The 133,164-nt window shown below is 42.9% G+C and overlaps 3 protein-coding genes across 3 annotated transcripts; 2 read left to right on the top strand and 1 right to left on the bottom strand.

Moving 5' to 3' along the window:
• Window positions 1–36,313: 36,313 nt before the first annotated feature.
• LOC121613106 (EMILIN-3) lies at window positions 36,314–53,880 on the top strand. The gene is made up of 6 exons (XM_041946384.1): window positions 36,314–36,717; window positions 48,760–48,882; window positions 49,726–50,045; window positions 50,237–50,583; window positions 50,669–51,019; window positions 51,620–53,880. The coding sequence occupies exons 1-6, from the start codon at window positions 36,533–36,535 to the stop codon at window positions 52,763–52,765; spliced, it is 2,472 nt and encodes an 823-aa protein (XP_041802318.1). The 5' UTR covers window positions 36,314–36,532; the 3' UTR covers window positions 52,766–53,880.
• Window positions 53,881–57,739: 3,859 nt separating this feature from the next.
• Window positions 57,740–108,157, bottom strand: b4galt5 (UDP-Gal:betaGlcNAc beta 1,4- galactosyltransferase, polypeptide 5). Its single transcript, XM_041945221.1, has 9 exons — window positions 107,477–108,157; window positions 67,111–67,230; window positions 66,724–66,837; window positions 66,029–66,156; window positions 64,266–64,382; window positions 63,613–63,800; window positions 63,402–63,524; window positions 62,819–62,920; window positions 57,740–62,130 (listed from the first exon to the last, which is right to left on the bottom strand). The coding sequence occupies exons 1-9, from the start codon at window positions 107,580–107,582 to the stop codon at window positions 61,983–61,985; spliced, it is 1,146 nt and encodes a 381-aa protein (XP_041801155.1). The 5' UTR covers window positions 107,583–108,157; the 3' UTR covers window positions 57,740–61,982.
• On the top strand, window positions 107,584–129,534 carry slc9a8 (solute carrier family 9 member 8). The gene is made up of 17 exons (XM_041945220.1): window positions 107,584–107,713; window positions 109,500–109,682; window positions 109,877–110,058; window positions 111,398–111,478; window positions 113,258–113,316; window positions 119,107–119,190; window positions 119,927–120,028; window positions 120,271–120,305; window positions 121,929–122,072; window positions 124,007–124,148; window positions 124,252–124,357; window positions 124,441–124,557; window positions 124,642–124,724; window positions 124,836–124,947; window positions 125,530–125,750; window positions 126,496–126,642; window positions 128,210–129,534. Exons 1-17 carry the CDS (start codon window positions 107,658–107,660, stop codon window positions 128,321–128,323), a joined length of 1,968 nt encoding a protein of 655 aa, XP_041801154.1. The 5' UTR covers window positions 107,584–107,657; the 3' UTR covers window positions 128,324–129,534.
• The last annotated feature ends 3,630 nt before the right edge of the window (window positions 129,535–133,164 follow it).

The following is a 133,164-nucleotide window of genomic DNA, read 5'->3' as shown; positions in this document are numbered from 1 at the left end:
AGAAGAGCAGTAGACCATTTCCAACATTTATTCTCTCCTCTGGTGGAGTAGGTTGATCAATCTGGCATTTTCTATTTAGTAGGTGCAAACTTGACGGATATTCACTGTTCAGATGCTGATCTTGACCTGGGTTGTGGCGTCAAGGTTAGGATTATACTCTGCAGACAAGCAGCAAATAGGTAGGTGACAATTTCAATATATCTTTTAACGTTTCCGCTTTGATAAATATCTCTACTGTGAATTTCAAATCTATTTTCCTATTATGCTCCTCGTTATGGCTCCCACTGATGGCTTGGTGAGGGTATGTCTCTGTTGGTGCACATGACCCCACCCACTTCTTTTCACCTACTACTTCACCTGCAAGGATCTCAAGCATCTTGCTAGCGCAGTAAAGAGTTGTATGTGATTGGACCCAAAACAAAAACAGTTCTTCCATCAACTGAACTCTGCTGTGATGGCCATGTTTTTGCTCCCCAAGGCCCACCAGGCACCCTCAATATTTCTGCTGTTTAACAGAGAAAAGCCTCAGTATTGCAGCAAGTGAATGGAATATTATTTAACTGTTCCTCCAGCTTTTTCAAGAGGCCGCCTCAAACTCTACCAGAGACTTATGCATCCTCTATGGGAAACATTTTTACAATAAACTGCGCCATATTTCATTTTGCCTCTGTCAAACAATGCTGTATAATTTAATGTTCTCTGCTACACACCGCCGTGCCATTGCATGGCACAGGTTTTTATTGTGACCAAGACACAAATGATGAGGTGATCACGTTGACTGTACACTCACAGTAAATTCCACAAAGCCTCCGGTGGCAATTCAGTCTGTTTACTGCCTGAAGTGCTGATTGATTGCAGCTCTTTTGCTGTTTACTGTTGTGGAGCCGATTCCCGCATTATTAACAGAACCAAGTGGACTCCAGACCTCAGCAAACCAGCCTCTGGTGAGCACTCAGTTTGTTACTGTCTTCAGTTCCTGACCAGCATCCAACAAACTGAAGCTTCCCTCCCTCCTTTCTCTCCAGTCTCCCTCCGCAGGCAAAAAGACTGCCTGAACGGAATGCGCTTGATTCATTTCAAATGTTTTGAATCTCTATCTCTGAATATCCAACTTCTCTTCACTGAATCCTATTAGCATGTTAAGAGGTAAATACTGTACTGCCTCTTAACGGGACTTACATAAGATATCCTGAGTAGTTTTCATCTAATCAGCATTTGCAGCCAAAGAAAACTCAGCGAAGGAAATAAGACATTTAAATGAAAAGAAAGCATCCCTGTTAAATGTGCAGATTTAATTCCTCGCATTGGGGGAATATCAAGGAGCAAAGCATGCCAACTTGGTCCACGCAGGCTGTTTCCTGGGGAAATGACTCCGACCAGCCCCTCTGGCTTTCTGTCTGCATGCATCAGGAGCATATCACCACTAACACATGCTACCCTCATTCTCTCGTGCTACCTCGGGTTTGTGTTCCCGTATATTAACACCCAGGTTAAAAAGCGAATGGAAGCGAAATTGAGAGCCATCATTTGTAAGTTTTACAGACATGCAATTTATAAAGCGAGACAGAGATCTTGCTGATATGCAGAAAGCAGCTACTTATCTTGATTGCTTAGCCCTGGTGGAAAAAGCATGCAGTAATTTAATGTACAATTACACCCTGCTCTTTACGATTAGTGTCAGTTCATGTGGTACAATGCAGTGGCAAGTCAAAGTCAAAAAGTCTCAACTCACAGCAGAATTAACCAACCAAGGATTTATACCCAGCCAGTACTATTTAATTAGAACAGGGGTGTCAGGGGAGGACTAGCTTCTACTACCTCTGATTGGTGAGGCTGAAATTATTTCCATTCCTCCATCAATTAAGTTCAGTGGTAGAGGACCCATCTGTTTGTGGTTACAGTGCCTGGCTCTGAGATATACTCTACCCTCCACTATTCTTTTATTTTAATGCTAAATGGGCGTCGTTATGATCAGAGAACCTCGCAAAGAAATGCTTTGGGTTGTAAAATACCATGCAGTATTGTAAGCATCTCTCTCTCCCTGCATGTGTGTGTGTTTGTGCTCATAACTGAAAGTAGACTTGCATCCATTTGGCAGTTTGAAGGGAAACTTATCCAACAGCACTGCATGAGATTTCATCAGTGATTATGTTGTTTAGCATGCTTGATTTTCACACAGTGCATTCAATAGCTTGGTTCTGGTCAGAGGAAACTATCTTGTAAATCACGTTTGTGAAAGTAGGATTATATTAATGAGGCCCTTGGCTGTGAAGTGAGGTCATGGTTTCACTATGGGAATGAAGTCTGTGGTGTTGCTGTATTAGGCTGAGCATGTTTGGGTGATGAAAGAGACACAAAGCAACTTGTTTAGCAAATCATAAAGTTGAACAGAAACAGATTTCAGTGGGGTTTCACAACAAATCGCCCGCCATCGTCACTTCTCGCACATCGCTGTGGGCGTGTCGTTTAGGGTCGCTGCCTTCAGTGTGGAGAAATAACTTAGGGGTCCTCCCACATGAGATTTTGAGTGTCCGACACTTCATTTCCTGCATTCTGTTGAATCTTTATGCACTGTTATGTTGTTTTTATGCACCAGTTCTACAGTCAAAATTAATCTCTCGACGATGGTTAGCCCAGCTTGCTAATATTTGCACAGATTCCTACTAGGTGTTCCTTTTTGTGCATGTTATTTTAACACCTGCTGAGTCATTTGCTGCGATCCTCCACACACATAATGTGTGGAGGATCACATAATACAAAATGTGTTCGTCTTGCATAACAGAAAGGGGGTGGTTTAGCTAATGCTAGCTTCTTTTTTTAATGGGTCCATATGTGGTGGCCACAGTGTCGAAACAGCGAGTAGTCCTGTGACCGCATCGCTCGCCACATTGCTGAGCGAGTAGCGTATGGAGTCACAGGGTAACAAAAGCAGTGCTGAAATCCCAGATCAGGCTTTGCTGTTGTAACTTAAGCGATATAACAAACAATTTTCAGTGCCTGCCTGTACAGATGTTGCACCAGGTGTTGCTCATCACCTTCATTTGTGTCCCAGTAATCCATATAAAGTATATTCCAAAGTCCTTATTGTTTTCACAGTTAGAAGAGGAAAGAGAGTTGAATGAGTGCATGACGCCGGGCTCCCTGACTCACTGGATCGAACATGTTTGGAATTCTTGTCTGTTCTCCAGGAGAGATGGCTTTCATTTTTATGATCAGAATCATATAACTTATTGTTATGTGTCATCGGCTTGGCCCACAGGGGTTCAGACTTTGGGAGTCGTTTGTTGTTCTCGTCAGAGAGCGTTCGATAATTGAGGGAGAATTTCAACAATGCAACTGTTAGTCTCAGTATTGTTTGTGTCGTGGTATGTTAATGGTTGAGTAAGAATTAGAAAACAGTCATTTTTTAACACCATGTTGAGAAGCTCTACATCAGCTTTTACATGTGGCATATATATAGATATCACACACATCAATATGTTAACAATTTGCACAAGCACACGTCCCCTCAGCTGTTGATTCGCAGGTCCTCCATATGGCAGTCATATTGAGTGAGAGGGGATAGAGAGAGGGATCATAACAGTGCAGAGCTGTTATGATGTGCTTGGAAAGTAGCCTGTGTTAGGAGGAGTTGTGTGGTTCTGTTGAAGTGACCGGAGAGATTTTTTGCTGATTTTCATTTGCAATTTGGCTTTTTCATGTGGCTCCAGAGCTTATGTAACAGCCTGGCCAGCAGCTGCTGTTACATCAGCAGCAACAGGACAACGATGTCCTTGGAGTTGCAAGCAAAGCTGAAGTCACTCTGAACAACACATGTTGGGGCACCGCAGAGGCTAAATGGTGCTTGACTGTTTTCTAGGACCATTTGGACCCATCCTTGATAGGTGTGATTTATTTCAATGGGCTCCCAACTCCATCAGATAGGCCCGGAGGTTCAACACCCTAAAATGATGTGTTGGCTAGGATGGCGTTTGGCTCATGAAAATCCGCATGCAACACACTGGCGGAAAGTGAAATTTCTGGAAATCCTTGGCGTGAACCACGAGTGAGGTTAATAAATGATACGAGAAATAATCCGGGAAGCCAGAGTAGCATCTGGCTTTTGTTTGACCAGCAGGCCACAGAACCAGCCTGTATCTCAAACCCCTAGTATCTCTGTTTATCTGTTCAGTTTACCTCGCTGTTGCCCTCATAAACAGCCAGCTGTGTCAATAGATGTGGACACTTATGTTTGGTATCACTGACAATGTGTCACTCAGACTTGTGGTGCCAGACTGCTTGATTTCATTGTGAGCTGCACTGAAAGAAAAACCTAAAGTGAAACTAACTGAACTGGTGGTACAATGGTGAAATTGTTTATTACAGTGAATCAGTTTGAGTGTGGCAAAACACTGGATTTGTTTATGCAGTTCGACATAAAATTTGACTATTTTTTAAGCCATGCTCAGAGTCTATCTTTGTGCAAACAGCCTCTGATGTCATCCTAGACAGAACCCCATTGTGAAATGTAAGCTGCCATAATAAGGGTCCAGAAAGAGTTACTGCATGTCCACATCGCCCTCACACCCCTTTAAGCACACAGGTCTACAACTGATCCTCCCATCACACAGAGGTCAGCCATTTCTGTCACATTAACTGATGATGAACTCAACCAAGGAGAAATGCCTCGGTAAGTGTTATTTGTTGCCCATTTATCTGAATCCACGTCACTGTTGCCCTGAAACACAGCACAACAATGAAACACACCCACACCTTAATACACAGGCTAACCAGATGTTTGGCCAATATTTTTCATATAACCTTGCCAATGCGCTCTCACTCTCCTCTGTGACACAAGATTTACTGTGTGTGTGCACTCTGTAAGACCTCTATTATGCTACTCTAGTGACTACGACTCTGCAGCCTCTCCATCTACTCACATTTACAGCCTACCTCCCTCTCACACACGTGCTGAAGCTCTTCCTAATCGAGTTGAGATCTTGGGAAAAATAGGGAAAATGCTTGGATAATTGGGGATCCCACTTGGCTAGAGGCCACGTGCAGGCAGGAATACTTATCATTATTTCGTCAGTATTCAGTGATCCCGCCTTGATGGATCAGCTTAACCTCGGACCTCAAAAAGAGATGGCAGAGACCAGTGCTGACCCAGGTGGTCACCGGCAACTGCAGGAGCTGTGCAGAACACAACAGAGGTGGCACTCAACTGTTCGTCAACAGGGTTATTACAGTAGATTGCCTGTTTGAAAAAAGAAAATGGGGAAAAGAGATGAATGGTTGAGGAAAAAAGAGAGAAAGGGTGAAAGCTGTAAAATGAAGGTCAAAGGAAGAATACAAAGGAAAAGTGCAAGACAGGTGATGTAACACTGCAGGTGAAGAAGGAAACAAAGGATGAAAGCTTCTCAGAGCGAGTGAGTTACAGTGCAAAGGACATAAATCAGACAGATGCATAAACCATGAGGACAGAGGGGGGAAGAGAGGAAGAGAGAGAGCTGTGGCTAAACAGTCAACAATTAGGTCAAAGTTCAAATTGGCTACAGGTCCTTTGATGGATGAAAATGCAGATTTGGAGGCTCTGGTGTCGCAGGAGGTCAGCTGTGTTTGTGGGGGGAATCAACTTCTCAATTTGCATTTGTGAATAATTAGAAAAATTTGCTTCACGTGTGTTTGGTTGCATTGATGAAGAAAGGAGCGCCTGGCAGGTGGAAAAAACTAGCTTCATGGGTCACGAGTTGTTTGTGAGTCAGTGAGCTGTGTGACAGTGAGTCTAACGGCCCCTCTGCAGGACAGGTCTCCACCTGTGACTTTGATTTCAGACTACGGTTTCGAAAAGACTCCTGACCTATAAGGCGCAGAGGCACGGATGAGAAAAAAAAAATGTAGAGTAGAGTGGAGTATTTCCTGGAAGGAAAGGGAACCAATTTAAAGTTCTGGAATTACAGGATTCCCAGGCTTTCCACAGCTGCTCCAGAGCTGCAGGAATGACAGTGCCTCGAAGTGACGGGATGGTGCAAAGTCGGCTTCCTGACAGGATGTGCATCTATGTAAAGGAAGGGGAACATGGTTTGCGTCTGTTAAGTCCAATGTCAGAGCAGTTTTCTTCCCTGCACAGTTAAATCCCTCCTTTTATCACTTTAAGGTCAAACTGAAAATTAGCCTCCTCACTTTGCATAGTTTTGCAAATATGCAATGCATATTTTCACATTTTTAAGAGGACAAAGCCTTCCTTGCACGTATTTGTAGAAACACCCCCTTTGCTCCAAGTCAAGACATTTGAGATAGTGAGGCTGTGATGGTAGAAGACGCACTATCGACTTGTTGTGCTATCGAATTCTGCTAGCCTTGTTCCTAGTGTGAATGCATCAAACACTGACAATTGAACGATTCATTTCATGTGGTTTTTGACACTCAAAACATTTTCACCATTTTGCAGCCACTCTTCTGGCAGTTATTGTCGGGAAAAATCCTTCTTGGGCCAGTGTTCGTCTCATGCAATACCTTACTCGGCCACCAGGGTAAGATCGCCCCAAAGCCCATCTCTGTTCCTGCAGGGCTATGCAATAGCTAACGACATCTGCCTTTGTGCTCCTGTGTTTCTGCTCTCCTTTTGTCTCCTGTCTGTCTCTCTGTAGAGTCTGAGCAGGGCGTGGCCGACAGGTTTGGCCCAACCTCCTCTCCTCCTGAGCACACCTGCGCTCAATCAAGCAAGATCTCACCTGCCTACACAGCATATAAGCACCAGGGCTTCAGCCAGTATTCGTTGAATTGTCAGCCTGTCTGTGTGGTAACAACCAGACCAAGAAAATTGCAGAGTACCTTTTTTGTCAGTTTCACCTTGTCTGCTACCCACTTTCCTGACCTTCCCTCTTTGTGCGTCTGTGCTCAGGTGCCAAAACCTCACCTGTCGTCATCTGCGCCCTGCTGGTCTGCTCTCACTAAGAAAAGCTTGACCTGTTTATTCCTGGACTCAATTACTCTGAAGTCTCTGCCTTGTCTCGCCTCGTGCACATTCTTTGAATATCCATTAAATTGTTAGCCTTTCATCGGTCTCCTGTCTTTTCTGTCTGAGTGTGGTATTTTGGGTCTTAAATACTCTGAGACTTAACACAAAGTGTTTGACAACATTATGAGAAAGGAATCCTTTCCTACCGAGAGACATTTTTGATACAGAAGATCCCCCTTTTTTTTTTTTAACCTGAAAAAACTGTTGTGTACTCTGTTGGAAGCCACCAGACTCCTTTGACAAAAACAGTAATTTTACCTCACGGAACACAGGAGTTGCTTTCCTTCTGCTGCCTCGATTGGTTAGTTTGTTTGTGTTATTGTGTGACTCGTGTTTTAAAAGGTTAGTTTGGATCCAAACAAACGTATTTACCCCCAAGGATGACATTGCAGCTATTGCAGTCTGTTTCACACAATCCACTGAACCAATTCCAACAAATTTTTAACCCCAAACTATGCAAAGCCAGGGCCCACGTTTAAAGATACAAGAATTACCCTTCAAAGCGTTTGTTTCTGTCCCCTCTTACTTCCAAACTGACTATTTGATCTCTGTTAAGTCACTCAAGTTTTCTCAGTGGCTCTGACATTGTGTTGGGTGGTCTTGTTATGACACTTATGCATACAAAGCTCCCCCTTTAGCAAGATTATAAACATAAGAGATTGCATTGCCTCGGCATTGTCACTGTCGCAAGTGATTAATACGCACTTCCAATGTGCTGTTTACACTCGAAAACAATGAGTCACTGTATTGGACAGCACCTTGCCTGAATTACGTTTGATTATTTGGAAAGCATGCTCAAACAAAAACTGCAATTTGAGGATGACATAAGACATTAATGTACTGTGACCGGGGGAAAACTAGAAAACTGAAAGATGGGTCGGAGCAGAAAGCAGTCTGGGAACCACAGGGAATTACAGAGCAACACGGGGTCACCCAAATAGAAACAAACACGACTGTTTCCTCTGCCTCCTGGGAAAAAAAAGTGCTGGTGCATTACAGATTGTGAGGCTGTGCTCTCACTCACTGCATGCTGCTAATCAGGAAACAGTTACATCAGCAGCCATGGACAAATTGCATGTTACAGATTTGCTCTTGTGAAGACATGATGTACAGTAGGCCCTGTAGGTAGTAGCCTTTTGTGCAAACAGTATGTAGTCTGCAGCTTTTTACTTTAGCCCATGTTACCAATGGCTCAGGGCATTCGTTGAGCATATGGAAGCAGTATGTGAATAAAAGGCCTTTGGTTTGTTGGCCAGACATGAGAGAAAGTACAATGGGAGGGATGAAATCTGAAACACTAATCTAGCTGTAAAATCCAGAGTGTGGATGGCTGGTTGCGAAAGGTCACGGAGTTGAGCTTGGACACCTTCGCCTGGAGTTGCTGTGTCATATTTCACACATGACTCCAGTGCTGGGTACCAGCAAGGATTTTTGCAGTTGAGATTTGTGAGAACATATTATATGTCATACACCAGTAAAAAAAAAAAAAGATGTATCAGATGCCGCGCTGGCTGGGTTCAGCTCTGTGTGTATATATGTGTTGTAGAAGGGGAGGGGCTGTCTGTGTAAATTTGTCTGTGGAGGAGTCTCTGCACATGAGAATCATTGTGTTTTGCTCCATTATCCATGGGTGGATCCTGATTTCTGGCAAGGATGATCAATATTGCTCTCCCAAAAACACTGAAAGCCAACACCACAATCTCTGACTGCCCACAACTCAAACTCTTTAATTTTAGTACTGTTCATGTGAACTCTAGCTCGGCCTCTCACAGTAGGACACACTGGCTCAGAATTTCTCGTATGTGCCAGAGCAAAATGATATAAACACTAATCAAATTATGGCCACAGTTAACATCATACTTAAATGTTCAGTGACGTGTGTCAGCCGATGCAGGTGCCAGGTGCCTTGTGCCAGGTGTGTTTGGAGTTTCATAGCAAAAAGCTGCCAGAGGCCTGAGATTTAAGAATGCTTGTCAGGTGATTTTCTGACACATTTTGTACTCATTTCACTTCCTATCTGAAAAGGCCAAGCGCACCGGCATTGCGGGGTACAGGCATGTCCAAATATCCACATCATCACCGTAGGCTCCATGTGTCAGGCCATGTTAGCATCAGCGCCCCCCGACCCAGTAAACACATCTGTCCTTCTGCATTAAGCTCCAAATCTAACCCCGGGCTTCCTCAGGCCCAGAACAAGCCACACCTGCCCACAGATGTTGACTCTGTTTGGGTGAAGGAGGAGGGAAAGCTGCTGAGAAGAGGGCCTGGACTCATTCACTGGCTGTGACCCAATGTTTGATTTCATAATCTTGCATCCTTAAGCTACTGTCTGAAGGAATTTAACCTTAGGTCATACAAACAAATTACAATTAACTTGCTTAAGCCTTTAAACACAATCTACTAACTTGTCTGGTTAACAACTGATCAAATGTTTCTTATGTATTAAAGAGTCAGTTTCTCTGCCCTAACCCTAACCCATAAATACAAGACTTTCCATCTCACATTCAGTGATATCTTTTACTTTCCTCAAGTTGTTTCTCGTGGACAGCTCTGCCACTGGGATGAAATGATTTCTAAAAATGAGTTTCCTAAATTGGACAGAATGAAACAGATTGCTGCACTTGATGCTCAATTGTTTTGGTAAATGGGTTTGATTATAAATTTGGAATTCACTGGTCATGCATTTTTTTTAATCTTATTTTTGTGATAGTTCGTGACAAAAATTCAAAAAATCCACATGTGTTCGCTGCTCTTTCCTATTTTGAAGACCCAATAAAAGACACTATAACGAAGCTCAAATCCCAAGCAAACAGTCTCGAACTCACCGACAAATCGATCAGTATATTGGTTTCTAAACACAGTATCATCACCACCCCTCCTCTTTACCTTGCCATCATTCCTGTGCGGGACAGCGGAGGAGTTCAGGGCTCAGGACAGGTCAGATCCCATACACACAGAACAGATCTGCTAATCTCCCGGGCTCTGATGGGTTCCAGCTGCCCTCCTCTCTCCTCTCTCACGGGTCCAATGCGTCCCAGATGTCTCATGCTGACTGGCTGGACGGACTCGCAGCTGGCCAGGAGCACAGGCCGAGAGAGAGAGAGAGAGAGAGAGACAGGAAAGAAAGAGGATTGAGGGTACCTGCCAAACCTGGATAGCTCTGTCGGTCTGTCACACTGTAGATTTTATAGTTTATCTGTTTCAGTTCAGTACGAATGAAACACAAAACACAATACTGCAGATGGGCAGCAGTCATTAGTGTATACATTTCCATGCCAAACATCTTTTACGAACAAAGAACATAGTGATCACATTGTGTTTATTTAACTACAGTATATTTTGAGGTAACTATCCGTCATAGATATTACCACACAGATAGGGACACGTGCATACACGCTCAGGCAAAAAAAAAACAAACCAACCTTCGTTCTTCTCCTGCCCGTCTCAGATGCTTTTCTATGTCTGCGACTGACTCTGTATTGCTTTTGTGTTTTTGCATTGGCTCTGCTATACAGACAGTGGAGGTAATAGTGTTTAAGAGCTTGCTCTCACTGTCATTGGGAAAACATTTCATTAGCTGTTGCTGCCAGAGTCTCCAGCAAGCAGAATAGAGATGGGCCCAAAAGAGAGGAGACTGCCTGCTTCTAGAGTCCCATCACACCGACACTCCCTCCGCAACCGAGATCTGCCTCTCCTCTGTGTCGCGTAAAACTCCTGCATATGCTGCACAACCTGCACACACACACACACACACACACACACACACACACACACACACACACAGGCAGGAAAGCTCTCGGTCAGCCTCTGTCCCCGGTGCGTTTGTCTGGAACCATCTATTAAATTGTGGAACACACCTTTAAATTGGTCTTTTGGGGATGACACCTAATGCACATTTCATTAAATGTTTTGACATGCTGCTGTTGTTTTATTTATTGCAGCAGTCAGCAGGCTGCGTTCGTCTGACAGCCATTTCCATTAGAGAACGTGAAGTGTTAGTGTGCATTTGTGCATGCGTGTGCACGACAAGGGGTGGCAAAGCTAGCGAATAAGGTCCAAGAAAGCATCAGTGTTTGCCCATTTTCTTAAGATCCAGTAAACAGTTGCTCACAGATGCTCACTTTCACTTTTTTACAGTCACACAGGGGAGGGAGAATAACTCGTGTTGGACTCCAGCGTTCAGAAAATTTGCCTATCGTCTCCAGATGGAAGCCATGAAAACAAAATACAAGATGTTCACTCTTTCCTGACGTTTTTTCCTGTTTGTCATCTAAAAGCTGAAGTATTTGATGGAGCTGAGAAAGGATGAGTCGTGAACTTACGGGACTTGTTAAAACTTTGATCCAGCATTGCTTGAGAAAACTAAAAAAAAAAAAAACAACGCTCGCTCACAGCTATTCACAGGTTTTAGGGTTCCTCTGGGGTTTCTGATCACCACCGTTTTACAACAATGCATACTTCGCTCATTGAATCATGTGTTTAGGCTTCGACTAGGAGGTGGTATTCACGTGAGTGTGACCATGTTGGTCCTCCCTGGGATCTCCCGTGGTCTTTTAACAGAAGACATTTGATGTCAGAGGCTCCGCCGAACCAGATGGTCCTTCCATTACTCTTCCCAAATCAGCTTCAGGACCAGAGATGGCAACACATGGGAGCTGATAATGACATGTTGACGTAAAAGTAACGAGGAGGAATGCACTTCTGCTGCTTCTAGTTCATATCTGAAACAGATTTGTTTATTGCCATATTCCCCAGCATTTTGGGAACTCTTTGGTGGCTCTGAGATATCCAGGAATCCAGGCAATCAATCGCTTTTCACCTTTCCCATATGGTCACAATATGTTTTTTTAAAATTTCAGCAGGAATAAAGGATAAGACCAAAATTAACATATTTGTTGCATTAAGCCAAATTACTAACTTTTCATAGCAAACAGCTGAGGATTTTTGTCTTTCAAACGTCGGTGCATCGACAGGAGGGAACTTTTAATGGACTGCTTGCTAAACTCCTCGCCTGAACAGTGATCATCCAATCAAACCTTGGCAACCTTAACCATGCGTGGCTTGACAGGCCTGTGCATGGGGCTGTGTTAAGAGCAATGCTCTGTGCGAAGGGTCAGGAGGGTGGTGTCTGCTTTAACATAAGCTACAAACATTAACATGTCCGGCTGACTGGTTAACTGCTTACTGTAATCGAGGCAGCGATTACAGTAAGCTAACGCCCCCATAGTAAATAATGGTCAATAACACTAACGTAGCATCACTTCCAAGGAAACAGGTACACACACACATACCTGCTACGTCAGCGCAACAGGCAGCATCATGTATTTATCAACACACAGCACACTAAGGCTACTGATATTTCAGAGCCATTGTCGGTGCCATAGATTCTAATTTGCACAAACCTCAGTGGGATAAAGAATCAGTGGGTCAGGTGGACTAGACTACAAATAACATATAGATGCTATGATGGCGTGGAGAAAGGGGCTGGTAGGTGAATAGGGATGCATTTTGTTCATTTTGCTTACACGGGGGATGGCATTGCCCCTCATCCTGCCTCAAATTGCCTGCTGTACCTCTTCAACTTCATAGATTTTTATAAATATATGCTTATTCTGAATTTGATGCCAGCGGCACGTTTTAAAGAAGTTGGGACAAGAGCAACAAAAGACTGGGAAAGTTGTGGAATGCTCCAAACAGGTGTTTTTGGACAGGTAACATTGGTAACAGGTGATAGTATGATTTGGTATGAAACGGTCATTCACAAGCAAGGATGGAGCGAGGTTCACCACTTTGTGAACACATGATTGTTGTGTTTTTTCTGTTTTTGTTTATGTTTTTGTACGTTTTGCGCAGCATCCCAACTTTTTTGGAATCGGGGTGGCACATTGTAAGTTGTTTCTGTTATTTTGACCACCCCTTTCACCTGACCTGACTGAGTAACTTTTTTTCAAGCAACTCCTGTCGAGTCATGTTTCTGTAGAGGACTTAGTAATGATTTAGCTGGAATTTAGGAAAGAAAAACATGATGATCGACACTGGTAGATCATATCAAGCCAGAATCAGTGGTCTTATCAGTCGAGGCAAGCGAGGGAAACACAAACAGCCAGACGGAGGGAGGTGGAATGCAGAAGGCTGTTTTGTGATGTACAGATTCCTGAGATCACATGTAGCTGTACGCAGCGGCTGCATGTGTGAAAGAGCTCTTTGTCTGCAGCGCAGGTTCTTGGGTTCAGCTAATCAAATGGATTAGAAACGGCTTTGAAAGTCCGCCCATCGGAATTGGCCATCCGCACAAAAACAAACACGCTGTAGTGGCTGCAGCCGTCCACTTTCACTAAGGTGCCTGCTTGTGTTTGTGCATGTGTGGCTCCATGTGTGCGCCTGCATACCAGTGCGCCGGACTGTATGACTCTTTGTGTTCTGGTCTGTGTGTGAGAACTATACGTGAGGGTCCGTTTGTATACGAAGCAAAAGAGTCCTTCAAATGCTGATTGGAAGCTCTAAGGTTCATTTTCATAGAGAAGGCAGCGTGGACTGATATTTACATTGTGCTGCTCCATTTCTGACTGGCCACATCAGCGCTACAGTCCTACGCGTTGTCTGTATCAGTTTCTGGCATTTTAATAAGACCCAGATCTCATCATTCTCAGTCCATTCTGATGCTTTCAAGTGCAGCATCTGTTTGCGTTGTGATGTCAAACCTAATCAGTGGGTATTATGCACAGCTACATGACGTGGATTGAAATGTTTCAGGATGTTTTTCGGAAAAGCTTCTGCTTCACCCTGATTAATTTATATTTGAGACAAAACACTGGGGGCTTTTGAACCATCTCCAAGCAAGCCAGGAATGAAACAGACTCATACCCGGTGCAGGTTCAGTCTCACTTCAGCTGTTGCTTTGGGGAAGATTTCTGTTGTTTTAGGAAAACCAAGAGGTCAGAGCATGATAGGAGAAGGGCTCTGGCTTATCTGTGAGGATGCAGACTTGTCACACTGCTCCTGATCATGAGGCTTGATTACTCAACTCTCCCAAACTGGGAAACACTAGGACTTTCCACTCGATCGTCCATGTGCACATGTGTGTGCGTGTGTGTGTGTGTGTGTTTGTATTTTCTTTCCACTGTGTTGAGGAGTTTCCACTGAGTGTTTGCTTAAGGGAAGAAAAGGTCAAATTGTGCACTCACCCTCGTGTTTCAGTCATGGATTCACATGTCTTTGTTTCTTTGCTGCTCTCATTAAACCCTGTTGTGTTTTTACATGCTGGACACCCACAAATGTGCATGTACACAAGCATGCAAACACACACACCCTCACACACACACACACACTGCACTCAACGCCCTGAGCTCCCAGGTGGCCAGCTAACTGCCTGGAAGTGATAAAGTTGGGTGGCCCCTTGAGACACTAAGAAGAGGAAAAATAAGCTTTTTCATCCAAGAGATGGACTGATACAGCACCACACCACCAAGGCCTCAGTGGAGATCTCACACACACAAACAAATCGCCCCAGTGGGAGATTACAAGTAGGGCTCCGTTTACTAACACAGCTCTCACATGGCGACAAGTTGAATAAAGTAAAGACGAATGCATGAAAATGAGCATGTGTTTGTATGTGGGATTTAAAGGTAGTAGGCTGGGAGTGAAATATTCCCTCCTTTTGTCATCAGCACTGCTGAAAGTTGCAAAATCCTGTCTTTACATTGTGTTATTTCTTTTGAAAAGTAACTGACTACTGTGTCTGTGTTTAATCAACCGCGGTGTTGATGCTCTGAGCTTTGCGCAACGGGATGATTTATGGCTGAGTGCAATTTGCTGTTTTTGTTTGTTTTTTGTTTTTTTTTTTGCCATGTTTATTTCCCGTATATGATGCAAGATTGCCATAATGAAACCCTGCAGGCACCCTGAGATGCACGTTTCACATGTTCTCACTTTCACTTTCTGTCTGTCCCCCTGTTATTGCATTAGGAAATGTAAACGTGTCAACCTGCATTTTCTCCATGATATTTTCTTCGTGTTTACTCGTACATATCTCTGGTCTGCAGATGTCAGTGTTGGTGCCTGTTGGTGGGGATTTAACCGCACAGCTTTCTGATGTCTGTCAATCTGATAGAATGCAGAGAGCGAAGGCAGGGCTAGGAAGATAACTGAATCCAAACTGATTGTCTTGACTTTGTGTCCTTGTTTGACCATAGCGGCCTTTCTGGGGATAATTAAAACCCTGTGGATGAATTTTGAAATGAATTATTATTATGTAAAGTTTTGTTTCAAGGAGAGGAGAGGACTTTAAATATGATATATGAAGGAGACAATGAGTGAACATATCATCTAAGGTGATCTAATTAGGAAAATGTGTCTCACTCCTCCCAGATGTCTGTAATAACGAACTAGCTAAATGAAAAATAAAGACATGGCATCTGGCGTCTCCTAGCTCCGTCCTCTGCGAGGAAATACGAAATTGATGACTTAAGCTCCCGTTCTTGGCTTAAATGAACAAGTCAGCAGCAGAGATAATACTCCGATCACTAGAATACACACACATTTAGCAATTGTAGAGGTGTACGTAAGCATATTACAGTCACACATGCTGAGGGCAGAGCGAGAGAGAGAGAGAGAGAGATGTAAAACAGCTAGACAGTACTCATTAGATAAATAAAACCTGACAGACAACGGTATGCATGAACACGACTCATAAGCACTCATGCAAAAACACACATACTCGCTGCACACACAAGCATGCCTCAATGACAGACAGTCAGCGGTGGGCTTTGGGGGCCTTTGGAGGCGCCAGATGGGACAATCTGCTGTAATTGAGGTAATCTGTAGAGGCATCCAGCGATACTGATGCAGCATTTAGAATTCCTATTGAGAGCATTGAAGTATTACATAGGCTGTCACTCTGAAGCCAATTCTGCCAGTATTCTCCTTGGATTCAATCGAGCTTCATATCCTTTTCTCATTAATCTAGCACTACATTAGCTCCCTTTGTTTTTGTTCCACATATGAAAATAGTGCCAGAGTCTTAAGTTACCGCTGGCTTTGTCTTCAGTCGCCGCCATCAAAGATGTCACTAATCCTGTGGATGTTCTGAACTTTGCCTCTTCTGCTACCAAGTCCCCATCTCTCTCTGGCTTGTGTCCCTGTGGCCCCGGTGGCCCCCCTAGGGCATCGCTGTGTCCAGCTGGCATTGCTTAGAGAACAAGGACAGCTGGGATCCTTGACCACCCGGATTACAGCAACCCACTCACCATCATCAACAGCCCATCAAGACAAGGAGTTTTCCACCTCTAAACCCTGCGGAAATCTCTCCAAGTTCCCAGTCATCACTCCAATTGTTGTTTCATACTTGGACATAAAACAGAACTGCTCTCAAATCCTTGACTTTCTATAACTACTTCCTCCAGTAAGTGAGCGGCTTGGATACATATCACCGATTTGACTGTTAAACCTCATACCTGGCCGTTAAGAGTCGGGAGAAGCGTCCTCCTTGATCCAGCATGAGGATGTTTAGACTGAGAGCACGGTTTGGCATCCCGACTATGTATCCTCTGTGGATCTGGTTCCCTTGGTGTGCGGTGTGATCACAGCATGGCCGCATATCTGAGCGTCAACAACAGGCAAAGACTTTCAGCACTAACAACTGAGAAAAAAAAGTCATCTATGGACACTGATGGCTTCCATAGCTTTGAACTCGGTTGTAGCACTTCCTTAGTAACCATCTGTGTTTGAGTTGTGTCGGTATAAAGAAAGTGTTGAAGTGGAGCTTGGAATTGGAAATGCGTGTGTTGCCCTTTTCAAGCATTGTGACCTTCGTCAGTCTGTTCAAGTGATTGTTTTTGGGCTTTCAAACATTGGTTATGTAAATGACAGAAAAAAGCAATCTAAGTAAGCTAATCAAGGCAATATACAGTAAATACACACCATTTGTGTCAAGATAAATCTTCTTACCAGGCAGGTTTTATGTTGGAGCATTTCACTTGTCTCAAACTTTTTGTCCTTCATTAAAGATATATATTATAACTGATTTTATTACTGGTTCTGAGTAACTCAATACTTGAAATTAGAATTTCCAAAAATTGGTAAGTGACATTTTCCTGTTCTGATGGCAGATCATTTAAAGTAATATTTTCCCCATTTTATTACTTTTTTCCTTATTTTTAAGAGCTGAGTTTTTGCAGTTACATGTAGAGCTGTAATGCTTACACAATATCTGTCATGTGGTAAACAACTAGTTGGAAAATAGTGATAGCAAGGAGGAGGCGACTTCTTTCACAGGCTGCAGCGGTGATGGATTTGGCTTCGCAGTTGAAGCCTAAATCAGTGACCATCACGGACACAAGGGACACTCGTGCCTGCTTATCTCTGATGAGTCCTCTGATACATTTTCTCAACAGTGTCATCGTTCCTCAAGCATTGTAAAGGCTCTCAGTTGTGACTCTTGCTGAATTCCCATTGGCTCACATCTTGAATGTCAATGTTTTCCTGGATATTTATACTGTAAACAGCTGAAGAACTGAGACAGTCTGATGATCTGAGTCTTCTTTACTCTTTGCCAAAGACTTTAAGGGTGAAAAAAAATCCCCCTTGATCAACGAAAATACATTTTTAGAAACTGAATCTTACCACAAAGCCAATCTGGTAACAACTATTTAACGCTACTAAGGAAGCTTGTAATGTCAATTCAGGCAGGAAGACAATTACCGTTCTATTTCATCATCAAACTGAGGCGCTGCCTCGCAGTTATTACCCAGTGGCTATCATGTCCCGCCGTGTCTGATGTGTCTGTTCACAGTGTCAAGTCTTGTCCTGCACTTCCTGTTTTATTGTGAAACCCCAACTCTCCTCTCGTTTCAGGCCCTTGACTTCCTGATGTGTTTCCCGCCTGTCTGATTGTCAATATACAGTTTTGCATTTTGATTCCTTAGCGTCCTTAGTTTACATTTTTTGAAATCCTAGCGTTTTTTGTTCTTCTTTTGAAACAACCTCTGCGCCCTTTGTTTGCCTGTAAATACCTTTTTCTTTTTGTAAATAAACCAGAGCTCGCCCTTTGTTGGAATTGTTTGTGTCCTGCTTTTGAGTCCTGACTCCCCCAAGCCCCACGGGCCTTTCAGTGGCCACCCAATGGCCTTCAAACCACCTTCCCTGATTTTTTTCTATGTTTTCTTGTCAAGGCCCTGTGTATAGCTCTCGGAGCAATCTCCGATTGGCTGTTATTTGTATTATATATAATTAATGGCATCAATACAAAAGTCTTTATCTTTTAGCCTTCCTTCTGATGAGGAAGATTGTGTGATATGATAGAAATCTCCAGAAAAGGGGATCCTGTGGTTAGATTGTTGTGTCGATTGTGTATTTTCTTTGTGCATAAAAAAATAACTGAGTGACAAGTTTCTACTCTTAAAAAGTCCGAATGAGACACATGTTTCTCTCTTTGAATGACACTTGTGCGTGCTGTAGCCTTTCTAGTATATGAGCCTCCAATTCAGACTCGAGCTGTGTTCAAAGTCTTATGAAAATGCACACGTCCAACTTGCATTCCATTGGGATGCCATTAACTGAAAAGTGGCTCAAACATGAGAGCCAGCAGGTTTGCGAAATGAAGTGCATGTCTGAAAGGGGCTTGTGTTAAGCGTGGCTTCTCTACGCTTACAAAAGAGACAGTGCATTTAAAGTAGCCGGTAAATCCTCCGTGTTTATCCATCAAACTACAGCTGAATGAACACATCAGAACGGGAGCTGCAGACGGAGAATGTTCCCATCATGTTTGTTGTTGTTGCTGCTGAATGCCCTTAATTCCACCAACACACATACACACACACACACACACACACACACACACACACACACTCATCTTTTGCACACTGTCCAATCATGAGTCAATCATAGAGTCATGACGTTTTCTTACGTGTCCTGGCTTGTCCTCGGTGGTCACACATGGGCAGAGAACATAGACGAGGTGACCCCGGGCCCCTGTTTGGCATGGCTAGGGGCCTCCCTGTGCAGACTAGCAGACTCCTGCCTTTGTTGAGTGCTGCCCTGTGAGAAAGCATAACAGCCAGGGTCTGAATGTTGACCCTACATGCTAATGGTACACACCAGCCAAATGCCAAACAAACAAAAGCAAAACAAGCACAGAGTTCCTATACGATCTCTGTAATGAGCTCCTTTCTCCCCGTCTTTCTCCTTCACTCCATCTCCTTGTGTCCTCTGGAAAGCCTCAGTGGTTAGTGTGCTAATGTAACATTGGAACATGAAGTGAGAGGCCAGCATCAGCAACAGCCCGGAGTTCACTCAGATGTCTGATGGAAATCCAACTCAGCTTTGTTTACATATTCACTCACGATCATTTGGCTCCAAGCTATTAGATTTTCTTGTCCGTGTTGGGTTAGGTCCACGCTTTCCCCTCCATTTACTCTATTTCTGAGAGCTTTGGGAGCGATTTGGACTTGAACCTGCACACTCTACTTTTTGCCCATTTATACCCTCTCAGGACTCCCACGTACACACAAACGTACAGAAACACAATCAAATACAATCACACGGTGACGAATGCGTGCTTCCAAAAGCACCAGCACAGCTGCTATGGTGGTTAATAGTCCGTGGCTTTGCCTTGTATCCGAGCTCTCTCTTTCACTCTCTCTTAAACACACACACACACAACTAATCCAGTGCCAGTGTAACCAAGCCAAAGCCTGGTTATGAGGTAGTCTGTGGCAGGACTCCCTTAGTTTTGGTCCAAACAGGGCTGCTGTGTTCCAGCCTTGACCAAGCAGCACTGGCTTCCTAACCTCTAAATCTATAAGCAGACTAATGCCTTGCGGATTTGCACTGATCGACGAGAGCAACCACACTCTCTCTGCATTCCAGTGTTCGCCTCTAATCCTGTAAGCCCTAATAGATATTATCACTTTAGTCTGAAAACCACACGGCATTTAATTAAACTAGGCTGCACTGTTTCTGCAGCCAAGTGGTGGTGCGTTTAAGTGCGGCAGCAGTCACTTTGCATGTATTACTTTTCATGGTGTGGTTGATTATTAGCGAGGACAAATCTACAGGCGTTAACGGAGCAATACTTTGTTGTTAATGGCAACCGAGTGACATCTTGCGATGTTCCACCCCTCTGGTTCTCCGTCCCTCTGCTTGTTGTTGTCCATTCAGAACTTTTAACTGGCTCTTGTCTTTCTTCCTCCCAGTGTTTTGCTTCAGATGACTACGCCTGCTGTTTCAGAGCTCTGCTTTTCATTGGCTTTATGAGACCAACTGTAAATTCCTGAGTGTGTTGTGTCTCACAGTGGACTCCATCCAGGTTTTCCTTCACCCCGCCGAATTCCGCCTCTCTCCACTTCACTGCATGGCAAGCGCTCGCCCTGGCACACCTTTTGCACTTTCTGTTTGGCTCGTGAAAACCTGGACCACTAATTATGAGGTGATAATTACTGAGTGCAGCTGATGAAGGGCGTGCTGGTTGTGGTTAAGGAAGCTGTCAATTTCCCTCGAAAGGTGTGTGGCTTAATGAGCTCTGAATGACTCAATGTGTTTCACAGACACAATGGAAAGACAACAAACATACTTTCTAGTAGTACCAGTTTTAAATATCTTTCTGTATTTAGTTAGAATTGATACTGCCTTGAAAGTAAAGTTTTTCCCAGAGTAAAAAGATAAAGTGAAGCGACACACAGTCATTCTGTGAGGCGATGGCAACTGTGGGATTTAAGTCGCCACACGAAAGCACAGGCCGCTTCAGCAAAGGCACAAAACATGAGGGGGGTATGTGTTTCTGGTGATTATGGTTTTGCTGGAATGGGATAAGCCTGAGCACAGAGAGTGACAGTGTGTGAGTTAGTGAACTCCAGTGTTTTTCTCTGTGAGCGTTTGCATGTGTTTGTGGCCTGAGTGCATCAGCACGTGAGCGGTGGAGATGGAATTGAGGAAATGCAAAGGAACGGAGCCAGACATGGCGACTGAGAAAATGGAATAATGTAGTGAGGTAGAGAGAGTGTGTTTGCGATACGCTGGCCGAAGGAGGCTCTTTAGACATCTGTTAATGATTTTGCAGATGTGTGTTGGGGACAGAGAGGGGCGAGTTTCACTGTAACAACAGAAGCTGCATTGTGCTTTGTCTAATTTAGGTGCATTATGTTCTTTTTTTTGTGACCTGGGAGCTCCAAGCATTGGCTCGCAGTGCTTTCTGAATGGTTACCATCATACGGAGTGACATGCCAGCGCGCTAATGTCAGCATGCAAGGTTGTGTGCATAAATGTGCTTTTGTGCACACAAGTGCACAGGCACACACACAAATAAAAAGCAATATAGTGGTAATGCCAGTAATGCCTCAGGTATGTCCTGTAACCCTTTGAACTTGCTGCCACAGCTACTCTCTAATAGAAAGGGGTCAAAGGTCAGTGCTGAAGTCTCTTAACAAGAGGATATGACTTGAACTTAAAGGTTTGACCATGATAGTTGCTGCAGACATGGGACATATTTTACTTACTAAAAAGGGTGACCTCTGCTGAAGGATCTGCACACAATTATGACCAAGCTACATATTTGAAGCTGGTTTTGAGTATGAGAAAGATACCACAGTTGACCCTTAAACTAGAGGAAGAGGCTGTGAATGGCATTCCACTACCAACGAACTGAAAATCGGCCCCTCTCTTTACAGCATGATCCAGCGAGGAGGGGAAAGGGAAAGCATGAATAAAAGAGGTATAGAAAGACAGGCAAAGAGTGGGGTGGAAGGTGAAAGAATGTCATAGAGAGAGAGATGGTGGTGGGAGGGGACGAGGGGCTTTGGAGGGCGATGGGACTGAGAAGTTGAAGGGTTGACGGGTTTGGATCTGATAGCTCGCCGTGCTTCACTGATCCCAGTCCACTCTCAGTCCATACACACTCGTCCCCCTATTCTAACGCTGGCATTCAGAAGCACTTTCCCACTGGGAAGGTCAAAGCCCCATTAAGAGAGCATTTTGTTGCTACTTTGTGTTTGTTGTGGGGATAGTAAGTGGAAAGGGCAGCCTGGTAATAGAAAGAATTTGGTCCAGCACCCCCTCCCTCAATCACATCGGGCTCCAATAGTTCCCACTTGGGTTGTCACTGCTCCCACACACTCGGGCTTTGATACTTGTCTAGACAGCAGCAGTTTGTGTGTCCATATGGAAAGTCAGTTCCTCTGTTCTCAGCATACTCAGAGAAACAAGGTGATTATCTGGCTATTTTGATGCAATATTTCACCCTCAGTGAAGTGAGCTTGTGTCTGTGTGTGAGCGTGCGTACGCACGTGCTGGCATGCGTGTACATATGTGCTGATGTTATGCTTTTTATGTTTATTGGCACAGGTGCATGCCGCAGCGTAGTCCACCACTTTGAAGATGCCAGATCAGGAAGTCAGAAGAAATAGGAGGGGTTCTGATGAAAGAGAAGTGGAGGACTGGTGAAAGGTGGAGGTGAATGTTTTACTTGCACCAGATGGAATCTACAAGTGGTTTTAGTATCCATGGTTGAGCCTTATATCTGGCTTACTCTAACAGTAAAATATTAAACATTAGCGTGTGACTGCAGACATTTCTGTTAACATTTATGGAGAACAGGTCCTTTGCAGGTCTCGGTACTGCAGGCCTGACTTGTGTCCTGTTCTGCCTACAGTCATTAGTGTGTCTAATAGTGTTTCTGTTCGGACAGTAGCTCTGCTGTTTGACCCCCACGCTGTGAAACCTCCTAATTGCGGTTGATTTGTGAAGGGAAACAGATGCAGCAATTAGACTCCTCTTGGGTTTAGGTAGAAGAAGAGCTGTGGAGCCTTTGGAGCCAGAGCGGGAATCACTGTCCTGACTGAAGGTCCTGCCAGAACGTGTAGAAAGTTCGCTGGGCTGTAATCAAAATCACATAACATGCCCTGAGATTCAATTTTCCTTTCAGTGTGTCAGTATTTATAGTACACAGACTTTGTTCTTCGCGATTCTTGAAACGCAGCCTGAAACCTCTCATCTCGGGTAGGTCTGTTGCAGCATGGTGACTGGCACCAGGATGTGATTGGGCGTGACACAGGAAGCCCTATTTTCGTTTTTGGTTTGTGCTGAATAGTGCTGTTTGAATGAGAAGACAGAAATAAATTCACCTTCAAGAGCCAGAGTCAGGAAATGCTGCACAATGACACCATACATCATAGTGTCTAAAATTGCATTGAACTCTTGAGAAATGTCAATATGATTTGCCAAATTAATACCAGCTTAAGAAGTCTATGATTCATGGTGTCAGTGTGTGCATGCTCCCTTTGTGTGTGGATTGGTTTGTACTTGTGTATGTCTGCCTGTAATTACACCATATCTCTCAGTTTGTTTGAAAGTGCAGATCTAAGGTTAACATCCCCAGATTATGAGAGTTAAGGACTTTGATTGCAATCTATGCTTAGGCTGAAACGCTTGTTAGCCTGTGGTGGACATAAACAACGATGCTGTAACTTAAGCCACATCATTCACTGGAAAACAGTGATGTCATTTCCCAGACCCAATACTTTGTTGTTGTTTTTTTTTTTTTTTTGTCATTTTTCACTGTCTCTCGCACCCTCTACTACAGTCTCTGGATCGTGGTTTCTCTGTGGTGAGGTTTAACATAGCAATGGCTGCTGGCACCGGCCAATGCGGCCTCTGCTGGGTTTCCTGGGTTTCTTTTATACCTAATTGCTCACCACATATGTGACAAATGACGCCAGATGCCACAATGGAGAGAAATCCAGCTCTCTAAGATTTATTGGCTCCAGGGAAACAGTTGGCCTTATTTATAGAAGCCTTTTTACTAGACCGGGCCCCAGGGAGTGGAGAGTGACTGGACCAAATGCCAATACAGTCTCTGGCACGTGTGATCCATTAATTATACTGGGATAATTCAGTCAGGTGTGCGGGGCAGCAGGTTGTAGTATTTATGACTGTGAATAGAGAGGAGAGGAGGAACAAATCCATAAATTTTAAAATCACAACATGTTAACTCAAATTTGCAATGGTAACAATGAAAACAGTATGAATTATTGCATACATAAATTTAAAGTCTTTTCAAGGGCATCAGGATGTCTAGTCCAGTAGTTAATGACTGTACTGACATGGCAACGCCAAGTCTACACCCCATAATCTGTAACTCTGCTCAAATTTGAGGTAGAGCTTTTTGCAGCAGACAGACACACATCACCCAGGCATAATTTGCATATTTAACATTTCACTGTGATGTTCTTGTCCCTTTTACCCACAAATACCCCTTTTACCCCTTTTCAAAATAATGTGAATACTACCAGTAAAAACTAAAAAGTAGTACTACTTTAACAAATCAGACGACGTTCGTTCGTCTTTGACGATAGTCACCGTGTCAGATCTAATGATCACAGTGCCATAACCCCTTGCCGTGTCTTGGTTGGGTGACTGACAAGACACACGTATGACCCCGTCCAATCACAGCACATGTTATTTTACTCACTTTTTTGTTCAGTGGTCATGTGTGACCGTGGCGAGGTGAAGCGCTGTCTGTGATGCTGGCGGTCTTGTGCCCAGACTGTGAAATAACTGAGGTTTGCATTTTGTATTTTCGGTAAACCAATCCTGTATATCTCTGCCTTTCCTGTACTATGACTAGCCAACATGTCTGACACTTTAAAGGCCAGTAGTGCATCATTCAGACACAAACATATGCGCGCATACAAACTTTAACACACCTGTAACCCCCTGATAGTGTCTGTGGCAGATACATTCTTAAATTATCTGAAACTCAGTCTAGCCAGTGGATTGTCACAGCCAACAAGTGGACAGCTTTATCGCTCCATTGTGTCTATTATCCTTCCAATTGCGCTCCTTCTTTGCCAGTTTCCTGAAAGTGAAGTTAAGCTCCTTAGTGTCCAGAGAAGTAAGAGGGGAACACATGCTCTCTGTTCACCTACACAACAAAAGATCAGATCAGTGCTGCAGATTCTGCCTCAGAGGCTGGTGAGGAGCCCCAGCCTGGCGCGGCGTTTGAGCTGCGGGGCGGCGTGTTTGATGCTTCCCCCTTGTCTCCTCTATCCTGTCTCAGCTCCCCTCGGTATGCAGGCCAGGGGTTCTTGGCATCCACAGCTTGAGACTGCAGCCCAGATGAGACCTGCTTTACTACATGTCTGCCGCGTTCCACTCACAGGAAATTAGGGAAGAAAAAAGCGAGGCTTAAACTCAGAGGCATGATTTGGCCGTTTTAAGTTGAAGTTTAAGTTTACTGTAAATGAACTCAGCTGACTGGGTTGTCCATTTAAGTTGAATAACAGATAGGCGATGAAGTGTTGTAGTTACTGCACTCATTTTCCACCCGCTTGATGAGGAGTCTACCCAGACGATGACTTATGGTACAGAAAATAAACACTCTCAGCATCTAGTTTTTCCTGTGAATGCTCAGAAAGCTCATTTATGAAACTCATAAATGTCGCAGACAGCAGGCTGCTGCATTTTCTGTTGAACAATGCAAGCGAATGCCTTTATGTGTGTGTTCTGGGAGTGCTGTGCTGGTGGTGAAGGTCAAAAAAGAGAAACAGATTGCGAGCAGGGATGCCAATTCCACCAGAGTGATAAAAGCCTTCATCGCGGTCCTAGATCACAGCACGGTAAATCGTCCCCCTCGGCCTGCAGCTCCTGCCAAGTGCTCCTCTGCTCTCCTTTCTTCTTCTCTGTCAGTGGTGTTTATAAATCATAAACTCGCCGCACAGGCAGGGAAGCAGGGCTGCTGCGCACATCCATTGTGCTCCCTGCATGTGGAAGTTACAAATTCACTCTCCCGAAACTTCCTAAAAGGAGCACGCTGTCTTAAATGGAAGATTTCTATGCCCAGAGCATGAAATAGTGCGGCATGGCGTGTCCAATTCTTCAACCAACAGCCTGGTTTTAGTTCCCGACTCACACTTGTGAGATACTTCTTGAGACGTGTTTCTTATTTAACAAGGATCAAAGCTGATCCTAAGCCTTACCTTATGGGCTGACCTTAGCCTAATGGGCAAAAACACATTTCTCTACAGTGCATACAGTGAATAATTTGCCCATGAATCTGAATCAGAGGGTTTCACAGTGGTTACAAAGTACCAAGAAAACATGAGAATGTTGACGTAGCCACCCAGCCGCCTGCTATTTCTATTCATGTGTTAATTGCATTGGCCTCGCTTGTCTTGTTTGGTACTTATTTTTTATCTTGTGGTGTGTTAGGTGGACCGCAATGCAAAGCCTTCGTTATTTAAAGTCTTTATCCACATTCACTTTCAATCATCACATTCATTCATTGATTCAATGATAGTAAGTAGAGGCCAAAACTTAAACTAGCAATAAACTGCCTAGAGCCCCGTTTCATGCTAACTGTAACTGCTTGAACTATCTGACACACAGTCACACCACTGTATTCCTGGTGGTCCTCAAAGGGCATCCTAGCCCTCACAAGGTTTCCCCCATTTTACTCTGCAATTAGGTTTTCTTCTGTGTTTTCCTTTGTTCTGATCGAGTTTACTGGGGATGCTTTATTTATTGTGTCATTATGTGGCTGTTGTGAAGTCCTTTGAGATGGCAACTTTGATTAAGTGCTGCACAAATAAACCTAGTTTGACATGGCTTAAATCATGGCCACTGGTTTGAGGAGATTGCAAAACGCACATTTTCTGAATTCCAGTTGCAACAAAGGATGGTCCCTATGGCTTTGATGGGTATTTGTTTCATCAGAGATGTTTTCCTCTTTTTCTCTTGTTTGCTTGAGTCATTTTTGGTCATGCCGTCGTCGTCGTGGGTCTGGGGACGGCAGCAGCAGTCCATTTGTGGGTCGGTCCGACAACTATTAGATGGGCTGCTGTGAATGTTTGTGCAGACAGTCTTGACAGCTATTGCATCATGGATGATGAAATGTGATTTTAGTATCTGCTCATCAAGTATTTCTGCTTTTAAATTTTGAACTTGGTCCTCTCATCCTCTGCATTGAGCGACAATTTGCTATTAACTGTGCAAGCTCTTTTTGTTTTTGGAGAGTGGCTGTTGTTTTTGACTGTCACTCCAAGGGCCTTTTCAGTTAGAGGCTTTTTCCACAGACGGCTAGGAGAAACAAGTTGGCACCAGTCGTTGATGCTGAGGCACAGTGAAAGCTTATTGTGATGCCCGGTGCCTGGTCTCATTGTAAAGGGTGGTTGGAGTGTTTCAGAGGGCGGTGACACCGGCACCAATCACAGTTAACACACTACAGAATCAGCTTAGAAGGGGAGCCAAGCTGTGGCTGCAGAACTGCACTGGTCGGCCTCCAGAATTAAATTCCTCCATTATGATGCAGTGATGAAGGAGGACGGGGTGGGAGAGTCCGTAGGCATCTGAAGGATGGAACAGAGAGAGAGATTACTGTCAGTGTTGCCCCATGCATATTCAGGGGTGGAGGAGAAGAAGGGATTCAGGAATGAGACCCGACAAGGTTTTCAGACAGATGAGTGATATCCAAGGATATGGGCAAGGAAAGGCAATGATGGCTTTAGTATTGTGGGTTTATGACCCTTTTAAGTGTTGACCTCACGTGAACCATTAACAACCCCCCAGTGTGTGTGTGGGAAAAACACACACACTTCAGCTCGCACAAACGAAGGCACGCACAAACTCACACACACCACACAAAGTTGTAAGAGTGATTGGCTCATTCCTGTTGTTTTCAGCAGAAGCCGCAGGAAAGAGAACAAACACAAGAACACAGGGCTGCTATTGTGTGCTCCAGCCTCCGCCGCAGATAAGGAAAAGATAACACGAGCAGTCATCAGACAAAAATAACTAAAGCCTGTTTATTAGATTGATTTATTTCCTTTTTGGCGTGTTAACCCAGTCTGTAGTGATATGAGAGCCTTAGCAGTGCAGTAGAGATCTGAGTTTTTTTCTACTTCTTGTACTGCACCAAACTATGAAGAGAAAAAAACTTTATGGCCAAGACTTCTTCCACCCCATCACCCGCTTTTAGCCACAGCAAAAAAAATAAAAAATCCTAAACCCACTAACCCTGAGTGTGCCAAATACTGTGGAACCCTGTTTCAAGTTTCTCCAAATAACAATAATCCTTCTCCATCATGTGTGTCTATTTTACTGCTGGAGAGCTTTCACATAGAGTGAAAAAAAAAGATAAAGACCACGTCTTACACACATGGAGAACGTTATGCCCGTTCACACACCCTGCAGTGCTATCAGAAGACACACTGGTATGGTAGTCTCTGGAAGAAAATAGACAACCTGCACAGCACAAACCAGTCTGAGCCATGGACACTGACCGACTGAGAACCAATAATATTTAGCCTCACTGTATACTCATACCCGAAGATTTGCTTTTGTTGTAACAGTAAGCTTTTCTTGTTTAAAGAGAGTGATTGAATGTGATTAATGAATTAATATTTTGATGAAATTTTGATGAAAAAAATCTATCAGTGCATAATATATAAAATAATAATAAACATATAAGAAGGAAAGCAGTAAAACCTTGCATACTTACTGCGCTTTGCTAGATTTGATCCATAATGAATCACTACTGTCTTTTTAGTCTATGAAAAATAGGGAAACACGAGAAGAGTTTTCATCTCTCGTGGCAGAGTGAAATGAAAAGAAAAAATGTGAACAATGAGTTCATTGAGGAAACACTACAGAGGAAGCGGTGGGAAAGTTTGACTTGGTCAGTGCAGTTCTCTTCTGTTTCCTTTTTTCTTTATCTGTGGAAAAGGCTGAGCAGGTGGAAGTTGACATCACGAATACGAGCTGCTCCACCCAGGCATTTATAAATGTTGCTGCGTAGATAAAAATTTAACACTGTGGCCTTTGTTCAATAAATCTATGTTGAGTCAACACATTAATGACCGTGACTTCACAAGTCACTCATCTGGATTTATCGTCATTATAAGGTTGGTAAAGTAAGAGCCTCACGCAGCTTTATACAGGGCATGCCTTGTGCTGCAGTAACGTAGAGTGTTTACCTTCTGCCAGCTCTGGCTAGGCCTAAATGATGTGTATACGTTTGTGCATGCGCGCACACATGCACATGAGTCCTCGTGTGTTTAGGTCCCCCTCCGTATGCACGTGCACATGTGCCTGTGTTTGTGCTCGCCGGCATGTGTGCATGCCCATCACTCAGCCTTCAGCTGGGCAAACCTGGAGGATTGCGTCACAGGCAGAGAAAAGAGCAGCCCTGGCCCGTAAACTAGTCTTTAATTGCATTGCAACTGAGAACACATTGCCGAGGAAACAAGGGGCTCATTGTGAGCGCGTGTTCATCTCAACACACCTCATATTTTCTGCAGACCACTGACCCCCACCAGCTCTGTAGCATTTACAATAAAACATAAAGCCAGCAATTAAAGTACTAAGTGTTTGCATGCACGCTTGCATGCAGACACTCTTAACATGTGTGCCTGCACTTCTCTGTGCTGATGTGTTCTGAGAGCGGGTCACGGTGCTGTATGTGACCGTGTTCAAGCACCGAGGATTAATGTGAAGTCTGCTTGCTGGGGGATAAGTACAACATTGTGCTTCTGTGCTTCACTCTGCTAGAACTGCGCATGATGAGGTATTAAAAATGAGTGCGATTGAAATGTGTGTGTATGTGTGTGTCTCATGATAGATCTGGGTTGGGGTGGTGGTGGAGGTGGTGGTCTGGCTATGATGTAAACCAGATGTGGACTGGATGCAGACTATCGTACCCACTGGAGGGAGAATGAATCCTGTGCGTGTGTGTATGTTGGTGCATGCGGAGCGCCAGCATTGATTACAAATCCAATGTAATTTTGCACTGCACCAACCACATTTGGCAGAGCGTGGATACTGTGCTGGCTGGAATGAGCTCATGCTTCATACTCCTGACCCATAAATCATAGAAACTGCATACTGTCACAGGGCTCAGCAGTTGAAGAATACTCATATTATCACAGTCATTTAAAAGCAGTGTTAGATAAACTATGTCAATACACGATTGTGTTTAACCTGCAAGCCTCCGGGCCAGCACGTATTCCGTTTCAGTTGATGCAGACATTAAGATAGAGAACAAATGATCATGAGATTTATTTTAAAACCACTTTTATCAGGAAGGCCACTTGAGACAAAACATCTGAAATACTAAATGTCATTTGACAACAAAACTGACTGTTGGAATGAGCCGAAATTCTCCGCAGACCTTCTAAATTAGCAAAATCTAATCAACCTATCTGCTCTGGACGGAGTACACTGGGTTCATGCTGGGGCGTACAATGCTACATGTGTATCAGCTCCAATCCAATTGCCGATCTCTTTAAGCGGATGAATCCAGTCTTAGTTATATTTTCAGAAAGCGCAGCTGGAGGAGAAAGAATACACTCACTCAAGTGGTCAGATGTCTTCAACTTATAAAAAGACTAAGTTTGGCATGAATGAAGTTCAGCAAGCAAACACGCATGGAACGGATTCATCATTGTATGAATTCACAGAATGTGTAGAGCATGTACGGCGTCTACGCTGTGATCTCCACACCAGCCGCTGTGTGGCCATTCGTCTACTGGGCACCTCCGACCACTGAGGGAAATATTCTCGATAGAGAATTTAAATGGATAAATATAAAGTCAGCAGTCCACTGACATGCCAAACCTGGCTGAGACAAACCAGCTATGTAGCATTTAATTATCAAGGTATGGACATTGGAACAGTCTTATGTAGCATTGATAATAAGCAGATGACCATCAGTGCATGGATTTAAGGTTAGCGATGAGGGCAGCTGTAACAGCAGCGTGATGTGTAGAACAGCAATGCTGTCAATTTAGATCTGATCATGACATTAAGAACAGGCTGCCATGTGGATGTTTTTGAGTTTAAATAAAAAAAAAGTGGGTTGCCACCTAACCTGTGTGTGACCAAGACATGCCTCAGTTCCATGAAGGTTATGTAACAGTAAAATCATTATGTGTGTGCAGTGAGCCCCCACAACCCAATGGGTATGATCAATTCAACCCACATGTATAAATATTAGCATTCATAGTCCACCACTTCGGAAATGAGCTGCAGGAAAGTATCACAATGTATCACAAGGCACCTGTCAAACAACACTGAAAAGAAAAATGACCTCAGATATTACCGGGGATGCACAAGGAATGAAAAATGAATCCTGACTTCTGGCTCAGGTCAGGATCTCGCTCAGCTTGATTTTCTCCCTCTGAAATGTTCTTGTGCTCTAAACTGCCACCGTTACAACCAAATTTGCAATTAGTGGCAGAGCAAATAAGCGTACACAAGGAGATTCAGCAGCCTAAAAGTAGCAGGAATTAGTCAGCAGGCCAAAACAAGAGCTGCTGTTGTGTGCTCCAACCTCAGATAAGGAAAAGATAGTACGAGCAGTTATCAGACAAAAATAAGTAAAGCCTGTTTATTAAATCAATGAACAAAAAACAGCCCTATCCATTCACTTTGCCAAGCAGGCAAACACCTTCTGCACTGATAAGACGTTCAGGAGATGCATGTTACCAGAAGCAGCTATCTCCATCTTTGTAGTGAAGAATGAACCACTCAGCACAACGGGAAAAAAGCTGTCGTTCACCCCGAAGTTTGACCAGCTCATGCTGTATGTCATGGCAACAAGTGGGCAGAGCATTGCCAGCTTAGCTAAATGGCTTTACTGCAAACGTTATTGTAACTGCCTTTCGTTTCGTTTCCCGAAATCTTATTTGTTCTGCTGTCACAACACATGACGGATGGAAAAATGTGAATAAAGCACAAATTTGCATCAGCATCTTGTACTTGTTTGCTACCCAGTGTCAGAAACCGAGTTCAAGTGTTCAAACAAAGAGTTACAGACATTAGTCTGCAGCAGCAGCTTTCTCATCTCTCCCTGATGAAACCTGCAGGAAGCACACAGGTCATCTCCAGCTCAAGGTGGGATTCTGTTTCAGCGGCAGCAGTTGTCTCACTCTCACAGCCACGATGCTGCTGCCGCCACAGACTCACTGAGGTGCCTCGCTGCCTCTGTAACCCATTCATCCCGTTTCGCTCCTATTCGAAGGTCTGGACAGACGGTAAACAGTGGCATACCTGACAGGGAGTGACAGAGACATTGAGGAGTTCTTCAGGACTTTGTGTGGTAGCGAAGAGAAGAAGAAAAAGTGGCTGTTGCGCATTTATGTGTACTCTCTGAAATGGCATTCCATTCTCACACCTACATCTTTATGACCGCATATCCTCCTGGTCCTATTGTGGAAAAAGAAGCTGTTTCCATCACAGGAAGGCCCCTCTGACCCCTGTGAAAATCCTGTGTTTGTCCCACTTAATTGAGGGTCTGAAATGTCTCTCTTACTCTTTGGTGTATTGGTAAAAAAAACAAAAAATGAAATGAATGAAAAATGCTGTTTGGAAAAATCCAAAATAGACTTTTATCCACTTTTATACAAGATCAAGATGAATTCTTTTTAATATGGATATTGCTAAGATAAAATAAGCATTCCTCTACTATATGACATGTAATGACTAAATAAGCATGAATCAAAGCTTTAAGATATTTCTGAAGAGTTTAACACTGAGGGATATGGTTTGAACAGATCTGATTGATCGTGACCAACATTTGTTGTAAGAATCTGATGCTAATAAGCACACAAGTCTTTGATAAGTCCATAACTCCAACTGAGCTGCGCCCACTTCAAACCAGTCAGAGGACCATAAAGAAAAGAATAGAGAAATCTTGCATGGTTAATAACCAAAATTGTTCTAACTTTGGTAGAAACTAGTGAGTGCGTCAGATTATGCTAAGAAGCTCATTCAGAAAAATATGTTTTCGGAGCCTTTAAATTGAAATCAAGGTAAGTCTCATTTGTTCTTGTGATAGCAGGCTTCCTGTGAAGCTCTCTGGGCACTCCATGTGAAGCCTTATCACACCCATGCCAATACAGAATACTTCCGCTCTCTTTGGTTGGAAACCACCAGTGGGTCTTTAATGCCTGCAGAGAGGAGAGAGTGGATAATTTATCACTGTCCAGCTTGAACGGTCGTGGATGGAGGCCTGATTTTACTGCTGGTGTCACATATTAACGGGCAGATTTTATGGTGGAAGTGATGGAGGGTTATTTTGGGGTGCTTTTAATTCAAATGTACAAGAAATTGTTGTTTTTACACCTTACAGGAGATTTGCTGGCTCTAGCACTTTTTTTGTACACATGTGCACCAGCCTTCTCCGTCTCACCGTGGGGATAGGAAGATAAATGACAGCTACACTCCCTGTCTTCATTTCTTTAGGAAGATTGGGTCACTTCCCAGGTCACTACAGTAAAAAAGGATCAAGTGTCCTCCTCATTGCTAAGTAGCTGATGTCACTACACTGGAATCCATCCATTTTCTCTACTTCTCCCTCGCTGTGTCTTTGCCCCTGTGCCTCAATCTAAATGAAAGTGTGTCCTGTAAAAATCCTGGAGAAGACCGAAGGATGGTTCATCGGGGGGTTAGGGCAATGAAACTAAGTGAACGGTGTCCTGTTTCGCTAAAATGGATTTGTTAACTTTGTCTCTCATCACTACAGGACTGGGCGAAGAGATTCTACATAATGAGGGTTCCCATCAGGCACTGAGTCCAAAATCGTATAAAGATAAGGAAATTGCACATTGTGCGGTGTAACATTTTTGGTCACTGCCTTGTATTCAATATAAAGTCCAAAGCAGCCAAAGTTCAAGAGGCTGCAGACTTTTAAACTATTGCATGAATTTCATCTCAGATTTCCATTCAGAGTACGGAGTCCGCCGGGAACAGATAAGGACAGTTGAAACTACTCGCAGATGTAGCGCAAGACAAAAAGCCCAATATTGGCAGAATGACCATCTATTCTACATAAAATGTAAGGAAATGAAAAAAGGAAGAAGAGAACACATGGGACAAACTGGGACTCATGAGACTTATAGCCAACCAAAACTATTTGGGTTCACAAATCACAGTAATAATTCAAGCAGAGTTTTGATTTTTGTCTAACAGCAAATATTCTGTTATAACTAAATGATGATTCTTATAATTTTATATATGTTTTGCTTGGATTGTTCTTTCTTTCATGAGGACAATGTGATTCTATTTAATGTTCTCAATAATCATAAGCTCATAACTGAGAGGTTCACAGATATCCCTCGTTTTTCCTTAACATCTGCACAGTGTGCAGGGGCAGACATCTGCTTCAAACTGTGCCAGTCATTCCTGTGAAAAACGGGATTTCAGTGCAGAGCTGTCTGCCAGAATAGACAAAGATTTAGAAATAGTTTCCTTTTCAACGTCTCCCTGCTTTTGCGGGGTGTTTCTGGAGCGACGGGATGAATCTTCGGCAGGAAGCTTAACACTTCAGCACTTCACACACTGTATAGCTTTAAATCTGTGCAGCATCAGCAGACCAAAGGAACCTCAACGGGTTAAATTCCACACTCAAGTTCATACCACTGAATAAGATGAAAAGATAACAAAAGAAGCGTAACTCGAGTGCTGCTGGGTGTTTCTCATAGGTTTCGTCCATCCATTGGTTGATAGATCTACCATCCTTACGACCGCTTGAGCCCTCTTCAGTCTGACATATACGTATTTGTGTTTGGAGAGTCTTCCACTTATGTGTCTCCGCATACTGTGAAGCTGTGTGTTTTTCTTTCACGCTGACCTGTAAATGAAGAGTAAACAAAGCAGAGTAAATGGTGTGTAGTCCACACACAGGTGAGAAGGACTCTGCAAACCAACCGTCCAAACAAAGAGGCCATTTCAAACACTGCTCTCTGCCTTCGAGTCTTCCTTCTCAAGGTTAGCTTTTAAAATCAGTCAAACTCACTGATAAGTCATGCTGGGGCTACGTATGTAGCCGTTGCCCCCCTACTGATAACATGGGGACTGGAAAAGACAAAATAGTTTGAAATGATTTCAACAGAAACAAAGCGATCAGTGCTTGTTAAGGCAAAGTTAAGTCGCACAGTGTTTTTCCATAGCGTCCCACTTTGTGGGACTTTGATGCACAAAATTGCAATCCTGACTAATTTTAATGCAGCTTGGGAGTTGAAATGGAAGGAGCTGTGTTGCACCATCCATGCTTTCCTATTTGTTTCCATTTTACCACAAGCTACTGCACAGTATGAAATTACCAGGCCAGCACATGATATACACAAATGAATTTTGCTTTGCTACTTTCTGATATATCAGGCACCAACAACTGAGAAAAAAGCTAAACAGATGTTCCTGGACAACAGGTCAATGTTATGAATATTATTATTATTGTAATTTGCTTTTGTGATTTTGTTTTCGTCTTAAAGAATCTAGTCTCCATCACAGTGCAGGTTTAGAGACATTTTTTTTAGAGCTCAACAAACATTAATTCAGACACTGATCAAACACGGACGCTCTCTTATTAAGGAACCTCAATTGATTAGTATAATTCCCAGGGCAAACATTCTGAGAGACACTGGAGGCAGTTATGCATGAATTCAAGAACTACATGGAAGTGCGGTAAGACACAAGCAGGGGGTCGGAGTGTGGATCGCGTCCGAAGCCGTGGCCAGGATTTTTAATGACTGACCGCGGTGAGGCAAGGAGGAGGCCCATTGTGTCCAGATCTGCAGCGTCTTAGCTGGCCGCAGCCGCAGCCGTGCACATGGCGCTGCACACTGGGGCAGCGCTTTGATGTAAAGCTGCTCCCAGAGCAGATGGAGACAGAAGAGGAGAGGGTAAAGGCATAAAATCGTTAAGGGATTAAAGAGACAAAAACTTAGATGGAGATTGAGGAGAAAGGGGCCAGACCGGGAGAGGAGGTGACAAACAGAGCTAAAGAATTGAGTAACAGAGCTTGTGTTGTACTTTGAATCTGATCTGAATTTGCGTGTTTATTTCTGTGTTTGTGTTTATGTGTGTGCGAGACAGGAACTGAAAGAAAGAGGGAGAGAAATCATATTACCCCCGCCCCCCCACCCCCGTTGTGCAGAGCAGCCGGCCTGCAGTTGGGGTGGGATATGCAAATCCAGGCTGTCTGTCTGCCTGCCCCTTCAGAGGCAGCAGAGCAGCACGCTGCCTCTCGCACACACACCCTCACTCATGCAGAGTGCAGAGGACTTGGTGGGTCGAGCCTAGTCAGCAGGTCTCACACACACTTGCATGTGTGTGTGTGTATGGAGCTGAAACTTTCCTAGAGACTCACTCACACACTCTTCCCTCATTCTCCCCTCTGTCCTGCTCTCATCTTTCTCCTTTCCCCTCCTCCAGCACACCTTTGTGTTGTTTTCCTTGCCCCCTCTTCCTCTCCCCTCCCTCTTCAGCCTCACTAGTTTCCCTCTGCTCTGTCCTATGCGCTCAGAGTGCGGTTAGTGTGCGAGCTGGAAGTGCACTGGATGAGATGCTGCTGATGCTACAGCTGTTTGGGCTCCATGTCTCCTTCAGGGCCCACTGAAGAAGACAAGACTGCACGTGAGCCGGGGAGCTTCGACACAACACTCTGAGAAAGAAAGCCAACCAGTTGCATTGTTAAGACTCTGGATTTTGCATCTTCAAGACTCTGGAATTACTAAAGTTTGTAAAAGCTTTGAGAAAAAAGAAATAACAATGAGGACCAAGTTGTGTCAACTGGTTGCACAGTTCTTTCTCTTAGGAGTGTTGCAATCTGTGGTGGACAGTAAAGGAACTTTCTATGGAGGTCATGTCAACCCTTTCTATGGAAACAGATACAACCTGTACAAGGCTGGACTCAACCCTCACCATTCACCAAACAAGCCCATGACCCGTCACAAGTAAGTGCAACGTTTTGGACGTGCCACAGGTGCTAATGCATGTTTTATTTCCCTTCCCACGCCGCCGGGTATTGAATTCAAAAATCATTCCGAGTTAGCCAGAGTGCTTGCAAGCAAGACCCACCTCATACCGTATTTCCCCCGGGAAACACATGTCACCAGCAAGTTGCAGAAATATGGTTTTAGTTATGGCATCGGCTTGTAACGGATCCTTGAATTGACTCTCTGTTCCTCTATTACTCACTATCCTTTTCTGTGGTTCACACCTAAAACCATCTGTGGCTGGGGATAAACATTATAGAGCAACAATGACATGCGGCGTTATGAAAACAAAGCCGTCATTATGGTCTTTATAGTGCAGCGAGGGGGGGGGGGGGCGCGCTGAGTTGATGACATGAGTATTGATCCCTCGCAGCCGCTGTGTGTGTGTGTCTGTTTGTGTGTGTGGTGGGAGGGGGGTTCAATTAGAGAGGCAAGACTTGCAGCACAGCTGGGCACCCGCTGCCAGAAGGGAGTGGCACAACTAATTTCTAATCAATATTAAAGCAATAACAAAGGGGTCTCAACTGAGTTTGCATTGAAATTGCTATTGAAACCTCCTTTTTTTCAATCTAACTCTTCCAGCATCAACAAGAAGTGGTGATGGATCCCCCTCTGTTTTTAATCAGTGATGTGTGATGTATGTAAACACACTGCGCTGATACTGTCCGGACCACACCAGTGGAGAGAAATGAAAATTTCTATGCGCGCTGTTTGACAGCCATGAAGCTGTGAGATGAAACAGAGCCATGCAGATATATTCTGCCCTGATAGAGATGGTTGATGTTTGGCCTGCAGGGCTCTTTGGGTTTTTCCTCCCTCTCCCGTCTCTTTTGCTTGGCTTCCCCCGAGAGCTGTTATGTCTTTGGACAGCTCCCCAGCTACCTGCTGCTTCACTCAAACTGCCACAGAGCACTGCTGATCGCCCAGCCCTGCTCAGCCTGCCATGCACCCTCACCTCCAGGGAACAGGCCCTTCAGCTGCCCTTACCCTGAGAGCAACACCCACATTCTGTGTCCACCTTCAACTTCCTCGCCTAAGAATATAACCTCCAGCATGTCTTCATAAGTTTAGTCACCTAACACTTAAGACAAAAGCACCACTTGTAGCTTCGCTGTCACTCATAATCAGAGTTAACAGCAAAAGTGATTTGCTACATTACTCATTAGACTAGATTAGATTAGATTTAACTTCATTGTCATTGCACAGAGTAGAAGTACTGAGACAATGCACTACAGTTTAGCATCTAACCAGAGGCACAAAAAGCAGTAAAGTGCAGAATAATGTATGTATGTATACAGGTACATGAAAAACAGTGAGGGGCATATATGAATATGTTAAGATAAATGCAACATGAAGTGTGAACAGAGTATGAATACAGATATGTACTGCATGTGCAGCTGTTACAGTAGGCAAGTGCAGGTATAAGTGTTGATATAAAGCGCAGGTGTAAGACTGAGTAATGTTAGTAGACATTATACACAGAATAAACAGCTGGATATGAATAGGGTGTGTATGCTATACGACAGCATAGACAGCAGTATAATTAGGAATACACTATATGGTAGAGGGCTGTGGTATAATATGTGTTGGTGTGTGGGAGCATAAATGGTGTATGTGCATTTGTATCACTCAGCACAGCTCTATCAGAGGTGCCTTTGAACAACTACACACTCACACTCATTTACTGTATCATTTAACACATGTACACACAATTTTGATGCATTTTTGAGGTATTTCCACATCAACAGCTAGTTGAACGTCAGGTGTGTGACTGCACGCAGCAGCACTCCAGAAGTCCCGTCCTCATAGTGAAGCTGCAGGTTTCACACACCCTCCAGCTCTGAATATAACCATGTGAGTCCTGAGCGTATAGGCTTACCAGTGTGGCCAACGTGAACAAGAACACATCAAATTTAGATTTGCAGATCGACCACTTTGGAGTTTCCGAGAGAGTTACCTCCAAACTGCCTGACTAACGGAGTGTAATTGGGATAACTGTCATTCAGTTATTGAGATTCAAATTGTAATCCTTACAATACATATTTCAGCCTATTTTTGTCTTATATTTCATTATACTCTTCTTAAATCCTATTTATGTGTCTGAACTTGAATCGATCAACAAGACGTTATAGATTGATCTATTCAGAACCAAATGATCAGTGATGTCAGATGGTCAGTAACTGCTGTTGCTGGTAATATCCCCCCACATGTGTCTGTGTCCAACTATAGTGTTGATACAAGAGCTGCTGACCCACCTTGGACACAGTGGGCCCCGGGGACATGTCACTGTCAGACCACCACCACAGATATATGAGCTCAGTTGTTGTCAGCCTGACTGGCCAGTGGAAATAGAGACTTAAAAATAACAAGCGTGCTATGACGTGTGTTTGTTAACGTGTATTTTGGTGAAGGATTTCATCTCGTGTGCTTTTGCAGCTTGTAAATACGAACTCGCTCCTGATTGACCACACAGTCACATGGACAAAACACGCCTGTTTTTCATGAGGTATTTGAAAATTCTCAGCTGTTGGTGACCACAGTCATTTTTTTCTTCACGTTGAATTATTATCTGTGTTTTGGCAGCAAAGCGAGTGATGTGATTTCACAGTCAGTCCTTTCACTGAGTGCAACCACTTGCTGCTGTGAGAAAATATACAGCCGTCTAGCCACCGACTGTGGCCAGAGATGTTCACAAGCCATCCAACACAAAACTCAAGTCTCTAGTCTTTGAAGGGCAGGTCTAAGTCAAGTCTTGGTTGTAATGAGTGTTCTATCATCTGCTGTATGTCATCCAGTCTGCTTCGAACCCTGCATAGCTATATCAAAGGAATTCAAAGAATGTACTGTATTATCATCACTGCCAGTATCAGCATTGATTAGTTGTTTGGTATGTGGTCACTTTAAAGAGGCTATTGAAATGCAATGTGAAAAAAACTAAAAGTTAAGAGCTGTATCTTGCCACATATTGAACATACAGATATGGGATAGACCAAGTAATGAGGTCCTGCTTAAAGAAGAACGGACTCACTTGTCTGTAGTCAGCAGGTGGTGGCAGCAAGCTAATGTTTACTGATGTTAACCTAAGCATGCATGCATGCTAGCTGTAGGCACTAATATTAATTTTCACATTCCCAAGTGACTTACCTATCTGCATTTTCAGGTGCCTGGAACAGTTTGATGCAGTCAATCCAGCATCCTTTATCCTAATACTGCAGATGTTGCATTTAGCAATATCTACTGTTCTATTCAATTGGTTGTTTGTGAAGTTATTGTAGCCAAAGGTTAACGCAAATGGCATGTGTGCTCGCCATGGTGTTGTTGCAGCAGAGTACGTGCATTGGCATGATAATCATGGCAGTAATGATATTCAGCTCATCAGATGTTTCCAAAATGGTAAAGAAAATTAAAAAGAATACAAGAGTCCACTCAGTAGAGTGCAGATCTCCACCAGACTTATGGTCAGGATGGCAGTGAAGATAACAGACAAAACGGATGGGTCCAGTCGTACGCAACATTAGCTATGGAGAGACAAACACATGCACACACACGACAAGTGCGACTCAAGTCCAAGTTGCAAACTCGAGTCCCCCATCTCTCACTGTGGCAACTTAGACAGTTACCATACTGTACCTGTCACGGCTTTATTGTACAGTTTATGTTGGGCCATGGCTAACACTGTGCACTGGTGGCTGAGTTCAGATGTCCTGGAGGGCATTTTGGCTAAAGGCTTTGGGAAAGGGGGCCAAATATTAATTCAAAGAAAATCTGTTTTTACATTTCATAATATTGATATTTTTTTCACGTTCGAGAACAAAATGTAAAATAAAAAAAAAGAAACTGTGTTTATTAGTTGGTATTCTTATGCTGTTAATATTTCCAAGTTATGCGTAACGCATTCCTATTATAACTCTATGATCTCGCACATCTCACAAGCATCTCTCACCATGTTGCACTATCACATCAAATGCACAACAGGTGAAACATAATCCACGGGTCATATACCCATCACTGGGAAATAGCTTTTGTGTAAATCAATTAGGATCCCAGCAGATGCCACATGTCTTCACTGATCAGATTAGAGACATATCCGAGGGCTTTCCGATGATGTATGGGACAGAGATCAAGGGGGAAAGGTCACTGAGTTGCTGGAGGTTAGAGGTGATGGGTTGCTGTTGTAAGTTTGTGTTGAGTGTCCAGTGGAGGACAAGAATGGAGCCAGTCTCCTGCTAAGGGTCACGTTGGCTGGGCAGTAAATTCCCAAGCCCTCTACCAACACATATTTACCTAACTTTCTGCTTTCACTGACCTTTCTGCTAAAATGTGTGGGATTTTTATGTAAACACACAATGAATGTGGATTTTAACATTTAAAGGCTGGTGAATTATACAATGTTAGAGTCTCAAGTAGGTGTGAAAGTTAAACAAGATTTTTAGCGAAATAATTGAACATTTTGGGAAATATTGTTCACTTTTGTCCAAGCTCACATGATAAGTCTAAAAAATACTTTTTTTTTACCTTTGGACAGAGCCAGGCTAGCCGTTTCCCCTTGCTAACAGTCTTTATGCTCGCCTGCTAACTGTAGCTTCATATTTAGCTAAAACACAGACATGAGACAGATATTACTCTGCTTGTCAAACTCTCTGCAAGAAAGCAACATATTTCCTAAGATGCGGAACTATTCCTTTAAATTTGATTTTGCTTGTGTGAAGAGACCCACTTGAACTTCCTCGAATGGCATCGCTTTACCAGTCGATCTACGTTGCAACCCTCACTGGCTTTGGTCGGCTTTGGTTAATAACTGAAAGGATGACATCGTGGATGCAAGCGGCCAAATTCGTTGGCCGTTGGCAGCTGACTCAGACGTCCGGGGGGAGGTCTGAGTAGAGCCAGAGCCACAGCTCCGTCATGTCAAAAGGAGCCAGTGGGCAACTAATCAGGATGCCTCCTGGAAGGAGTTCCTTTGGAGGTTTTCCAGTAACTCATAGGAGACCCTGGGGTAGACCCAAAACATACCGGAGGCTATATATACTGTATTCCATCTGGCTTGTGAACGCCTCGGGATCCCACAGGAGGAGCTGGAAAACGTTGCTGGGGAGAGAGACGTCTAGACTACCTTGCTTAGACTGCTGCACTGTGACCCGTTCTTGGATAAGCAGCAATAGATGGATGGACGGGTGGATGGATGAAGAGTTTTATCTGATGTAATGATGTAGTGCTTTTGCATTAATTTCACATCATGACATAAACATATAGAGTTATGACGCTAACCTTGGTTAGTCTTTCAAAGAACTGCCGCTCTTATATGATGAGAGCCACACAGCATACTGTTGAGAAAGGCTCTGTTCCAAGGCTGTTTATTGTTATTTGCAATTTGCAAATATCAATGGGATTTTAAATGAGGCTTTCTTACTTCTGGAACAGAGCCCGGAAGTTCTGGCTTCACTTTGGCTCTCTTTAAATATTACATAGTGCCTATCGTTATCAGAAAATATTTTTAGTATTTTTTTTTTCAACTATGTTGCCCAGTCCTAGTTTTAGGTGCCTATCTCTCTCTCTCTCTCTTTTTTTTAGCAGCTTCTGGTATTGAGATTCACCTGATATTCTTCAACACCCAACTGTCACATTGCTGTTGATTTAATTCCCAACCATAAACACCACAGTGAGCCCAACAAATCTAGCAATTCCTCTTGAATGCGCTTTTATTTCAAAACACAGAGCCATTCTTACTCAAAGGAGATTATGCGCTTTGGGAAATGCCTGAGGATAAGTCACTGGTGTGTTTTTTCACTACCTGCGTTTGAGCCTCTTACTGTACTCCAAGATAAAAAATACAACACAACAAAACAACATAACGAATATGTGACTGTCCGACAACAAAGCAACTTATTAGTAGCACTAGTTGTCACATTATAACAGTAAAATTGTAAAACAGTTTCCATACCTACATGGTTTTAATGCTGTGGTAACAATTAGAGGCTGATAGCCAAAACTTAAGCACATGTGAAAGTGCTGGTCTGCCTTTTAGCTATAATAACCAGAGCTGGCAGTGAATGACAGTATAATCCCCTTGGTCCTAGCTTGGGGTATCACATCTTTCCTTTAACCCTAATCAGTAGCCACAAGAGCAACGTCAATCAACCCTGCACCTTGGAGCCGCCACGACCTGCCAGTTGGCTGGAAATAAGTTTCATTAAAAGCATATATGGAAAGAGATGGGCCCTGGAGGAGAGTTGTTAGCCCATAGACACGGTTGTTAAAGGTCCTATTAAAGATTGCATGGTTCTCTATGTGGTCTGCTCCAGTCATAAATCTGTCAGAGGCAACAGTGGTCCAGGTTCAAACAGTCAGGAACCCTGCAGGTGATGGAGCGGTCAGTAATGAGGAAGGTGAGGCCTTTAGTGCCAAAGCGTCAAAACTACGAAGGCAGCGGGGGGGAAAGTGGCAGGTTAGAGGGCCGGCGATGTCAGGGTCAGGATGAGGCAACACAGAGGGGCTTCATGGAAAACCGAAAGGGAAAAAAAAACAGTATTAGAAACAGAGGCAAGAGCTGGACTGGTATGCTTAGATAAGTAAACAGAGATTACCTGCAGTTAGCAGATTTTGCAGAAAAAAGGAGAAGAACGTTATGAGAAAAAAGGGGGATTGAAAGGTGAGTTGTTTTGGGCCCAGCGGAGGGTGGAGGTCTGGCAGCAATAATATTTGCTGAAAACGCTCCACGTGAGAATCTGAGATGGGAATTCTGCTTTCCCCCTGGGAGGCTGTGAAGCGATTTAGGAACTGTAATGCTATACTGGAAATATTTACAGTGCGACCAGACTAGCAGTCAAAAAATGACATGCTGCAATGACAGAAGAAAGACAACCGTTTGCCGTTAAAAGGAGGAAGTGTGTTGGGGGGAGAGTGAGGCAAGAGAAATAGTAAGTGTGGCTTTTCTGTCATGGTGAAAGGAGGTGAAGAATGTTTTGATATTGTTCGGGGAGGAAGGGAGCAAGGTCAGGTGACAATGGGAGGTGCACATGAAACTTTAATACACTGATGAATTTGAATCAGCGTGGAGTCACTTGGTGTTGGGTGGTCCAGCGAGGGACGTTTCTTTTTAATATGCTGGGTGTCTTTGTGTTGTTTACAGTGAGATTCACCTGGCAAGAGTCTTATAACACACAAAAGATTTTTTTACATGAAAAAAGAGTCATTCTAAAATACAATGTACAAAGAAAGCAAAATGCGAGAAGACAATTAACATTTTTTGGCTCAAAAAACACTTAAGTTGATCTGAACTATGAAAGAGTCAAACAGGCAATGTTTGATTGACCTGGGTAAATTAGTATGAGTGTCCTTCAAGGCCTAATTTTGTTTTAAACTGCATGCCAGATGAGTGAAATGTAATCACATTAGATACATTAGATGTGGCTGGTAAGTTCAGAGCATACTAATCAGCTGCAGTTAGAGATTTTTAGCCATGCTGGCAGCGTGGCTCCATGCAGGGGCGGCGGCGTCAGTTGATCTGTTGGTCAGTCAATTTTGGTCTGTGCTTAAAAATCTCACAAGCTATTCAATGGATTGCCATGAAATTGGGTACAGAAATTTATTTACAATGAAACGTAACGAGCATTAAGTTTAAATTTGGTCTATGATCAGATACCTGAAAAACGAATGATGTTCCCATCAGCCTCAGCTGTATGTTGTGTTTAGTGCTATTTAGCAAATGTTAGCATGCTAAGATGATGATCCTTATATCCGCTAAACATCATCATTTTAACAATGTCACTGTGAGCATGTTAGCATTAGCATTCAGCTCGCGGAGGACTCCTGTCATGATTTATGATGTAGGTTGGTGATTTCCTCTTCCTCCTGCCTCTGCTTTTGTTTGTCCCAGGAGTCAAGTTAAAGTTAAAGGCTCATCATCTTTGCTGCTGCTGCTGCCCCAAAGCTTAGGAACAGTTCCTCTGCACTTGATTGACATCTTAAAGCCTTTTTTTAACAGTTCTCTTTGACCAACTGGTCAGATCAAGCTCCACAACATCATGATGCACTTACATATTTTAAAAATGTCTGTCATGCTTTTATTGTTACTGTTAATTGTAATTACTGCAAATGCAATTACCCATTGCAGTTGTGTGGTATATTTCCCAATGCTAGTTGTTTGTAAATGCGAGTCATAAAGTTCATTTGACCGACGTGACTTTTACTGTCTGGCACTTACTGGCTTATCCTGTGTGGCCGACTCTTCCCATCTGTCACCAAGGAGTGCTAAAACAAACATCACAAAGTATTTATACTTTTTAAAAGCAGTCTCCTTGTGCCGCATTGGTTGAGGGATGAGGTGTGAAAATAACTCAGAGAGGGCCAGAACTCCCCTCTCTCTCTCTCTTTCTCCCTCCTCCCTGTATTCCTCTGATCTCAGATCATGCTGGATCAGGACTTCTCATCCTTTTTTTTTCCCCTCCTGAGGTGTCCAGATTAGTGTGTTCTCCTCCACACACGCAGGAAGGCAAAACACTTACCTACACCCTCACCTGCCCTGCAGCAGGTGGGCATATATTGAGACAAATACAACTGCTGAAGACTGCACTTTTCTTCTCACATACAGCGTGATCACTCGCACATCATAGGTTTGTAATTCTGGCAATAAAGCTTGTGTAATCCTCATCCCGCAGAGCTATGTGGTCTCTGTGGATGTGAGATAAAAGGGCCAAGAACTTCATTGTGTGTGTATGATGTGTGGATGTGTGTGAGTGTCTGTGTAGCTCTCACACACTATCACTATCTCACAAGCTGAAACTCAACATTGCTCCTATAAAGAGTTGTTTTTACACAGCAGAGGAGGTGACCTGCGGTTGCCCTGACCGACGCGCAGAGGGACAGGATTTATCTCAGCACTCCACTTTGATTCTCACAAAGCCAGAGCCCCTCTGTCTGTAAGACACTGAGGATAAAATATCACTCACAGGCCCAAATGACATTGACAGATCTGTGAAAACAGGCAAAGAGCAGACCGGGGGACAGAGAGGCAGAAACAGAGACCAGGAGAAAGGTTTTTTTTTTTTTTTTCATGCCTTTTACATCTGGAGTCCTGCACTTTTCAGGCGTTGTGTGTGAGTCTGAAGGTCATTGGCGCCGATCCCAGATGTGCACCTGACAAACAAATTGGTGAACATGGTCACTTTTCACACCACTGATCAGCTCTGCATGTAATGTCAGAAGGGGTCACACACTAACTGTAGTGCATATGCAGACATACTCATGCACTTTGCTGTCCATCAACTGTACATCAGCTGTCAAACGTCTTTGTAGCGTTTCCTAATTCTCACACACACACATACACAAAACAGTCAGAAAGCTCCTTGTTGCAATCAATAAATCTGTCATTTATGAGGAAGAAACCATGCCCATTAACACTACTGAAGTTTTACAATGTAATACTTTAACCACTCACTATGGTGCTGATATTCTCTGGGTTACAACATTGTCAGATTTTCTTTACTCACCATGTGAATGTGATCTTGTACAAATGTATTTGTGCCAGAGAAAAATGAAGAAAAATGTAATATAATTATTTTGGCGGTCTGTGTTTTCTGTGAGCAGCAGATGAGAGCAGTGGGAGCGACTCCCCCCTCCCCATCCCCCTCAGGAATAGTAAGGAAAAGAGCCTGCAGGTGGGGTGGTGGCGTAAGAAAATGCATGAAAGCAAATGAGTAGCGGGGCTGTAACATCAGCAGACTGAGCTTGGAAACAGTACACGAGTTTGTTTGTGGTTTTTTTTCACGAGAGGGAAAATGTGCCAGAAGTTATGATTCAGCTCAACTTGTGTTGTCAGATTAAACTTACTGTCTTCATTTCATAAAAAACACCATTTGATACATAACCGTGTTTTCCAGCCAAGATTTCTTTGCTTTTTTAACCCCCTCCCCCAAAAGAGTCATCTGCAGCAACCAGTATATTGCCTGCGTGAGCTTAAAGTGCTTTAAGAACTCCCATCCTACCACATCAGTTCAGGTCGTAACCGCCACTTCCTTAACAACGCATGACCTAGCAGCAGGTTGTCAGGCTGGTATGAAAGGGGGTCTGTCATCCTGACTCCTGCCCTTTTCCTTCCACCGCTATTAACATATGTCAACACAGGGAGAGTGGTGATACACACACAAACGCTGTCAACACAGTCAGCGATTTGCAGAAAGCAGCAGCAGCAGCAGCAGCAGCAGTGCAGCGGTTTCTCACAGGTTCTGACAGACTGTCCTGCCTGTTAGCCCTCTGAACCTGTTAACTTGGTATATGGGCCCTCCTCGTCCCTCCCTGCTCCCCCAAACACTTCTATTTGTCCTGAAACAGCTGTGGAGCAACGTTAAGTACCGCATGTGTTGCTAAATGCTCCCCTCTGAGTGTAAGAAATGCTTCACATGTGAGCCTAAAGAGCGCAGATCATCGTTTCCTGTGTTGCACGGGGGCCAGGGGAACATTAGGCAGTTGCTGTAGCTGCACTGGCAAAGAAGCGAGAGAAGGAGAGTAAGGGTCCAGCTCCAGCATGATGCAACAACTGCTAAAAGTAGTTATAGTGAAGTTATTATGTGTTGGATTCTGGACACGTCTGAGCACTTTCGGGATTGAAAATAGTCTCAGTGGTATGTCTTGGATCTTGTCTGCGTAAGTGATTTGAGGTCAATGTTAATAATTGTATACCAGTGAATATGTCAATAAGAAGCATGTTTTGAATTGGAAGGGAAATTACTGAATTACCATTTTGAACAAGAGGGAAACAAAAGACTATCCAGACAAAGCTCTGCAAATATCCTCTGCCGTCGGGCTGCCTAATGCCAGAGTGAGGTATCAATAAATTTGTGGTTTTTAACATTAAACAGGCAAACATCACTCAATATGTTCTTTATTCTTTTTTTATTCTGATCCCCTGTAGCTTCCACAAAGTGGTCTCTAGTCTACCTGGGGTCCATACAAAACAAGAACAATAAAAAGACAACTGTCAGAGTCACATAGTGTCAACAAAAAAACAACAACAACACAGTACAAGCCAAATACAGACTTTACCGACTTTCCACATGAGAGTGCAAACTGTAGCAACCTGCGGTGGAAACAAGAAAAAATTGGCACACACCTGCAGCACCCAGAATAAACACAAACAAACAAAAAAGTACAGCTGCAACAAAATAACATCCAGTTCCTGCTTCAGTGGCTTTCTTAAGGAGGATCTGTTTTTAATCTGTTAGCACTTGGCTGGGAGCATATTCCAAGCAGAGGAACCTCTATGAAAAAACAGCTCTCATCATGCAATTTCTTCGTGGACTTGGCACGACCAGATGGCCAGTGCTCACTGGGTGCATCTTATACCCAAGACAAAAAGCAGAATATGCCAGTTTACCACTGAAGAAGTGTGGTGTACCACTTCACAGCGAAAATAAAATCATCAGCAAAGGAACAGTTAAACTAAAGCTAAACTGCTACCGAGTAGTATAACAAAGGGCCAGACGTCAGCCTAGAGAACAGACAGAAGAGTCAAACAAGTAAGCAGTGCAGCAAAGCTTTCACACAGACTGATGTCGAGCGAGGCTTTGCACTTGGATCACACATTTGTTAGGAAGAAATAATCTCATCGACCAGCTGGAGGTGGAGCAGCAGCAGCGCTTTAAAGGGAAATATCACTGAATGGGAAAGTGTTGTTTGAGCAACTGTTTGTATGCTTGAAGTGATAAAAGTCATTTTGGGAGAAGAAGTTACACATTCTTCCTATTACATTTCATGAGTTTAAATGTTAATAAAATGGATCTTTCCTGAATTCAACACACTCTGGGATTCACTGACACAGCCTTACATGGTCTGGTATGACCGGGAGCTTATGGTGGCTAATTTCATCTAAATTTAGGCACTCTAACTTTAATACACTGAGACTGACAGGAAGAGAGCATCTCGTTTAACAAGATGAATACTGCAGTGCTGATACGTCAGTGCTGTGTCTTGTTTAACTCTAATGTCACTCTGCTGTCCCCACAGAAACCACTGTGCCTATGTGGTCCAGAAGAACGTCACGTGCACCATGCAGGATGGAGTGGCTACCTACGTGAAGGCCGAGTACACCACCAAGTGCATCTGGGGTCAGAAGTGCCCTGTTGTCATGTAAGTTTTTCTGACGAAGCAACAAAATGCAATAAAGGAAACAGTTCCACCTCAAGCCTTTGACAGATCAGTCTAAGGAGTTTTGTTGTGAAGTTTAAAATGTATAATTATTGCTTCACGTTCAATAACCTGCTGCATATACTCTAAATAGATGCTGCCCTCTAGTGTTCAAATCATGTCTGTGTAACGATGTGCAGGCTCTCAGCTGCATGCACATCTGTGTTTGTAGTCAGAGTTCTTCTACAGAGAGACGCCACTGGGGGAAAATTGTGTTTATTCAATTCAAATAAAAAATAATAGATTGTTTCAAAGTTCAAATGACACTGGCTGCTGTAAGCTCCATTTCTTTTTCTGCCCATTAAAAATGGGTTTTATTGATTATTCTGGATATTCTTGCTTCTTACCTGCCCACCTACCTTAATAATGTCATCTGAAACGATGGAAACATGACTCTGTAAGTGTGTGTGTGTGTGTGTGTGTATGTGTATGTGTGTGTGTGTGTGTGTGTGTGTGTGTGTGTAAGAGAGAGGAAGAGTTTGGTCAGAAGGAAATTCATCTTAAACAAGATAACACTTAAATTGGGTGCTAACCCTGGTTCAATCCTCTGAAGCCACATCATTTATGTTGCACTTTATCTTAATCTCCTAATCTCCCTCTAATCCACATCCCACTTCATCCACTTCATCCTTTTATCTCTGCTCTGCGCCTCCCATCTTCCCACCCTCCATCCTGGCTCTGTGCCCTTAATTAGTAAAAGCACCCGCAGCACTTCTGAGAGTATCTGTGATGTGACATACTCTTAACCTCTGACAGTGAACATGCTTTCTGTCATGTTCCCTTCAGGTACAGGACATTCTACAAGCCAAAGTACAAGGTGGGTTATAAGACAGTGACTGAGCTGGAGTGGAGATGTTGTCCCGGCTACTCTGGAGAAAACTGCTATGACGGACCCACGTCGCTGCCTGACGTGATACCACCTTTCAAGGGTGCAGGTCTGCCCCATCGCCCGGGGGTGAAGGGCTTCCCCCATGGCCCTAGACCCCCCACAGACCAGAGGCCTGGAGGAGGCCAGTTGGAGCCTGGCAAACCGTACCCCAGTGTGCCTGACCACAGAACAATACCCACAGGACAGCTACCTGCTGGGAATGGAAAGCCAAACTATGGTGAGAACAGACACCAACCAATTTATCGTAAAGCCCCGGGATTTTAACCTGCTCTACTGCTATTTGTGTGTGCATCTGAGCAAGCATGTATTTTCTCTTTCTCCCTTTTAAATACTTTCATGCATCATTCCTCCTTCAGCGCCAGCAGTCAGTCTAAAGAAAACTTTTCTGTCTAACCCTTGGAAATACAGGAAACAAATTTGGGATTTCAGGAGTGACTGGTGAACGTTTGGACCGTATGGAGGAGGACCTGCGTCGCCTCACTCAGGGTCTGGACACGCTGAACGGAGTGGTGGCTGGCCTTGAGGAGCGACTGCGCACGTCTCTCCGGGAAGACACCAACAAAATCCTGGTGTCCCTGCTGCCCAACCCTCCCCGTGTTCCCGACTCTACAGTGGGATTTGGGGTGATCCCAGACGGGACTCCTGATGGACTGGAAGGAGGAGAAAGCTTCACTGGTTTCGGAGACTTAGCAGGGAGGGTGACAGAAGTGAGGGACGAGCTGCGAGCCAAAACACACATCATTGAGGAGATTCAGGTACTGTGCCACTACACCTGTGCAAAGTTCTCCTTTTCCTTCCTTTATTATACGCTACGTTCTTCTCACCTGTGTGCGTTCTTAGGGGATGGTCCTGGGTCATGATGGCCAGCTGAAGAAGCTGTTGGAAGGAGCGAGAGGCAGGCCCATCCCTGGCCCCAGCTCCACTACTCACCTGGACGACATCCTGGACGTCAAGCTGGCTGGAGTGCGGGCCGAGATCCTGGATGGCTTTGAGCGCCGTCTGACCAGCCTGGAGAGCCACTGTGACACAAAGATTGGGGAAGTGCAGCAGCAGTGCCATAGGGATCACATCGATGGTCAGGAGCAGATGCAGCAGTCTCTGGAAGGAAGAGAGACCGGGCTCAGGGAGGAGTTGGGCTCTTTGCAGGCTCAGATTCAGGGCCTGACTCTTACTGAGAGCTGCTGTGGACAGGTATGTGCCTGTAACATGATCAGCACGCACATCCAGTGTGTCAAGTCAGCTGTTCTTAAATTATTTAAAAAAATTCATGTGGATTCGATGTAGGGAAAACCCCAAAATCTAGACCAAAGGTTTAAAAGAAATTTGACATTTTGGGCAGTGTGCGGATTTGCTGTCTTGCTGAGACTTAGATGTCTGTTCACTAACATGAATATGTTCAAAGGCAACAACCTTTACATTACGTCAGGAGCAGTGACTGTTATAGCTTAGAAGTAGTCAGGGATATCACGTGTTAATTGGACAGCTTTAGAGATGCTGGTGGATGGATTTTGTTTCCTTTGGAGAGAATGTTTCCCCCTGTTCCCAGTCTGTAAGATAAGATAAGATAGCCATTTTCTTGGCCTCATGACGCCTCATATTCATGTATGAGACGGGTATTGATCTTGTCGTTGAACTCTGCAAAATGTCAAACTGTTCCTTTAACTGAATAGTACATATTTCAGACTGCTGTATGCCACAGTTAGAGCATCATGTCCACACTATAATCACATACTGTAAAACTGGATGTTTTATTGCATTACTAATGAACTAATATGTTATTGATTATCGCAGGTGAACAGTCTGTCCCAGCGTGTGCTGCTTCTGGAGGAGTCAGTTAAAGGTTTGACAGAGTCTCAGAGACAGCTCCAGACTGCCCTCACTGACCAGAGCATACACGTGGAGACTCTGATCGAGACCCGTCTGGTGGACATAGAGGGCCGCCTCAATGCCACGGAGGGTGGACCTGATGGAGCTGCAGTGCTCCCTGGTGGTCTGGATGGCTTCAAGACCATGCTGGAGGACAAGCTGAAGACCCTGGAGGAGAGAGTGTTTGTGGCCGTTGAGGAGCTGAGTAATGCCACTGCTCCGGCCCTCCTGGAGGGCCAGGTGGTCCCAGCGCTGGAGACAGAGATCGAGTCTGTGAGGAGGAGAGTGGAGGGAGATCTGGATGGCATTCAGAAGCAGTTAATAGACCTGGAGCTCCTCTGCACTTCTTCCTGCTCACCCTCTACCCCACCAGCAGGAGGCGTCAGTGTCACTGAAGTAGAGGAAGAGTGTGAGGGGCTGGAGAAGAAGATGACTGACCGCCTGGACACCCATTCTAACCAACTGGACCGCCTGAACAACACCCTGCAGAACCTGCTCTTCCGAATCGCCCAGGAGGACACGGAAGGCATCGTCCAGGGGGAGATCACCCTGTTGAAGGTCAACATCAACTCGGTGAACCGCACTCTAAAGGGCCTAAAGGACTCTATTAGCTTAATTGCAAGTGAAGTGGGCCACGCTAACAACACCTGGGAGCAGAGAGAGCACCAGTTAGTCAACCAGGTGCAGGGAATCACCAAACTAGTGGGCCACCAAGCCGCCCTCCTGGGGGCCGGAGAGAGGCGGCTGGCCCAGCTGAAGGGAGAACTGGTAGCTTTGAAGAGACAGCTGTCCGGGGAGCTGCAGGGCTGCCGGAGCACAGCAATAGAAGTGCAGAAGGGGGTGAAGGACGTTGATAGCAGGGTGAGCCAGGTAGAGGGCCAGTGCAGCAGCCTGGGGGAGCTGGCAGAGCAGCTGGAGAGGATCAGGGCAGAGCTTGAGACACACTCAGACTCCTACCTGGCCCAGGTGAATGGCACCCTGGCCGTCCATTCAGAACAACTCGCTGAGCTGAAAGGGGAGGTCAAAGACTGTGCGGCTAAGGGAGCAGCCAACCAAAAAGGAGACCAGTAGCAGCTGAGCTACAGAATTTTTTAAAAAAGAGAGACTTATGTGTGCTTCTCATTAGGCTCAAGTGACTTCCTCTGCTTCTCTCCTCTCGCTTTCAAATCCCATCCCAAATCCCACAGATGCAAATTAACTGGTGAAAGTCATTTCTCATAAGCTCCCCACCCCAGTGCCTCCAGATGGCCTGGCTGTTTAGTTTAGTGAAGTGAGGAAGTCACAGAATACAAAGACACACCTATGGTTGTATAGCTGGGCAATTTTTTTCCCTTGAGATTTTACTCTATAGGGCATTTTTCTTTTTCTCTGATCCTGATTGTTTTGATTTCGCATTTTACCTTTTTTTAACTTATGAATATGATATGAAGTGACTGCATTGTTATGATGTTAAACTGTTTGTATTAGAGAAATGATGATAACAAAACAAAGTGGATGATATGGGACTAATACGCTGCTACGGGTTTCGACTGACAAGCACACTTGACATCCTCTGTGTGGACTCTTGTCTTGTCTTTTTGGAAAAAAAATACTGTATGTCATTTTGGTGCTATTTACGTTTTTGTAAACTTCTGTTTTACATATGTTTAAAAATGATATGTATTTCTGCTTTGGCAGTTGTTTTTGTTTCCTGCTGCGTTGCTCCAAGTTGCAGAGAAGTTCCATAAGTCACCACTGGGGGACAGTGACAACACATTACACGGCATGGTAGATGGAAAGAAATAAAGCCTAAAACACTCCAGGGTGGAAGTGTTTCATAGACACAAATTTGGCAATGTGAGCCCTTTTTTTCAAAATTAATGTGGGTAGTTATGTTCTGAAAATGACAATTCACTGAATTGATTTCAGTCCAACTTTATTTATTCTTGTGAGGGGGATTCTTTGCAGCAGCTTGCCTGCATGTGGAGTTAATAGGGTTTATTATGGAGTTTTTATTGTTATCATTTAGGAGTTATAATTGTTGGATGGTTAGCAAGCTCACATATTTTTGTGCTTTAATGTGCATTAATGGCCAATATTAACTCTATACTCTCCACCCATTTATTGTGTGTCAACAAATACAAACAATAAATATGAGGGGAAAAAAGAAACTGTTAATTACGAGGCTAAACAATCAAATGCTAAAAGTTTTGATCGTGGAAATGGAAATAAATATATGGATGATAAATTTGAGTGTCAACATATCACACAATGCTGCATCAAAAATTAGCTATGAAAAATGAAGGGACAGTGGTGTTACACCATCAGATCCTGTGACCCAAGTTCAGCTACAGTGCAGTACAAACATTCTTATCATGCATTCGTTTGATGGTAGCTGTTACTACAGATGGTACCTTCATAGTGTAAAACCATTGCAAGTAAATTTCACATGCTAAGATGTGGTCAGGTGGGTTAAATCTGTTCCTTGATTTGTTGATCATTTATTGGCCACAAAAAGAACTAAGATCCCCCTGTTTCACTCCAAAAACCTACACTCTACTTCAAATATTTGCACAGGTCCAGGCTGCTTCAGCTCATTACCAGCAGGCTGTGGAACCAGCAAGTAAAGAATGTAAACTCTTTGCTGGCCAGTGGCAGTAAGTCATTTATGGTCAAAAGAAATGTTTCTGTGTTAACCTGAAAATAATGAAAGCAGCTTTTAAAAAGCAGTGTCACATTTGTTTCTCTCAGTATCTTTTCTCACAGATTTAGGACAGTAAACAGATTTTGAATTATGACTAAGCCTATAGTGAGGTTGCACTGTCTGCAAGTTTGAGACGGCAGCATCTCTCACTGATTAAGTGGCTGTCAGCATGTAATGGGAACAAGAAATGTATCATTAATAAACCGTGCAGAATATTGGCTGGAGGAGTCGGAGGTGTGTGACTGCACAGAGTAAGCAGTTTTGAAGAGAAAGTCCTTTTTGTTCAAAATCCCTGACTTTCCCAAATGGATAAAGGAAACAATGCTTGTTTGATACAATAAAACAGTGTGAGTTCAACTAACTAAGTTGCAAGCTGCACCAGCTCAGAAGACTCTGATCACATGATGCAGTCAGATGATAAGGTGAGGTCATGAGGTGAACATGTGGAGGATATTAGTGTGTATGGAGTCAGAGGTTAGGTGAGACTCAGTGATAATGAATGAAGCTGAGTGAAGTGAGCTGTAAAAATTAGTTGACCTTGCACCAATGAAGCGCTGTCAGCAGGACTTCAGGACAGCATCAGCACATAGTTTTCAAAGACAACATCTCTTAGTAACCAGAACAGGATGAAGCAATCACAGCATAATGAAAACCAGAGGATGCACATGAAAATAAAAATGCTGTGAGGAAATTTGGAGCGGATGGAGAGGGTGGAGGTCACAGACAATGGCAAAAATGCTGTATTGAGAAACAGAATTGGTTATGGGATGATAGTGAGATGATCAGGAGGAAAAAAGCAGGATGGGTGTACTAAGAAATTTTGAAAGGCATAGTCAAGCGAGGCGCCATCGGTGTGGAAAAATAAGCAGAGACAATGGATGAGTGTGGCTGTGACAGTCAGTGTAGGGAGGAGGCGAGCCGAGAGGACGAGCCCGGCTCGCTGAAGAGGAATACTCGAGCTGATAGACAGGGATGTGACAAGGGCAGGCCGGGCAGAAGAGCAAAGGACGGACGTTGAGACAAGGGAGCACAGCAGTGTCAAGGAGGATGAGGAATGTGAGAATGGGAAGCAGATGTGTTTACAAACCTCCCCGTCCCTCGGCTGTATCCTGACAGGAAAACAGGCAAGAGTCACAACAGGAGCTGGGGAACAGGCGTGCCTGCTCAGACGCACACGCACGAGCATAAACTCAAACAGTTAGCCACGACTGGGCAAACAGCGGCAGTGCAAGTCTAAACCCCAGGGGCCAGACAGCAGCTGGATGCTCTGCTGTCCCTTGGGAGGCAACACTACACAGAGGACTGCCCCATTGGTGACCTGGAAGACACAGCAGAAGGAGGAGGATGATGCGAGAAAATAGAATCAAAGAGGGTTGCTGTAATTCTGGGTAACGCTCAAACCTGAGACCATGACAAACAGTTATGTAATGCCAAGCGACGTTATAAATTCATGTGACATCCACACACAGGAACAGTGATTTCTCTCTTCCTCTGCATGCTTCTTGTTTTTACACATGCATGGGGCACCACATACACAGAGACATACGCAGCTTCCCATTCGGCACTGTTGTTCTCTATTACTCAAACATCTGATTTAACCAGATATGAGGGCAAGGGCCCCTTAATGCATGATGTCAGCACATATATCGTATAGAAGGTAGACACAAAGCTTAAAATTGTGCAAAGCTAAAGGGCACGTCTCTCTAGTTGTTTCTCAGTGCTGTGTGTGTGTGTGTAAATGAGGTGCACACACGTAAGACAAGTAAGTGTGGAAAAGAGCGCGAAGCGATTCTGCAAAAGTGAAAGCCACAGATTTTGTAATTCAGCTATTTCCTGATGCAGAAGACACTGTGCAGGGAGGTGCACTGACACAGGCGCACAAGAAGCATATAAAGGCAAAGCCTCCACAAATGACATCAAAGCCTTTGAGAGGCACAACACTCAAGGGTGTGTGTGTGGATGAATTAATAACGGACATGTACGTGTGTGCTGGCTTGTCTTACACACACATGCCAAGGCAACTCTTCAGGCCTCAAGAGCTGCCCTCCATGTGTGTCTGACAGCTAAGTGGCACTGGTGTCAGCATACCAAAGCCTTGTGTTTCCCAGACTCCATTAAGATGTGGCTACTCCAGCCGGGCTCTGTGCCTCTGCCAAGTCTCTCACACTCGCTGCAGCTACAGCGACACAGCAGGAGAGAAGCAGGGGCATTTTCCAGGAGGACAAATGGAGGTGTTTTTGCCTTTTTCAAATACGGTACATTATGTTAATTGCCGCCGTAGCTATCTTTTTCATTACGCTTTGCTGAGGAAAACAGTGTGGGAAGCGGTGCACCAATACATTTAAACTCCCATGTAGATATCTCATCCCTGCCACTTAGCATTTCCTTTTCCGAGAGCATAATTAAATTATCAGCTGTCACTTCAGTTAACTGGCAGAGATGCGCAGTTAATGTGCTAAATGCCACAGGGCTGGAGCTGCTCTGATTCAATGAATCTTAAGTGACCTCTCCTCAAAGCATCTCATTCTGCTCTCTGTTTTTTCTTCCATGTGTGACAGGCTGGACAATCCCAACAAGCATCATCTTTGTCTCAGGCTCCGGATGTGTACATGCACGCACACGTACACGCCTGCACGCACAAACACAGACACACAGACACACAGACACACAATGTCAGGAGAGAACTCTGCGGGACTATTAAAAGAAGCGTTCTAAAACAGACGAATCTGGTCCCAAGATGCCCGGATTTTGAAGCCAACTGTGGATCACGAGAGCCAAAAACACAGACAATAATCCTCTGTATGGGTGAGAGTGTTTAAGAGGGGACGTGATGCTGTCTATATCTCTGCTTACAGTGAGAGCTACTCTGTGCTCAAGCTGCAAGGTCCCTCACAGTGATCATTTTATAGGACTTAGTCTAACTTTATTAGATGAAGTTATGGAGAGAAATATTTAGCATTTTTTCAGAATATCCTCCTGGACACCCTCAGTGAATGCTTACCAGTCTTACCTCCTGACATTACCTCTCAAAGGCCATGCAGGCTACAGAAAGTGACAGCAATCGTTTGAAACCACAGTATAGTACTCCAAGTAGAGCCCTTTCACTGGCAGCTCATGCTGTAACTGTGGTCAGTTTGTGCTCTGTGTTTCATATAAGTAATGAAGTGTGAAGTAAACGCCTCTTTACAGGAACTATGCCTCCGTGCACATGTTTGCAGTCTGTGCAGCAGTACGACCACATCATTCTGACAATTTAAAATAGAGGCACTCACCACATGACGAGGAAATGCTTGGGCAGAAGCAGTGGTTTCTGGTAGCACAACAGACCTTAACAGAGAACTAAAACACAGGCAGAGACAGGGTACTGTATCTTTACAAGTTTCATTTTATTGGTGTACTTTGACAATAACAATGATGGTATAAAAGAAAATCTCCATCATACAAATTTCAATAATCAAAAGATAATATGCCGATACACAAACAGATTCACATAAGGCTGACATCAAGTTTCGACAAGTGGCTTCAAATGGCTTCAATTCAAGGAGAATTTCTCTCCTTACAATCAGAGAAGATATATTTTAAATTTAGCGATCTGTATCCTTTATCTTTTTTTTCTAATAGTTTGCTTTAATACAAAAAAATGAATCTGTGTGGATTTTTAGAGTGGATGGTGTCGCTGGTTCGGGTGCCCATGTTTCATTGCATTGTAAGCATATGGTGTTTTTGGCTGACACATCGCTATCCTGCAGCGCTTTCCCCTGACCAACACCTTACCCCGACTGCTGTCGCTATCAAAGAGACATAACAGGCAGAAACAAGGACACCGAACTTCATCTGAAGACTGATGCCTACGTCTGCCACGATGGTGTCTCTTCAACTGCTACAGCATATTAATAAGTGCAGGGAGGCCTCGGAAATGCAGAACACCTCAGAGATTGTGAGAGAGAGAGCTAAAATTTATGGGATAGGGATATCTTTGTTTGTTTTTTTCTTTAAAAAAAAAAGGCTGTGCTGGGAAGCAGTGATGTAAAAACATTGATGTCGCTGTGTAAGCTTCACTAGCACTTAAATGGCACCGGACCAACCGCCAGCCAAACCCCTCCAAAGCCTTGTTCTTTATGCTAGCATCTGTAGTGATTTAAGACCTTATAGAATTTCTAAAACACTACACACAACAATATTTACAATAATCATTTTCTTGATATACACTTTTTTTCCAATTTAAATATTTTTGCTTATAAAAAAAATAAAAACTTGAGTGAAAAAACACTGCAATAAATTAAGAAGCTTTAAGGCTGCCAGTCTTGTCAGATGCCCACAGAGTGGTCTCTTCATGTAAACTGGCACAGAATGGATCAGAGCAGGTGAGATTATGGTACGATGAAGCCTCTTGAGTGAACAGCAGGCTTGGTCTTGGTCTGGGCCGAGACAGACCATGTATAGTATATTTAACAGGAACAAGACTAGCCGGCATGCTCTTATCGCCAACCGAAAGCAACCAACTTCCTGTTTTAAATAAAAAGGAAGAGTGCGTTGACTGATTTGCCCCCATTACTGAGACTTCTAGTGGACAAATCTGTCTGGCAGTCACAGAAAACCCATCGTGTTGATGATGGTGCTTGTTCTAGATTGAAGTATAAGAGTCTAACATTGAGTCCAAGAACATCTACGTCATCCAGAGGGCCTCTTTATACTGAGAGGACGCTCAAGGTCTGAATCTTCACCCAAAACACTCAAACTAAACATTTGGCTTTTGCTATATCTCCATTTAGCTGTTAATTTAAAGCAATGAAAACATAAAAGTATAATATACAGTGTGTTATGCAAATGTCAAGACCCAGAAAAGAAGCTGTGAGTTGTTCACAACCAAGAACACCAGAAATGATTTTCTAATCAGTGCAAGGAAAACAAGATTAAAAAAAAGAAAAACTAGATGGAGGACAGTCAGACCTCTGAGAGGTTCAGCCATTTCACTCGAACGCACATGGAAAAGAAAACTGAACACAAATGCTGCTAGTGTCCGCAACTTCCGCTGGGCACCTCCGGAGTGATTGGCTAGGAGGTAAACAACACGCGCTTCAGTTTGTGGCAACGAACCAGAACAACAAGTACATGAATTAGCGTCACCTGGTGGGATGAGAAGGCAGCAGGTTTACAAATGTACGGGTGGAAAAACATTGAATATCTATGCCATTTATATGTAGGCGGGAAGTAAATGAAAGGCGGAGGGATGTTTCGCCTGCAGATACAAGCCTTTATGACTTTTAGATTGGTTCCGGTAAGCACGTAGACAGAGAATCCCTCAAAGGGAGCTCTGGAAGGTCAGCACCATTGATTATCAATTAGTATAAAAGAGGTGCTCAGTGAAAGATTGTGACCACTAGCATTTTCTGATTAGGTGTGTTGCTCTTCCTGTGGTTGTCACACAAAATGGCCTCCTCCAACGTGTCCGTTCAGCAGATTAATACACACCGGGCTGCAGGTCCTGTTCCGTTTCATCGAGCGCAGCCACTCGCAAAGAAATCTGCGTCTGAATGAAATGGAACAGCTCCCTGCTTACACAGACGTGAACCTCACAATCCCACACAAATACACATAACTACAAGTTTCAGTGCATCTAACACAGCCTGTCGTATGCCACCTACTACATCATCACATCAACCGCAAGAAAAATAAAAACAATTACAGAAAATAAACCATAACAAATCAAATAAATAAAACGAGGTCCTGCCTCTTCTTATTTCATTGTTGGAACACAACCACTCACATTTTCCCCAAACGATACTTCATAAGAAATGCATACAAGGCGATTTGTGTGAAATGAAGTAGCTGCATGACTAGAGGACAGACAGTGAGGAGAAAGTGTCTGTGTTTTGTTTTGTTTTTTGCTTTTTTTTGTTTTTCACTTTTTTTTAACGGAACTAGTTTACAGTATTGGGATATTTTACTCAAAATCAACACTGTCAAACACACAAATCAGAAAAGGGACATTTTAGCAACTGCCGTCCGTGTCGCTGCACAGTGTTAGGCTGCACGCCGCCGAACAACCCCTAGTTCAACTACTCAGACCAACATCCCAAAGTATGATTTGCACAAAGACACTCCACAAGCTAACAGAGCTAATCAGTGGTTTATCACCTGATGTCTTAGATAAACATTTCGATCTGCTTTTCCCTATCCACATCTAGATAAAGAAGTGTCAGTTAAAAAACATAAAGGCAGCCGTAGATTGGTTGTTGTAGAGATATACTTTTCACAGCACCCACAGTGGTGGAGCGCTGGTTAAACAGTATTACAAACACTAGATAATCTGAAAAATAACAAACGCTTCTGTAAACACCAGCAACAGTGACAGCGATCAAGTATTCTCTCCTCCAATTCTCTCCCGTAAAAAAAATGAAGGTGAGTAAACATTGAGGATGCGGGACCTAAAAATAAAACGGCTTCTCTCTCCCCGGCCTGGACTTACACACCGCACATGAAGTGAGGTCTAAAGTCAGTCTGTCACCATTTCAGGGATGAAGTCTCATGGAGGTCACCCTGAAGTCCTTGCGCAGACAACAGGATACATACAGGCCATTTGCATAGCTCTCCCTCACTTTAATACACACAGACACACACACAGACATGCACGGGTTCTGGAAAGGGTGGCATGTTTGCTTAGGCAAAGGTGTGTTGAATGTGAAGTTTGCATATGCAGTCGCTCCTTCTCTGTAGTCCAATAAGGGTATGCTAGCACCCATGCTATTGCATCTGTATAGTGAGGAAGTCAGGTCTAAGTTCTGCTGTCTGATATTACAGCTTATTGCTAACAGGATGAGCATTGCTCTCCAACATACAGCCACTTGCGGGCAGCCAGAACATCCAATGCAACTATGCAAACACAAACATCACAGTCTTTAAATGGTATGTTCACAGGACAAAACGTAGTTGGTAAGAGATGATTAAGGTATTAATATTCTCTAAACTTAGGATGAACTAGTTCTCACACAGTATACATGACGGAAAACACGCACTCTGTTCTACATCATTTTCTCTTGCTCTCTTCACTTGTAGATTTGGCATACCTTCTGCAGAACCAGCTGCAAGAGTCCATGTCGGTTCAAGTTGCTATGTGGTCGTGTGCGCATGCAAAATGTTTTCACAGGTTTACTGCATTTATTAAAATAAGAAGTGCAAGAGCAAAGAAAATATCAAAGCCTCGACGACCACGTCGTGAGTGTGCGCGCGTATCGTGGCCTATTTTACTAAACAAGCACAATAGTGTAGGGCTGAGCTAATCATTGACGGAATCAGAAAATGACTGAATGAATGGATGCTGAAGGCCAAAATGGTGCAAAAGGCATGTGGAGACTGAACACTAGATAAGCCCAGATGAGAGGAGTGATGGACTGTGGCACAAGCAAGTGCAGCATTTAACGTTCATTTCTTATATAATTTATCCAACATACTTATTTGAGTCTCCTTTTTTGCATACGAACAAAAGAAACAAAGCAAAGAATCAATGAAATAAAAAGTCCAAAGCAGTGCTGCAACTGGTGAGATATGGCTGATGTCCTAGAGGACTTTGATTCCCATGTGTTTTGCAGTCCAGCTGTGCCTACGTCAGTAGTCAGCTATGGGTGCAAGCTCTCTGCTCAATCTGACAGTGATGTTCGTGTAGAGAGGCCTCCTGGACACTAGGGGGGAGTAGTTTAGGTTGTTAAGACCATCCACTTTCTGTCTCTCCTTTGAGTGGCGTAGTAGACTATACCTGCAATAAAACACAATCAGTGAGTCAGGAGAGGAGGGATACAAACAGTTTGCAACAGTTCTGCAACCAGTACAATGGCGGGCAGAATTAAAGTTCTGGTTGTGCATCTGAGCACTAATAAGCAAGGCCGCAATATCTTGACGAACAGGTTTAATCGGCTTACTCAGTCTTATTAGAAGGTAAAAGCAACACTCAGAGCGTCACAGTCTGTGGTTTAGACAAAGTGAGAGATGCATATTTATCTTCATGGGAATTATTCATCAGCAAATCACTGCAGCGTTGTTAACATGCATACGCTAGATTAATCATGCTAATTCAACAGAAGATTTACAAAGGCAAATTCATTCAGTTCATTCATATTTTTCTACCAAGTATTCAACTCCTCAAAGTTTCTAATTGACAAATGAAAGAAACATTTATGCCGTGGGTTGTTTTAAGTAACTTAGAATTTGAGCGGAGAGAGCATGATTGGAATTCAGCCCTGAAGTATACAAGCATATCACATGCAAAGTCTTTAAAAGAGTTGAAATTCTCTCAAAGTCACAGTTCTGGCTGTTCATGTGACTGGCTTACACCACATGAGCCTAAGCCTCATTCCAATCATTAGCTTCCACTTTTAACCAAAGGGTGTGTGTGTGTGTGTGTGTGTGTGTGTGTGTGTGTGTGCTGTGTATGCACAGACACTAACCTTCCCAGGAACTGCACCTCCCCGCGATGATGATGTGGAATTGACATGTATCGTCCCTGCTCTCCGTGTGGTCTACTTACTGTGTAATTGGCAAACCGCACCCTGCACAAACATTTAATGTTCATTATGTCATAATGCCCACAGGCAGGTGCGCAAGCATTGCATTGTCATGTTTTCATAGAAAGCACAATGATCATGTCATATTAACACTATGTGCAACATGATATAGACAAAAGAAAATATAAGACGGCAAGGTTTCACAGTAACTGCACACAAAAGGAGTCATTAAAGACGGAAACATTACAAAAGTCAATTAATTAGAGCTGCTGCTGTATATTGAGAGCTCTGAGTGTGTACAGCTGCCTGTGAGCTGTGCAGGAAGGTGAGGACAACAACGCTGCCCGACAAAGGACAAAAAACAAACAAAAAACTCACAAAAATGAGTACAAAAGCCTGCTGTGTGCCAATTGACCTAACCAATCTGTTGAGCACACCTAATGTCAACGATACCGTCAGCTCTGCGACTGGGACAATGTTTGTGTGTGTGTGTGTGTGTGTGTGTGTGTGTGTGTGTTCCCCTTACCTGTTCCAGAGGTCATCGTCCTCTCCTCCCCAGCCCCAGAATGCATTAGGAAATCCATTAATCTTTTTGAACTGCTTCACCGTCAGGCCACTGACACCGCCGAAGAACTCATTATACGGGAGCCTTGTGGGGACAGTTACACATATTAAATTCACATTAAGTAAGGAATACATTTGCTGCATACGCCCATTGAGACAGAATCCGGACTCACATGTAGGAGTACTTGTCGAGTTTGACCGCAAAGTGTCGGGGCATGTCTGTGCAGCCGTAGTAGTTTCTGTCGTTCTCCATGAGGTGGTCCACATCGTGGAAGATCAGGCAGTCCCAGTCCAGGTCCTTCATAGCCTCCTTGTAGCCCACATTGAACAACATGGCTCGGTTAAATGGCTCCGTGCCCCCCTAAAGAAAAACAAACAAAAAAAAACTTTCATGGTAGGATAATTCCTATTTTCATAGGTTATTATGCAAAAGATTGCTATTTATTTCAATCCACAGTCTACTGCAGAACACAGGCACTACAGAACACTAAAAACACTACACTACATATTTGCACTATACTTATCACTACAGTTTTTATTCTTAATCTGTGCCTTGCTATTGTCCCATCCTGTCCCAGTTTAACTTCTAAACACTTACATTCTCAGTACTTTATAATTTTTTTGTTATTATCCTAGTTTTAAACCCTTGTTTTGTTCAACACTGAGGTCTGAGAGAAACGGCATCTCTGCAACTCGGCAACTCCGCCCTTTGGCACTCTGAACTTATTGCCACCTGAGAAGAAAACTTATTTCCTGCAAACCTTTGGACTTCACACAGGTGAATCTGCCAATCCCTGCCAATGACTGTGAAAAGGTGTGTGCGTACCTGCTCTATGAGATAAAAGGCAAACTGGAGCCTCTGTTTCTGCAGCACTGGCACCAGGTGTCTCAGGAGAATTGGTAAGTGTTCATGTCGGTTCCTGAATGGGACTAGGATCGCCACCTAAGGGACACAAAATGCATAATAGTAAAAAAAAAAGATATGCAATGACATGCATATAAATGTATGGGGACACGCACAGCAACATCATCTGCGCAGCAAAGTAAACTGTAGTATTTTGCACAAAGTGAATGTTTCTGAGAGTTGTGATCCCTTGGCAGTAGGTAAATGGGAGAGTGTGGGTGAAGACAGGACAAAACTCCATTAATTACCATGAAGACTTGTGACAAAGAAGTGGCAGGTTGTTGAAATCTCATTTCCACAATGAGATCTGCCGTGCATCAATCATAGATGCACTGAGGCACTAAATGTCTGTGAAAGGTGTTTATTTTCCCCCATCTAACGGTCGCTATGACAGTCCCCGTTTTTAAGCTTCTTTTGAAGCTCAATAAAAAGCAAACTGTCACAGGAAGGAACAAAAAGCAAGAGGAATGGAAAACAACGTGTGGCTGAGTGAGAGAGACTATTGAGGAGAGAGCTAGAGACAGAGAGAGAGAGATGTTGTCAGAGCATACACAGTCCCTCAGGGCAAAGTGAGAAGTGAGAGACAGACAGACAGACAGACAGACAGACAGACAGATGGCGGGCAGAATTGCTCCGTTGGACAAAAAAAGAGTGATAAGAATGAGTAGAGTAGGCTGGTTCAAGTATGAAACAGTGCTGCATAGCACATAGAACGGGCTGCATTCATGTTTTGCCTGCTTCTTGCACTTCGCACTTATGACTGCATGTGTACATTTCTTGCATTTGAATGTCACGACAGGACAAACACATTATCCCGACTTGCACAGCGAGCAACGGAGTAAGCAGTCAAGTGGTGTAAAAGTATGTATCTGACACATACTGTGCATGGGACACGTGCCAGGTACTGCATGTGCACTGCATTGCTGGACAGTGAATGCTACAAACTATGACTTTTCCAGTGCGACACTAGAGGCACCTGACTCACAAACACTTTTCTCTCTCCTGTCCTGTAGCATGCACTCATCTGAGTAGATTCAACGTGATCTGCTGAACTTTGGCCACATCAGCTCTGAAGCTCAATGAAATAAAAACATATTTCAATTCTTTGACAGAAATGTGTGTTTTCAAGAATGGCATGGTTACTCATGATAATTTAGCTTTATTCACTTCAGCTTCAATAAAGATTTGTCTGGAATACTTTGGTAGAGAGCAGCTTTCAATGAAACTGCATTAGTATGAGTGATAGTGACACTTTATTTGGAAAACTACATTATATTGCTGTAATCTTTTGGCAATTAGAGCACCACAAAATAAATGCCATTGAGTGCTGTTCAGGTTTAACTGCAGCTACTGCCGCCAAAGTCCAGCAAATGATACTGAACCAGTTGGAACAGATGCACTGTAGCAAACAGACTGGTAACAAATTACAGGATTAAAAGAACAAATAGTGCGAGACTGCCGTATTCTTCCGGAATTCTTACATTTGGCGCATGTTTGTTGCAGAGCCCTGTCTAACACATTGCTCAAACATCTCTCATAGGTGTTCAGTCAGGCTTATATCTGGATCAGTTTCATGTTGGAACCAGTCCCCTCACAGCATGCATGGAAGCTTCTGCATTTCATGTCTCCACTCACCCGCCTGTGTGTTATACAGTGCCTTCAGTGAACACCCCATACACACTTACCTTCCAGCGAGGTAAACAGTCTTTGGGCTTCCAGTTGCCTCCTGGTGCCATGCCAGGGTCTCCCTCCACCAAAGATCTCTCCACCTCCTCCAAAGATACCTCGTTCATATTCACCTCCAATCTGCCCTCTACATGTGCCGGGGGAAAAAAAGAGAGGGAGAGGAAGAAGAGACAGATTGTATTCGAGCCAGAACAAGCCACGAGAGTGAGGATGGTGGGCATGTGAATAAGATGGAACAGTAAAGAGAGGAATGAGGGAAAAGATTAAAGGAATAAGATGAGGAAAATGGTAATGACAATAGAAGGAGGGATGGAAAAGGAGGGAGGAGAGGGAAAAAAATGCTTGTCAAAGCCTTTAACAGCAGAGCAATCTGGGGCATAAAATGCTGGTTTAAGCGTTTCTGGGCCATTACAACATATCTGCCTGCACCATCATTCAAACTAAAATAAAACACAAACTCTCAAACATTTCGCTACTCGTTATTAGAGCAAATATGTACAGAAGCAAAATGAAAATCCACTTAAGTGAACATTTTATAAGGCCTAGAAAACCTGAAGAAAAGCCACTTCTTAGCTCAAGCAAGAGGAGAGCGGGTGCCATGTTTCTCATTTGGTGCCTTACATATATCCCAGAATCATCAGCCGGGATTGCATTAAAGGCAAACTTCAAATCAAAACTTTAACAGTGCACTTACTCATGGAGAGCAGCCTCTCAGGGCAGACCTGAGAGGGGAGGTAGGTGAAGTCCTCAGGCAGGTATGTGGTGGGAGGAGCATCACTCTCGCTCATGTTGAAGTCGTAGGCATAATCTGGAGTCGCACACATACAAGAATCAACACTAGGAGTCTAGCTTTGTGCTTTAGTGTTCTGTCTTAACACCTCTTTATCTTTTCACCCTTTTCACTGCTGCCTAAGCTGAGTGTGCCCTACACATGTATGAGTCACTAACGGTAAGACTGGGACAGCCTCAACAGATCTTTTTCTTCACTTTATTTATTTAACCAGGGTGGAAACTGCATGTGCACATCCATATAACCAAGCATTACTGACACACCTTGAAGCATCAATGTGTACATTTTTACCTGTGCCATTGATGCTGTAAGCCCCTCTCACCACCTGCTCCAGAACCTGAGCCCCAATGTTCTTCACGTTCTCTCTGATCTGGATACCTCTGGCTTGGACCATGAACACATACTCATTCACTGTGGATAGAGGGAAAAAGGACAGAGTTGAGCTATGTTATTCTTGGACACATGGTGAAAGTCACATTGGTAAAAAAAAGAACTAAAGCAGGAAATGTTAAGAGCTTGAAACAATACCTTCTCAGGCATAATAACCCAGGATAATGCATAAGTGTAGCAACTGTTTCTAGAAATAATTAAACCCAAACAAAAGTCCTTATTGCCTCACTTCTTTTTAATTCATGATCAACATATTCCTTCTTTCATTGAGCAAGAAACAATGTAGAACAATACCAAAGTTTGTCATGCTCTGGTGTAGGGCTGAACAATGAATCGAAAATATCATCAAAATACATTATTAGCGATTATTATCAAAACTACAATACGGACAAATTCAATATCCAAATTGCAGTAGGTGCAATAAAAGCTACATACCACAAACATATCACAACAACGTACCGTTAGAAATGAAGCATTGTGGTGCTACAGAGATGACCCGTCTTATAAATCTTATTCTGTAAAGGAACATGCTTCTTTGGTACAGAGCCCTAGCAGAAATCACATCATCATCATTTTTATATTTCTGTCAGTGAAAATGAAATGCAAACTATTCCCACCAAAATCATGACTCGCACTACATGTAAAAAATAATCGCATTACGATTTTTTTTTGCACAGCCCTACTCCGGTGTAGCACACCTGATCTGGCCCAATGTGATTATCTGCCCTGGTGATTAAAGCCGTGTTTCCACTGCACGGTGCAGCTCGACTCAACTAAGTTTTAGCACCAGGTGCTTCTCTCAATTACGTTTACAATAGTAGCCCCTCAACGTAGGTGGGGTTCTTAGCCGATTGTCATAGCGACACTGAGCAAAACTGCTGTGACAAAAACACAGACAGCAATGGAGGATAGCGAATCATCTGCTGAAAAAATAAACAGGACAGTTTGGGGAATCTGACATCAGGGCACAGACTATGACACCCTGTCGCGCAAGTCAAGATTGTAGTGATGATTCACTGACAAATCAGCGCTCTGCAGTGTTGCACCTGCACCTACCAGGTACTATCCACAACTTTTGATAAAGAAAAACCAAGAGCAGGTATAATCAAAGTGAGGCGTACCATGGCATTAGTGAGGGGGACTTCCCAACCACAACATCAAGTTACATTCATTCCAAGTAACACAACTATTTGAAACTATCATGAAGAGGAAGGAGGAGGAGGAAGAAAGATTAATTTAAGAACTGAAGATAATGAAGCTGAATTGACTGGCTAGTTCCTGCTTTCTGTGGATAATGGTTGCATTACGATGTATCGTTTTCAGTCCTAATGTGAAACGAGTGAAAGACAGAAAAAGGGGTGTAAAGAGCAAGGGCTGAAAGTTCATGCCTGTACTTTGGAGTCACAACCCATCATAAAAGTGTGTCATGTTCTAAATCTCAAACAATGACCAGCAACTAGAGGCAGCTGTGACTGAAGAGGTTGTCCACCAATCAGACGGTTGGCGGTTCAATCCCCCAGTCACCAGTCTGCACATGGAAATGTCTTCGGGCGATATCTGAACCCCAATTTCCTCCTGATGGCATCGCCATCCGTATATAAATGTGTTGTAGAGTGATTTGAGGGGTCGCTACACTAGAAAAAATAAATGCAGTCCGTTAACCAAGAGACCTGCTACATCCTCATATCATGTTTAAAATATCTTACAATAACTGTTCAGTGGATTTTCATAACAGTAACTACCAGGAAGTAAACCAGTTCTGCTCAGTGTAGGTTGACCTAAATAACACCACAACAGAGGTCAACCTGCTAAGGAAGCAGTGCAATGGAAGAGAGGGGATGCGGTCTAACTGTGAGCTACCTCATTCCCCTACTTCATAGCACCCACACACATCTATATTCTAGCCGTAAATATGTGGCTGCATGAGGATGTATGCACAGCAAATGGCTGTGTGTCCCTGATTCACTAGAAAAGCGACTCACACAACTTTTTGATGCCAGCAGACCAATGAGGGTAAAAGACCATTTGTCCAGAAGTCCTGGAATAACTTCCAGGATCACCGACTACTACTCCTGTTTCTTTATTTGGAGCAGCATGCCAGCACAATGCTGCCCAACTGATGGATCTCTGCCTCAGTACACTGTATCCAACTGCACAATCTGTGGCCCTTAATCCAATCAGTATTCATCTTAAAGCAATCCCAATATGATCCACACCCTTCTGCGAATGCACAAAGATGTGTGTTCGTGTGTGCTGGTGTGCGCGTGCGTTAATACTGCTGAGCTAGAAATCGACGGGATGTGATTTGTCATTAGTAATTGTATTACAGTTTCCATCACATTCATCTTGTTTCGCACAAACTGCCGGGCTTGCAGGGCTAGAGACTAGTGGCTAAGCGGTAACTGAAATCAATGTTCTCATTTCACCTCTGCAACACGCAAATAAATCTGCAAAGGATAATAATAATGAAAAGGAAAATAAGAAATGCAGACGAGATCCTGTTCACTCTCACCGTGACACATGCAGAAGTAGATCAACAGACACGCACACACACATTGTGCATACACAAATCCACACACATTTCACTGATGCCCTTGTGAGGCACCATATGACGGAAAAATGCTAAGAGGCTTCTGGAGTGTGATCCAGTCCTGCAGGCGGCAACATATTTTGACATCTTGGTATCTTCTCCTCATGCCCGCCAAACATATGGAGGCATACAGCATCAGAATATATGTATATAGCTACCGGGACAAATCAAAGGGTACAAAAGTGCTTTAGATGTATGTACAGTACTGCACCGCACAGCTTCATCGCCTGCAGAGCAAAGCAAACCAGAGCCTCTGTCTGGTTTTTGTTGTAAAATATCTTCCTTGAATGACTTTTGGTCCACTATTCAAAAAGCTTGTTGTTCTTTCAAGGCTTCAAGCGCAGAAATGAAGAATGTGAACACTTGATCTACTGTACACAGCACAGTGGGCATGTATGCAGTGGGCATACAATTCTCTCTCTCATCAAACATGCACTCTCTAGAGAAAGGAGTAATGGTTAGCGTCGAGGTATTCAAGGCTACAAACTGTGACAAATGCAATTAAGCATGAGAGAGCTGGAGTTTAGAGGAGGCTAGCGTAGTCGGCTACAACACAAGGCCATTAGCGCTGGACACACACAAGCACACACACACACACACAGCATTCTGATGCGTCACTGGCAAGAGGCATCACATGCCTACACAACTACATGATACACATGCAGACCACAAGGACCCCCTCAACCCCACCCGCAGTGCTCCTCATCCCATCAGAACCCCCCCACTGTAACTCATCAAGCACGACAGGAGACCTTGAACGACCTTGTCCTCTATAGCTCTCCCAGAACACGCTTGTCTGCATGCCAAGCCCAGCCCACCTCTCTCTGTCTCTCTCCACTTATCTGTCCTCCTTCCCTCTTTCCACTTATCCGTCCTTCCCTCTATCTTCCCTCTTCATCTCTCTATGCTGCTGTTTCTTTGTAATGTGGTTTGTATCAGTTTCTGTCAAGTCCATTTGCCCCTATCGTTTAAGTATATAATCTGAATGATGGATTGCAGGCTTACTAGGACAATTCCAGGCACAGGCCCTGCATCATACTGTACTGTAAATGAGGTTAATAGAAAAAGAAAAAGGCAACAAACAAGCAAAAAAGGAAAGGCACCAAGAGAAGCCCCCCCCCCCTCCTCCAAACACCACCACCACATCACCCGCATTTACTCTGAAAGGCAATTAACTCCACATTGATAGCTCAGCAGTGGGAGGTGATCGGCCCTGTTCTGGTAGCTCCCTGATAAGAGCTGAAAGGCTGCTTTTTCTCCCAGCAGAAACGGTTTCTACATGTACACACACACACACACACACACACACACACACACACACACACACACACACACACACACACACACACACACACACACAGTGACACACCATACATTCACTCATAGCTTTCAGGCTTTAAAGCTGTCACTGGCAGAAAGGGTCATTTTTACTGCCATTGCATATCAGTGACACCCACAGACCCGCACATGCATAAAGACTTACAGGAAGTAGGGCACTGTGAGAGCAAATACATCACTCCTCAGTGAATGCTGGATGTGTATCATGTCAGCGTGGAAGCTGAATTAATGACACTATCAGTACTGTGACACACGACATGATTTAGCAGCCCATTTCAATACCTTATTGGAAAGTAAACAGCCAATTACTCAAGCATTAGCACTAAATCTCCTCCAATTAACCAGAACAACCAATGTAATTTGGGTGTATTGATCTACTGAGGATTGGCATGTGATGGCGATATAGATTATACATTTGTGATTGGACATATGTTGATTTTTTAAACACGCCCTTGTTCCTTTTGAACCACCATCAGATCTCATCTGGAGGGACCAGCGTGTTATTACCTCCTTTGACCCTCTGAAAGTGATGCCGAGAAACCCTGACGTTGTGGTGGATCAATACACACACGGCAGCCTCTCGGTCAATACACAAACACACACACAAACATGCACAAACAGCTGGCTATGCCATGTGTTATCATGCATCTCCTTCTGCTTAACCCATTTATGTACAATTCAAAAAAGGGCCATTGTCAGACATTTAAATCTCACCTGCACGAATGAGCACCTTGTTTGTTTTAAGGTCGAGCAAATAAATCAGTGTGAAAGTGTCCGTTTGTGATTTTCTGCACACACATGGACACAATACATTTTTCGTTTTTTTTTTTTTCCAATATGTGCCCTGCGGGGGAGGGGTACATCTGATAACTAAACTCACATCCTGTTTGTTCACCACTGTCGTCAGAACCAAACACACGCTTGCACTTGCGTGTGCACATACTTCAAAAACCACTCATGTTTCCTCTTACTTTTTATTTGTGTGACTCATTTTTATTGCAATACAACATCCTTGTGGGTTATTATAGAGCATTTCAGAGCCAGACAATGATCCCTCAGGAGCGGCTGAGTTCATTTGAGTATTTGAACAAAAATATTCACAAGTTGAATCACTCCTTGGGGGAGGTTTTTCTGTTTAAATACTGAGTAAAACCTCAGGAAATGTTGCCCTACTCTGGGGAGAGTCTTAGTTCGTGAGTATTTTGACAAGAAGTAAAGCTGGTTTTCTGTGTAAATCCACACTATTGTTAGCAGATTCCTTCGATGTCGTGCCATGGTGAAAACACTAAGGCTGCACCACATCAGGAAGTCTGCGCAGCTCTGGCATTTATAAATATTTGAGTTGTTCAGTAGATGCCATTTCCATAATGAACACTAGCAGATAAATCCTCCTTACATACTTGAAATGGACAAAAAGAGAACGAAATACGTCAAACAAAGCGCTTAATTAATCTCATCTTGACTCTCTCATGGAAACGATCCCCACTGCTTTCTGAGGTGGAATTTGTCACTTACTTTTTCATTTGTCTGTGTTCAGTCTCACTCGTTCTTATCTTTGTCTTTATTTATCTTTCCCTCTCCCTCTTCCTCATATCTTGCCACCTCCGAACCACCCTCCTACCAACCCCCTCTCCCAGCCACTGCTGTTGTCATGGGTAACTTAAGGTTATGTAAGCAGCTACTGTGTACTGCTTTCCCCCTGGGGCCATTCTGTACACACCTTGAGAGACACATATATGCGAAAGCATAATGCTGATGCATCCTTGATGCAAAAATGTATTTAAACATATTTAGAAAATGTGTGAGGATGCTGTCGGGATCTCATCACACATATATATACACATACATATGTTGTTGCTTTACATAATTTACAATGTGAGCCCAATATGACGAGGAGCCTTGTGAGAACCCGACAGCATCATTTTTAACACAAGTATTAGATCATGACCAGTCGCAGCCATTTGTTTTCCCTGCTGACGTACACTCTTATTTGTGCATAAAGGATGCAGCAACATTATGCGTTTGTATATATGTATATGTGTATGTGTATGTGTGTGTGTGCGTGTGTGTACATGTATATAAAATGCACACACACACACACACACACAACGGTATATATATATATATATATATATATACTGCTCAAAAAAATAAAGGGAACACTTAAAGAACACAATGTAACTCCAAGTTAATCACACTTCTGTGAAATCAAACTGTCCACTTAGGAAGCAACACTCAATTTCACATGCTTTTGTGCAAATGGAATAGACAACAGGTAGAAACTAGAAAATTCCCCCTGGGAAATTTTGAAAGGGACACGGGGTGCGTTCGAGCCGACAAAATTATCTACGTTTTAAAGTTTGAATGAAGTCTCTAGGAGAAACTATGGCGAAGCAGCGGACAATTGAAAAAGGCTGCAATTTGAGAAAACGGCAGATATCAGAGGTAGTCAGTCCCTGATTAATGAATTGCTCTCAGCTGTGTTTCTGTGGCTTTCTCCTTGTCTGTCTCTGTTGATCACCTCAGCTGTCTGTGTCTGCTTCTCTCCTCTGCTTCATGTCTCTGTTAACATGAATTAATGAACTGAATCAATAAACATGAATGGAGCTAATGCTAACAGAGCTAACAGAGCTAACACTAACTGAGCTAACAGCTAAAGGTGCGAATATAGCTAACGGCGCTAGCGCTAACAGAGCTAACTGTGCTAACAGAGCTAACGGCGTTAACAAGGGGGCGGGGGGATGGGGTTTTCATTATGCATTTGTCTGTGTGTGTGTGTTTATGTATCTGTCGTTGTGTGTGACTGCGTATGTGTGTGTCTTCGTCTGTTTGTGTGTGTGTGTCTGCTTGAACTACACAAGCAGCCCAACCAGCTCCTACATGGAGATGTGTCTGGTATATGTGTGTCTGAATGTGTGTGTGTGTGTGTGTGTGTGTGTTTGTGTGCGTGTGTAACTTCTGCCCCACCTGCTGATAATTACCTCTCTACCTCTCCCACTTTTTACCTGTTCCTGTTCAGTTTTGACGTGCTTGTTTTTAATCACTTTTTAGCTGTTGGTTAGCCCTTTTTGTGTGTGTGTTTGTGTGACTACTGTCTCAACCTTTTTGGCAAAGCGCTTGGTGAAGCTGAGTTTAACTGTTTGTTGGATGGAGATTGTTTTCAAACAATGCCCTTGTTTTGACTGAGCTCGTTAAGATAATCATTCTCAGGCTTGTTGTCCTGCAGATGTGTGTGCGTGGGTTATTGACCGGTGTGTGTGTAAATGACAGTTGCACCTGTTAAACTCTTCCCTTGAAAAGCGGCTTTTTCGCTGTCGGTTTCTTCCGAACAACTTGCGATTGTGTCAAAACCGTAGCTGCTATCAAAAAACCGATTACACTGTGAGATGCGGACAAGTCTGGGCCAGATGTACGTGTGTTTTATGTCCAGATATTCTTTAGAAAAATGACAAAATGGTCGACTTAAAAAGACTCTGCGACTCAGAGAACAGGAGTTTGTATTGTATGCAGTGAGATTTGGGTTCGGCGAACCTCCTGAACTAAATCCTCTGGTGAGAGAACCGTACCTCGTATCAGAGTGTACTATAGATCATCGGACTCCCGAGAACTTCCTGAGTCCGGCCATCTCCTCGTTTTATTCCTGAGACAACAACTTTTCGTTTTATGGCGATCTAAAGACAGGAGGCATTTCTGCTTTGCTCACAAAACAGCTCTGAATTTTAACATGGGACTTAATGGGAGAACAGGAGGGCGCTGGCTGCACAAAACGTCTCACTATTTAAATTCAGTAAGTCTCTCGGCTTTTTCGAGGACATCACACGAAAGAGGACAAGTTTGTCTACAAACTGATCCCAAAATTATGCGTGTAGAGTGTAATTTGTGGCCGTAGCGACGAGAAAACGAGAAGATTTTCACATCGTTTTTAGACTCTGTGCCACTCTAGCACGCACTCTAGCACGAACATTCCGCGCAATACACACCCATTATAATCTCAAAATTTCCCGCCAAACGATCACTGTCATTGAACAGTGACTGATCAAAAACTATAGGACCAATCAAAATGTGGATGAACACACCAATAGACCAGACTTGGGTCTACATTTTAAAGTTGAAATGAAGTCTCTCGGTGAATGTATGCCTGAGCTACAGATGTTTGAAAAACTCCAATTTCAATCTTGTTTTTTTCGCCCGTCCCATTCATTTCTTATGGGAAATTTATCGCAGTTTTTCGCGTCTTACGACGCGAAAAACTGCGATAAATTTGAGAAAAGTAATAGCACACCGATCCCGAACAATACGCACGTTTTGATATATAATTTGCGAGGGTTTTCTCAAAGCTGCGGGGCGAGTTAAGGGACGAAAACTTGGAGGAAGATGAAAAATAATAACTAGAAAATTCCCTCTGGGAAATTTTGAAAGGGACACGGGGTGTGTTCGAGCCGACAAAATTATCTACGTTTTAAACTTTGAATGAAGTCTCTAGGACCAAGTATGCCCGAGCAGCGGACAATTGAAAAAGGCTGAAATTTGAGGAAATTTCCCCATTCATTTCTTATGGGAAATTTATCGCAGTTGTTCGCGTCTTACGTCGGCCTTCGATGGTCATAGCTCGAAAACCGTAAGAGATATCAAAATGTGCCGAGGGTCATTTGGAGCCGACAAAATTATCTACGTTTTAAAGTTTGAATGAAGTCTCTAGGAGAAACTATGGCGAAGCAGCGGACAATTGAAAAAGGCTGCAATGTGAGAAAACGGCAGATATCAGAGGTAGTCAGTCCCTGATTAATGAATTGCTCTCAGCTGTGTTTCTGTGGCTTTCTCCTTGTCTGTCTCTGTTGATCACCTCAGCTGTCTGTGTCTGCTTCTCTCCTCTGCTTCATGTCTCTGTTAACATGAATTAATGAACTGAATCAATAAACATGAATGGAGCTAATGCTAACGGAGCTAACAGAGCTAACACTAATGGAGCGAACAGCTAACGGTGCGAATAGAGCTAACAGCGCTAACGCAACCAGAGCTAACTGTGCTAACAGAGCTAATAGAGCTAGCGGCGTTAACAAAGGGGCGGGGGGATGGGGTTTTCATTATGCATTTGTCTGTGTGTGTGTGTTTATGTATCTGTCGTTGTGTGTGACTGCGTATGTGTGTGTCTTCGTCTGTTTCTGTGGCTTTCTCCTTGTCTGTCTCTGTTGATCACCTCAGCTGTCTGTGTCTGCTTCTCTCCTCTGCTTCATGTCTCTGTTAACATGAATTAATGAACTGAATCAATAAGCATGAATGGAGTTAATGCTAACAGAGCTAACAGAGCTAACACTAACAGAGCTAACACTAACGGAGCTAACAGCTAACGGTGCGAATAGAGCTAACGGCGCTAATGCTAACAGAGCTAACTGTGCTAACAGAGCTAACAGAGCTAACGGCGTTAACAAGGGGGCGGGGGGATGGGGTTTTCATTATGCATTTGTCTGTGTGTGTGTGTTTATGTATCTGTCATTGTGTGTGACTGCGTATGTGTGTGTCTTCGTCTGTTTGTGTGTGTGTGTCTGCTTGAACTACACAAGCAGCCCAACCAGCTCCAACATGGAGATGTGTATAGTATATATGTGTCTGAATGTGTGTGTGTGCGTGTGTGCCTGTGTAACTTCTGCCCCACCTGCTGATAATTACCTCTGCACCTCTCCCACTGTTTACCTGTTCCTGTTCAGTTTTGACGTGCTGTTTTTAATCACTTTTTAGCTGTTGGTTAGCCCTTTTTGTGTGTGCATTTGTGTGACTACTTTCTCAACCTTTTTGGCAAAGCGCTTGGTGAAGCTGAGTTTAACTGTTTGTTGGATGGAGATTGTTTTCAAACAATGCCCTTGTTTTGACTGAGCTCGTTAAGATAATCATTCTCAGGCTTGTTGTCCTGCAGATGTGTGTGCGTGGGTTATTGACCGGTGTGTGTGTAAATGACAGTTGCACCTGTTAAACTCCTCCCTTGAAAAGCGGCTTTTTCGCTGTCGGTTTCTTCCGAACAACTTGCGATTGTGTCAAAACCGTAGCTGCTATCAAAAAACCGATTACACTGTGAGATGCGGACAAGTCTGGGCCAGATGTACGTGTGTTTTATGTCCAGATATTCTTTAGAAAAATGACAAAATGGTCGACTTAAAAAGACTCTGCGACTCAGAGAACAGGAGTTTGTATTGTATGCAGTGAGATTTGGGTTCGGCGAACCTCCTGAACTAAATCCTCTGGTGAGAGAACCGTACCTCGTATCAGAGTGTACTATAGATCATCGGACTCCCGAGAACTTCCTGAGTCCGGCCATCTCCTCGTTTTATTCCTGACACAACAACTTTTCGTTTTATGGCGATCTAAAGACAGGAGGCATTTCTGCTTTGCTCACAAAACAGCTCTGAATTTTAACATGGGACTTAATGGGAGAACAGGAGGGCGCTGGCTGCACAAAACGTCTCACTATTTAAATTCAGTAAGTCTCTCGGCTTTTTCGAGGACATCACACGAAAGAGGACAAGTTTGTCTACAAAATGAGCCCAAAATTATGCGTGTAGAGTGTAATTTGTGGCCGTAGCGACGAGAAAAAGAGAAGATTTTCAGATCGTTTTTAGACTCTGTGCCACTCTAGCACGCACTCTAGCACGAACATTCCGCGCAATACACACCCATTATAATCTCAAAATTTCCCGCCAAACGATCACTGTCATTGAACAGTGACTGATCAAAAACTATAGGACCAATCAAAATGTGGATGAACACACCAATAGACCAGACTTGGGTCTACATTTTAAAGTTGAAATGAAGTCTCTCGGTGAATGTATGCCTGAGCTACAGATGTTTGAAAAACTCCAATTTCAATCTTGTTTTTTTCGCCCGTCCCATTCATTTCTTATGGGAAATTTATCGCAGTTTTTCGCGTCTTACGACGCGAAAAACTGCGATAAATTTGAGAAAAGTAATAGCACACCGATCCCGAACAATACGCACGTTTTGATATATAATTTGCGAGGGTTTTCTCAAAGCTGCGGGGCGAGTTTGAGGACGAAAACTTGGAGGAAGATGAAAAATAATAAGAAGAAGAAGAAGAAGAAGAAGAAGAAACGCGCGGGATAGTAATAAGTGACTCGGGGCTACGCCCCGAGTCACTGGCTCCTGCAGCTATGAAATAGCTGTAGGAGCCAGTGACTCGGGACGTTGCCCCGTGTCCCTAACTAGAAAATTCCCCCTGGGAAATTTTGAAAGGGACACGGGGTGCGTTCGAGCCGACAAAATTATCTACGTTTTAAAGTTTGAATGAAGTCTCTAGGACAAAGTATGGCCGAGCAGCGGACAATTGAAAAAGGCTGAAATTTGAGGAAATTTCCCCATTCATTTCTTATGGGAAATTTATCGCAGTTGTTTGCGTCTTACGTCGGCCTTCGATGGTCATAGCTCGAAAACCGTAAGAGATATCAAAATGTGCCGAGGGTCATTTTGAGCCGACAAAATTATCTACGTTTTAAAGTTTGAATGAAGTCTCTAGGAGAAACTATGGCGAAGCAGCGGACAATTGAAAAAGGCTGCAAATTGAGAAAACGGCAGATATCAGAGGTAGTCAGTCCCTGATTAATGAATTGCTCTCAGCTGTGTTTCTGTGGCTTTCTCCTTGTCTGTCTCTGTTGATCACCTCAGCTGTCTGTGTCTGCTTCTCTCCTCTGCTTCATGTCTCTGTTAACATGAATTAATGAACTGAATCAATAAACATGAATGGAGCTAATGCTAACGGAGCTAACAGAGCTAACACTAACGGAGCTAACAGCTAACGGTGCGAATAGAGCTAACGGCGCTAACGCTAACAGAGCTAACTGTGCTAACAGAGCTAATAGAGCTAACGGCGTTAACAAGGGGGCGGGGGGATGGGGTTTTCATTATGCATTTGTCTGTGTGTGTGTGTTTATGTATCTGTCATTGTGTGTGACTGCGTATGTGTGTGTCTTCGTCTGTTTGTGTGTGTGTGTCTGCTTGAACTACACAAGCAGCCCAATCTGCTCCTACATGGAGATGTGTATGGTATATGTGTGTCTGAATGTGTGTGTGTGTGTGTGTGTGCGTGCGTGCGTGTGTGCCTGTGTAACTTCTGCCCCACCTGCTGATAATTACCTCTGCACCTCTCCCACTGTTTACCTGTTCCTGTTCAGTTTTGACGTGCTGTTTTTAATCACTTTTTAGCTGTTGGTTAGCCCTTTTTGTGTGTGTGTTTGTGTGACTACTGTCTCAACCTTTTTGCGAAACTGCTTTCTGAAGCTGAGTTTAACTGTTTGTTGGACGGAGATTGTTTTCAAACAATGCCCTTGTTTTGACTGAGCTCGTTAAGATAATCATTCTCAGGCTTGTTGTCCTGCAGATGTGTGTGCGTGGGTTATTGACCGGTGTGTGTGTAAATGACAGTTGCACCTGTTAAACTCCTCCCTTGAAAAGCGGCTTTTTCGCTGTCGGTTTCTTCCGAACAACTTGCGATTGTGTCAAAACCGTAGCTGCTATCAAAAAACCGATTACACTGTGAGATGCGGACAAGTCTGGGCCAGATGTACGTGTGTTTTATGTCCAGATATTCTTTAGAAAAATGACAAAATGGTCGACTTAAAAAGACTCTGCGACTCAGAGAACAGGAGTTTGTATTGTATGCAGTGAGATTTGGGTTCGGCGAACCTCCTGAACTAAATCCTCTGGTGAGAGAACCGTACCTCGTATCAGAGTGTACTATAGATCATCGGACTCCCGAGAACTTCCTGAGTCCGGCCATCTCCTCGTTTTATTCCTGACACAACAACTTTTCGTTTTATGGCGATCTAAAGACAGGAGGCATTTCTGCTTTGCTCACAAAACAGCTCTGAATTTTAACATGGGACTTAATGGGAGAACAGGAGGGCGCTGGCTGCACAAAACGTCTCACTATTTAAATTCAGTAAGTCTCTCGGCTTTTTCGAGGACATCACACGAAAGAGGACAAGTTTGTCTACAAAATGAGCCCAAAATTATGCGTGTAGAGTGTAATTTGTGGCCGTAGCGACGAGAAAAAGAGAAGATTTTCAGATCGTTTTTAGACTCTGTGCCACTCTAGCACGCACTCTAGCACGAACATTCCGCGCAATACACACCCATTATAATCTCAAAATTTCCCGCCAAACGATCACTGTCATTGAACAGTGACTGATCAAAAACTATAGGACCAATCAAAATGTGGATGAACACACCAATAGACCAGACTTGGGTCTACATTTTAAAGTTGAAATGAAGTCTCTCGGTGAATGTATGCCTGAGCTACAGATGTTTGAAAAACTCCAATTTCAATCTTGTTTTTTTCGCCCGTCCCATTCATTTCTTATGGGAAATTTATCGCAGTTTTTCGCGTCTTACGACGCGAAAAACTGCGATAAATTTGAGAAAAGTAATAGCACACCGATCCCGAACAATACGCACGTTTTGATATATAATTTGCGAGGGTTTTCTCAAAGCTGCGGGGCGAGTTTGAGGACGAAAACTTGGAGGAAGATGAAAAATAATAATAATAAGAAGAAGAAGAAGAAGAAGAAACGCGCGGGATAGTAATAAGTGACTCGGGGCTACGCCCCGTGTCCCTAATAACTAGAAAATTCCCTCTGGGAAATTTTGAAAGGGACACGGGGTGTGTTCGAGCCGACAAAATTATCTACGTTTTAAAGTTTGAATGAAGTCTCTAGGACCAAGTATGCCCGAGCAGCGGACAATTGAAAAAGGCTGAAATTTGAGGAAATTTCCCCATTCATTTCTTATGGGAAATTTATCGCAGTTGTTTGCGTCTTACGTCGGCCTTCGATGGTCATAGCTCGAAAACCGTAAGAGATATCAAAATGTGCCGAGGGTCATTTTGAGCCGACAAAATTATCTACGTTTTAAAGTTTGAATGAAGTCTCTAGGAGAAACTATGGCGAAGCAGCGGACAATTGAAAAAGGCTGCAAATTGAGAAAACGGCAGATATCAGAGGTAGTCAGTCCCTGATTAATGAATTGCTCTCAGCTGTGTTTCTGTGGCTTTCTCCTTGTCTGTCTCTGTTGATCACCTCAGCTGTCTGTGTCTGCTTCTCTCCTCTGCTTCATGTCTCTGTTAACATGAATTAATGAACTGAATTAATAAACATGAATGGAGCTAATGCTGACGGAGCTAACAGAGCTAACACTAACTGAGCTAACAGCTAGCGGTGCGAATAGAGCTAACGGCGCTAGCGCTAACAGAGCTAACTGTGCTAACAGAGCTAACAGAGCTAACGGCGTTAACAAGGGGGCGGGGGGATGGGGTTTTCATTATGCATTTGTCTGTGTGTGTGTGTTTATGTATCTGTCGTTGTGTGTGACTGCGTATGTGTGTGTCTTCGTCTGTTTGTGTGTGTGTGTCTGCTTGAACTACACAAGCAGCCCAACCAGCTCCTACATGGAGATGTGTCTGGTATATGTGTGTCTGAATGTGTGTGTGTGTTTGTTTGTGTGCGTGTGTAACTTCTGCCCCACCTGCTGATAATTACCTCTCTACCTCTCCCACTTTTTACCTGTTCCTGTTCAGTTTTGACGTGCTTGTTTTTAATCACTTTTTAGCTGTTGGTTAGCCCTGCTTGTGTGTGTGTTTGTGTGACTACTGTCTCAACCTCTTTGGCAAAGAGCTTTGTGAAGCTGAGTTTAACTGCTTGTTGGATGGAGATTGTTTTCAAACAATGCCCTTGTTTTGACTGAGCTCGTTAAGATAATCATTCTCAGGCTTGTTGTCCTGCAGATGTGTGTGCGTGGGTTATTGACCGGTGTGTGTGTAAATGACAGTTGCACCTGTTAAACTCCTCCCTTGAAAAGCGGCTTTTTCGCTGTCGGTTTCTTCCGAACAACTTGCGATTGTGTCAAAACCGTAGCTGCTATCAAAAAACCGATTACACTGTGAGATGCGGACAAGTCTGGGCCAGATGTACGTGTGTTTTATGTCCAGATATTCTTTAGAAAAATGACAAAATGGTCGACTTAAAAAGACTCTGCGACTCAGAGAACAGGAGTTTGTATTGTATGCAGTGAGATTTGGGTTCGGCGAACCTCCTGAACTAAATCCTCTGGTGAGAGAACCGTACCTCGTATCAGAGTGTACTATAGATCATCGGACTCCCGAGAACTTCCTGAGTCCGGCCATCTCCTCGTTTTATTCCTGACACAACAACTTTTCGTTTTATGGCGATCTAAAGACAAGAGGCATTTCTGCTTTGCTCACAAAACAGCTCTGAATTTTAACATGGGACTTAATGGGAGAACAGGAGGGCGCTGGCTGCACAAAACGTCTCACTATTTAAATTCAGTAAGTCTCTCGGCTTTTTCGAGGACATCACACGAAAGAGGACAAGTTTGTCTACAAACTGATCCCAAAATTATGCGTGTAGAGTGTAATTTGTGGCCGTAGCGACGAGAAAAAGAGAAGATTTTCAGATCGTTTTTAGACTCTGTGCCACTCTAGCACGCACTCTAGCACGAACATTCCGCGCAATACACACCCATTATAATCTCAAAATTTCCCTCCAAACGATCACTGTCATTGAACAGTGACTGATCAAAAACTATAGGACCAATCAAAATGTGGATGAACACACCAATAGACCAGACTTGGGTCTACATTTTAAAGTTGAAATGAAGTCTCTCGGTGAATGTATGCCTGAGCTACAGATGTTTGAAAAACTCCAATTTCAATCTTGTTTTTTTCGCCCGTCCCATTCATTTCTTATGGGAAATTTATCGCAGTTTTTCGCGTCTTACGACGCGAAAAACTGCGATAAATTTGAGAAAAGTAATAGCACACCGATCCCGAACAATACGCACGTTTTGATATATAATTTGCGAGGGTTTTCTCAAAGCTGCGGGGCGAGTTTGAGGACGAAAACTTGGAGGAAGATGAAAAATAATAACTAGAAAATTCCCTCTGGGAAATTTTGAAAGGGACACGGGGTGCGTTCGAGCCGACAAAATTATCTACGTTTTAAAGTTTGAATGAAGTCTCTAGGACAAAGTATGGCCGAGCAGCGGACAATTGAAAAAGGCTGAAATTTGAGGAAATTTCCCCATTCATTTCTTATGGGAAATGTATCGCAGTTGTTCGCGTCTTACGTCGGCCTTCGATGGTCATAGCTCGAAAACCGTAAGAGATATCAAAATGTGCCGAGGGTCATTTGGAGCCGACAAAATTATCTACGTTTTAAAGTTTGAATGAAGTCTCTAGGAGAAACTATGGCGAAGCAGCGGACAATTGAAAAAGGCTGCAATGTGAGAAAACGGCAGATATCAGAGGCAGTCAGTCCCTGATTAATGAATTGCTCTCAGCTGTGTTTCTGTGGCTTTCTCCTTGTCTGTCTCTGTTGATCACCTCAGCTGTCTGTGTCTGCTTCTCTCCTCTGCTTCATGTCTCTGTTAACATGAATTAATGAACTGAATCAATAAACATGAATGGAGCTAATGCTAACGGAGCTAACAGAGCTAACACTAATGGAGCGAACAGCTAACGGTGCGAATAGAGCTAACGGCGCTAACGCAACCAGAGCTAACTGTGCTAACAGAGCTAATAGAGCTAGCGGCGTTAACAAGGGGGCGGGGGGATGGGGTTTTCATTATGCATTTGTCTGTGTGTGTGTGTTTATGTATCTGTCGTTGTGTGTGACTGCGTATGTGTGTGTCTTCGTCTGTTTCTGTGGCTTTCTCCTTGTCTGTCTCTGTTGATCACCTCAGCTGTCTGTGTCTGCTTCTCTCCTCTGCTTCATGTCTCTGTTAACATGAATTAATGAACTGAATCAATAAGCATGAATGGAGCTAATGCTAACAGAGCTAACAGAGCTAACACTAACTGAGCTAACAGCTAAAGGTGCGAATATAGCTAACGGCACTAGCGCTAACAGAGCTAACTGTGCTAACAGAGCTAACGGCGTTAACAAGGGGGCGGGGGGATGGGGTTTTCATTATGCATTTGTCTGTGTGTGTGTGTTTATGTATCTGTCGTTGTGTGTGACTGCGTATGTGTGTGTCTTCGTCTGTTTGTGTGTGTGTGTCTGCTTGAACTACACAAGCAGCCCAACCAGCTCCTACATGGAGATGTGTCTGGTATATGTGTGTCTGAATGTGTGTGCGTGTGTAACTTCTGCCCCACCTGCTGATAATTACCTCTCTACCTCTCCCACTTTTTACCTGTTCCTGTTCAGTTTTGACGTGCTTGTTTTTAATCACTTTTTAGCTGTTGGTTAGCCCTGCTTGTGTGTGTGTTTGTGTGACTACTTTCTCAACCTTTTTGGCAAAGCGCTTGGTGAAGCTGAGTTTAACTGTTTGTTGGATGGAGATTGTTTTCAAACAATGCCCTTGTTTTGACTGAGCTCGTTAAGATAATCATTCTCAGGCTTGTTGTCCTGCAGATGTGTGTGCGTGGGTTATTGACCGGTGTGTGTGTAAATGACAGTTGCACCTGTTAAACTCCTCCCTTGAAAAGCGGCTTTTTCGCTGTCGGTTTCTTCCGAACAACTTGCGATTGTGTCAAAACCGTAGCTGCTATCAAAAAACCGATTACACTGTGAGATGCGGACAAGTCTGGGCCAGATGTACGTGTGTTTTATGTCCAGATATTCTTTAGAAAAATGACAAAATGGTCGACTTAAAAAGACTCTGCCACTCAGAGAACAGGAGTTTGTATTGTATGCAGTGAGATTTGGGTTCGGCGAACCTCCTGAACTAAATCCTCTGGTGAGAGAACCGTACCTCGTATCAGAGTGTACTATAGATCATCGGACTCCCGAGAACTTCCTGAGTCCGACCATCATCTCGTTTTATTCCTGACACAACAACTTTTCGTTTTATGGCGATCTAAAGACAGGAGGCATTTCTGCTTTGCTCACAAAACAGCTCTGAATTTTAACATGGGACTTAATGGGAGAACAGGAGGGCGCTGGCTGCACAAAACGTCTCACTATTTAAATTCAGTAAGTCTCTCGGCTTTTTCGAGGACATCACACGAAAGAGGACAAGTTTGTCTACAAACTGATCCCAAAATTATGCGTGTAGAGTGTAATTTGTGGCCGTAGCGACGAGAAAAAGAGAAGATTTTCAGATCGTTTTTAGACTCTGTGCCACTCTAGCACGCACTCTAGCACGAACATTCCGCGCAATACACACCCATTATAATCTCAAAATTTCCCGCCAAACGATCACTGTCATTGAACAGTGACTGATCAAAAACTATAGGACCAATCAAAATGTGGATGAACACACCAATAGACCAGACTTGGGTCTACATTTTAAAGTTGAAATGAAGTCTCTCGGTGAATGTATGCCTGAGCTACAGATGTTTGAAAAACTCCAATTTCAATCTTGTTTTTTTCGCCCGTCCCATTCATTTCTTATGGGAAATTTATCGCAGTTTTTCGCGTCTTACGACGCGAAAAACTGCGATAAATTTGAGAAAAGTAATAGCACACCGATCCCGAACAATACGCACGTTTTGATATATAATTTGCGAGGCTTTTCTCAAAGCTGCGGGGCGAGTTTGAGGACGAAAACTTGGAGGAAGATGAAAAATAATAACTAGAAAATTCCCCCTGGGAAATTTTGAAAGGGACACGGGGTGTGTTTGAGCCGACAAAATTATCTACGTTTTAAAGTTTGAATGAAGTCTCTAGGACAAAGTATGGCCGAGCTGCGGACAATTGAAAAAGGCTGAAATTTGAGGAAATTTCCCCATTCATTTCTTATGGGAAATTTATCGCAGTTGTTTGCGTCTTACGTCGGCCTTCGATGGTCATAGCTCGAAAACCGTAAGAGATATCAAAATGTGCCGAGGGTCATTTTGAGCCGACAAAATTATCTACGTTTTAAAGTTTGAATGAAGTCTCTAGGAGAAACTATGGCGAAGCAGCGGACAATTGAAAAAGGCTGCAATTTGAGAAAACAGCAGATATCAGAGGTAGTCAGTCCCTGATTAATGAATTGCTCTCAGCTGTGTTTCTGTGGCTTTCTCCTTGTCTGTCTCTGTTGATCACCTCAGCTGTCTGTGTCTGCTTCTCTCCTCTGCTTCATGTCTCTGTTAACATGAATTAATGAACTGAATCAATAAACATGAATGGAGCTAATGCTAACGGAGCTAACAGAGCTAACACTAACGGAGCGAACAGCTAGCGGTGCGAATAGAGCTAACAGCTCTAACGCTAACAGAGCTAACTGTGCTAACAGAGCTAATAGAGCTAACGGCGTTAACAAGGGGGCGGGGGGATGGGGTTTTCATTATGCATTTGTCTGTGTGTGTGTGTTTATGTATCTGTCGTTGTGTGTGACTGCGTATGTGTGTGTCTTCGTCTGTTTCTGTGGCTTTCTCCTTGTCTGTCTCTGTTGATCACCTCAGCTGTCTGTGTCTGCTTCTCTCCTCTGCTTCATGTCTCTGTTAACATGAATTAATGAACTGAATCAATAAGCATGAATGGAGTTAATGCTAACAGAGCTAACAGAGCTAACACTAACAGAGCTAACACTAACGGAGCTAACAGCTAACGGTGCGAATAGAGCTAACGGCGCTAACGCTAACAGAGCTAACTGTGCTAACAGAGCTAACAGAGCTAACGGCGTTAACAAGGGGGCGGGGGGATGGGGTTTTCATTATGCATTTGTCTGTGTGTGTGTGTTTATGTATCTGTCATTGTGTGTGACTGCGTATGTGTGTGTCTTCGTCTGTTTGTGTGTGTGTGTCTGCTTGAACTACACAAGCAGCCCAACCAGCTCCAACATGGAGATGTGTATAGTATATATGTGTCTGAATGTGTGTGTGTGCGTGTGTGCCTGTGTAACTTCTGCCCCACCTGCTGATAATTACCTCTGCACCTCTCCCACTGTTTACCTGTTCCTGTTCAGTTTTGACGTGCTGTTTTTAATCACTTTTTAGCTGTTGGTTAGCCCTTTTTGTGTGTGCATTTGTGTGACTACTGTCTCAACCTCTTTGGCAAAGAGCTTTCTGAAGCTGAGTTTAACTGCTTGTTGGACAGAGATTGTTTTCAAACAATGCCCTTGTTTTGACTGAGCTCGTTAAGATAATCATTCTCAGGCTGGTTGTCCTGCAGATGTGTGTGCGTGGGTTATTGACCGGTGTGTGTGTAAATGACAGTTGCACCTGTTAAACTCCTCCCTTGAAAAGCGGCTTTTTCGCTGTCGGTTTCTTCCGAACAACTTGCGATTGTGTCAAAACCGTAGCTGCTATCAAAAAACCGACTACACTGTGAGATGCGGACAAGTCTGGGCCAGATGTACGTGTGTTTTATGTCCAGATATTCTTTAGAAAAATGACAAAATGGTCGACTTAAAAAGACTCTGCGACTCAGAGAACAGGAGTTTGTATTGTATGCAGTGAGATTTGGGTTCGGCGAACCTCCCGAACTAAATCCTCTGGTGAGAGAACCGTACCTCGTATCAGAGTGTACTATAGATCATCGGACTCCCGAGAACTTCCTGAGTCCGGCCATCTCCTCGTTTTATTCCTGACACAACAACTTTTCGTTTTATGGCGATCTAAAGACAGGAGGCATTTCTGCTTTGCTCACAAAACAGCTCTGAATTTTAACATGGGACTTAATGGGAGAACAGGAGGGCGCTGGCTGCACAAAACGTCTCACTATTTAAATTCAGTAAGTCTCTCGGCTTTTTCGAGGACATCACACGAAAGAGGACAAGTTTGTCTACAAAATGAGCCCAAAATTATGCGTGTAGAGTGTAATTTGTGGCCGTAGCGACGAGAAAAAGAGAAGATTTTCAGATCGTTTTTAGACTCTGTGCCACTCTAGCACGCACTCTAGCACGAACATTCCGCGCAATACACACCCATTATAATCTCAAAATTTCCCGCCAAACGATCACTGTCATTGAACAGTGACTGATCAAAAACTATAGGACCAATCAAAATGTGGATGAACACACCAATAGACCAGACTTGGGTCTACATTTTAAAGTTGAAATGAAGTCTCTCGGTGAATGTATGCCTGAGCTACAGATGTTTGAAAAACTCCAATTTCAATCTTGTTTTTTTCGCCCGTCCCATTCATTTCTTATGGGAAATTTATCGCAGTTTTTCGCGTCTTACGACGCGAAAAACTGCGATAAATTTGAGAAAAGTAATAGCACACCGATCCCGAACAATACGCACGTTTTGATATATAATTTGCGAGGGTTTTCTCAAAGCTGTGGGACGAGTTTGAGGACGAAAACTTGGAGGAAGATGAAAAATAATAAGAAGAAGAAGAAGAAGAAACGCGCGGGATAGTAATAAGTGACTCGGGGCTACGCCCCGAGTCACTGGCTCCTGCAGCTATTTCATAGCTGTAGGAGCCAGTGACTCGGGACGTTGCCCCGTGTCCCTAATAATAATAAGAAGAAGAAGAAGAAGAAACGCGCGGGATAGTAATAAGTGACTCGGGGCTACGCCCCGAGTCACTGGCTCCTGCAGCTATTTCATAGCTGTAGGAGCCAGTGACTCGGGACGTTGCCCCGTGTCCCTAACTAGAAAATTCCCTCTGGGAAATTTTGAAAGGGACACGGGGTGTGTTCGAGCCGACAAAATTATCTACGTTTTAAAGTTTGAATGAAGTCTCTAGGACAAAGTATGGCCGAGCAGCGGACAATTGAAAAAGGCTGAAATTTGAGGAAATTTCCCCATTCATTTCTTATGGGAAATTTATCGCAGTTGTTCGCGTCTTACGTCGGCCTTCGATGGTCATAGCTCGAAAACCGTAAGAGATATCAAAATGTGCCGAGGGTCATTTTGAGCCGACAAAATTATCTACGTTTTAAAGTTTGAATGAAGTCTCTAGGAGAAACTATGGCGAAGCAGCGGACAATTGAAAAAGGCTGCAAATTGAGAAAACGGCAGATATCAGAGGCAGTCAGTCCCTGATTAATGAATTGCTCTCAGCTGTGTTTCTGTGGCTTTCTCCTTGTCTGTCTCTGTTGATCACCTCAGCTGTCTGTGTCTGCTTCTCTCCTCTGCTTCATGTCTCTGTTAACATGAATTAATGAACTGAATCAATAAACATGAATGGAGCTAATGCTAACGGAGCTAACAGAGCTAACACTAACTGAGCTAACAGCTAAAGGTGCGAATATAGCTAACGGCGCTAGCGCTAACAGAGCTAACTGTGCTAACAGAGCTAACAGAGCTAACGGCGTTAACAAGGGGGCGGGGGGATGGGGTTTTCATTATGCATTTGTCTGTGTGTGTGTGTTTATGTATCTGTCGTTGTGTGTGACTGCGTATGTGTGTGTCTTCGTCTGTTTGTGTGTGTGTGTCTGCTTGAACTACACAAGCAGCCCAACCAGCTCCTACATGGAGATGTGTCTGGTATATGTGTGTCTGAATGTGTGTGTGTGTGTGTTTGTTTGTGTGCGTGTGTAACTTCTGCCCCACCTGCTGATAATTACCTCTCTACCTCTCCCACTTTTTACCTGTTCCTGTTCAGTTTTGACGTGCTTGTTTTTAATCACTTTTTAGCTGTTGGTTAGCCCTGCTTGTGTGTGTGTTTGTGTGACTACTGTCTCAACCTTTTTGGCAAAGCGCTTGGTGAAGCTGAGTTTAACTGTTTGTTGGATGGAGATTGTTTTCAAACAATGCCCTTGTTTTGACTGAGCTCGTTAAGATAATCATTCTCAGGCTTGTTGTCCTGCAGATGTGTGTGCGTGGGTTATTGACCGGTGTGTGTGTAAATGACAGTTGCACCTGTTAAACTCCTCCCTTGAAAAGCGGCTTTTTCGCTGTCGGTTTCTTCCGAACAACTTGCGATTGTGTCAAAACCGTAGCTGCTATCAAAAAACCGATTACACTGTGAGATGCGGACAAGTCTGGGCCAGATGTACGTGTGTTTTATGTCCAGATATTCTTTAGAAAAATGACAAAATGGTCGACTTAAAAAGACTCTGCGACTCAGAGAACAGGAGTTTGTATTGTATGCAGTGAGATTTGGGTTCGGCGAACCTCCTGAACTAAATCCTCTGGTGAGAGAACCGTACCTCGTATCAGAGTGTACTATAGATCATCGGACTCCCGAGAACTTCCTGAGTCCGGCCATCTCCTCGTTTTATTCCTGAGACAACAACTTTTCGTTTTATGGCGATGTAAAGACAGGAGGCATTTATGCTTTTCTCACAAAACAGCTCTGAATTTTAACATGGGACTTAATGGGAGAACAGGAGGGCGCTGGCTGCACAAAACGTCTCACTATTTAAATTCAGTAAGTCTCTCGGCTTTTTCGAGGACATCACACGAAAGAGGACAAGTTTGTCTACAAAATGAGCCCAAAATTATGCGTGTAGAGTGTAATTTGTGGCCGTAGCGACGAGAAAAAGAGAAGATTTTCAGATCGTTTTTAGACTCTGTGCCACTCTAGCACGCACTCTAGCACGAACATTCCGCGCAATACACACCCATTATAATCTCAAAATTTCCCGCCAAACGATCACTGTCATTGAACAGTGACTGATCAAAAACTATAGGACCAATCAAAATGTGGATGAACACACCAATAGACCAGACTTGGGTCTACATTTTAAAGTTGAAATGAAGTCTCTCGGTGAATGTATGCCTGAGCTACAGATGTTTGAAAAACTCCAATTTCAATCTTGTTTTTTTCGCCCGTCCCATTCATTTCTTATGGGAAATTTATCGCAGTTTTTCGCGTCTTACGACGCGAAAAACTGCGATAAATTTGAGAAAAGTAATAGCACACCGATCCCGAACAATACGCACGTTTTGATATATAATTTGCGAGGGTTTTCTCAAAGCTGCGGGGCGAGTTAAGGGACGAAAACTTGGAGGAAGATGAAAAATAATAATAAGAAGAAGAAGAAGAAACGCGCGGGATAGTAATAAGTGACTCGGGGCTACGCCCCGAGTCACTGGCTCCTGCAGCTATTTCATAGCTGTAGGAGCCAGTGACTCGGGACGTTGCCCCGTGTCCCTAATAAGAAGAAGAAGAAGAAACGCGCGGGATAGTAATAAGTGACTCGGGGCTACGCCCCGAGTCACTGGCTCCTGCAGCTATGAAATAGCTGTAGGAGCCAGTGACTCGGGACGTTGCCCCGTGTCCCTAATAAGAAGAAGAAGAAACGCGCGGGATAGTAATAAGTGACTCGGGGCTACGCCCCGAGTCACTGGCTCCTGCAGCTATTTCATAGCTGTAGGAGCCAGTGACTCGGGACGTTGCCCCGTGTCCCTAATTATAGGCAATTAGCAAGACACCCCCAATAAAGGAGTGGTTCTGCAGGTGGTGACCACAGACCACTTCTCAGTTCCTATGCTTTCTGGCTGATGTTTTGGTCACTTTAGAATGCTGGCGGTGCTTTGACTCTAGTGGTAGCATGAGACGGAGTCTACAACCCACACAAGTGGCTCAGGTCGTGCAGCTCATCCAGGATGGCACATCAATGCGAGCTGTGGCAAGAAGGTTTGCTGTGTCTGTCTGCGTAGTGTCCAGAGCATAGAGGCACTAGAGTGCAAGGAGGAACAGGAGGAGCACTGCCAGAGCCCTGCAAAATGACCTCCAGCAGGCCACAAATGTGCACGTGTCTGCTCAAACGGTCAGAAACAGACTCCACGAGGGTGATATGAGGGCCCGACGTACACAGGTGGGGGTTGTGTTTACAGCCCAACACCATGCAGGACGGTTGGCATTTGCCAGAGAACACCAAGATTGGCAAATTCGCCACTGGCGCCCTGTGCTCTTCATCAGGCATCAGGAGCATGCCCAGGCATTGTAGGTAGGTCATACAGGCACATGGAGGTTACACACACTGTGCGCTGAGCGTCGTATTGACTTGTTTCAAGGACACTACATCAAACTTGGATCAATTTTTGTGTGAGTTTGTTGTCAGCACATTCAAGTATGTAAAAAACAAAGTATTTAATAAGAATATTTCATTCATTCAGATCTAGGATGTGTTATTTTAGTGTTCCCTTTATTTTTTTGAGCAGTATATATATATATATATATATATATATATATACAGTGTCACAAAGTAACAGGGGCAAAAAGCAAAAATGGCCCAAGAAATTTTAGAATGCCTCTCAAAGCTGGCTCCATGATATTTTGGATAAAAATGCCATTTTGCTCTATGAATCTGATTTCTCTGTGTACAGAAACATACAAACATGAACAGTTGCAGCTGATAATGAGGACAATATTAGTCCAGTGCTAGTTCTGGTCACATGACACTTGGTCATAAGTGGATCATGAGACTTCCTCAAAACCACACACACACACACACACACACACACACACACACACACACACACAATCTGGGTGAGGTGTGAAACGGACTATATGTGTGTGTGTGTGTGTGTGTGTGTGTGTGTGTGTGTGTGTGTGTGTGTGTGTGTGGTTGTACGAGAATGTGAGTGTAGAACTACAATGACAGGAAGACCCATTATGACTGCATTAACCAGACCCCCGGTCAAGTACACAGGAATTGAAAAACAAAAGATCCCAGGAGCTCAGTTCCTCCACTGGACTGAAGGCCATAAACGGATTGGCTGGCTGGCTGACAGGAGATAGAGACAGCAAAAGTCCATGACAGAAAAAAAACAAAACAAAACACGAAAAGACAAAAGACAAGATTCTCAGAGCAGATGTCTCTTTGACAGGCTGACTACTCTTCATTTACTGCAACCGGAATGATGTCAGCACTTACCACAGTCTCTTGGCAACCTATACACTTCCTGAGAGCATCCAAACCACTTGTGCTCCCACTCCCCTCTTCTCCGCCTCCTCTTGGCTGGCCAACTTCATTCATTCATTTAACTAACATCTGTCTCCCAATTCTTGCTCTTCTATGCCTTCTCCCTAATATGTACAGGGGTTAAAACCCCGCGCTCATGACCACACCATTATCTTTGAGTTATCTATTTTTTGATTTACTACTTCCTCTGAAATGCAGACAGGAAAATCCTCCATGTGACGTTAGCACAGCTTCCACTGTTATACTTCACTGCAACCTTTTGTATCAATTTCCTGCTTGTAACTTGCAATAAGGTTGACAGTAATGGAACGTTCTCTAAAATCCCTGTGTGTCAACACAGAAAACAACTGAACAAATCATCGGGTGAACCATCCTTGAGAAATGCAGGTACTTCCTTATACTCTTCATAACTGCAAGCAGCTGCTCATCATTACACTGCTTTTTGTTGCCTCCATCCACAAACTACACTGATCTAAACAAACACAAACATAACAGCGCACACACAGACATGCAGGCACCACACAACCCTAACACACCGTGCTCAATACTTTTCTTTATTCTATTAACAAAGTGCAAAGGTGAGATTTCTGATACTGAAGTGGTTGCACAATCTAGGGTGACATTCTTCAACCTTTCCACTGTCCTGAGGTTATCATGAGCCTGCAGGAGTAACAGTGATGGAAGCCCTACAGGGCAATAGTTTGGGTTCATTGTGCTAGTTATATAAACGTGAGTGAGAGAGACAAAAGAGTCACATTAATTAACGCTGGTCGTTCTGACGTTTATAAGTATAAGTGAGCGTGGCAGGTGCCAGGTGCTGTGGTGTGGCAACACACACGACACAGAGCTTTTCTGTGTTGGAGGTCTATGCCTGAATTACCAAAACGGCCACTACACCTGAATAGTAAAACTTGGCCATGCTGCCAGTTCCACATGAATAGAGCACAAGTCGGAAGATTGATCCAGATTAGATTTAACCCTCTGCGTTAGGTCTTTAGATCATCTTTGGATCAGCTCCACTGCACAGCAACGGAGTTTTGCGGAAGAGAGGCGGAGGCGAACAGGAAGGGCCGTAAACATGTGGGAATACTTTTAAAATTGAATTCTCCTCTGGGCTGCAGCTACTGTAACTGCTGGCCACTTCTCAGCAGCTTATACTAAACACTACCAATCTATTCTTAGCTATGGTTACAGCAGCCACTGTTTAAAAAACTGTGAAGCAGGAGTACATATATTGCTTTCACACCTATTTACAGGATACTGTTCGTGTCAGCCTCCTTACATAGATTTCGTACTTCCTCAACCGCTCAGCTTCAAGGCCATTTTAAACTGTCCTAGTTAATCAATGACACAAATTGATTGATTAACCTCCAGATATCTTCGCTAAGAAACACCACATTGTAAGGGGTGTTGAACTTTTCCCATTGACACTCCTAAACACCTAAGATAGAATAGAAGGAGTGGAGCTGATAACACACATTGAGAAGATATGATCGGTGTAATGGGAAAATAAGTGTAATGGAAAATGCATTGTGGAAGATATAAAACCCTTTCTCAAATAACATTTCACACTTGGACATAGTATACACTAACATGCCAGCAGGGACAGCATGGGGTCTAGTTTGAGTTCATTTTTGGTCTTGCACTAGTCATTCTGCCCCTCCATCTGCTCTGCTGTCCCAAACACGTGTGTGTGTGTGTGTGTGTGTGTGTGTGTGTGTGTGTGTGTGCACGAGCACATCTCGGCCTGTCTGCGTGCATGTGTGACCCTCCCCTGAGTCACTGTGTCTGCCGAGCCACTACATGGCAGAGAAACACAGGGACCAGACGCGGCGAGGAGAATTACATAAATGACACAGTGGTGCCAGGACCCCTTGTTTTCATTCTGCTGCGAGCAAACACTGGAAACAGATCTGAGGAAGGGAAAGCGAGAGAAGGAGAGTGAAAGACAGATTGTGTGCATGTATGAGTGTTAGCGTGAGAGAAAACACTTTATTTTCCAAGTACACACTCACACTCTCTTTCTCTCGTGTTTTTCTCTCTTCTACCGCTGCCTATATAATTTCCTGGGAGGATAAAAGAATATGTGAAGGTGGAAATACAAAACTTATTCACAGCATTCAGGGCAAATGCCAGTTTATCCTTGGTCCTTTGGTCTGAAAGGGGTATTAGTACATAGACAGGGATATGGAGTAAGGAGGAAAGAGCACTGTTTCAGTGAGGCACACAGTTTGAGTTGAGGAAGAAAGAGACTGATAAGTGAGTAAGTTTAAAAGAAATGAGCTGATATCGATCAATGTGGTCAGAAAAAAACAGAACATCATTTTGGCAGAGGATTTATATGGGTGATTGAAGGGTATAAAGGAAATGCTAGTCTGCTCTGCCTCCATTTACAAATTTATCTGTTGAGCTTTAACAGGTTCCATTCTTATAACATCAGCCTATCAAGAAAACGATAACTAAAATAAACTTTTGGCCACAGCCAGCAGCTGTTTTGAGTGAACAAGCTTCAAAAACCCACTGTGCATACTACCTGCTCAGCACCACACAGCAGCTAGCAACTAGCTGGTGAACACAGTGGAGCATTTTTTGCATAATCTGCAGCCGCTGGAGGAAAGTTAGGAAGTTAAGTAAAATGTACAGCATTAAAACTTTAGACTACACAGGGATGCTGATGATGAACAATGAGGATCCAAGTTTTGGATTCAGTCTGGCCTGCTGGGTGGTTCTTCAGTGGCTTTTGGCTGCCTTAGCGAGCGTGCCTCCATGTGGTGCTAACCCTCCCCAAGCGTCCCCTCCCTGTCTGCTGCTGTTCTCCGTGCCCATTTGATTACATTGTCTCCTGTGCACAGAAGGACCGAAACTGCAGGTTTCATCACCTTTTAACGCAGCTCCTGCCAAACGGCACTACACCGCAGGTCATTAAATCAACTCAGGATTCATTTTGGCATCTGCTTCCTGTCTCACCACAACAGTGTTTCTCTTGCGCAAGAACTCATATGCTTACCCCGCGACGTTTCACCTTTTCACAACCGCTGCTTCAAAAGCACAGAATGATCATTATCTCAATCAATCCTGGGACGTACAATAAGTGAGACAGTTGTGGTGTTGGTATGACTGGGCTGGTGAGAAGTAATTCATCCCTGTAGTAGCCCCGGCGCCCCCCTCTGCCAGGCACTTCCTCCTGCTTTTAAATCTGGCAGCTGTCCAGAACATTCTTGTGTTATTGCAGTGGCTCGGTGTACAGAGTGTACAGAGGACATACACAGACAGGTACATATATGCACACAAGCACACAATACCTAATGACAAGTATCCGCAGCCTCCACATGCACACACGCGTGCACGCACACACACGCGCGCACACTGGCTATTTTCTCTTACTCGTTCTATTTTCCTACCCCCCCCCCCCCCCCCCCGCCCCCAGCAGAAAGATGAGGTCTCTTCACAGCTGGAGGTTACTCCTGTTGACTGAACAAATGGGCCAGAGCAGGCAGCATACCACTCTCCCACAGTAGCAACATACAGTTGAGCAAGACGCAAAAACACCACACATGCCCTCCCCGGTGGATTTCTACATCCAATACTCTGCAAAGACCTGCACAGCTGCTGTACATTAATGCTTCTGTTATTACCACTAAATACAAATATTGCACAGGGCACTGTGGTTTGTGTACACTCCCAAAACAGCAAGTAATCTGGCTAATCACACCAATGCTAAATTAAAACCTTAATCTGTGTAACTAAAACATAAGCTGTCAAGTGACTGTCCTTGGGAAAAGATAAGGACAGAATAATTAGTGTAGCAGAAGGAGTATATTTAGTACTGCATTGTATTATACTGCATGCATTAAATATTTGTCTGTGTATTAATTGGAAAACATTAAGAAATTGTGCCTGCTTGGCTGCTGCAGTTTGCCCTTAATATTCACAGGAAAGACCGCATTTGTTGCTTTAATGCACCGAGGGTTATGCAAACAACTCAAAATGGTAGTAAACTGATTAATGAATTTCAGATTTAAGCTACAAACCAATTAGTTTCTTCCAACGTGAATCCAGGTCACAACACAGATCCAAATGATGCGCCACAGAAAAACATGCTTCACAGGAGAGGCTGAGAAATTAAATTAGCTGTGCACACAAGACGTGAAGGCAGTGAGATTCAAATACGAACTGGTTGCAGTTGATGAATTTATACAGGAAGAGAAAACAATAATAAGAAAACTACGACAACTCTACCTGAAGATATAATACATGATGTCTCATCTGGCCACTGAACTACCTAAACTCTAATCTTAGTGGCCACACCACAGCGTAATACGAAAGCAGCTGGTAATTAGCCTTCAGTGCTATTGTCGTACTGTGCATGTAAAACAGCTCTGGCCACCGCTGTGCTTTGTTAATCAACTAAGCTGCCCTCCTGAGGTTTTATTAGAGGAGCCTTCTAATGAAGCTCCTACAGAGGTTCAATGCTGCTGATTGTTTGCGTTTGCTGCCATGGCCAACCTTAGATGTTGATCTAAATGCCTGAAAATACGGGAAGGGGTGTGTTACGAGGCAGCATCGTCACATCCACATGGTTAGACTGACAATAGCAGAGCATCATATTACGTATGTAGCCGCCTTCATGCTTTCATGCGACCACTTCTTTTGCATAGTGGGTACGCCTCCGTAGAGGGGGTCAGCTTAAAGACACTGCACAACAAGTAGATCCTGGCTAACCTTCTAGCACAGTGCAACATCAGCATGCTACATTGGCCAGTCCATACATGCAAGCTCACATTGCAGGTGTAGCATGTACTGTGCAGCACTGGGCTAATTATGCGGTTTAACTTAGCAATAAGGACAGAAAGTGCTGTGCCTCCTCCTTAAAAGGACCAGAAACTACTGTGTAGTGCTAAGGCCTCTGGGAAGCCTTCAGCCTGGACTTAATGACTTGTATTTAGTCATCACACCGGTATCTGTAGCACCACACCCACACATTTTTGGCCAGAACATGGCCAAAAACAAATGTCTTTTCTAATATATCTATTCAAATCATGATAAAGAGATAATATTCCACCTCTGAAAGAGAAACAAGAGAGAAACAAAGAACCAAACTAAACTTTCATTACAAAGTAAAGCAAAATTATCCGTCATATGGATTCAGATTACAGATACAGTAGTTACACACTAAAGTTTGGTTTCTATGGTTCAAAGGAACTTTCCTTCAAGCATCATTTACAGGTATACACCTGTTCTTAAATTCCAGAAATGTTCATGTTTTCATTTTACTGGCAAATATTTTCTGCAGACTGATAGCTAGAGAGGTTCCTTCACCATTTTCCAACAAGCTAATACCTGTCAGGTATTTCAGTCTTCGGCCACTGGGTGGAAACAAAAGGTTTACTCTTAAAGGAAAAGCTCACATTTACATAACAATATTGAAAGACTTATCAGTCATTGTAATCATTCCTCCTTGCCATCTCGGCCTTTAAGCAATGTCCTTCCTGATGCGATTCCAGTGTTAGGGATGGAGGACAAAACTCACTGTCAAGCAGGCATTTTACAAAGCTCCAGTCTTTTGAGTAGGAAATTCCTTATTTTAAATTGTTTGGACACTGGAAACTATGATATTTAAGTCACTACAGCAAGGTGATTAATTTAGCAAGGATTAGAGGGACTATCTATTGTATTTCCCACCCCCAGGGGAAAAAATGACTGGCAACAGGCAGTACTTTTTATAGATCTTTTTAACGGAAGGCATGGGTGATTTGTACAAGGTCTACTGTGGTGCTACCACGACACATATCCTGAATAATGAGTCATTAAAAAGTGCTTCAACTATATATTTTCTGCACGTAATTAGAAAAATAAAGTAGACACACAAAAGGATGTAAGGTCTGTATGGAAAAACAACAGATCGCCTGTGCTTGGCTAGAAGTAAACAAAAGACAGAGTACAGCTGTTTTTATTAAACACATTTTGGAAAAACAGGTGCAGTCATCCCAGAGATGATCCCTACCATCATTAGTACACGTCATTAACATTGGTATCAACATTTTTGTTTGGGTTAGGCCTCACTGGCACCAGCTCATCACAAGTTACAGTTTGCCTGCCCTCAGACACATGACCAAAGTCACCACGGCAACACTCTCAATAACAAAGGGAGGCCCAGACCAGGTCAACAAAGACTGGGATTCTCCTCAGGATGATTAGGTTACATAATGATTAGTGCCTCAAAACGAGACCTTCGGTCTGCCTCTGAAATGACTCCCATCTCTCCATCTAACGATGGTACACCTCCACTCCCTTCGCCTCTGCTGCACTCAGCTCCACCATCTGTCTGTGGTCAAATATCCAGACTACAGGGGTTGGACAAGGGTCATCTTACAAACAACAGTATAATACACAAGACTAGAGTTACTATGTGTATACAGGGATTGCCTCAAGTTGCTATGTTTTCTAAAGGTAGGCCAAACTGACTCCATTTACTGACTGCATTTAGAGTATCTATAACAGGAACAGGAATTTGGGTTCAGGGAAGCTGGTCTTATAGTACAAGTACAAGCTTGATAGGAAAACATATTTTTTCTATTACAGTTCAGCATTTATTGCTACATTTTTAGCATTGTTTTTCCTACAGAAACACAATAAGGAATGCCATTCATCCTGTGTCTAAAACAATTAAACTGAAAGGGGTTTACGGATTAACTGTTCAAAACTTTTCCAATCCATTCCTGAGAGTTATCACTTTAGTAAAGTTGAAAATCTGAGGAGAAATGTGCTGGGGTTGTACCATTTTCTAAACATATTACAACATTTAGCAGATTTAACAAGAATTTCCGTTGCTCGCTATCCAAACAGTAACACAGGGAGAACACTGGAAGCACCTTCATCAAACACAGTGGAGTAAAGACCTGAAATAACTGGATGCACCTGTAGATTACTGTACACAAGGTCTTGTATTTTCCATACAAGAGCTATATAGTTGAAGGCAAAAGCCGAATCAATTAATCAATCGTATTTAAAATGTGTAGCAAAAAAACACAGCGTGTGTGTGAGAGTGATAGAGTGTGACTCACCAAATAGACACTGTGGTCTTTAGTAAAGGGAAACCTGCCCTCAAACAACTTCACAGAGCTTATCTTTGACTTAGTTTAATTACTATTTGTGTATGTGATCAACAATACTGTGCTAATGCTAATACAATACTATAAACCAAGCAGGTTCTACACTGTGACGCACAGCCAATCCTTTCCCTTTGAACAGGAGACTCTCGTAATGTTTCCTTGTTTATACCCAAATAAATATCACAATGCATCAGCAGCAACATGTTCAAACCATCTGTTCAAAATCAGTCCTGAGCTGATCTGTGCATAGCATGTTATCACATTTTAGATCAGACTAATCTCTTGTTTCCTGCTATTGGCTGTGGCAGAATTATGAATATCCACTAATACAGACCGAATTGTCTTGAAAACATTGGATAAAGTGATTTCCCCTGTAAGCTCCATAAGTGTGCAGATAGAAGCGAGGACTTAGTGCCTTATGTCTTTTGCAATCACAGGGAAAAGAATGTTTGAGATTTTACAGTGTCACAGTCAAAACACTTATGTAATCCATGTCCTTTTCAGGGTGGTGCTCAGCGTTCCTGCGCATTCTAGTAAACCATATTTGGAGTGTACAGTAGGTGTGTGTCATGGGGGATAGTGGCTAGGGTACCACACGGTCAATGAAAGGCTTTGAAAGGATTGCTCCTGCCTCTGAGTGACTCACAAGGTGCAATGAACTCCCACTTTATTGATGGTTAACTAGGTTCCTTTGTTAATAGGGCATTTAGAGTCACATGTCCTTGGACTGTACAGGGGACGTAACAGACTACCACAGCAGGCAGATTTACAAGTGCCAAAGGTGTACATGTAGTAGAAATAACAATTTTGTCATTTCTATTCGTGTAATGGGGAAAGAGTTGTTTTGACCTGCGAGATATAAAATGCAAATAAACTAATAAACATCTGACATTACCTAAAGGTATTTATAGTAGTTGCTGAAGGGTCGCCTTTATAGTGTACAGATGTCTCCGACAAAGAGACAGTCCATGGTTCCCAAACGGCTGTAATGACTGTATCCTCGGGGATTTATTGTCACCCTGATCATCATGGGAACGACGATGGCATGTTTCTGTGGTTGCTGTGACAATAAAAAAAGAGTCGGCCCTGGTTGGGAACAAGCCCTCAGGGAACCATGGCAACTGCAGTGAAAATGTCAAACGCCAGACCTTAAGTGCTCCAGCCGGAGGAATTTTGGTGATTGAACTGCTGTGCATCGAGCTTTCTAGTTTTCCTTCCATTGTGACTTTACAGTTTTCTGTACGTGTTCAACTCACAAATGGATGAAGACCTTTACAGACTTTAAATAGAGAAGCAGCAGTCTTTATCACGATTAAATTGTTTATTCACAATGGAATCTATCTGAGGCAGCTTGGCACCAAGTTAATATTTCACCCCAGCTATCCCTAGCCTCTGGAAATTAGCCTTAAGAGGCTGACTGGGCTGAGCTACATGGATGGATCAATTAAGCAGCAGAAGGAGGAGGAGGGTGGGAGGTGGGGTGGGGGTAGCATTACAGTGGGCCTTGCAGACGAGAGATGGATGGCTTTAAGAGCGCCAAAGAAGCTGTAATGCATTAATACAGACTAGGCATCAGCACAGAGGCAGCGTGACCGCTGAGCACACATGGGCACGGCTATTGCCATAGATATCAACCTGCAGAGACATCTATACAACTATACACATACAAACACACTCACTCAAAACTGTATTGCACAAGCTTCAGGGCCTTCAGTCGTTCGCATCGTCACAGGCATATTGCACAAAGTCAGACACCACTATGACCACATCCAGTAGACTTGTGTTTTAAGATGGAAATTTGCAGCACTATGGTTACCACCAGAAAAGCTTTACATTTTGAAAACCAAGTTTACAAGACTTAGGAAGAGCACTTGATCTACAGCTAACAGTGATTTGGGGTTTATGTCCTACCAGTGGTGTAAATAATGGAAGCCGAGTGTTATTCATTTATCAAAAAGTGCAGATTAAGATAATCTATGTAAGATGACAAACACAAGTTCTGTTTGCGGGAAGCTAGACACCGTGAGTTTCACCTCAACAAAGTTAATAATTTACCCCCATTAAGCTGGCCCGGGTAACAGGTTAACGTCTAAACAATGCTGTCACAAACACATGATAATCTAGCTAAAAGCTAGCAACATGTGTACTTTTTCCATTTCCATCCAATGCAAAGCACCGAACTGCATAACATCAAGATAATCTGTCTGATCTTCACAAGCACCAGTTTTTACCCAAATTAGGATTCAAATGTTCCTGGGGAAAGGCAGCCATGCATTGTTACGTTGGCGAGTCAGCTCTGCAGGAAGTGGTTGCAAAAACAAATAGACGTACATACTGTATATAAATGAACAATCATATATGTGCACACTTGCACACAGCTTGGTGGGTGTGACCAGAGGAAATGGGAAAACAGCTTTCTCAAAAACACTGTGGAGAGACTAACATACCCAGTGGCAGTAAAAGGGGGGAGGGGGAGCACAGTGCCATTAGGACTGAGAGTGCACAGAGCGATAGCACAGAAGTAGTCTATGATATCTCTGCCATGAAACTGATGACAGGGCACAAGGCAAGTGCAAATCAAAAACATGGTCCTTCTGCTAGTCTCCACAAATGAATCCCTTGAAGTAGAGGAGAAAAACTGAACACAATCAGCATTCAATTATCAAACTTTGATGAACAACGATGTGTGCAGGCAGACTCTGCAACTTGTCACATTGCAAGAAAGTCAACTACAAAACATCTCAATACAATGGAACAATACACTACATCAGCAGTCACACACTGCCTTGAGAGTTTCATAGACCTTTGTGGTGAAAGAGTGTGTACCAGAATATACAATCAGACACACATAGAAACTATCAACACACGTGACATCACTTAAAAAGTCAATGAACCATTAACTGCAGGTGGACTGAAGTGCCAGAAAGGAGAAAAGGTTCAAAGATAAAATGCCTTTAGTGAAGGAAGGATACAACTGTGCATCGTTATCTCAAGCTCATGTATCGCTAAAGTGGTGCCAGAGCTGATAACGTCTTGCAACAGGTTGTATCAAGTGTACTGCGATAAATGATTTGTCCCACATCAGTCGCGCTTGTTTGTCTTTTAAAGTTTACTACGAGGCATATTTCACAGTTTTAAGCAAAAGATGTTTAACTGACAGCGGAGACAATTGTTGTTACAGCAAGCTGTAAAAGCAGAGTAGGGACACTTTAGTTCACATGGGTTTCTCCTCTAGGGATGCTTATGCATTACCTCAGTAAACAATCTTATTCATTACTGAAGTAAATAATACATTTGTCAGCAGTTTCATACTTTGTGATATTAGTTTATTAGTTTACCATCCTCTCCACGCCTGTTATTACACTGACAGACCTTGCTCCGGGCTTATCATTCTATATTTACAATGGCAGCAAAGAGTTTATTTATGATTAGTTATAATACGTGCTGATAAAGATGACCAGCTTGAAAACATGACAGCTGCAAATCTACAATTATTTCCTGGTTGTAAGGGCAAGATCAGAGCAGGTTTGATTACGAAATACAGCATGTACCAACTGGCAGTCTACACCCTCAGTACAGTTCTGAGGAAAGCCTGACAACAAGATGAGACATGGTTAGCTGTCAATAACCTTAATTGGAGCTACAGAAGTACAGGTTGTTTCAAAGCCAAATGCGCAAACACTAAAAAGGTTTCATTGTTCTTAGCAAATGTGTTATTGTTGCTTATCGAATCAAAGTGGTAACTCTGTCTAAGTCACCTTCATACTGTTTGACAAAATATGCATGTTATTATCTGGTACCCTGGTGGATCTCTTCATTTCTTGCAAGCTGTGTGCCTGCATTGCTTCACCTGAAATACACTGTTGAGATACAGTACTGGCTGTCAGCAGGCCACACCTATTAGTAAATCTAGCACATGCTAAAATATATTATGTTGTACAGACATATATACGCAAGCCTTACACACACACATGCATGCACACAAAAACAGCCATTTACATGAGAGGGTGAGCCTGGTCTCTAAAGACAAAGGAAGCACCTGTCTTCTTTGCTCTCCCAGGATGTAGAGGTGTGTGTGTGTGTGTGTGTGTGTGTGTGTGTGTGTGTGTGTGTGTGTGTGTGTGTGTGTGTGTGTGTGTGTGCATCTGTGTTCAAACCTATAAATAGAGCCTGTGTCTTCCCTAGCTCTCGCTCCAGTGGGATCCTCTCATGTTTTAATTAAATAAACTGCTGCAATCAGGCCCAGCTGTGCCCTGCATTTCCAGCCTGCATCAGTCAGCAGCCATGCTCGGGGGCAACATAGAGCGTGGGGTGTCAGTGCATACGAGTACATGGAGACAGAGAAAATGAGAGAGAGACAGAGGAAGACGGGGGGTGAGGGAGAGAGAGAGAAATGGACTAAGCCGTGAAATTGGGGCATTCTGCACTGTAGCCACCTGGGTATCATAGGAAGCCCTGCTCAGGTGTTCTGGATGGGTTCCCCGATGTGCAAACCGGCAGAAGGAAAGGAGCTCAGCTCATCTCTCTCATCCTTCCCCTCTCCATTTCCCCTCCTCCTCCATCTCTTGCCCTTTTTCCATCCTTCTTTTTTTTCTGAATTATTCTGCTAATTCTTTGTAGTGTCCCCTCCTATACGGTCCCTTTCAGCAAGTCTTTTCACCTTCAAAGTGTGGCTGCCATCATACAATGATATACAGGGCACGCTTGTCGCCAGGATTCTCTATTTTAATGCGATAGGAGTCCAGATGGGAGGATTTTGTTGTTCCCTAAATAAACTCACACTGTATACTAAAAGATAATAACACAATAAGAAAAGATAGAGTGATTATTCTTAGGATTATTTCTGGGAATGTAGCTGTGGGGAAATGATGTGAACAGGCGTCTCTGAGGCCCACTCTGACAACTACCTCTGCCTTCACCTGCTCTTAAAGGGATAGGGCAGTATTTCAGAAATACAGCAAGGTAGTTAAAGTTATATTACTGGAAGTAATATTGATGTACTGTGGACATTAGCTCAGGCTATGACCGTGTGGAAGATGCCCCAGCAAGGCTCCAGTTTGTCAGATGAAAACAGAAGCTGACTACTGGAGTCACAACACAACACTCAATACTTTGAAACGTGCACAGCAGAATACAACATGTGCTCGTGTATCTCTCAGACTTCTCTGTGTCATGGAACCATTTTCTCCATTGAATGGGTCCACCACAGCACTGAGACGTCTGAGAGGAGATTCGTCTCTAAAGATGGGGATGGTTTGATCAAATGCTAATGCTGTGCTGTGGTTTCAAATGTTTTTGTTAACAGGCAGCACTTGCTGCTGTTTATCTCTAACAAACCGCGGCTCGCTGGTGCATCTCTGACCACAGCTGCTAAAACCCCAACTAATGAGCATGCATCAATATCACGACCAGTGGAGGAGTGCATCATAACACCTTATGTCAAATAAAAAAACAAAATTGAAATAACTCCTTCAAAGCACAATCTCCCCAACCCCCGGTTGATTTTCCTGCTCGGGCCTGCTTCGTGAGCTCCACCAGGCACCCCAAGTGTAAAAGACTAAACTGTAGCTTTTAGTAACAGCAGCAGAAGCCGCCTAGCTCCTGGTTACCATCTATAATTAATGGACTGGTGCTGCTGGTTCTTGTTCCTTTCCTGAACTAACCCCCAGTAAAGCACGTGGCCAGTACATCCGCACAACAGTCAACACCCAGGAGGGGTGGACATGGCCGCTCTCTCAGTCAGTTACCATACATCATCAGCACCGGAGCTGGAAAAAATTGTGAACAAGTGAATGAAGCATTATTTTTATCTTGGCTGATTTATTTGTTTATTAGATTCACATTTAGAGGCATCATTACTCTTTGTTATTGGGACTTACGCAGGCTATTCCTGTCAGTAATGTGTCCTCCATATGAGAATTGATTCAATTATTGATTAAGTTGTCCACAGCAGGTAAAAAGCGTGAATGGATCAATACCCATTTTGATGAGTAAGATGGAGCAGCTCTCTCTTTGATGTTTTAGAAAGGCTACACTTGTATGACATAAACACTATTTCACTCACACAGTCACTCCCCACGCAGACAATGACAGGCTCTCATTTTGGGCAGTGGAAAGCCCTTAGCAATCGACTATAGGCCGCAATAATAAAAAGGTTTTTCAGACTTTTTGCTGTAAACTACATCAGTGGTCTGTCGTTGTATTGGGCTAAGATAGATTATTCATGCCTCTTGGGGTAGATTTTTTTAACTGGAGAAGATACTGTATAATGATGTTTTAAGGAAGCCCAACATCACCAATCATGCCTGTTCAGCACGCAGAATAGGATATCCAACCAATGGTGGCTAAAGCAGGAAATAAGAAATGGTCAATATCTGCACCCTGTGTTTCCTCAATATAGAAGAACATAAGCACCCATTTTAATACTGCTCATTTCCACAGTCATTAGTGTTCTTACACCCACTCAGTGGAAAGTTATTACAGATCTTGTTGGCACAGAGTCAAGGACAGAGCCATGTGAAAATGACAATTTTACAATGAGTGCAAAGCATCAAGATAAGCTCCGTCTGTTTAGCTGCAATAAAGTGAATGGCATTTGGACATCAAACACGTCAAAAGGGTAGGACGAAAACATCAATCATGCTTGGCCCAATGTGGCTGATAGGATACCTGGACCATGGCCGGAATGACAAGGCTTCCATGAAAGGGGTGAGACCACTGATAATGAAGAGGACTGAAGTGACACAAGAGTCTGCACACACATCCAGCAGAGAGTGACAAAAAAGGAGAGGGAGGGCATGATGAGACACAGAAATGAATTAATGATAGGGGGATTCAGGATATGCGATATCACACAACTGCATGTGACTTACAGGCAGCTAATGATGTCAGGAAGGATTTGTTACACAGTGATCTCAACGCTCTGGCTGACTTCACAAAATTTCAGGCCTATGATTCCATGACTCAAACCTAACCTTTAGCCCCACTAAAAAAAAAAAACAACAGTCAGACGGGGTGAGAATCATGAACTACACATGGGTCAACTTCGACTGTGCCATGAATGCCAACAAAGAGCCCAAACTCCTGGCCAAAATACCAAAATACCATATTTTGCCCCTGGCGCCAGTCAGTGTAAGCAGTATAATCATAGCTGTTAGGCCTACTAACATCAGCATGATTACAGTAGCCATGATGCTCATCAGTAGCACTGTTATTATCATGGTCAGGTACATGGATATTATAGGATTGAGTTCCAGCATCCAGCTGAGTCTCATCATCGATTGTGGGGGGGGATCAGGGCTCGGCAGAGGCGCATGGCCCCCGCGCTCGTCTATTCGCTCTCCCAAATGGCAAGCAGATCTGTCACACATGACCTAACAGCCCATGCGAACAATCTCACTTCATCTCAACGTAGGAGTATTTTAAATAAAATCATCGGTGTGATTTCACTTACCGATTCCGGGGGCGGAGTAGATGAAATACAATGCGGAGGTGGACAGTGAAAAAAGGAATAAAAGCCCAAGGAATGACCTTCTCCGGAATCGCAAATGTGTCGGCATTATACAGGCAGCAAAAGCACACACAGGCACGTTTATGTGTCTACAACGACGGCGGACCGGTTCCGATGCGTCCAGATGCCAGAGCGGTCCGGGTTCAATGAGCCGAGGAGGGTGGCCGGTCTGCGGCAGCGGTGAGGATCCAAGAGACTAGGAAGTCAGTCTGTTTCCGCGGCGGGGCGAGCACAGGAGAGGTCCTCTAGTATTCAATCAAAACATTCAAATCCCATTCCTGAGAGGACTGTTTCGGCGTTAGCTGAGAGGCTATGTCCGACGTCGAAGCGGCTGACGGTGATAGCGCAGTTTAACCTGGCCTGTTATTTTCAGTGGGAGACCATCATTTGGCTCACACTACGCGTCGCGGATGGTGCTCGGCCGCTTCTGAGCTTTGCCTGCCTGCCTTCTAGCGCCTATGAATGGGGCAGCCCCTCCGCAAAATGAGCAATACCTAAAGTGGGCGTCAACAGTACCCAACAAACAGTCCGCGCGCTCGGTGCTGCCGGGAATCAAGAAATTCGTTGCAGCGCGACCACTTTGGCAACCGTCGGGCGACGTCGTCACCACGTTCTGGCATATGGCATGATCATAAGCTAGCTATTTAGCTTAACAGGATTCATATCACACAGGTTCTAATGTAAGACTAATCAAAGCACCGACTGAACTAGTGTTATTTTATCTTGTTGTATTCTCGCGTTTGCATCCATGTGTAAGTCTGGTAGGCTGATGGGTGTTTCAAATATTTTGTCCAGCCCATTTACAAGACATTAGACTGGTTGGAAATCAGCTACAGCCTAATGGTAATAAAGATAAATCATCAACTCTAAACGAATTTCAATAAAAATGAAAACACTATCACAATAACATTAAACCTAATTTTTATTGGATTTATATGAAGGATTTATTATGGGACTGCTATTTTAGACTGTGTGTGAGTGTGTGTGTGCGCGCGCGTATATTTATATACACACATCTCTTACCAGCATAATGGTTCTATGCTTATTTTGACCTGTCTTTGCTCAGCTTTGCTGTCCCTGTTTTTCAGCCGTATGTCTTTTTCTATCTACCTGTAAATTGTTCTGTTGTACAAGTCCATTGAGAGTAACTTATAAAAAACAGGGTTAAATTCCTTGTGTGTGTTCTCACACTTGGTAAATAAAGCTGATTATGATATTGTGTGTGACATTCGTGAAGCAGTGTGATCAAGACAACGCAGAACTAAATAGTCTATTTTTTTTACTTATTAATCACCCGTTCATATAATTTTTGTTTTGCGTGTAACATAAAGGGGTTACAGCTTACATTTCGTCGTACAACCCTGTGCGGTAGAGTGTATGGTGTACGTTGTAAGATACACAGTATGAAAGCTGAAAACTAGCCGTCGAATATAAGTATACAATTTTGGGAACTTACAGTATAATAAATGCAAGGCTGCATCTGTTTTAAGTGTTTCCTACATCTGCAGTTAATTTGCAGAAAGCGCAGGCTACAATAAAAACTACAATATCCACGAAACAGCAGGAGGACGGCTGACGCTACACCACTTCATAAGCTCATGGGAAATTGAGTACACAAGAATTACCGTGCTCAATCGACAACGACTTTATACCATTGAACGTGGAATCTTAAACACTTTGATGAAGCAAATAAATACATAATATGTCATCAGTTGCATCAAACTGCGTCCGCTTATTTATTTGCTATTCTGTCATGCTATCCTCACAACGTAAAGACTACAATTCCCGGCAAAGCCTTTACCAGGAAGAGGAGTCGTGATGTCAACAGATACATGGAGCTGTCGACATGGAACTTCTAGTCGTTTTTATGACAAAACGTTGTTTTTGGGGTTAAAGTCATTCGTTTGACAATGAGAGGCTTTGCCCATCAAGTTTTGTTGCTGTCCTTTTTCCTGTTATTCATAAGTCCGTGCGTGCCAGAGCGAGCTGAGAGGAAAAAGTCGTTGGACCTGCGTGAGAAGGATGACGGAGTGGATGTGAACCAAAAGCATACTCCATCTGAAAACCAGCCAACATTAATAAAACATGAAATCGAAGATGGACTCGAGTCAAACGATGAAGGGAAACAGAAGGACGGACCGTCTATCAGGTTTGAGCCAACAAATATTGATTTCATTCCTCTCTTTTTTGAGTAACGTAGCCTAGTGTAGCTAACTAGCTAGCAATAGCTTCATTCATAACGTTTATGTATTTTAACAGGTTTCCAGTGTTTTGTAGTCCAGCTGTTAGTGTGATTATATGCTTTACACTAACATGCTTTTTCCCCTGACTGTGTCCTTGCAGCAAGTCCAATGACACTGATAACTACAGCAACGAGACCCTCCAATCTACAACACCTGCTGTCAAGCCGACGACCCCAGCACCCCCGACCCCAAAGCCCATTCTGCCTGTGCAGACAGGGGTCAAGGCCCAAGAAGAAGAGCAGTCCAGCGGGTTGACCATATTCTTCAGTCTGCTGGTTATTGGTTGGTGGTATCTCAGTTGATGCATTGCTGAATATCTGTCTTACTCAGTCTTATTTTCTTGTTTTCCAAGAGGAGTTTTGTGTCCTACTGAGTATACAGGATGGGAATGGAGAAGGAAATTAATCCATTACAGGAAATATGATTATTGTGGTTCACACAACTGTACAAAAAGTCCTCATACAGCTTTTAATGGAGGGCAAATGTACTGCCGCTTTAGTGTTTCATTAAATCAGTTGTGTAGCTGGTGATTTAGGATGGAGGAAGTAGATAAAGGAAAGGATGTGGTAGTCATGAAGTGCTTCTTCAGACACAAAGTGCCCATTATGCACTTTAGTTCACTGAAGGTTTAGTCACATGTTTACCACTGTAAGGGTTTAGACCAGGAAAATTGCATAAATCATGCATAAGGTCACCAATTAGACTAATTCACTTTGTCCAAACATACAAATGTTATTTTGTCTCGAACCCATTATTTCAGTTTAACAAACATTCGATTGGTTACGAGAAGCATATCACGCAGATTCATAGTCATTTGTCATCTAAAGTTAATACTGTCTCATCAGTGGTTTGACTGAGATGGTATAGGCAATAACTGACAGACCACCTCAGAGTAGTCTCAAAACCACTTTCAGGCTCTTCCCAAAAAACATATTAAAGTTGTGTTATTTCTCTCAAGAAGTGTGTGTCCTTTAATTAGGGGTGTAACATATCCCTTATGACAGAACACTACAGCTTTGTTGAACCGACCTCTGTTGGCTCTAGCGTTGCATACACTGTGTCTCACAATTATCTCATTTTCTGCACTGCATTTTTACTGTATGTATGAATTGTTATTTATTTTACTTCATTGTGGCCCTGGGGTTTCTCATCATAATTATGCTAATATTCATACAGACTGATTCAGCAAACTGACATAAATGGTATTTGTCCTATGGTACTGTCACAAGCTAATTTCTGTTTTGATTAGGGGCAATTATCTTTTATTGTAAAGTCTCAGTCAGAACTAAAATATTAAATGTCAGGCAACTGCTTTGTAGTCATAATTATGTCAAGCAAGTGTATTTGAACTAATTTGCATAACATATTGTTATAGTCAGATGAATGTGATGTATCCATTAGTATCCATTTAGAATCCAATGAGTCTAAAGTTTGAGCTAGATTTGTTTTTTATAGACATCCCTGTCCAGTGTACAGCCGGTCATGTGGAGGGCAGCGGCCAGAGAAAAGATCTTAACACTATATGATGTGGGCGTTATTTTTGTGACATGAATGATCGGGAGATGGATTTATTTGTCCTGAATATTCATTCAGTGGTCTTTGCTCTCCTCACTCACCCCAGGTATCTGCATCATATTGGTGCACCTGCTTATCAAGTTCAAGCTGCATTTTCTTCCAGAGAGCGTGGCTGTCGTGTCCCTTGGTGAGTTCTTCTTATATCACATGTTGCCATGTTGCACAGACTGGGACTAGGAAACTCTTGTACTGTATTGCATGATCTGGGACTCTTTTGTACTGTATTTAAGAGCCTTCTACCAGCACATTCCACTTTTGCTTTTTTTTTTTTTTTTTTTTTAGAGCAGGCACAAAAAATTGATGCCTGTTCTTATGATTTACATCTTTATTCCGGCCTCGCTCCCATGTGTTTCCTCTATTAACGTGTGTCAAAGTAATGTGCTAACATTATTGCCCGTTTCTGTGTGTCCATCAGTAAACTAATGAGCAGGTCCAGAACAGTAAACTTCTGTGAAATTACAAAATCTAAGATTTAGGTAGTGATTTGTTGCGAAAAGATACATTTTGCTACTTGTGTGAGGTCACTTCAGTTTCATTTTGCTTCCTTTAATGCTTTCCATTGTCTCACTCTTTACATGTTTGTGCATTTAAACTCACTCAAACTCAGTGACACACATCTGTCTTGACCCTGAAGACCTTGTCCTTTCGCATGTCCTGCATACTACATTTGAGACGGCGCTCCTTTAGTGTTTGGAGCAGGGCACTCTGCTGAGGGGAGATAACGCTCTGCTTACAAATCAGGAAGGACTGCTTTTCCTTCCTCATCACTTCCTCTCTCTCATCTACTCATTATGTGTCTTCCTCTTTACAATCTTTTTCCATCGGCCCGTATATCAGGGTCCTATACGATGCTTTGATGCCTATACTTGATTTCTCTTTCCATCTTATCTCTTTTTCTCTGTCCTTTCTGTCTTTTGTCTTTGTGTTTTCCTCACCCTTTTAATTAATGTTCAGCTATGCTGTGTAAGAAAAGAGCTGATGGCCCAAAGGGACTATCTCAAATCAAAACTAAAGCGACAGTTCCACCAAGAAGTCCAGTTCAGTCCAGTCCAGTCCAGTTTAGCTCAGCTCATTTCAGTTGGTTATTTACAACTTTCTGTTTTGAAAAGTTGTGGATTTTGCCAGTAGAACCAATCTGTTCTGTCCAGTTTTATGGTTATTCCTCTGTTGAGGAATTTAGCACACTGATCTGGTACTTAAAGGTGGAGCTAGAAACACTGCAGTTGATTGGCCAGAGAGGCGCAACCAGAGTCATTTCTTCATCTGAGCTCTAATGTATGATTTTTTTTTTTCCAGTAGGCTTTTGTCTTGCTGCCTGCAGTCTTTTCTCAAACAAAGCTCGTCCCTTTGTTATAATACAACCACATATTGAGAAGAAAGAATACGAAAAATTCGATGTCCTCCCTTTTGTTCCTGTTGTTCTAAGAGTTGCTCAGTGCTGTGTGTGCATAGTGAGGGTGTGGGAGAGTGAGGACGAGTGGCAGAAATGCGATGCTGATTGTGAGCGGAGCAGAGGAAACGGTTGCAATTATGTACGGTATAGGTTGGAGTGTATCAGTTAATGAATGCTGCGGGTTCTCCACACCGAGAAAAGTCTTCTCTGTTGTTTCCCAACTACTGGCAAAGCCTCGGAGGCCCAGCAACAATCCCACCAACATCTAAAAGTACTGTCAGCTTCAGTGGAAATGCAAAACAGATAAAGTGTGTATGTACACATAGGTATGGGTTAGGGCTGGGTGTCAAGGGTACTATACTGAAAGTGTTTACATGTTTTAACCACTAAAATAGCACTGAGCCTCATGTTTCCACTCCGTCTGTCCTCTGGTTGTATTGAAATTTTTTTAATATGAAGTAGTAAAATATTTGAACAGTGGTTGTGTTTTTCTCATGTGCTCCCTCTTTCCAGGCATTCTAATGGGAGGCTTCATTAAGATCATTGAGTTCCAGGAACTGGCCAACTGGAAGGTATAGTTGGATTCCTTCTTCACACCCTGCTGCACAACTCACTGTGTCCAGATTGCACTGGCCACAATTCTTGTTCACAGTTCAAAATTAATGGTGCTTAGTTTGGTTAGATTTGTTTAGCCTGAAGCAAAACAACCACGTACAGTACACAGTGCGGGAACCTTTTTTTTTTTTGTGCAGGTTTGTTCTGTGTGGATATTGCGTCTGATTCAGTGTAACTCCTTGAATTACAGGACAAAGTTGCATAAAAACTATAAACAAAAGAGGTACACCCACTGCATTCTTCATATTAACTGTAATTTAGCGGGCAGGGACAAACATAAGCCTTGCCAAAGCATTGGCTTATTGAAAACATACTGTACCAAGCTTAGAGTATAAAACCACTTTTCCAAGTTCTTATGTGATGCAATTTATCCCACAGCAAATTCTCTGGGAATCCCCCACCCATCCCAATCCAATAAACATCTGTCGTCCTTGTGCTGTAGTTTTTCATCCCTCTTTCTGTGCCTGCCTTTTTGCTCGGTCATTCATTTCCTGGCCACTGTTTTTGTCACAAATCTCATCTCTCGATCTCCACTCTGTTACCTATTCATAGTGGGACACACATTCTTTGCCTGCTATCTTTCCCTTTGTGTCCCTATGAGCCCTCCTTTTTTTCTCCTGGTTCTCACAGCCTTTAATTAACATTCCTTTTTCTCTGCCAGTGAGTGAGAGAACGAATGAACAAGAGAGGTAGACAGAGTGGGGAGCGGGGGGGAGGAAAAGAGGACAGGTTGTGTCAATGTTTCTTGCACACTGGGGCGCATTGTTTTTTAGCTTGGGGGCCCCAGGGTGTAGCTGAGTCATTGGCACTAGTAACCAGAGCCCCCAGAGCCCCTTTACACCCCTTACCCCTGTGAATCTCCACACTGTTATCTCTGTTTGCGTTTAGTTTAGAGCAAGTAGACCTGCTCACCTGTCCATATATAGTATCGGCAGTGGACTAATGACTTATTTGACTTATTAACTCTTTACTAGAGTGTAACAAAGTTGCACTGTGCTATGTAGCAGACTCTTTGCAGGAGAATGAATATGCTAAGTGCTTTATAGGTCGCTGAAGACTTCAAAAGACCCAGGCCATGATGCAAATCCATTATGTCTGACCTATTTGTTTTTGAGAGAGCACCTAAAAGCAAGATGCACCATGTAACCTGTTCAGTGAGTAACATAGCCAGTGGCAAATCTGTGATTCTGTCAACATCATTTTTTTTCAACTGCAACTCTTTTGAAGCTATGCATACAGTGCACTTACTTACATCCATCTTTTACCCTCACTGTCAGTGGAAGGCGTATGTGTTTTGGTTTTTTTTTGCTATCGCAAGCTCATTTAGCAGGTTTCAACTGGCACACATCCTCATGCATGTAGCTACCTTTAAGGCTGGCGTCATCGCCTCCAACTAGCATGTTTCTAAAGCTGGCCCACTAAACTAATCTAGCAAGCCTCTGGGACTGCCCGATAAACCACCAAGGCTGCACAAACCCCTCAGCCGGCAGCATGTTGTCATCACCGGCTTTGCCCTCGCCTTTCACCCACAATCTGCTTTCTTTACCGTTTGCTACAAGCCTCTCCAGTCATCTTACGGCAGTCCAGCATATGAAGAGCTGTTCCCTTATGTGCTTTCCTGGTACTGTTCACTGCCTTTCCTGTTCACTCATCTGCCCATCTCTCCCTTGTGCTCTGACACAGATTGAAGAAGAAATAGTATGCTGGTAAGAGGTAACACACTAGCAGCAATTTTGTCTCTCAGACAAAGCACAGAGAGATACATAGGTGAATATGTTTGCATCTCCACTGTACTCCAGATAATAATTTAGTTTTCGCTCTGTTTCTGTACTGTATTATCTGGGCTCACCATTTTTCCTCAGTGGCTGCAGTGGTGTGTTTTAAGCCCCAAAGGGCAGCACATATTTTTAATAGATCTCTCCCACGCCGCTGAGAGAGAGCGACACAGGGAGAGCAGTTTTAATTGTGGTTTCAGGGGCCTTTTTCCCATGTGGTGATGTCACTGTGTGTCAAAGCCGAGCCTCTAGGGAGGCTGTACTCCGAACGAAGCTCTCTCCATCGCTCCCGCTCATATTTTTCTGTTATCTCTCAACCCTCTTTTAACTGTGCTCCCTTCATCTTTGGCATTCATCTTTTCTCATTTAGTTCAAATTCTGTCTCAGCACTTCCCTGGAGAATACCCATGCACTGCTCTCTGGTTTTATCCATTTCATCTCTCCTTCTCTTACAACATATTTCTCTGCTGTCCATCAATATCAGTGTTTCTGAAAGCTCTTAACCCGTTTTTCTGCATGGTTTCAGGCTGAGGTCAGTCAGATACTCAATCGATTAATAGGGATGCATGATATATGCCGGGCTGATACATTTTCAGACAATAATAGAAGCCGAATTGCTTACATTGCCTTAATAAGTGCAGCATCTACACACTTTGATACACGGGTGGCGGTGTGCACCTTTTAAGTTGGTTTGTGATCCGGCGATATAAAAAGAGGAGGAGAAGACGAACAAGCGCTGCATGCTGTTGTCACGTTCATGACGCCAAACTGTAGTTGCTGAGAGAAAGGAAGTATCTTTTCCGCGTTCACACGGGGCCGGTGTCACATTGACACAGTTAAGCCGCACGTTTTTTTTCTTCTCACGCAGTGTAGGCTAGAGAGCCAAACATGTCGCTGCCTGTGTGGACATTTTTACAATTTCTGCAAGGGTTCAGAGAGCAGGGAGAAAGTCTACATGTTTTAACACAAGAAACCAGGTGTGCATAAACCACAACTTCTTTTTAGAATACAAAAATGTGAAATTATCAGCTATCTTATTGTTATCGGCTATGAGAAGCAGGTGATTGGTAGGTGATACTTATTGGTATCGGCTGAAAAAACATTGCACATTGATCAACAGCAAATAAGTCAGCAACAATTTTGTTATATGATTGTCAAGCAAAAAATGCCAAGCATTTGCTGATTTCAACGTCTCAAAAGTAATTTGCTGCTTTTCCTAGTTTTTCGTGGTTGTGATTTAATACGGTATCTTTTGGAGTTTTGGGTTTGATGACACAACAACCAATTTGGAGACAATGTTTGAGGATTGAGAATGTGGGAAAATAAAGATTCGGAATTGTAACCCCTGATTGCAGCCCTACAGAAATCAACAAATTACTTAACTTACTACTTACTTAACTTTTTAGGTTACTTAACTTTTAGGTACACACATATACTTACTATACCTAGACTATACATTTTAGTATATTGGCACATTATCCACTGGTATATTTTATTTCCACTGGTATATTTTATTCTGTCGGTACATTTCACTGCGTATATTTTATTCTGCTTGTATATTTTATTCTGTTGCACATTTCACTTCCACATTTTATTGTTTAGTATATTTTATTGCCTTAGTTGCCTTCATTCTGGTATATTTTTAATTGCTTTTACGAATATTTTTGTTGCATGCTGGTTTATTTTATTTTATTGTAGTTATCTTAATTTTATTCTTTCTAATCTTCTTATCTTTCGTACTATCTGTTCCTAACATGGGGGTTGCAATGAAAATTTCATTGACATGCGCAATGAAAATAAAGACTCTTGAATCTTGAATCTTGAATGTGAATCAACAAATACTTCAAAGTACTCCCTCACTGATATCTGCTTATTTAAATCTGTGTTGGTACTGTATGCATATGCAAAGTCCCTTCGTGCTTGCTCTGTCAGAGCAGTAGACATTCTTATTCGTGGAAATGAACATGTGCATGCATAAATACATGCAGAATTACAGCTGTAGATGTCTGATTGTGGTGCGTGCATGGTATACCTTCTTCTGGCTCACACGTTAATATTCATTCTCGACATTTCACCTGCCGTGAATGGTAGAGTTCTGCCAGGGATAAATGTCAAGAAGAGGTGGTAACCTGGAAGCATTCCCTGTTGGCCTACTTTTCCTGAAATTTGAATGCATAATAAGACAAAGTAAGCAGGAGCATAGCCTTTTATTCCAGCATATATCTTGTATAGGCTGTCCTCTTTGCCTGACCTATTTCTAAGAGTTTAAAGCCAGAATAGTGTCGGTTGGTGTAGACAAATTTATCATTCGAACCATAGTTACCAGCCGGTGTGCCGTTCTTAATCAAACAGTGTGCTGTGATGTGGTCTCATCTCATTCCCCAGTCACCTCATGCTCCTTTGGGTCTTAGCTCTGAATAATTGGTCAGGTGGGAACAAATAGAAAATAAATTCAGAAGATTATAAAGCCAGTCGTGCCATCATGTTTTTGATATATTACCACCAATATCATTTATGAACAATTCATATCACCAGATACACTGTGTATTCAGATTTTGCCGTTGTATGTAAAATGATATATACTCGTAGAATAACACTGTGCTTGTCAGAGGGAAGTAAATTATGCTGTAATCTGGCTCAGCTCTCTGCAGTCATTCATTGTTAGTATATAGCAACTCATATCTTTGCAGTTTTTACAGAAATACATAGATAATTTTCAGGAAATGTCCATCAATTATGGAAGTAATTGTCTTCTAGTCCATCTGCTTGGGGGGTGGTTGAGGTTGAATCAGTCTCTGCAAGCTGTCAAAACTGGCTCCCATTATACAATGACAGAGATTGTTGAGTGGATGGAGTAAATATGGGCTTGCCCTCTTCCACCTTTCTGATAAACACAACTACAATGTCAACCACAGTCTAGAAATAGATCTTCCCTGGAACTCCCTGGAAGTAATGCAAACCCTATATTGACATTTACATTACTAACAAAGAGTATGTACGGAACACACACAGGTTTATACAAGAACACATGGTGCATCATGCATAGACACATTGGCAGCCAGAGCGTAATGCACGGGCACATGATGCCTACGCCTGATCTGGGAGGCTGGCCCGTTTAGCTGAGAAGCAACAATGATTTCATTATATTGCTGAAATAATCAGAGAGCTAAGGTCACAGGGATCGTGTGTGTGAGTGTGTGAGTGTGAGTGTGCGTGCACATGCACGTACGTGCAGAGAGAGAATGAGTGACATGCATGAACTAGCTGGCAGGCAGGAATTCCCCCTGATGAGCACCTGATGTGTGTGTGTGCATTGCAGATGATCCCTGGCCTTTGGGTATCGGCCCGTACTGATCCGATACCAGCGTTTATTTGATAAACAGTATTCCACACTGTGTGGAGGAGACTGGGATCATTCTTTCTTGTTTAAGGCCTGTCAGGCTTGCTTATAAATGAATTGTTATTTGTAGATGTAAAACTCTCACAGATACCCGATCCAGCTATCTGAGTCAGTATTGGACCGATAGCTGGTATCAGTATTGCTGCATCCCTAGTCTTTGCGTATGTTTGTGTAAGGGCTGTTGCTAACAACACCCTTTCCCCTCTTCAGTGACTCAGTATTAAGTCAGCTGATCATCACTGAACCGACAGTCAGTGGTCAGATGAATACAGGGAATACATGCTCAGGATTGTGTAATAACCACAAGCACATGTTTTATCATTCGTTGACGCAGACGTAATTTCCTCATGTGCTGGTTAGTTTAGGATGATTGTGTTTGAATTAGAGACCATTGTAGGCTCATTCAAAAATTTTGATCAATTGAAAGTGTTTCCTGTTCATTGTACTTTTCTGCTGGAGTGTGTTACTATTATCCAGCATGCAAAGCTCCAGGCCAATCACTGGTACCTGACTACTGTTGCTTTTTTACTGTGGGCTGTATGTGATTTTGTCCCTCTGTCTCTCTCTGAAAGGAGGAGGAAATGTTCCGACCCAACATGTTCTTCCTTTTGCTCCTGCCACCCATCATCTTTGAATCTGGATACTCTTTACATAAGGTACGGTAGAGTGTGTGCATTAAGGTGAATTTACACATTAAAATGACCGTCACAAAAATAAGGCTTGGCATATTATGAATGTGATGCACTTAAAACAAACCAGAATATGCATATTTAAAAATAACATTATATATTGTTTTCTGTGACAATCTATAGAGACAGACAATATTTGGCTGGCAATTAAAAAAAACATTATCCAGATGTGCAGAGCAAGAATCCTGGCCACAATTATAGTTACCAAAAGATAAGTAAAATTTGCTATTAAGTAAAAGTACCTTTGTTGTAAAAAAAAAAATACAGCACAATGCAGTTTACAATAAATTAAGACAAAAAATTAACAAGGACCCAAGCAGCTCAGAACAAGTCAGCAGCTCTGCTCTTTAAAAGTTTTAATCTCTGCTATAATTTATATGCACTATTGTCAACTGACATTTAAAATTAATTTGCAAATGCAATAACACATTTTATTATTTAGTTTTCATTATCTTGATGGCCATCTTGATGTTTCTTCTTCAACAAGTTGCTGACATCTCAGAGGGCAGAAAGAGCAACGGGCTTGTTCAGATACATTCTGCTCCATCGCTCACAGTGAAATTATGACCGTTTTCTCTCTACCTGTACTGTGCCCTACTTTTCATCCTAATGCCAGATACATGTTATGTAACGCTGCGTAACTTAAAATGTCATGCTGCTGAACCCATGAATACTAAAGCTGTGTATGTCCATGTATGTTCAGGGTAACTTCTTCCAGAACATCGGCTCCATTACGCTCTTTGCTGTGATCGGCACAGCTATCTCTGCCTTCATAGTTGGCGGAGGTATCTATTTCCTCGGGCAGGTGAGGATTGTAGAAGTATCTGTTAACAACGCTGGTGCTGCCAGGGCCTGTTCAGAGTGCAAACCCATTTACAGAGAGCATGTGTGTAGTGTAAATAACGTTTATCTCTTCATTGTTAAGAATCTTTCTTGCTCTAGGAATGTTGACACGATCAGACTTCATAGTTACGACTCTTAACAATGTGTCTCTGTCTTGGCATGTACATTATTTATTTATTTTTTTTGGTGTGTTTGTTTTTTCAGGCTGATGTGATCTATAAGATGACTATGACTGATAGGTGAGTTTTCGTGTTCCATTCTAACTAAAGCTCCAGCGATTTAACCTTTGTGCTTGTAGACTTTTCACACACAAAAAAAAATCAATTTCTGTCCAAAATGTGAAATTGGATGTTTGTATTTGCAGTAGTATTACATATAGTCGTGTTTATATGTAATATATAGCAGTGTCCCCCACTGAAACCTTCAGTCTAGCTTTGGAAAGAACCAAGCCCACCGAGAGTTTAGCTATTAGCCAGTTCCAGACAATAATCAGTAAAACAGTAAAAATCTTGCTGTCAGAGATGACTGACACAGAGGCAGTGTGCTTCTCCACAGCTGTGTGTTTTTTTTTTTAGCGGTGGTTACTGTGCATAAAGTGTGTGTCCTTACTGGTGCAGTCTGCACGAGTGTGATTGTGTTTTCAGTTCCATTTGTCTGTCTGTCTGCAGGATATTTCAGAAACAGCTTAGCAGATTTTAATAATGGCATTTGGGGGAGAACTTAGAACATGAGCCAAAAAAAGAGCTGATTAGAGTTTGGTTAGGAAAGTCCAAAAACATCGCTATTTAATCTTTTTTGCTTGACCATGTAATATATCTATCCGCATATTTCTGCCCACACTGAAGTTCTGCCATTTTATTGTTTTTTTTTCTTTTCAAAAAGTAGTCTTTTAAGCACTCCCCCATCTACAATTGTTTAATCTGAACTTTACCAAATTTTGTGCATGCCACAAACACATACAGTATGTAGAAGCCGTGAAAAAGCTACTAAACTTAAACACAACACTTTTGTTTTTGCTCCCATTTTTCATGAGTTGAAGTCAAAGATCTAAGACTCATTCTATGCACACAAAAAACTTATTTTCTCACATTTTGAGAACAGATTTGTAGGGCTGCACCTAGCCATTATTTTCATTTTCTATTAATCTTTACTCTATAACATGTTAAAAAATTGTGAATAATGCTCATCACATTTAAGTAGCTGGAACCAGCAAATGTTTGACATTTTTGCTTAAAACACGACTGAAATTGTGATTGTCAAAATGGTTGGGCATCTTTTGATCGACTAATCGATTAATCGACTGATTCCTGCAGCTCTACAGGTTTGTTCAAATCCGTGCTAGTGAGCACTTCTCCTTTGCCCAGACAATCCATCCACCTGGCATCTGTGACCCATCATGATGCTGAATAAACAGCATGATTATTGCACAGGTGCGCCTTGAGCTGGTCGCAATAAAAGGGCGTTCTGCAGTTTTATCACCTCAGAACTCACAATTGTAAGTTTCGAGGGAGCTGCAAGAAGCAGGAAGCCAGAGCCGTTTCCAGTGAATTCAAAGTTAATTTCGCTACCATAAGCGCGCTAATGTTTTGGGACAGGATTTATGCATTCTCCAAAAATCATGACATATTATATATTAAAATAACAATTTATAGGATTGTGTCACCTTAACAAAAGCATGTTCTTCCTTGTTTATGACACATTTCCTGTCTGCCACTCTGCGAACACGTATAACCACAAAGGAAACAGTTTTTGGCTGTGTCCCTTTCATGTGTGTGGGTGTTTTTAAATTCCTCTTGAGTATGCCTGTAAAAGTGTCTCATGATATCCGATTAACTGCTACAATTTTCACTTTCTTGCTGTAGCTTTGCCTTTGGCTCACTGATCTCAGCTGTGGACCCTGTAGCTACCATCGCCATCTTCAACGCCCTCAATGTGGACCCGGTCCTCAACATGCTTGTGTTTGGTGAGAGCATCCTCAACGATGCAGTCTCCATTGTCCTCACAAAGTAAGTCTCTGTCCACTCCCGCACTGTTTGTTCACCCTGCAGGACACACACGGGACACGTGTATTCACCGTGATGTTTGCGCAGCTTTTCATCAACAGCACCCCTAAGAACGACATGCACAAGCTAACAGATGTTATTAAAGGCTCAGACATACAGTAGCACTACTGCAGAAATGTTGCACACACAGAAACACGCTCTCAAAGTCATAGGTACATGCACACTCTGACTGTAATGTCTCTGTCACATTGTCGAAGGCAAAGAGGCATCTGTGAGGCACAAATACACTTTCTTTCATTTGTTAGCTCTATAGGATTAAACAACCATAGTATTTACAATTCACTTTACTTTCCTGTAGCTCAAAACTTCCCTGTGTCTAAGAATTACTTGTAGCCAATAGAATGAAAACATATGGCCATGGTTTTATGTATTGTATCACCTGCTGCTGTGAGAACCTTGTGTATATACTCTTCAGGGTTTGCTCAGCATTGTAAACGTCAGCTGGGGTGTAGTCAGGCATCTTGCAACCTTGGAACCTCCACCTTTTGCAAATTGCACTGGGACAGGAAGTGAGGAGGAGAATACAGCCAGGGACCCATTTTTTATCTCCTGAGACATGCCCTTTGTGGCAAACCCATTGTTTCAAATGCAGAGGATGTGGGTACATTTTTAGCAGAGTCTTCTAAATGTGAAGTCCAAAATTGTAACCTGATGAAAATGGATGGCATTCATGGCATTCACAGATGAGGATTGTTGTTGGAATGTTTTTGTAGTGCCAGTGTCATACATGAAACTTAGCTTTCCATAATAAGGACAAAAATAGTTCCTTTGACGCACGTATGTTTCTGTACAAGTGTTGCGAAACTTTCTATAGACGCAGGGGAGAGTTTCCTAAGAGTATCACTCCCTGAGAACTTTTCATCATTGTCTTGTATCAACAGACGGGTGGCCACATGCACCAACACATCAACAAAATCTTGACAAGCAAGTTTGATAGAAGCAGACAGTTGACAGGATTCCCTTGTTTAAACACATTTCTCTCACCCTATCTGCTGTCCGTACTCTGCACTTCATTGCTGCCTTATCTCTTCTACTCACAACCAACTAAATGTGCAAAGTGATCTCAAGTGTCTGCATGGCCCCATGGAGTAAATGAACGCATGAATAATAGATAGGCTGAACAGCCCTGGCAGTTTGCTTGTTGTTAGCACCTCACAGACTGGCTTTCTTAGAAAGCTACAGTTACAGTTTGGCCCAGTTGTTTATAACAGCCACACAGCTAATGCCTTTGCTTGGTAGCTTGTTAATGAGTATTAAAATCAGATTATTAATTACACTGTGTTGTCTGGTTGTTTGTCTGGACAACTGTTATTATGAAAAAGGATTTAAATTGCACAATAAAGTCTGTTTTCCTACTACATTAATAACTCTAAAATATCCAAAATGCTATTTATTTAGTTTTTTGAGGGGATGGAAACATAACGATAAATCATCAAAGATGAAATCCAACAAATTAATTAAGTGGGAGAATTTGGTAACTCACTTCTGACAGCTTTATTGGCTAAGTAATATATCACAGATGTGCTAGAGTAAATGCTTGAGCATTAATGTGTCATTATAGTTTATTATAACCTTCAAGATCTAGTAAAATGTACATTTGATTATATTTCTTTTGAGTCACTGGAGTGATGCAATACAGCCAACCTCTGTTTGGCAAACCTGATTTTGATCGCAGGATTACAAACTCTGCATACACTCAAATGCACACACACACACACACACACACACACACTCACAGACAAACTCCTGAGTTTGAAGGACTCAGTGGTGGAGTTTTTCTACCTCCTAGTGTCAGGTAGAGATATTACAACACAATGTTTTAAGGTACTATTGTGGCTTCATTTATCATTTTCCCCTTTTTTTCTTCTGTCTTTCAGCACAGCGGAGGGGTTCTTTTCCCGTTCAGACAACTCCATGGTTACAGGCTGGGAGACCTTTTTACAGGCGCTGAGTTATTTCCTCAAAATGTTTTTCGGTTCTGCTGCCCTGGGAACACTCACTGGACTCATCTCGGCCCTTGTATCCCATTGTGTTTGAGAGAAATTTAATGTGTGTGTGTGTGTGTGTGTGTGTGTGTGCGTGCATGTTTCATCATATTTAAATTCCCTAACTGACCAATTAGTTTCTAAAACACTTCGATCTGAGGAAGACTCCTTCACTGGAGTTTGGTATGATGATAATCTTTGCGTACCTTCCCTATGGCCTGGCTGAAGGCATCAAGCTGTCTGGTGGGTGCACGCATACACAGCCACGTTAATTTTTCATTTTTTATAGGTCTTTTTTTAAAGCAAATCTTTCTCTCCGCCTACAGGAATAATGTCCATCCTGTTTGCGGGAATTGCGATGTCTCACTACACCCATCACAACTTGTCTCCTGTCACCCAGATCCTCATGCAGCAGACCCTGCGGACAGTGGCCTTCATGTGTGGTCAGTAAATTCACCCTTTTCCTGCACAATTCCCCGTTTACAAGTTACAAGTTGTTAACACTATTTTTCAAATTTTCTCTTCAGAGACATGTGTGTTTGCCTTCCTTGGTCTCTCCATCTTCAGCTTCCCTCACAATTTTGAAATATCCTTTGTCATCTGGTGCATTGTAAGTGCTTGTGCATTTTTTAAAATGTCATCTGAATGTTTATGTCCATTTCAATTATCGTTCTCTCTGTTCACTCCCTTGATTTTCAGCTGTTGTTCTCTCTCTCTGCAGGTCCTGGTTCTTCTCGGCCGAGCAGTAAACATTTTCCCTCTATCGTTCCTGCTGAACTTCTTCAGAGACCACAAAATCACACCCAAAATGATGTTCATCATGTGGTTCAGTGGTAAGATGATACAGTGAGCCTTTAATGTGTTACGGGAATGTAAGGCAGTCAGCTCTTTGTAAGCGTTGAAGCTGTGATCATCGCACTAACATGGTGTGCATGTCTCTGGGTGCAAATAAGACCATTGACAGAAAGTTAATCTGAAACTATTATCAGTTGATTGTTTGTATAATTTTTCAAGCAACATTTTCAAACATTCTCAAAAAAAATTGTTGCTTTTCTATGACATATGATGTCCAAACTTTGGGATTGGGACAGCTGGTCAGATAAATAAGGTACTTGAATCGCTCTGGTAAAAAAAAAAAATCATTATTATGTGACATTTTATTGACAAAGCCATTAATGATAATACAGAAAATAACCGGCACAATCTACAAAATCATCATTATTTCCTGCCAAATAAAACAATTAAAACATATCAAGTTCACCAGTGTTCAGGTTTCAGTTTCAATAATATATAATTATTAGAAATAAATAGATATAATAGTATTTACATGGCATTTGTCTCTGAGGATTGATACGTTGTGTTCTCGAATAGCCATTTCACAGTCCCGTTCATTCATCTTTTTCTCTGCCTGGTAGGTTTGCGGGGTGCTATCCCCTACGCATTGAGCCTTCATCTGGGCCTGGAGCCCATTGAGAAGCGGCAGCTAATCGGCACCACCACTATCATAATCGTACTCTTCACCATCCTCTTCCTGGGGGGCGGGACCATGCCACTAATTCGCATCATGGACATTGAGGAAAGCCAGTCACGGCGCAAGAACAAGAAAGACATTAATCTCAGCAAGACAGAGAAAATGGTAATGGATGAAGCACTTAGATTTCACTTCAATCTGTACACACACACACACACACACACACACACAGTTTATTGGCTGCATTGATACTAGCTGTGCCATCCTCTCATCTGCCATCAGGCTTTTACTGTCCTCTTCAGAGGGAAAAGCATCAAAGGGTTCATTGTGGTTTGTGTGAAGTACCCGAATCAGCGGGGAGAAAGCCACTCTCATCACTGAGATGCACACTTCCAAACAGCAAAACTTGGACAAGCACAAATAAACCCAAACAGCTGGCATTAACACAATTTCCCAGACACACCAGAATACAAGCTATCGTGTTGAATATTTCAGTTGACTCCATTAGCTCTAACTCTAGATAATGGGCCTTTCTTTTGAAGTACGTGCTACTGTTGAGGTCACTGGTGGCGTGTGGCGCTGTGATTGCATGACTTGCATGCAGTATTTGCATGTTTGATGTCTTCTAAAGCTTAGAGTTACACCCCGGGGCGCCAGCAACTAGATCTATCAACCCTCCATTTTCACCCTTAAGGCTCTCAGGCCCTGTTTGATGTAATTCCCTCTCTTTGTTCCCTCTGCTCTTTCTCCCTCATCTCTGGTCCTTCTGCGTGTGATCTCCACTCCACCACCCTCACCTCACCTTCCACTCTCCCATGTCTCTCACCTCTGCTTCATTTGTTGGCCACTCTCCTTTCATTTCTTTCTATCTGTCTGACATCGCCTCTCTTACCTGTTCTTTTCTCTCCAGGGTAATACCATTGAGTCAGAGCACCTATCAGAACTGACTGAGGAGGAGTACGAGGCTCAAATCTACCAAAGACAAGATCTGAAGGGCTTTATGTGGCTTGATGCTAAATACCTTAACCCCTTTTTCACTCGCAGGCTCACCCAAGAGGTAAGTGAGAAAGAGAGACAGAAGTCTTCGGGGGGGCCACATGATATTGCTCATGATCCCTTAAACATATTTCATTGCTGTCTATTCCGACTGGTTTGCTCTCAGTCCTTGTGTTTGACGTCCAGTAAGGGAGGTGTGCTGGTGACAAATCACAGCAAGAGCCTGTCACCTGCTTTCTTTGTGAGGCAGCTGGTTTCATGAGATCATGTGAGCCAAGAATCCAACTTGTCAGGGATCAATTTATGAGTTCTGGCCGAACCACTGTGTTTTAGATTAGATAAGACTTTATTGATTTCACAATGGAGAAATTCAATTCATTTTGGACCAATTGGCATACCCTGAGGAACTGCTGGCAGCTATGGGTGTGGTTTACATGCGACAACAGCGACTGAAATTCAAAAATGATGGCAGCTCCTAAAGAGGTTAGTGTAGATGCTGCTATAGCATCATTTTAACAGAATTGGAGAGAAAAGTAAAGAACGGCACTGAAGGCTTTACATATACATCATATAGTTCATTGATCTGATTGGTTGAAGTTAGCGAACAGATGGTTCATCCTGTCACCAGTCACTTGTTTTTTAAAAGTTTCTGCCCTTTTCCAAACCATTTTCGTGGACGACATCCCAGATGGTTCTATTTAAGAAACCATTTGGCGCGTCAGGTCAATCACCTGCAGCCCTTTTCTGCTCAGTCTGACTGTTTCTGTGTGAACCATCCTTCACTGTAAAACATATCCACTGACCAAATAGTGCAGAATATGTCCCGATCTCGTTTGTTAGAACTATTTTCATTTAAGAATAGCACCGCTAATAAAGCTGAAAAGAGTATCGTTGCAAGGCTCAGTCATTCACAAGCAAAGATGGAGCGAGGTTCACTACTTTGTGAACATGTGATTGTATAAAGGATTTTACTACACGGGCTCAGGAACACAGCGTAAAAACCGGTAAATCGGTAAACACAGTTTGTTTTGCAAATTCTGCAATTCTTTTTTTATTTATGATTTGCACAACATCTCACCTTTTTGGAATTGGAGTTGCAGCCTTAGTAAATATCCCATTGCACTGAACCATTGCATTGACAGAAAATGCAACCTAGAAGCTAATTTGCTGCAGGCTAAGTAAATATTCGCCATATTTTGTTATTTAGCAAATATCATTAGCCGCCTCTGTTCAGTTGTTGTCGCTGCCTCCAAACAGTCCCCTGTGAAATTGTGATTGTCAAACCTCTGCTGAAGGGTACACACTGTATGCTGCCATGTAGTAGTTAGTTTAAAGTCACTTTCTTGTGTAGCAGCTTTTGTAATTATGATTTATGGTTGTTTTCTGCCTGAATTGCTGGTGGAGAAGTCATAAACAGTGCAGGGGAGAAATTTTGAACTCAGCCAAAAAAAACACCTCAACAAGATATTTTATCTAAATCTAAACCTTTCACAATATTAACAAAAACAGAACATTAAGGTATTCACCAAATTAGGTTTTGTGTTATTGTGTCTACAATATTACTATATGTTCTTTCATTCTTGCATGTGTGCTGATGTGCCGCTGTGTGATTACCGTGTGCCTGACAGGACCTGTTACATGGCCGAATCCAGATGAAGACCCTGACCAACAAGTGGTACGAAGAAGTTCGCCAGGGGCCCTCCGGCTCTGAGGACGACGAGGATGAAGCGGAACTTCTGTAAACTGAACAAACAGTTCCAGTTCATACGAAAACAATGAATGGACATTGTGTGTCCTGGGCTGAGGGAGTGTGTGTGTGATGTGTGTCTGTGAAGACAAGCACTCTTTTCAGTGTCAGTCGCACGCACTTCTCGTTCATTCACCTGCCTCCAACTGTATGTGACAGAAGAGTCTCAGTCAGTGCCCACAGTGCATTTTTAGTGCACAAAGTGGGCTGGAATGTGTGAAAGTCCCAGTGAAACTGGATTTGAAAATTGTAACACTGAGGCAAAAATATAATCTGTGAGAATGATGTTCCTCATACAAATGCCATATTGTTACTTGCTAAAGACACTTTGTTGATCCGGAGAACCTTTTCCCAGTTGTTTCTTTTATAAAGGTTTAGGTCAGAAGAGATGACGGCAGGGAAGCGAGAGGGATTTTTCTATGTGAAGCAATACTAGAGCACCTTTGAACTTTCACTTTTGTATTGTTCATGGCTGTGTGGCGCTGGCTTTAAGCTCTGCTGCAAGTTTTACTTTGTGTCAGGGGAAGGTTAGCACATAATGTCGCTAAAGGCTCAATAATTAAAGTGGGATTTGTAATAAGCCACAGGTGGCTGCTTTGAATGTTGAACTATATTTAATTCCCTCTGGGTCTCCACATTTGTATGCATTAATGATTCTGAGTTAACACATATATATTCATACATATGTGATGAAGATAAAATGCCAGAGGTGACACATGAGCTACCACTAACCCTTCCAGCAACAAGGCAACAAAGAGAAATTCAGGAGAAGTAAAACTAGTGGAATGTGTTGGGTAAAACTAATCATTTTAAAAACAGTAAAACCTTACAGGAGGATAATTATGTTCCAGAACTTTGGAAATTTCCATTTCATTTCCAAGTATGGTTCCAGTTTGATTTCCCTGAATGAACATGTCTGATCATTTTCACTCTCTTTCTACAGTGTTGTGTGTAATGTAGAACTTGATTTTGTGATTTTCACTTTCACATTTCTAAAGATGGGCACCAATGAATGTGTGGGTAACCGGGAATGAGGTCTTGTGAATATTTATGTTTTTGGTTTTTTTTTTGTTTGTTTTTTTCTTTTAGTAGCCTGTTTATCAAATGTTTATGTGCTGTTTGTGGGATAAAAGCTTTTATACATGTTCTATGAGCACTGCAGAATTATAGAAAAAAACCTATAATAAAACCTGTTGATGGCCTGTATGTTGTATTAAGTGATACTTTAATGGGAGAAGAGCCTTTAAAATGCAATGTCAGCATAAAAGGAGTTTTTAGAGGAATTCAAGGTGAACTTGAAACCAAAAAATAACCCTTTTGCTAATTTAAAAGAGTACTAGTGGTAAATCTACTTTTTTTTTATAAATGTGTGGGTACTTTAAATTAATGCATATGGAAGTCTGCCAAACAAAAAATGAACAAAGCACTTAAGTATAGAGAGAAAATAATGAAATGCTCCCCTCTAATGATACACTGCAGGTATTCTGTGGAATACATGCACCGTTTTTTTAATTGAACTTGTGAGATTTCTTAACACACTTCTTATGCAACAAGTTAATTACCAGGGAAAAATAGGAAAGTCTCATATGAGTAAGTAAGCCAACAAAAAACTTGATGCCTTCAGTCTATCCTAACACCTCGTGTATCTTTAATATCCATGACTTTGAAGAAAAACACTTACATATTTCAATGTGAGTTTCAATGTCATACAGGTGGCATTCCCTCTACTCATTTTGTAAGCGGCATGTGCTAATTAGGCTATAGATTGTGAAGTGGAAGATCATTATGTGTCAGGATAAGACAGGGTGCCAGACCAGCCCTCAGAGTAATTAGAATACGTAAAAAGGTCAATGTGTGGTCATGCTGGGGACAATATCCTGTAACCTACAGGCAAAGCTCTTGTGTCCAACCCTGAGGAACGCCGGACTGACATATCCCTTAAACGTCTCATGGGATCTCATTAGCCATATTGATGAGGAGGTGACAGTGTTAAACTGGAGGAAGAAATCATATCACAGTCCACATCATTAGTGTAATTAATGTTGCCAGTGGCTCCACTCTGTATCCCCGGGCAGAGCATGTCTGTGTAAGGTGAGGAGACTAATGCATACATTGCCACTGTGGAACATGTAAAAACACATTTTTTAATTTAAACACCAGGTCACAGAAAAATACAATTAGTGCTGTTGCTTTTTATAAACACTGTTCACACCATTAACTGTAACATGAGAAAGCATCACATTACCATCACTAACCCATACAGAATGGATGTCAATCTAAAAGCATGTATGCAGCTGACTTTGAATACATAAAGAAGCCAGTACTGTTAAATACTGTTTTTGTAAAGCACTTGCAATTTGTCTGGTAAGTTGATTTTTGTAATAATTATGTACAACCAGTAGGGGGCGTCTAAATCCACAGCATTGGTTCATGAAAAATTAACAATACCACTTAACAGTGGATGATAGTGCCACATTATTTATCTTTTTCATTACCCAAGAACTCCTCGCTGTGCATTATAATGCCAGTGCAAATGCAGATAATAGTATACCAAGGGACAGCTTGAAATTTAATTTTCCCCACATGCAATGATGATTAGCACAAAATACGAACAGAACACAGCATTCACTGTCTATAGAGAACTGATACAGTCACAGAGTACTCATAGCTCAGCTTTCATTCACTTTTAACTACATAAACTTTTATTTGTAAGTTTATATTGTGCAATACATCCTTCAAACAATACTTATACACCTTTAACAACTTGCCCATTTTTCTGAAAGTGTCGTTTCCCAATCTAGAGGTATAAGATAGGCAGCTTATAATATACATTTTAAACAAATATTCATCAATAATTTGTATACTGTGGTGTATCATTATGACTTTCTTTACCAAACATAAACTCCCCCAGCATTTCCATCTCAAGAATACAGTATTTTTATTTACTCTCATTTGTCATATTGCAATATGTTAACACTCTGGGTTCTCATTGTACTTCAATGGCACAGAGTTTAGGTATTTATTCTTTCTCTGTTTAAATGCAGACACCTCACTGCCTCACTGTTATCATGTTTTTGGAATATTTTGTACTTCTTCCTTTCAACAAATCCTTAACCATGATCTATCCACTGTCCTTCACCTGAGCAAAATCCTCCTCCATCCACTCATTGCTGCTTGTTTAACAATTTGCAAGTTCTTTTTGAGATTAAGATTCAGATTAAGGCGCACGCAGCGAGTGCATCCAGCCAGATCCCCTGCCAAATACAGTAGCAAATGAAAATATGTGGGTTGAATAAATGAGAGAATATAATTAACACCCTGGTTTGCACAGGTGATGAATTCATGCCTCACACTGGCATGCAGACAGCTTGTGCATTATGTGCATGTATGTGCACTTGTATATGCATGCAAACATTGACATGTGTTGGATTTTATGGTTGGCATCAGGCCTGTGGATTACAGCAGGGAATTTCTCTGATTAGCATGCATTCAATCAGAGATAAATAACAACTGCTCTGTGAAACCAGAAGCTGTAATTGATCAGTTTTCATCCCTAAAGCTGAGAATTCATTCATGCATGAATTTACTGTTGTAATTCTACACCTCAACCCCCATAAAATTGTTTTGCTGGCAGCATGTTGACAGGGAAGGAAAAAAAAAAAAACTCACATGTTGCAGCTTCACTCCAGGTGTCTTACTTCAGGAGAGCAGAGAGGGTCTGCAGAGAAACACAGCATATTCATATGTCTGCACTGCATCAACAAAAGCACACACGCAGACTCACAGTGACGGGATGACCTGCAAACATTCAATCAAAAAGCAAACCATCGTTTACTGTTTTCCAAATACTGAAATAGTCCATTCCAGTTCTATGTCTTTCTGTTTCACTCAGAAGTTCCTAATTCCGTTTCTTTCTTATGTTTGCCATTTTCTTCATGTTACTCGCTCCTCCCAAGGGCTCCGTTTTTGGCCACTGACTCCTTGAATCACTCCATTAATGATCTCATTGATTCTCTGTCGCAAGAAGTAAGAATGGCACGAGTAACTGAATGTCAGCTAAAGTGGAGCAGACCTTCGAAGCTGGCTGGAGTTGAAACTTGACTGACCTCCACACTTTGCAGGTGGTAACAAGGGTCACCCCCTAACTCTAGCCCAGCCATAAGGGGGACTCAGTATTTAGTTTAGTGGAATAATTCAGCATTTTTGTGATGAGCTAAGATTTTGAACTTAGCTTAGCACAAACAGCAGAATCAGGGGGAAACAGCTAGCCTATCTCTTCAAAGCTTTTCATTTGAAGAATATTCTACATTACTTTAAAAACAGCACAAATACTAAGTTAAACATTGTAACAACTGTTCCTTTCATTCCTTTCCCTTTAGTCTGTCTTCAAGTAACTCAATCAAGCAGGGACATTTCTGTGTACTTAGCTTTTTCTTGTACTTCTAGAAAACAAAGGCAACATATAATGCTGTGCCTTAGCTCTGAAATTGTGAGTGGGCAGATAATCTTGTAAAGTAAGCATTAAGCCAATCATATCAGTAGTCAAACGACAGTGAGGAACATAGAGGCAGCACTTTAGTGCATGTCTGTCTGACTGCGTCTGAGCGAGCCCTGTGCTGAACTCACCACGTCCAGACAGATGCGGGCACTTAAATGTCGTGCAGGCAGCGGAGTGTGGGGATGTCAAAGACTTCTTCTGATATCTGAGTCCAGCGAGTTACCATGGGAACTGACTTCAGGTCAGCGATAAGTTTCTTGAGCGGGATACTGTCGACAGCCACTTCCTCTCGCCACTGGGGGAGAATTTTCAGCACAGTGTCTGCCTTGGGGGGCTGT

Source organism: Chelmon rostratus, chromosome 10, assembly GCF_017976325.1.
Source record: "Chelmon rostratus isolate fCheRos1 chromosome 10, fCheRos1.pri, whole genome shotgun sequence".
NCBI classification, from domain to species: domain Eukaryota; kingdom Metazoa; phylum Chordata; class Actinopteri; order Chaetodontiformes; family Chaetodontidae; genus Chelmon; species Chelmon rostratus.
The sequence above is the reverse complement of the archived record's forward strand: the minus strand, read 5'-3'. Positions and strand labels throughout refer to the sequence as shown.

What these genes read in the sequence shown, in the direction of transcription:
- LOC121613106 (XM_041946384.1), top strand. Translation starts at nt 36,533, where the DNA reads ATGAGGACCAAGTTGTGTCAACTGGTTGCACAGTTCTTTCTCTTAGGA. An exon ending in AAGCCCATGACCCGTCACAA is followed by an intron (nt 36,718 to 48,759) that starts GTAAGTGCAACG and finishes CTGTCCCCACAG; the next exon opens with AAACCACTGTGCCTATGTGG. An exon ending in CAGAAGTGCCCTGTTGTCAT is followed by an intron (nt 48,883 to 49,725) that starts GTAAGTTTTTCT and finishes TGTTCCCTTCAG; the next exon opens with GTACAGGACATTCTACAAGC.
- b4galt5 (XM_041945221.1), bottom strand. Translation starts at nt 107,582, where the DNA reads ATGCCGACACATTTGCGATTCCGGAGAAGGTCATTCCTTGGGCTTTTA. An exon ending in TTACAGCATCAATGGCACAG is followed by an intron (nt 66,838 to 67,110) that starts GTAAAAATGTAC and finishes GTGCGACTCCAG; the next exon opens with ATTATGCCTACGACTTCAAC. An exon ending in ACTGTTTACCTCGCTGGAAG is followed by an intron (nt 64,383 to 66,028) that starts GTAAGTGTGTAT and finishes TGTGTCCCTTAG; the next exon opens with GTGGCGATCCTAGTCCCATT.
- slc9a8 (XM_041945220.1), top strand. Translation starts at nt 107,658, where the DNA reads ATGCCAGAGCGGTCCGGGTTCAATGAGCCGAGGAGGGTGGCCGGTCTG. An exon ending in CTTCAGTCTGCTGGTTATTG is followed by an intron (nt 110,059 to 111,397) that starts GTTGGTGGTATC and finishes CACTCACCCCAG; the next exon opens with GTATCTGCATCATATTGGTG. An exon ending in AAGATGACTATGACTGATAG is followed by an intron (nt 120,306 to 121,928) that starts GTGAGTTTTCGT and finishes TTCTTGCTGTAG; the next exon opens with CTTTGCCTTTGGCTCACTGA.